This window comes from Lampetra fluviatilis, chromosome 3 (genome assembly GCF_964198595.1).
Source record: "Lampetra fluviatilis chromosome 3, kcLamFluv1.1, whole genome shotgun sequence".
NCBI classification, from domain to species: domain Eukaryota; kingdom Metazoa; phylum Chordata; class Hyperoartia; order Petromyzontiformes; family Petromyzontidae; genus Lampetra; species Lampetra fluviatilis.
Window position 1 is genome coordinate 29,289,598 of NC_136277.1, and position 143,414 is coordinate 29,433,011.

The 143,414-nt window shown below is 46.6% G+C and overlaps 1 protein-coding gene across 3 annotated transcripts; it reads right to left on the reverse strand.

Moving 5' to 3' along the window:
- Window positions 1–1,380: 1,380 nt before the first annotated feature.
- Window positions 1,381–67,951, reverse strand: LOC144930979 (transducin-like enhancer protein 4). Of its 3 annotated transcripts, none has more exons than XM_078854809.1 (20): window positions 67,168–67,951; window positions 66,782–66,879; window positions 64,338–64,401; window positions 58,662–58,706; window positions 48,179–48,241; window positions 45,864–45,938; window positions 33,644–33,878; window positions 32,925–32,941; window positions 15,518–15,637; window positions 14,668–14,721; window positions 13,821–13,979; window positions 13,492–13,624; window positions 12,486–12,670; window positions 11,455–11,531; window positions 10,807–11,056; window positions 10,048–10,295; window positions 9,499–9,646; window positions 8,705–8,855; window positions 8,037–8,113; window positions 1,381–5,962 (listed from the first exon to the last, which is right to left on the reverse strand). In XM_078854809.1, exons 1-20 carry the CDS (start codon window positions 67,189–67,191, stop codon window positions 5,855–5,857), a joined length of 2,331 nt encoding a protein of 776 aa, XP_078710935.1. In that variant the 5' UTR covers window positions 67,192–67,951; the 3' UTR covers window positions 1,381–5,854. The 3 variants fall into 3 exon arrangements, with proteins under 3 accessions (XP_078710935.1, XP_078710933.1, XP_078710934.1); XM_078854807.1 differs by having other exon boundaries at window positions 45,834–45,938; window positions 66,782–66,933; XM_078854808.1 differs by having other exon boundaries at window positions 1,382–5,962; window positions 45,834–45,938.
- Between the last annotated feature and the right edge of the window lie 75,463 nt (window positions 67,952–143,414).

Sequence of the window (143,414 nt, forward strand, 5' to 3'; positions counted from 1 at the left end):
TCGGTGGGGGGAGGACCCTGGGAGGTCCAGGCGCCAAGTTACGAACTGGCGGTGGAAGGGGGGATTTGGACAATGGGCCCCATTTCATTTCTAGCAAACAGGGGAGCACGTCAACCACGCTACGCCGACAGCTCCGTGTGTGGGTCCGTGTCGAGAGAGGGGTGAGCGCGTGTGCAGCAATGGAGCGTGTCATGTGGGGCATGAGCCAGAGGTTGTTTGCAGAAGAATATTTGAACTGAAACTTATCTTAGATTACATTCATTTGTAGAGGAAACTAAGATGCATTGTCTCTGGAAATGTTTCTACAACGAGACGCAAGACACGGGACCTGGTCCCTCGACGCCCCCCCGTGAAAGCCGACCCTGCTGCCCGCCTGTCAGTGGGCCAGGGCTAGGCTCGCGTTGGATGTGTAAGGGGAGTCAGAGTATTTTAAGTAATTACACGCTGCTTGTCTAACGTGTGTCATGTGATAAGACAGCGCTGATTCATATTATAATAGAGACGTTGTGTCGTGCGTGTGCGTGTGGTGCTGTGTTCGATTCCCGCTCACGGCCAACACCAGTGACAATTATAATTATCATCACTTATCCCGAGTCTGTTAAGGCGATGTGGCGCAGGTTTCAACCGTGCAGGCGGTGCAACTGCCACAGTGCCCACAAGACGGAGGCGCCGAGGAGCCAGGTAACGAAAGGCACACTGGGTGGGGGTGGGGGTCCATATCATTCCTTGCACTGGAGCCCGTGCCGACCAAACTCGGCCACTGCGGAGAGAAGATCATGGATGTGTCCCTGTTTAACTGTCCTTCACTCCAGCATTGTTTGTTGCTCTCCGCTTCCCCGGGGTGGGCGAGGAGCGGCGAGACCCACGCGGCTCCCGAGATGATGAATCTGTATCGATGAAGCTGCACTGATTCACTCTTCACGGATGCTGCGGATGACTTGTCCGTAATGTATTATTTTCACACCGCCACACGCGCCGCTTTGCTGTGTCCCAGACTTGTGTGGCAGGGCAAGCCGACTGACATTTGGACACTTCCCATTGATTAGACAAGCATATTTAATTATGGAAATAAACGCACTCTGAACTTGACTTCTCTCCAACTCAGACCTCATTTACCGAGACGTTTCACGACTTAAAGCACAGACGGCTCTTGATTATTCGGCGGTAATGTGGGGGGGGGGGGACTGCCCAGATAAAACAAAACAGATAATGCAAATCGGATATGTAAATGAGGCTCCGGCTATACAATAATTGTTCAGCTTCGTAACATGGACATGGAGATGGAGAACACGCTGCCCGTTGTGACTGCCAACGTATCAGTTTACTTTGCGACGTGTTTGCAGTCGTGTGCGCATCGAGGCCCATACGTTTTAGTCACGGCTAGGCTCTGTCATGGTCTCTAACACAGCTCACCGCAGGTTTGCGTCGCTCAGTGGCTTGCAAAGACGCCCGAGCAGCTCAGCAATGGCTCGGCTCACGTTCAGCGTGTGGAATTATCGAGCATTGCTGGAACCGTGCTCAGAGGCGGCACATGACTTTGAGCCAGCTCACTCGAGCCAGAGCCAAGCCTGAACCGAGCCGTGACTAAGAATACGGGCCTGAGACTTGGACCTCCGACGGGTGAGGAGCGGCTCATAATGACGCCTGGGTGTGCAATTAAAGGTGCAAATGAGCCCGGGTAATCTGCCCACTCCACGGATAGTCACAAGATCACTGGAGTATTGCCCCCTGTGCTCTAATGAGCTTTGGCCGACGGTCATCTTCGTTCATAATCCTGCGACGGAAATTCCACATTCATTTGGCATCGACACGGTTACCTGTGCCATCACTCCTCACGAGCCGCCGTGGAACATTTCTCTAAGGTTCATAATGTAGCTCCTTTTATAATAGAAATAAAGCACTTACATGCCGCACGTGCCTGATGCTTGTTAAACAAGTCTCATGTGATAAACAGTGCCGATTCAAATTACGAGTGACCTGTGTGTGTCACGTGAGGTAGAGTGCACACTCAAATGAATCAGCAGTCTACACATCGCATGGGATATGTTTAGCAATCATCAGGCATGTGCAGCAGTTAAATTTTTTTATTGCAACAGAGATACAATGTTAAATTAAGATTTTTGTTTTAACAAAGTCGTGAGCGAGGACTGAACTTGGAATATCCTGGCATGTGGCATCGCCCCCTACCCGCAGACAAATGCCTCGGGTCACTTTTGCAAACAAGCCTATTCTGATATCGTGAGTTCTCACATAGTTAAACAAAAATAAACTTGAAACATTAACTACCCATTGGACAACGGTTGCATCGATCACCGATTGACCAAGTGATGTTCCCCAAGACGAACCCCAAAGGAATCACGGTCCGATCGATCCTGGTTGGGATTTGAACTCACACTCCCTTTTGGCGGAGGTGCTGCTGCTTCTATCAAGCACTTTGCGCGCTGGCCCTGGTTTCCGCGCGAGTTAATTCTTTTGCCACGAATGACAACCGACAGCCCTTTCGGAGTAAAAACAAAAACCCACTTTACTGGATACACAGTGAAAACAATGTTTACCATTATAACAGGTGTTGATTTATTGTTGTTATTTTTTTTTATTAACAGGGTTCCAACTTCCCATATTAGTGATAAAACATATTGTACAAAACAGAATGCCCTGTAAAATATTCAGACCTGAACAAATACATCCTCTCTGAAAGCTTGCGGTATTGATCGTAGTTGTTATTGTGTTGTCTTTTTTTAATAACAATATTTATTGTTTTGAAACTAATTTATTTCGGCATTAGGGCATGCTTGCATGGCTTTCATATCGCGTCCATCATGTACACTACAGAGGATCTTATAGTGAATGCACGCAGCCACGCACGTGCACACACAAACTATTTCTCATCCAGGTCATGAGTTCCACTATTCGGCGACCGACGTTTATATTTTACAAAGTGCCGGCGAGCACACAAAACAGCGGGGGAGGGGACCCCAAAAAATATCTGGAGACAAAAAAACAGAACGATACTTCTTGATGTACGTGACGTCTTTTTAACTTAACATTCCTGATAGATCATGGTCTCCGATGGTGCAGGAACTGTATTTTCATCTTGCTTTAAAGCAAAAACCTTATTATCCTGTGTGAGTGCGCAAGTGTGAAATATATGCGTGCGTGCGGAGCGGAGACGCAGTGGTTCACGCACTACACCATGAACCCGATGACCTTGATTAAATTCCCAGCCACGGATAATTTCAGTGGCCAGTCCCATCTAAACCGTTCCTGGACCTCCCATAGGTTGAATCAACCATGAATGAGGACATGGTGTGTGCAAACATGGCAAAGGGGAGGCAAAGGCGGATGGGCATAATGCTGGCCACACGACACCGCCATGTGCTGTGCCAAGCCTTAATAGGTGTTCGGTAACATCACTTTACCCATCAGTCTATGGCTATACGGGAATCTTTATTGTTGTCCTAACAGATGAAAACAAGTCATTGTTAAGCCTTGTATATAGATGTGAGCAGTGGGCATAATTGTGCGGGCATGAATTTATTTATTTAACAACCACAAATGTGGTAGAAATAATTCACCATGGGAGCTAAGATATTTCTCAATATAATATGGATATATCTGGTTCAGGAAAGCAGACCTACTTCACTTTGCAGGCACTAATAATGCCCTGGCATTCTGTGCCATTTTATCACCCTCCCTAGCAGACACTTTTTGATAACATCCGTATATCCGGTGAGGTACAGCCGCAGAAAATAAAACGTATGCCCCCCATCTGCCAGCAGAAATCTCACAAATGTTAAAATTATCAAAACGCAGTCCCATATCACCGAGAACCACTGGCCAAATAAAAGCTACTGTGTTTTAAGTCTCTCAAACCATGCATCTCAAGCCATTGAAAGAAAACCAAAATTTCAAACTGATCATTGTGCAGAATGTGTTTTTTGGGGAAGAAGAGAAAATTAGGAGAAAATTAAATATAAACTAATCCCTTTCTGCAGCAAAAATGTTCATGGCCCAAGCACATGGCTGCTCTAACATCTCTCAAATCTCTCATTGCATTCCATCGCACACCACCTGACCCCACTGGCACACAAGGCCGCCTCTCGTCCGAGCGGCCGATAATCTTAATCCGTAATCTCATTCAGCAGAGCCTCCTCCTTGAGGGCAGTTATCGCTCAGAAATATTGCAGCTCCGCCCGCCGTCACCCGCGGGGCCGATGGCTGCACACAAACGCAACAGGATCAGGGTCTGACGGTATCGTGGCAGTAGACGGTATCGTGACAGCTCGGTGGCCTCGGCCCGGTGGCCTCGGCCCGGTGACCTCGGCCTGGTGACCTCAAGGGGCCTCGTTCACTCCCCCACGCGCTCGCAAGACGCCGGGCGAACGTGGCTCCCGTGCGTTATCTAGAGTGCCGCGCGCCGCACCCCTCTAACGTCAACATCGTAGCCTTAGATGTTTAAACAAAAAAAACCAGAGAGAGAAAAAAAGTGTCAGCTTTAGTAAGTTTTCATCTCTTTTTTTCTTGTCTTTTTTATTATTATTTTTACAATTAATGTTATAGTGACCGCTATTACAAGACCAGAAGTCTACAATGCTAAGCTGAGAACAGTTATCTTGCACGTCTACACGTTATTTTACAGCTTTGTGTAATGAAGCAAAATGTTAGTTTGCGAGAGTTACTTTTGATCAAAATGCTACGGTATGTTATTAATATCATCGTATTTAGGTCCACTCATTTTGTTCAGTACAAAAAAATGAAATTCTCTTTTAAGTAAAATTATTTTATGCTGTCTCCTATAAATTATGACAAGAAACCCCCGGCAGTGAATGCGAGTGAGAGCAGAGTTCTTGGTTTGTTGCCAAAAGGCGTCAAGCGAAATTCAGCCAAACAAAGACTCCCGTGTCTTGGGGAAAAGACCGATTTGCGGTGCACAACCGGTAACCCCCCCCCTGCCCACCACCGTCATGCACAGACGACATGAAAAGTGATCTGATTAACCGCAAAGCTCCCTGAGTTTAGGCATCAGCGACCGCCTCTCGAACGCAAATGAATTCCCGTGGAGTCGCACCCCTCGCGCCACACAGCTAACACCTTCGGTCCCACGTCCATCTGCCGTCGCCCCCTCCTCCTTCTGCTGCTGCCGCTGCTGATTATAATGTACGATTTGTTGGCCATTCCTCTTGATATCTCTTGCTGAAATTCTTTTTTTCTTTATGCAGCTTAGAAACAAGTGCTCAGCTGAATCGGCTGAGCTGTGTTCTCTCAACGTCGGCAGTGCCGTATACAGTAGATGTGCAGTCATCATCGTCGTCGCTGGCGTCATAATCATCAACTTCATCGTTGTCGGAGAAGTTCACAGTGAACTGTGGGAGATCAGCCACATTCTCGTTCCCAGGGTCATCGTGGAAAAAAATGCCCGTCCCAGCAGGATTTTGATTTCCATTGCTTGCCAATATTTAATTCCGTGCATGTTTTTTTTTTGTCAATTAATTCTTATCAAATTAAAAACTTTTTTTTCATTTTGATGATTTTCATTATGTTTCAGCTCAGCTGCTCAAGGTAGGATTTCTAGGCTCTACGTGTTTTTTGAAATAAACACATTTTCAGGGGACACAGACGTCTGAAACTCATTGGCATTGCTATTTACAGCTCTCCGGAACTGTGCGTGTGCGGCCACGCGTCCTAAGCGAGATCGGGTCTCTGCTCTCGTGAACGAGTCTGTAACGCCGCAACGAGCCCGGCGCTCGGAGGCCGTCGTGACCCACGCAGTCCATGAAAGGTCAAAGTTCATCGCCTTGCAACCACCCCAGGCCCCACAGCTCAAGTCCAGCTGGAGAAGAATGGCAGACCCGCTTCAGTAGATCACCTCGTAGACAGTGGCCTTCTTGTCCCCGGAGCCAGTGACGATGTACTTGTCATCGCCCGAGATGTCACAGCTGAGCACTGATGACGATTCTTTCGACTGTAACAAGACGACAGACAGCAGTGTCATTACAATATTTCAATGGCTTTGGTAGGGTACATTCATAATAATGCCCTTCATTCAGTAAAGGCGCGCTCCTCAATGCAGGGGAGTCCTGCATTGAAATATTTGGACAATTCCATTTGGCATGTGGGAGGAAACCAGAGTACCCTGAGAAAAGCCATGCATATGAGATAAGGACCAAAGCAATGCTCAAAGGGTTCAAGTATCCATTGCTGTACTATTCTTTGACCACCTAAAAGCCCAATCCTACAAAACCTGGTACTACCCATCCAGGGATTATTCAGACTCAATCCAACTTAGCTTTTGAGATCCGACAAGATCAGGTGTATGTATGGTGATTTGGTGAAAGGGAACATTAAAATATTAACCGGCGTAAAAAGTTTGCCAAGAGCTGTTACGTGGGACACAGCGAGGGTGGTAAATGTTCCATGCGCCAAAACATAAAGATCCCCTGCATAATCTTCGTTTCAGTTTCATTTGTTTGGTATAGCCCTGTGAGCCATTCGGCTCTTGAACTGGGCGCAACAGCAACAAACAAAAACCAAAAACATGAACAAGAAAACATCTTAAAGTGACTACGTCACTGCGCAAACAGAAAAATCCAGGAAAAAACTGTAAAGTCTTTCATAAAAAAAGCACCGTACACCAACGCTATGTGCAAACATTCCAGTGGGATGCAAGTCAAACAACAACAACAACCACAAGACAACTTAGATTAAAGCCATCATTCTAACTTCATACTACAACAAACAAACATAGCCAAACCAACAGACTTTTGAGGAAAGTACTCTGAGCGAGCATCTACAAAGGCTGGTACAGCACATCAGGGGGTGGGTGGCCAACCCCATGCCTGGCCACCTTTGTCTCCCCAGTGCTGACATTTTTACACACTGCACCAGGTACTCGTTTGAGGCTGAGCAGTGGCCATGAGTTGGAATCAAACTCGTGTGGCCGGGTTTGTAATGCTACACTACTGCTCCATGGCCAGATTGTCATGCAGCCATGCAGCTGTTGAACATTTATCATGGAAATCATCTTCCAGTGGCTACACGGCTCCAACTTGTGACCCAGAAATGTTTTTTTGGGTTGTAAGATTCCACCAACACGGCTATTAATAGACTCAATGTTAGCTGTGGTTCTTTTTAAAATATTTTAATCAGGAGGAAAAAACATATCCTGAATTCTGTATCGACTCTCTGTCTTGGCTTTGGACACAGAAGAGGAAAGTCTGTATTCAAGTCGATCGTTTTGAATACTTTGTCGACAAAGCACACTGCTCCTGTTCTGTATAGTAAAATAAAACAACGCTTTTGTATGCTACGGACTGAGACTCGGGGTTTTGTGGCGATTGCTAGGAAAACAAAGTCACGTTGGTGATGAGAAGAGCTAACTGTCGTCACGTGGAATAAAAAAAAGGACATTCTGATATTGGCTATGGAGAAGACAAACGGGCCACTGTGTGGCCTCTGAGAACTTGGCTCGACGTCCGGTGGCACGGCTGGACGGCCGGATCAAGGGGGGCAGGGGGCTGCCAAGCGTCGGGCACGCCCATGTTTACGAACGTCTGGCCGTCCCAGCACGATCGCCATTACTCGAGGAGCGCCACATCGTGCTAAGCTCCAGACGGCCGGGCCAATAAATCCGCGCGCGCTTTGACCTCGGCCGCGCTTTGACCTCGGCCGCGTTTCTGCCGACGCGTCTTCGGGTCGTACCGCGTGTCGTTTGGTATGACGTCCGACGTTTCGTTCCACGCCACGCGCAAAATGTCGCGCGTCGTGCCCGACGATGCATGGTGCGTAACCCCAGAGCTATGCAGCGCAACCGCCAAAACCCATACGGGGTTTAATTTCGGCCCCGGGTCTGTATAGGTCAGCAAACCGGAAAATATTTCCACACTCAGATTTAGTACACCTTTGGCTATGGCTGTGGCTACTAGTCACATACTATCAGCCAGTCTCACCGGCGACCTGGAAAATATTTGGTGATAAATTAAGCCTCTCCCCCGACCCACCCTGCCCCTCATCCTTTGTTGCAAAACCACCATTCTCACCTGAAAGATGCTGGCCCCGTACGGTGTCCTCCAGGCATTGAGTAGGTTGTCCTTGCCCGTGCTGACGAACCACTTGCCTGCACAGCGCAGAGTGCAACGCCATGTCAACGATCACGCATTCCGCCGACTTTCAAGTGCGCACACAACAATCCACCAGCAATTCAAACGGCGGCAAAGGCACGCTTGATGAAAATTGCACACGTGCATATGTGCGCGTGTTGTACGTATGTTGAACTTCTTTCGCACCATACGTATCCAACCGTGCTAATCGGAGGTGCAGGGGAAGGACAACAAACTGAATACAAAAAGCAGTTCTAAAGAAATTAGTTTTAAAATTTTGTTTTAAATGTGCAAAGCTCCAGTTGCTTCCTAATGTCAGAAGGAAGAGCATTCCAGACGACCGCAAAAAAGCATCTGAAAGCGCACAATGCAGTGACCGTCTTTGTTCGATGGCAAGTCAAAATCCGCAGCTGCGAGGATGACCGGAGTTTGCCTGATGGTTATGGTGCTTGATGACATCAGCAAAGTATTGTGGTTAATTTGTGGCAAGCACTTTGTGTGAAATTAGCGCGACCGTATCATGTTTTCGTTCAGCAACCAGAAGTCAATGTAGCTCGGTGAGCGATATAGGGGGGGTGGGGGGGACCATTGTCTTTGTTTTGCCTTACCGCAGTGGGCGAACTTGAGTGAGAGCACGCAGCTCTCATGCAGGTGCAGCTGATACTTGTCCGGTTTCATGCAGTGCAGCACCTCCACGTTGCTGCTCTCCATGCCCACGGCGAGCCACTCGCCCGTCGGGCAGTAGCCCAGCGAGAAGATCTGATGGCACGTGGACCGGGGAGAGAAGTTTTACGATGATTGTAACTACACTGGCGAAGGTGATGGTTGTGATTACAATGATGGAGACGACGGTGACAGTGATGATAATGGCGGTGATGATGGTGGTGGTGTTGGTAACGATGACCATGCCATCGACTGTGCGAGTGACGATCGTAGTTATGAAAATAGCCAACGATTCTGGTGACCCAAGTTCATCAGAGTGAAAGAGTCAGTGTTCTACAAAGCTCACTTGGGCAATGGGCTTAACTTATTGTCCAGTCAGTGGCATAAATCCCATGTTCCTATGAGCAGCTTCTGCACAGGACGATCTTTGTTCATATTGCTCCAAGGGGTGCAGTTTCAGCATTTCGTAATCCCAGAGCAGCAGCAGGATACAATGATGCTGATGATGATGACGAGCTTCATAGCTCATCGGATTCCTCCAGTATATATACATATTCTGATTCTGACAAATGTTGATGTTGTTGATGACACTGGAGCCAAATCCAACTTGGCAGAAGCCTAAAGCCACGCTCTCACAGCTGAGAACTCTGCTAATACATCCAACTGAGCAAATCTGTATCCCGGCCTTGACGATGGCCATGGCAGTGGCAAATGGTGGTGATGGCGTAAAGGCGCTCACCTGCGAGGTGAAGTCGTGCTGCTGTAGCTGCCGTCCCTCGCGCAGGTCCCAGGAACGCACCGTGTTGTCTAGGCCGCCCGTCCACAGCTTCATGCCGTCGTGCGAGATGTCGATGCAGCTGGCACCGTCCGTGTGGCCCTGGAACTGCCTGTGATGGAGTCGCGCGCGCGCGCATGGGAGCAGAGGTTGGTCAATGAAGCTACGTTTCTCTGTCCAGCACGAACATTTTCTTCTGCAAACTACAGCCCTTTACAAATACACTGTTGGACAAAGGCCAAGGTACTATATATCCGTCCATCTATGTAATTGTCCATCGTAGGGCAACACTAATATTTTTCACGAAAACTACCAAACCTCTAAAAGAAGCACTACGAAACTTTCCTAGATGAGACTCTCTCCGAGCCTTGTCCGAGGCCCCATCTGAAGCCCTTTGTGAGGGCCCCACCAGATTTAGAGATTTGAGGCTCAAGGCAAATTGCACCAGCTCTGCACCTGTAGAAAGATCGCGGATTGGTTACGTGCGACCCAGACCCAGAGCGCGAGCCTCACCTGACGAGCGTCTGGTTGTGCAGGTCCCACACGGCGATGTTGCCGTCGCTGCAGCAGGAGAAGCACACCTTGGAGTCAGGACTGATAGCGAGTGCGTAGCACGCGGGCGCCGACGATGTCAGCTCCGCCTTGATGCGCGGCGTCGGTGCCGCCAAATCCCAGATGGACAGTGTGCTCGCCTCGCCACCCACGATCAGCGTGCGCCCGTCCGGCAGCAGCTTGCATGAGCGGATGTAGTTGTCCCGGTTCTGCAAGGGTGGGTGCGCGATAGGGCACCGTTCGATGTGAAGCCACTAAACGTCCCGGCTTGACAGGGAAAAGTCCCGGTCATTTCATGAAGGCTCTCCTAATGTCCAGAAGCATTTGTGAAGAGTCGGGATTTTTTTTTTACCAGCTTAGAATCGTCGGGACTCGTCCTCGACTCGAGATATGAGTGAAGCGGTGCTACCTGCGTAGTGGGCAGGGATGGCAGAGGACTAGGTGGGGCCTACGAGCGGTAGTGGAGGCCAACGTCAGAAAGAGTGGAGGTTACTAGCTGCGAGGGCATTACTAGTGGTCGAGTAGGCGTGGTTACTATAAAGTGGGCAGGGCTGACGGAGGAAGAAACTTCCAGCTGACCATATATATTCTGGTTGAGCCTCTTTGAAAATTGGCCATTTAAAATCAAATGGTCATTGTTCAGCGAGCCCACATGGTGGTGGTGGACGATGATGGAGGTGGTGATGTGACGTTGGGAGATGGGGTAAGCGCGGCACTGACCAGGCAGTCAAGCTGCGAGACGGGGCTCTTGCCGGCTGGGTCACGGATGTCCCACACCTTGACGCACCCCTTGCCCCCGGTGTAGACGTGGCGCGTCGGGTTGCTGATGGTGACGGCGCACACCACCTCGCCGTGGCCCAGCGTGCTGATCTGCCGCGCGTGACGCGGGATCCCCGGGCCGATGAGCGCGTCGGGCGGGAATGGCACGGGCTGCATCTGCCCGTCAGCGCTCACGTGGAACGAGTACGCCCTGAGGGGCGCGTGCGGAGAGACAGCGAAAGGCGAAATGGAGGATTAGAGACGCCTGAATGCAAGGTGCTGGCTGGCGGAGAATACGGAAGGCAGAGCAGAAAAAAACAAAACAACCCCCACGGAGAGAACGCGATGTTGCAGCGCACAGAGATAAAGACGCCACACATTAATTTGAAATATACTTTAATGAGAAAAAAAACATCACAAGACACAGCGTATCCATTGCACGACGGTCCCGAGACAAGCGTTGGCCGAAGAGCAAAGCGACACCCGACAAAACGCGCGTTCCATCAAATACGCCGGTGTGCGCGCACGCAAGCCCGCGGTCCCATCGGGGACGCACGGCACCCATGCGATCGACAAAGGTGCCGCCGCAAGTCCTGTGCCGGTGCTTACGGTTTTCCGCCGGGGATAGAGGCCAGGCCCGAGGGGATCCCGGGACCCCGCATGTGGGAGTGGGGATCGAAGCCAACCTGGGGAGGGGGACACAAACGACGGTGCGGTGCGTGAGCGTTCTACGTGGAACAATGCTCAAGCTCTCTTACATTTAGATATATTTATAGATATTTAGAAAAATTAAAACAATCTATTACAGGTCAGCCTTTAATGACCGATCAGACTCGTTGCTTGGACAGTATGACTTAAGTGCCTTTGAACTATACTGCACATGTCATATGATAATGCACTTTACTTGAAATCTTACGTTCTATTTTTAGACTTTAATTGTTAACTGTGAGTGATTGTTTAATTTTCGTTTAAGGTTTTTTTGTTTCTTGATATTTCGACCCTGTTGTTTTGAACGGTTATCAAATGTGGCACTGCATTGCTTTTGTGTTCCAGATGTCCTTTACAAAGAGACTTTGAGTCTCAAGGGGCTTTTAGCTGCTTTTAAATGAATAATGGATATTTATTGATTTGTTCAACACAGGTGCATCGACAGCGGTAAAGAGCCCATCTCATAGTCGAGTGAATCCATGCGCACACTCACGTACACTCACGTACGTACAGATTCACGCATGTGGGCTCAGCTCTACAAAGACCCCCCTCCCACCCTCCCCCCGTATAGCCTTGAACAGACTTTTGGGGCAAATACTCTTACTGAGCACCTATGAAGGCCGGCACTGCACACCAGAGGGTGGGTGTGAACACCCCCACGCCTGTCCACCTTTGTCTCCGCAGTGCTGATGTTTTTACACACCGCACCAGGTACTCATTTATGGCTGAGTCGATGTAGGCGAGGCACAGGATCGTAAACCCACACATACTCGCACGCACGTGCAAGCACGTATGCACACCCACATGCATACACGTGTACAAACACATAAAGACAAAGATCCGCAGTAAAGCCTTGACATACTATTGGGGCAAGTGCTGTCAGCATGTACAAACACACAGACACACAAACGTTCACACGCGCGAAGGCTCACCATGGGGTTACGTCCGTAAGCGGCGGCGGCAGCAGCTGCCACGGCGCTCATCTGCGGCGATGCCAAGTGCAGGCTGGCGTAGGCCCCCGCGGGGCTGCCCAGCTCGCTGCCATTCATGCCCGCGTGCGGGATCATGCCAAAGGGGCCCGGGTAGGGACCGGCGAACGGGGACCTCAGGGCAGGGCCTGCCCACGTACAACCACCACCACCCAAAAAAATAAAATATAGAAAATATGTAAGATTCGTCAATACAAAACGTAAACAAGATCGAACTAGAAGTCTCAGGCGTTTAGGTGTCGAGTGTGGACGCTCTCTTCTTAGTTATCAGTGGCAAATGCAGTTAATTGACATAAGAGTGGTAGAAGAAGTGTGAGCTCTTGATATCGTTGTGACGTTTATCCTGGAACTATAATGAAAATGTTGTTCTTTGTACGAGAAGACCTCCTGGTGAAATGCTATTAATATTACTATTCTCACTCCACTTTAATTGCCGTCCTGTAGGTAAGCAATGTCTGGGATTCCAAGATCAGGAATGACTTCAATAAATTAAGGAATTATCAGATGAGCAATCAAACAAATGAACAAACAAATTCACCCACGAATGAATGAACAAATGAGTGAATAAATCTTGACTTAAAAGCTTTCGTGACTGCAGGAATTCATATTCGTTGGGTCTTTCGGTAAAGTCACGTAGATAGGTTTGTTCTTTTCTTTGAACCGATCTACGTGACTTTACCGAAAGACAAATAAACGAATGAATGGACATGAATCTCGTCAAGGAGCATAAACCATCACGCAAACTCGGGTCATCCTCGCAGCGGCTCTTGGCTAACCATCGAACAAAGGCGGTCACTGCATTGCGCGCTTTCAGATGCGCTTCGGCAGCCCTCTGGAACACTCTTCCTTCCAATGTTAGGAAGCCCCTGGAGAAGTTGAACATACATACGTAGGAATAAACGAAAGTGCGATTGCACGAGCGGACGATTTTGTGTGCAGCGCATCTCACCGAGGGAGTCCATGCCCGGGGGTTTGCCCAGGACGGGGCGCAGGCCGGGCGTTCCGCTGGTGCCGGGCGTAGGCGCGTCACTGCGCGGAGTCGGCGTGTTCGACTTGGACATGGGCGTGTTTGATTTATCGTTCTGTGACGCCGAGAGACAGAGACAGAAAAAGCGCACGCACGCACTCACTCAACAGCCAGCTCTTCAACAACAAAATCACGTCATTGTTCGCAGTGCGGCTGTATTGGTGCGGCAGGTGGCGGTGGGGGGAGGGGGGTGGCGGGGGGAGGGGGTGGCGGGGGTTGGGGGGTGGCGGTAGTGGATGTGTGGCACCTACGTGGCCCATGTCTTTGGTCTTGGAGGAGGAGGGAGTGCTGCGAGAGGAGCCCACGGACGCCGGGCTGTTAGGGGCCACGTCACGCTTGGGCAGCCTCTGCTTGTCGAGGCCGTTCTCGCGAGGCGAGTGCGACGGGCTGCCCCTCGGGGACGATGGGTCCTGCGGGAACGAGGGCGACAGGAGGGACGCGATGTTGGCGGGGGAGTACGCCACGAGGTGAGGGATGGGTAGGGAAGGTACATAGGCAGTTTGGTGGGGAAGGAGGGTGGGTTGGTAGGTAGGTATGCAAGAATGAGGAAGATTGGTAGGTAGGCATGTAGATTTGTAGGTATGCAGGTGTTTGGATTTGTGGTAGGTATGACTGTTGAATTTGTATTATGACTGGGAAGGTAGGTAGGTATATACTTCAAATATATGTACTGTGCCACAAAATCAACAGAAAAACAAGAATGCGATAAGATGTAGTGCCAAATATATAATCATCGGCCATGAGCAATCCACTGCTGGACGAAGGCCTTCCCAAACCGCTACAATTTTCGATGGCAAATTTGGAAAAAGTCCGTATATATGTGTAAAAACAAGACAACATAAAATAGTAGCAATGCATGGTGCTCGAGTGAGGGCTTGGATGAACACAGTTGCCCTCTCTCCATCAACTGTGTATCATTTCAATATTGTAACATTCTTTAAGACAAAATTATAAACGGATGCCTCCTTGTTTTATGAACAGGTCGTCTACAGTCGTAGCGAAGGTGCTGAGTAAAGGTCTCCCAGTGAGGATATTTAAGAAAAGTATGTGAACACCGACACGCAGCAGGCTCAAAATCTGTGCGGCTGTGAAACCGACCTCGTTGGAAACGTCCACCACCAGGTTGTCATCGCTCTTGTCACCATCGCTGTCCTGCGAGTTAAAAATAAAGTGCGGCGTTTGGAACACGTGCAGCATCCTGCTAAGCATATTAAATGTGAGAGGGGTTAAGCAACTGGTTACTTAACTTTTGACGTTTAAACATTTTTGTTTATATATTTTTTTTATCAATGTGGTATTAAGAAAATGCTTAAGGCTAAAGGTATTTATTTTGTTTAAACAACATGCTTGAAAAGAGAGTGTTGCATGGCAACTGATGGTCGGTTTACAAACACCCTGCAATAGGCCTCACAGAAGGATATAAGACTGAATACAGAGGTGGGCCCTGTAAAGATCCTAGCTCCAGTCCCTCCAATAGGCATGCAAACGCTTTGCCCTCCTCGTGAACTGTCACGATACAGGGTCACAATTTGACTAAATCATTACCTTTCATGAACACTCTAGGAGATACAATTACACACTGCATACCAGATGAGAAAAACATTGATTCTCACACTCACAATTTGATGCATCATCTTGAGCACGAAAATGTATTTTAAGTGTTGAATCAATGCACCCTTACATGCCTACCTTCAAACCTGTTGCGCAAATCTCTGTCCCCACTTTCAACTCCGTAAGAACCCATGAAATAGGCAACGTTTATACAAAAAAAACCCGTCAGCTTCCTATCTCAGCGGTCCCCGACTGCAAGCGTTTGATTCAATAATCGATGTCCGTTAGCTATATATTTGATAAACTGACTCAGCGGCGAGCCTGCTGACCACTAACCTACCCGGCTGGCTTAATCAAATAACAAATGTCAAAGGGGACTAAGCCAATGGCCACATACGTATCGGCTGAGAGAGTCCTTGTCGTCAGCCTTCCTCTTCTTGGAGTCGCTCAGGTACTCAGAGGAGCTGCGGTGTTTCTCTGTGGCGCGCAGGCTGTCTGACGGCGAGATGGAGTTCGTCTGCAGGCACCGCAACACAGAAGGGTGGGGGGGAGCACAAACACAAAGCGTCCATCAGATAAATCATCCATCGTCGGCCATTTCACCGGCACGTCCATCCAGGCGCTCTTGAATTAAACGTTGTTATTTTACTTAAAATCCAGTGGTCACTGCTTCGATTCGATCTCCCTAACTCGGCAGATTAAACAATGGTGCCAGTTTTTTTTTTATCTCCTCCGCCTCTGTCCACCCAGCAGTACAACAGGGTACACAGCAGTTAGTGTATTGGCAGAATGTGTGCAGTGGAGTTGAAGTGTGGGTATCCCCACCTCTTCCAACATGTCTAGCCAGAATGGATAAGTAGGCCAAACACACTCTTAGAGGGGTTCTCTAGAGGGAACTAGAGAGACTCCTTGCCTGCTCACACAGTAGCGTGACCAAGTAATTGCAGGGCTGCACTTTTACTTTACTTAATGTATAATTTTTTTTGTAAATTGTAACTTAAAATTTTTAATTAATGTTGGTCAAAATTACATTTAGGGGAATAGCCCTCTTACGTTACACAAAGGAAGTAGTATGGATTTTTGACAGTGAGGCCGAGAGAACACTTTCAGCGAGGCCGATATCAGCCGTGTCCTCAGCCTCACCTTAACCCCAACCCTAACCTGTGCAGGATGTCCCAGACCTGCCTGATTACACGTGGGCACACATGGGGTGCCTAAACCCGAAGGACTGGCACGAACAAGTTTGGAGGCCTCACAGTGAAGTTGCCAACACTAAAATTTGTTTTTACCACATAAAGCAAATGGCATGAAGCAGTACAATTAACAAACAGCCAGTCTTTTGAGTCTCTAAATGAGCCTTGACATGGACTAGATTTTTACGTAAAAAAAGACATCATGAGACTCAAGGCAAGGATGGCAGCACATTGACCAGCAATCACAACGACGGATAAATCCGCTCCTTTTGTTCTGTAGATGTTTTGGGGGGTTTGGCGATGCAGCTTTCGCAAGCCACTGAATTAAGCTACGCGAAATGCCATGTGACTAACCAATGAAGCATTAAAACCTCAAGGGATACGGTAATAAAAGATGACGGTTCTATTTTCCATCTGCCAATTAAAGAGCGAATGGTGCGCGGGGTGGCCCTTTGTTGTTGGTCTGCGGGCAACATTTAAAAGATTTGCAGATTATCAATATTTTTAGTTGAAGAATACATTTTGTCTGAATGTTTTTTTTCCTTAAACAAACTCTCGGATATTTCAATTCTTACGTTTTACGCATAATGGACATAAGTATCTTGGCAAGACATGCCTGGCTGGAGGAGTTGGCTTCTGTTTTTGAATATCTGCCAGAAGCATTGCGAGTTCGGGGCCAATGCGCATGCGTGTGTCAGAGTGTATGCGAGTGGATGTCTGTGTTTGTGTGTTTTAATGTGGTCTAATGGTTTTAATCATCACTGGTGGTGGCCGTGAGTGGGAGTCAAACTCGGGTTACAGGGTTCATAGCACAGTGCAGTAACCGTTACACTACTGCTCCCCGATTATCTGAAGCTGCCCTGAGCCTCCCCTAAGTCGACTCAACCTAAAATGAGTGCCTGGTGTGGTGTGTAAAGCATCACCACTAGAGAGACAAAGGCGGCCGGGCGTGGTGCTGGCCACCCAGCCCCTCGTGTGCCGAGCCGGCCTTCATAGCTGCTCGATAAAAGCACTTGCCCCAACAGTTTGTTAAAGCTACACGGGGGATCTTTGTATCATGGTTTTAAAGGCAACATCCACTCTCCATACTTTGGCGACTGAATGCATTTTTTTCATCCTCTTGCCTGTCTTTTCAGCTCCGCAATTTGACGGTTTAATTTTCATCCTTACATCACGATCCATCGGGTGAAAATCGCAGTCGGCCGCACCCCCGTTCTTTCTCCTTGCATGGCTCTGATTATCTTTCAACTGCTTCTCCAATCAGATAACAAAACACCGACCTCCTGACCCCGGCTCTCACACCCCCAGCTCTGCCTTAGTCTGGGTTGGGAAAATCCAGAACTCCCCCCACCCAACACTCTTGTCACTGAAGACCTCCCATGGCCCTGCAGATAAGGTTACACTCAACGGGTGGTCTTGCTCATTTGGTTAAGGCTATTTATTTTTTTAAAGTCCCACAGCATGTAAATATATGTGGAATGAAACAGGAAAAAAACATTTAAAAATATCTCTTAGGAAAATAAACGCCACACTCGACTGCCTGTTTGTGCATTTTGCCGAAGCCACGACGTGGCAAGTTGCCCCTCGAATTACAACCCGGAGCTTCATACCCCCATACCGGGCACCGGGCGCATTCAACAGCGTGGAAAGAACAAACACCAGCGTGTTTGGGGTTTCATGGCCTGCTGCAGTTGGCTGGCCTCTGGGCATTTCAAGCGTGATTATTAGTTTATCGTGCATGTTTGTCTATTTTTAAATAAATTGTTTTCTCAACTCCCGCAACCGTTCCGCCCACAATCACCTGCAACCACAACCGCCGGGCCGAGGGGCTCGCTCACTCGCGGGCAATTTTCCGAGGTTAAACGGCTTTGCGTTTTTAACTTCCTTTGCGCAAATTGTGTAAAAATAAAACTTACACAACATCGTAATGTGTAATGGCAAGAAGAACCGCCATACCCCCCCCCCCTCCGTTGTGGATGCCGATGCACGTGGTGTGACCGTCAGCACAAGGCTCAAAAATCGCTCAAGGCCTCTCGCTTAGTCAAGACCGTAAAAGGCCTCGTTTTTTTAACAGCCATTTCAAAGTGACCACAAAACGCCACGTTAACTGTGGGCCTTTCCGTAATTTTTATTTTATTTTATTTCCTCGCGAAACTCTTGACATTTTTGCTGAATAACCGTGAACCAGTAATGAAATTGGCAAAGCAGCAGTGCTCAACAATCGCACAAAGTTATCGGCCAAACTGGTATGCCGCCGTGGTCTGGTAATTTAAAACCAAGTGTTTTCACAACTGAATTTGACAGGAATTCTTTTGGCAGGTAACAAAACATGGTTTGCGGTTTCTGGTTTCGGAATGGAATGGAATGTGGAAACGGCATGATGGCATGCCAAGCACAACTCCAAACGTACCACACAGGTCCCCCCTCACACACACACCCCTGACCATTGTTTCAGCCAAATGCTCTTCGTAAAAACAAACCCAACCCAATCCAGAATGCCCGCACACACAAACACAGACTTGAGCATAAACGCACACTCACCCATATGTATTGACAAACGTAACCACTACTCTCACGCAGCATGCCATGTATGCCCAATAAGAAACAGACAATCAGGCCAATCTTTTCTACTATAGACACACAACACAGGTTATAAGGGCCTGGTTGTCCTTTTCGGAGAAGATTCTTACGATTCCTTAAATATTAGACACGTAACGATTCACCTCCCAGCGAGTCGATTAATTCACATGATTCACAATTATAATTCGAAATAAGAATCAACATTGTTCGTCTTGTTTTCACCATATAGCTTATACAGTACTGTTTGTCATTTTTGCTGTCCCATTTCTACAGTTGTGTTCGCCTATGGGCTAAATGTAACACTAGCACATCATTCACACAATTTGAAGCACTATCATGGGCACGACAATCGCTTTTAATCGATTAACTGAGACCATGAAAACATAGCCAAGTCCAGGCTCAGACAATCTAACAAATCTTACGCCAAAATAAAATGTCTCGATTGTGCCGTCATCGTTGCAGGACTTGCGACAATGATACCAGGACACCGAAACAATCATTACCTATATACATGTATTAAAAAAAACCTGAAGTTGCATATTAGAGGTGGTGACTGATAGTGTGCCGCGAGTAATGAGGATTTGGACAGGTGGGTCCCACCCACATCGCAGACGGCCGAATTGTGCTGCCTGTTGTGCACGGACACCTTTATTTCAATAGCTGCACATCAATGAATAAGATCAACGGGCTCACAGCGACATTAAAGCGTTACTCTAAAGAGCAATGTGTGGGGAGGCGGCAGCGTGTGCTTGGTCCGTTGGCCAGCGACAGTGATGATTCACCTACATGCACGACGCCCCGAGAAATCTGGCATCGGACGGCAAACCCCAGGGAACAGCGTGGGCTCCAGCCGATTTCAAACGGCAGCATCCGTGCACTAACGCGCACCGCTTCCTGAACCGACTTGAGGAGGTTCACTGAAGTGAAAGAGCCAATGAGCGTGGAGGAACACTTACATGTGCACGCGCGTACTTTTAAATACCAGGGGTGGAGCGATTGAGCCGCTCTCCCGCTCTAGCCACCAACCCATTCAATTAATTGTCGCAATTTGGGGTAACGATTCGAACAAACGATTCTTGTTTTAACGCTGCGGTGAAGGACAACGCTTAAAGCAGCTGCAGGGTTCACATGATCAATTACACACAGCGTGTACAAATCACAAAAATCCGATTCTTACAAACGTGAATAGGTCCATGTGTCGTGAGCTTAACTATTGATAACAATGAATGCATCGTTGCACCCCTGATTTTATATACATACACCCTATTCCGAATTCTATCAGCAATAAAACACTTCACCAACAAACATGAGGACCATTCATCAAGGTGGTTACACTGCTGGGGCTAGGGCTATCAGTAAACACATGTTGGCATGGCACATGAAAGGCAGTGCCCAGCCAACCCTAACAGTGCGGCCACGTGTGGCTCCTCATTTTCGATGCCTATCGCACCACCTGCCCATTTTAGGCTGAGCAGCCCTAAGAGATGCTCAGGCCAGTTTCTGCAGTTAATTTCCACTCGTGCTGTGCTCGTATTTTGTAGAGCGGTACACGAATCGCTGAAGCCATCGCTACCCACGTGCGTGTCAAGGTGGTACATACCAACGCACACTAAAGCAAACACAGGTCTGTACACTGGGGGCGTAGCTATCGGGTGTGCAGGCGGTGCAACTGCCCCGGGACCTATGGCTTGGAGGGCCCCGGACGCCCTGCTACGAAGACGCGGGGAAAGCAGACAAGGGGACCCCATTTCATTTCTTGTGCTAGGGGCCCATGCCAACCACACTACGCCATTGCCCTGCACAACCCTTGTAGGGAAGAATGAGTGCAACTACTTCTAGTCATCGGGTGCTTGGGGGAAAGGGAAGGTAGGTGCAGGGTGGGAAGCCAGCGGGTCATGGTGACCCATCTATTCCTGGCCACACAAAACATTCCACTCACACGTGTGTGTGGGAATTCAGACGGGGCAGTTAGACACACACACGGGCGCTGTGACGTCACCCACCCACGTGGGACAGCCAACCCGTGCTATTGGGACATGGGGGGCAGGTTTCTATGTGGAACGTACATATGTACATTATCAAAACTCAACTCTGCTATATCAAATACGAGCTCCATATCTCAAAGATTGTTCGGATTCCCGCATATTTGTAAAGTTTCGTCTCGGTTTCACGTCTGGATCCAGTCCGCTGGTGCTTCAGCATTTGGTTTGGCTCCACTTCGCCATTGCCTATTTCCACAGAAACATTTCCATAAAAACAGCAGTTTAAATAATGGGCCCTAACGCGACATCATTCCAACTACGAGCACCTTGACGTGCTCCAGCCCCTGCCGCAGAGGGAAAGAGCACGCGGTGTGAGGATGAGTGGACGGGGATGGATGAGTCGCCGGCCGACGTGAGTTGTGGCAGAGTGTGGTTAGCGGAAGGTTGCAGTGGGGGGTGTTGGAGAGGGAGGGGGGCAGCCGGCGGTAGGTTGGACGGTTGAGGAGTGAGGTAAGCTTCTGCATGTTGGCACACCATCCACACCAAAGCTTTACACGGCACCCTTAAACAAAGAAATAAACACCGCCCCTGGGGAGTGTTGACAAGTGAACTCCTTAATTAGGATTTGAGGAGGTGGGGCCAAAGGAAGCTCGTAAAGCAGCTCCAATTGTTTATGGAGGAGAGGTAGGTGGTGGGGAGAAGTGTTTTGGGGGAAGGGTGGTGAATGGCGTAAAGGGTGGGGGGGGCGAGGTTGTGGAGCATGTGGGGGTGCTGGGGAGGAAAGCTGCAAGAAGAGCGAGAGCAAAATGGGCAAAATATTTAAGTGCCGAGTGCCATGACCCATATAACAATGCTGAAAGGCTCTAAAAGCACCATCCCCCAATGCTGTTGCCACCAAAAATCCCCTGAATTCCAAAGATATTTTCTCTGAAACCAGCAGCACGGCATTACAAACAGCACGCGACACAAGCATCGAATCGTGTACGAGAATCCACATGTTTCGATTCAAATGTGTTGTACAGTATGAGGGAATAACATCAACCTTGCAAGCCAATAGAGATGGCTAGCTACCATTCATGGCCATGTAAAAAAAAAATCCTGAATCAAATCGTGACCCCCATTGTTGACTCGGAATCGTTACACTGTATCGACTCGACACGGGCAGTTGGTGAATCGTTCCAGCGCCAATAAAATAGAACGAGATGCAAAACATTATCGGTGGCTCATGGGGTTAGAACGATGCAGAAGTTATCAGGAAAACATGTGAAGCCACGCTTCAACGAAACCACTTCTGCTTTACATATGAATGTTTAAAACTTGCACGTAAAATCAGAAGACAATTTCTGGCGTCCACTCCTCTACTTCCCTTCCCTTCTGTCTGCCACAGCACCAGACCCTGGTCTCTGCTTCTGCTCTCTCGAAAAATTACGCTTTTTAAAAGGAATGAAAAAAAAATCTGAATTAATTTAAAGCCAAACTAGCTCCACAACGTAGGGGGAAACTGGTTGTAAATCCACAAATAGCAAACCAAACCGCAAAACTTGCCGCAGCTTACATAAATAGGTCACGTTAACTCCGTTTAACAGAAACATTTTTTTGGCCATGTCGGTTACTGACTGGGCTTGAGAGAATGTGAGCGACAGAGGGCAAACGGGCATGTAAATCACACGCAACACGTACCATGCGCTATGTTGGTCGGCATGGTGGTAGGGGTGGTGGGTTTACTGTGGGGAGAGGGGGGTGGGATGCATGACATGAGGATTGAGGGGTGTGTGGTATGGGACAACAGGGAGAGAGAACAGGTTGTGGAGGTGAAGGGGAAGGCAGTTGGTTTATATCCCCCAAGAGAGCGGCCACTACCCACCCCGTCGTGCTGGACTCTCTATCCCACAACCCCCCTCCATAACCCCCCACAAACTCCACCAACCCAACCATCACCCCTCCCTCCCTTTCCACCTCCCCCCACCCCGTGGTCCAGTCTATGGCCGGGGCAAATAACCCGAGTTAGCAGCCGGGCGGAACCGATCGTAGAGCCACGGCTGCGCTATCTCCAGGCATCTGACACCTCTGCACATATTTTTTTTCCACTGCGGCCCAGCTGGCGAGCCCGCAGTAGCGGAGTTATCGCGACGCCCGCCCACGCTCAGCCTCGGCAGGAAAACCACAAAAGCCGACGCTGGTGCACGCCGTCCGGTGGGCGACTGCGCTCGCCCGCCCGCCCGGCTCGAGTCACGCTTGCAGCACGAATGGCCCAAGTGGTGGCATTAACGGGACGATAGCTATTGGGGTCTTTTAGAATTGCTTTTCGTGTTTAATTTGTTGTTCTTCCCCCCGCCCGCCCGCACCTCTGATTAGCACGGTTGGCGACGTACGGTGCAAAACAATTTCAACGTACGTACATACCAAACATGTAGCAAAGGGCCCAGCAGCCTGTTAAAGGCTATACGGGGGATCTCTGTCTTTGTGTCTATATAGGTCAGGGGGTCGGCAAACCTGCGGCGTTTCGGGGTCGCATGCGGCTCTTTTAAGGACTGAGTCGTATTCACAACACGCATTGCGGCTCTTGAATTCGAACACAAAATGCCCCGTCGTCATTTTGGTTGCTGACCCCTGGTAAAGGTGGGAGATTGGCAGAGCAAGGTGGTGAGGCTGTGGTAAAAGTGATTGGGAATACGCTCTATGTATTAAATAAGCAAAACAATTGGAAATGAAGGGCGATTAAACGAAATTATTATCATGAATAAATGTCAATTCATTGCCGTCTGTCAATCCGCCGCTTGGGTGAAGGATTCCCCACGATGTGTTTGGTCGTGGGGGTTATTTGGTCGTACTTGACTGTGACGGTCAGTAAGGATTGGTGAAGGGGGGAGAGCAGGAATGATTCAGATATCTGATGTGTGTTTGTCTGTTCTATGATCCATACGTTCTTGTCTCCGTCTCTCAGTCTAGTTTTGCTGCATTATCTTTGCCAGTGTCCACGCTTGTAATCCATGTCACGCACCGATTGAAAACTTTCCTTTGAGGTACACTGCTTTGTTGCTTGTCATGACCAACATTTTTATATTTCCAAAATCACTCCAACCCGCTCATGGCTTAATTGTCGTAATCCTGGCCTGTGTTCAACAATTGGAATAGGCATACATGCCAATGTGTATCGAACAGCACGGTCACTCATCGGTGGCTCACTGTTTCTCAGCTGTTTCTCTCCACAATTATTTCCTTTTGTCTCTCCACCTTTGTTAGGTTCTGCAATCATTTGCTGCAGCCCATTTCCTTTGGCTGTTATAACGACCACGTCGTATGAAAACGTGAGACAGTTATTTCTGAAATCACATTTTCAGAAAATATCTGACTTCGGATACATTTTTTGAAGGGTCTCAGTGTAGCTATTTCATCGCTATCCATTTCTTTTCATAATCTATATCTTATATTATTCAGGTCATTGTGTGTGACACCTTGGATGACCGAATCAGCTTCCAATGAATCAAATGCCTTTTCATACCCGACAAAAGCCGGGCATGGCAGCATTTCTCTACCATAGACCACGGTACGTACGATCAATCAGATTCTCAACAACAACAAAAAACACCAACACAAATGTGAACTATAGCCCAATCTCTATTCCGTGCTTTACGTGTTCAGCAGGAAGAGCGAGGGTTTAAGGTGCACAATGGTGCCTGGGAAGTTTTACACGATCGTCACCCCGTGAACTTGTGACCCCCACTTGCACAGTGCCCGCACGCCAAACACGAAGCCCCGGACGAAGCGGCGTGCGTCCTTTTGATTGGCGACTTGTCATTGGGCAATTGAGGTCATCAAGCAGCCCGTGCTACCATACCACAATGTCTTCTCTGGCCCCAAAAAATAATCATTTCGCTAGCATTCATTCCTCGAAGCGCTGAGCAGCTGTGTTAGGGCTTGGATTGTAGGTGATTGTTACCTGTAATACACAGGCAATGATCAGATTGCTGGCCCATTAACCGTGCTTTGGGCTCTGATGAATAAATGATTTCCAAACCACCGTTGCCTCGTCTCACGCTCGCTGACAAGCCACTACACGTCAACCCCTCAGTCATGGCAAAAATAAAATGGTAGTGATTTCTTTCCCCCCAAATCAACGGCAGGCATTACGTCAATATCTGTATGCTTAATGACACCATCAGAGGCATGCGGTCTCAGATAAAAGGTCCCTCTTTCATTTATGAATACATTTATTTTTTTGTTCGCTCCTGCACTCTGCTGGAGCGACGAACAAAACCCGGTCCCCACTGTAATTATCCAACAATCGCTTCATTACGCTAATTGGCGAGGCGCTTGGGCGCTGGGCCGCTTTCAGTGAGCCCACAAGCTGGGCCTTTGCTGGGAGCAGGGGGGAGAGGGAGGGAGCCAACGCGCGGATGGCATTTTGCCTCGTTAACGAGCGGTGTCATTTACCTTCGAGCCATTGCCTCATTCCCTCTCCCTCCTCCCCAGCCGACCGCCCCACTCTCTCTGTCAAATTGCAAAGGGGCTAGCTTGCAGGGTTCTCTGGATAGACGGCGTACGTGCCACAGCCCTCTTCTACATGGGAGGATGCCGTGTTCGAGCGACACTCGCAATCTGCCGGACATGGTCGACGTAATAATCCTAGTAGGTTCGCAGCGGCGGCAGGGCTGCGATTAAAACCGCCGACACCGAACCAAACGCCGCCTTCGCTTTGTCTTGTTTCTAAATGCCACCCGAGCGCCCAAACAGCCCTTTGTGCTTCTCCTCCTGGCTTCTTGACCTCCTCGCTAGTGTTGCGAAGCGTCTTCCGGGTGTTATTCCGTCCGATTCGCAGCAAGGTAATGAGCGCTCGTATGGAGGACGCTCGTGCCTGGGCAAGTTGGTTTGAGAAGCGAGCTCTGAACGAACGGAGCTAAGTGGGTTGCGTAAGACCAACGCCAAAACCGTGGGACTCTTGAACAATTGTTGCCTAGGCAATTAGTGTGAAAATAACAACGTACCGTATTTACTCTACACTGTCAATATTGATTTTGTATATTAATAGAGTAGCAATAATAGTCAGAGCGTAACAGTGCATTGATTCATTGATTTAATTTGATTCTTACACGCACATGATACATGCATGGAATCATGGGCATAAGAATTGAACATTTTAGATGTTTACGTGCTCTTATGTTATTTGTTCATGTGACCCCAACATCCACTACATGTGATGCATTCACCACAATGTGTAAAAAAAAACACAAATTCTTGAATGAAATCGCGAACTCCGATCGTGACAGTCCATCAAATTACTTTGGGCATGACTTTTCACACAACCAGTTAAGACAAACCAACTTATTTTAGCAACTCAAACTATTCAGTATTTTGGTGAGCAAACAGAGATGCCTTCTGGAGAGACATTAAAATCATCTAGGCTCAGAGGTGACTCATGTTAATTAGTTTATATGTACTTGATAGCCCCAGCTCAGCTGAACGTGTTGTCATTCATTGATGTCGTTTAGTGGCAGTGATTGTTCAACGGTGTAGTAATAGGGGCAGTGACCTCCACAGCAGAGCTCTGTAAAATAAGCTGGCCTCTGGCAAAACGTAACCTTGTCAACCAAGTCAGATCTTTGCGGCTGGGCCAAAATCGAGAGCCTCCGTCGTTTTGAGATGGCATCGCTGGGGGTTGGGTCAGTCAGGATGGCTCCCATCCGAGAGCTTTGCTTTCCTGGCAGACTAGGCCCTGTGTGCTCAAAGATCTCAGACCAGCAACGCGAGCGCGCTTGAGACCGGTAGCGATCGATTGTCCAATTAACCGATTGCCTCGGGATGACCTAATCTAGCACGCTCGAGGCACAAATTGACTGGCGCAATTAATAGAGTTAATCGGCCGAACCTAATTCAAATTGCCTAATAGCGCCACTGCACTGAAGACAACGGGAAAAATAATCCGTGATATCTAACGGCCACTTGTGAGGTTAAAGCACCATGTGGGACTTTGGGAATTAGAGGGAAAATTCCTTTTTAAAAAATAAAGAAAATCCCAGCAAGATGAATACGATTTTCAAAACCAAGAGACTGGTTTTGGGCGGGATCTGTTAGGTCACTAATTGTGCCCTACAGAGCAGCAGAACCCTCTGACCAATTTACTTAATTGGTGCAGAGCTCAGCAAGCGTAATAGGGGGTTGTCCTCCCATTAAGCAAGGTCAGCAGAAAATCTTACTGTGCATTGCCCAGTGTTTTTTTTTATAACCAGAAAGCTCGTTTATGCAATCAGAACATGTTTTATTACACAACTCTCCACCCACTGTTATTATTTTTATTATATTCATTATGATTACACTCTTGTGTAGTTACACAGTATGCATAACAGATAATGGTGCAGCTTTATAATATCTTGGTCACATCAATGCTGGCATAAGGGCCTCCACTAAATGGAGCTCTGGAGAGCCCCGATAGAAGGAATTCTGGCCTACTCTTCCAAGCTGGCGAGACATCTTGCAAGAGGTGGGAGTAAGCATACTTCACTCCACCAAAACACAACCTGCAATCTCCTGACCACTTGCAGCCCCACACCTACAACACCTGGCAATCCCTGCCTGGCGACCCATCCAAATATATTAAATGACAATAAAGAGGCATAATTGGGCCAAGGTCAAGGTCACCATCGCACCACACCATCGCTTCCGTCCTTCTACTCGATCGTGCAATTGTAGTAAAGTAAATGCCAACCTAGCCTCCAAGGGCCGCTTTTTACAAAATCCTGCCATCTGAGTTTTTCTCTTCTCCATAGTCTACGACTTCTGGTAGCCCCTACTGTGCCTGTTTTGCTAAAATGTGCTTGTATTCAAAAGGCCAGAAACGTAATTTCTAGTTGAATTTTTAACATCCAACTCTACGACCCATATCTTAACTGTAAACTTCACATATCTACCATACTGTTCCACAAACTAGTTAATGCAGTTCATCAAACACCCATCCTGCTAACACAATGTCTCATGACCGCCTCCTCACAATGCATTATGCATAATACCACCCGAGTACAATACACTACCTCCACATTCTCTCCTCCTAACGACACCTGTGGCAGAGGAAGAGGTGTGCACATTAAATGAGTAGCACAGTGGCATACAGACACTTCACTAACTTGTCACACTGTAATTATAGTTTACACTGCTTGCTAATTGCCTTTACAATGCCACAGCATTATGGTTCATCGCAGGCATAATTGGGTCGATGTTTTGCCTGGGACCTCTTAACACATCTGCACTGTTGCTATTGTGGCTGTCTCCTCCCAACTCAGCTCCCTCTTCTTCTCAGCCACTTCCCCTTTCTGCTCCCCCATCGCTGAAACCCATTCGCTCACCCTAAAACCTCTCTCTTAAACCTCTCCCTTCCCCTATCTCACAACACACACACATGGCTCGTTATGAGTCCCCACGGGCCGGGCCTCGTGCCGCAGGGTTCCGGCATAGCAGGGATCAGTTGCCGTGCTGGCTCCAGACTAGGAGCTGGTGGAGGTGATAATTGAGAAAGCTCTGGGCACCGCGCTACGAACACCACGTGCATGCCACGCTGCCAGAGTTAGCTCGCAAATACCAAGCGCTAAAATAGTCCTCCTGGCCACATGAGCAGCCAACAGAGCAATGAAAGTGCCTTCATTGGTATCGTCTCATTCCCCATGCCACAGTGAAAGTGTAGTTGTTTTATTTCCATGCATTTATTCATTGATTAATATCGATTCCTAATATCAGGATGGATGCATAAAACTGGTTGTGCAACAGTTTTCCACAATCGTATGTGTTGTCGGTAATCGGCCAACTGCATTGCTGCAGCCACAACATGTGCTGCTATTTTACACAATGTAAAAAAAAACCAGATTCCTGAATCGGATTGTGGCCCTGAATTGTGACAATCGAACAGCATGGGGAAGGTGGCAGAATTGTTCCACCCCTAATTCCCGGAAAGTTTAGTTTTTCGTTTTCATAAATTATGTTAATGCTCACATTACATAAGCCTTTACAATTGAAACAGCTCCAAATGCCAAAACGTACTAAACATGAACACAGCGTTTGTCAGCTTGTTCGGTTGGAGCAAAGTCGAGTTGTTTTCTGCTGAGAAATAATAAAGAAAAATATGGCCTTGGTGCCTAAAAATAATCTGGCTCGCATCAATGGTCTCATTATAAGGACCCTAATTGTCAGCACATGAACCCATGCTTTCACACACCACGACCTGTGAACCGCCCAGAAAACAACACCTCGTGGCCAAGTGAAAGAATAACTTAACTTACTGTATTATTATGCTTACTCAGTAACAAGAAATACACGGAAAAGCTATTAATGGGTCATCATCCACGTTAAATTAACCAAATCACATACACGTGTGTAAGGCACGCAGGTCTTGCTTGCAAAGTGTCTCATGTCATTCCAATCGCTTTCGCCTTGTATAATAAGAATGAAAAAACACACTTAAGTAGATTATCCTTGGTGTCTATTGGCAGCATCATTTTTACAGACTTACAAAACGGCCTTTAAAAGACACATTCCTTCATTTCTCAAATGGATAAATACCTGACGAATATGTTGAATAACAGGTACAGGTAATAATGTACCGCTCTTTGTCAATCTACTGCTGGATGAAGGCTTTCCCCCACTCGGCGTCGGCGATAGGGGTGGGGTTGGCCATCACCATGCTCGTGAGTGGGTTGGTGAAAGTGGAGAGCATAGAACCACAGTACAACAATTTATTATATTGCACTGCCCTCTGTTGCCCACCGAGTATCACAATCCCGCAAGCGCTGATGACAACCTCGTTGGAATGGTGATCACCCATCAAAACACATTCCAGGCTCAAACCCTCCTTAGCCTCTGAGATCTGACAAGATGGGGGCACATTCCGCAAGCTTTTTTTTTATGTAATCTCCTTTAAATGCATCCCATCCACATTTCCGCTGCTCAGCAGTATCTGTCCAATAAACGGTAATAAACTTGGACTAGCTTCCACTTCACGGTTATTCATCAGCAAGCTGTGGCCTTGTAAATATCAATACCACCGCGTGTCCGGCGTCGCATGTTGCAGTGACCACCCGTGAGTGAGCCCCTACGCGGGGCCATGCTGGATACTGCAGGATAAGCATCGCTGCGGAAATCTGCGTCCTGCCATTGCTATCGGGTGAATCACCAGCAGATACGCGTTTGCGGTTGTGTCATGTTTCCTTTGGTCGTATAACTCCCTGGCGCAGGGAGCGGCGGGCTTGCCATTTTATTTGTTGAAAAAATAAAAAAATCCCTCCTGCACGAATTGGTATCGTGGGCTGCAGCCAAAGGCACCGCTGTGCATTTGCGAGCGAGCCTGCTGTCTGTATCGGGAGCCAGCAGGCACGCTCACAAAGCCTGGCAGGGCACATCATGCCAAAGAAATCACGAAAAGTTATATAAATAAATAAACAACCTCTAAATTACGAGTGGAGATAATCCAAAAAATGTAATTCATCGTGGCACAGGTTACGTGTGTGGACGTTACAATTGTCATGGCGTGACGTAAATTGAAGGGAAGCCAAACAGACGCGACATATGCTTAATAATGTATACTCTACATGTAGTGGTCATTGCACAATTGATATATGATATATAGATCTTCCAGTCCTGATACACACACACGACGATGACTTCTGGGGCAAGTGTTGTTAGCAAGTGGCCTATATGAAGCCCAACATACCACACAAGAGGGTGGTGTTGCCAGCCCCATGCCTGGCCGCCTTTGTCTTTCAAGAGCTGATGTTTACACACCGCACAAGCTTGTCATGTTAACGCTTTGTAGACCTAGAGGATGCCCAATGCCGGTTCAAATACCGCTTGCTAATGATGTTAACCACGGGCAATAATGGTACTTGGGTCACCCAGTTGGTAGCACAGAGAGCCAACCCCTGCACCAAAGACAAAGATCCCCCCTATAGTCTTAGCAGACAGTGGGGACAAGTGCTGTTAGCGCGCACCCATGAAGGCCGGCACGATACACCAGGGGGTGGGTGGCCAGCACCACGCCCGACCGCCCTTTGTCTCCCTAGTGGTAATGTTTACACATCACACCAGGCACTTATTTGAGGCTGAGTCGACCTAGGGGAGGCTCAGGACCAGTTAAGATAATCGTTACCGGTGTTGGCCATTAGCGGGAATCGAACTCGGGTCGCCGGGTTCGTAGCCCAGCGCGCTAACCGCGACACCACCGCTCCCCCACAAACCCCTGCACCAAAGATATGCATACAAACATTTGCACCCGTGAATGAACAATTATATGGCCATGTCATCATCTGCAATGACTCACTCGCCGAATATATTGCCCTGAGTGCGTTTGCATCTACGCACATGAGCAAGCGTACGTGCACACAGTATATATTTCGAGCCAACTGCTTGATTGTTGCCATGCAGATTAAAAACTAGTGGCCACAAGATCAGATTTTTCCATGTCCACGATGATGAAATACCCACACATTTTTTTCCAGCACTATGGGTCAACGTGGGCTCCTTTGCCATCTTATCGGAACGGGGAATCTGATTTAATCTTGGAAGGGTGTACACGAGGTTTGGCTCGGTGGGGACGAGGGGCGGTGGGAGGGGGGCGAGAGTGGGAATTGATGAACTCCAGCCCAATCAGCAGACATGTTGGAGCGAGGTCGCACCTGTCTAAGCCGTTTCGTCAGGATCCAGGATTCATTTAAATTTAAGCGCACGCATGTACGCACGCACGTACGTATGCAAGCACCCATATCGTTGCACGACCGCCACACGGACGGCTGGCAGCCAGAAATGGAATAAATGAGGGTTTTACGGGATTGTTTTTTTTTTACACAAAGAATGGTAATAAAAATGGGCGGGAGGAGTGCAAGGGGAGTGATGCACGGAAAAAAGGGAGTGAAAATTCCCCCTCCCCTCCCCCCCTCAACACATCATAGAGATTGCAATCCTCAAGAGACCCACGGACCCATTACCAACTCACTCCCTCCCTCCCTCACTTTCCCCCAACCCCGCGCACACACACACACATCTCGCCATCTCATGGGGCCAAGCAACTAGGAATCTGCTGCCAGAAGCAAGCTTCTGTGTTTGCCCCAGTTGGGCTTGGCAGTGGTCCATGGGAACTGAAGAGATTTTGAGGTCCAAACAGCCCTCCTCCTCCTCGAAGGCCAAGCAGAGCAGGCCCTGCCCTGTCCACAGCCTCCCCTGCCCCGCGGCCTTCCCTTCCCCTGGCTCGCCATCACCGCGCTATGTGGCCACCCTGCTGGCTGCTTGCCGGCGCGCGCCAAACGGACTGGGCAGCCCCTCCTGCCAGGAGGAAGCCTAACAAAGTGGCTGCCACTCAGGGTAAGCAGTTGGCTGTCAGGGAGTGCGGGAGGGGGAAGAAGGGGCGGGCAGTCCAATTGGTGGGGGGGGGGTATTAGGGGAGCCAGGAGGAGAAAGAGGGGGATGGGAGGTTCAGAAGGGAGGGGGGGGATTGGAGGTTGGGAAGGGAAGCAGATCAAGCGGGAGGCTATGGGTCTGGGGGAGGTGTGTCTAGGTTCGCAGTGGGTCAATATGGGAGCACCTGAGTTTTGTGGTTGGGGGGGGTGGGGTACGGATTTAATAATTGGTGGAGTGTGAGTGGCGAAGGCTGCGTTCCTCCTCCCAGCCATCCGTCTGAAGGCTCGCCAGAAGGGCAAATTATAACCACGCTCTCGGGAGCAATTCACTTCCAAAAGAGCTCCCTCCACCTCACAACCCAGCCGCACCACCAGTCAGCTCCCCCGCCCAAACCAATTCCCTCCCGACGCTTTGCCGTGGATGTGCATGCGCATGTAGCGTGTGTGTGTGCGTGTAAGTATGCACGCATGTGCATGCGTGCGGCAAGGACGCAGAATGTTTGGGAAAGCTTTTCCTGCCCTTGTTGGAGGTTTGTTTCCTTCTGATTTCCTCCGGCTTCAAAAGCAAATTCAAACAATCCCAGCTTCCTTCTGTGTCGGCCAACAAAGCTAATTGTACCGCGTTGTAGGAATGCAAGCCGTCTTGTGTGTGTCTGTGATCAATCCACGTGGGTACTCACCGAGCTGCGTTCTCTCTCTGATGCCAGGTAAATCAGCAGCAGCAGCATTGGCAAGAGATAAAAAAAACACAGCAACACAAGAAGCGGGCGTTACATTATAAATATTTTCACGTTCCCCTGCTGTTAACATTCAACATCGCTTGCCCATTGTACAGTTTAAACACCCATCAGGGACGGGACGTGAGGGTGTTATGGGAATAACTGCGAGGTGTTTTAAAATTTGATAAAAGCCGCACACTTTGTGGATTCAGCCAACATCCGGTCCTTTCCCTCTGATGTGTTTTCGAGTTGTACCACGTGTTGTTCAACAGTGTCCGACGTTTCACTCCATGTGCTGGTAGCTTACCCGAACAACACGCGGCACAAACCCAAAAACACATCAGAGCACTATAAAGCGTAACTGTGAAAACCTACATAGCAGTCAACTCAACCTTTCACCGATAACATCGTGTGTCCTTAAAAAAATATATATAATAGGTGACGTTTTGGGCAATGGCCCTTCTTCATAGTGCAAGAATGATGTTCAGTTATTTTTTTTCATTTTAAGGCCAGTGTTATTGATGAATGTTAATGATTGTGCACCACTGCCAAAGGCAGCACGACGAAAACCATTTGTTCAACCACGCGGCGCAGTGTCCGGTCACGTCCTCCACGCCCGTCAGCGTCCTCCGCATGTCACGCCCTCGGCTCACCCCGGCCGAGGCCGAGCTCCCTCTCACCTCTGTGGTCGACCTCGTGGTTCTTGTCGTCCTTGAGTGCTTGCAGGTGGGCGGCGGCGGCGGCAGCGGCCGCCTGGCTCCCGAGCGCGCTGGACAGAGCCAGCAGCCCCGCCGCGTTAGCCGCACTACTGCCCGGCATCGGGGGCAGCCCGGCGCCGGGCAGGCCGGCAGCGTGCGGGGGAAGCGGCACCGGAGGAGCGTGCGCGTGGGACAGGTGCTGCGCCTGCAGCTGGTGCTGCTCGCCGGGAAGAACGAGGTGGGGAGCGGAGGTGTTTTTTCGGCCACGAGGTTCGTTGAAGGGGTGCGGCCGAGTCGTTCGTCCGTCCGTGCGCAGATGCGCAGACGTGTGTTGGTTGGAGGGTGCGTGCGTGTATTTATGGTGGACAGTTTGTGTGCGTGCGTGTTGCGTGCATGCATTTTTGTGTTTGTGTGGTTGAGGGTTACCACAATCATGTTGTGTTTGTGGTTGAGATTTTTTCGCATGCATGCAGTGGTATTTGCATTCCGGCAAGGGGGAAGGGGAGACAGAAGGCAAGACATTAATTTACAAAACTCTGCTACCAATAGATAAATTAATAAAGTGTATGTAATGAACATGTGGGAGCTGTGTTCACGCCATGCACTGCACGCCCGCTGTAAAATTGCAATATTAGAGCAGGTTATAAAGGAGCGTTCAATAAAACTTTGCAATGTAAAGTTCAATAAATTATAATGCTGATAAAAATTAAATGTGTGCCCTATTTAAATTCAGTAATACATACCACACGAAGAGACCTATTTTATGAAAAGCAGTATCTTTGAGAGCAATAAAGTCACATGCCCTTGGAGACCAGAATGGTGGCGTTGATCCCTTATGAATTAAACGGAGTAAACCTGATCGCTGCTCACTCAATGATTTTTCTACATCAAGGCACCCAGATGCCGACAAATACAGGTTTATTTCTAAACGGGAGTCATTGTTATTATGATGATTATTTGGAGTGGAGCAGCAGCGGCAATGGTTAGTGCAGAGCACTGTGAACCCTGTGTCCCGTGTTCAATTCCCAGCCACAGCTGACAATTTTGGAGTTATTGAACCGGTCCTGGCAGCCCCCCCCCTACCCATCCCCCACCCACCTAACCCTTCACAAACGCGCATTGACTGGCGAGATGAAGTATGTTCAAATAACCTCCAAAGGGGCTATCTATGTACGTGCATTGCCACCACCAATTTTTCTCTTCCCTTCCTCTCGCGATTTCTCACCAAGTAACACCACTCCCGTTCAATTTGCCCTGCAGCGATTTTCTCCACTTTGCCACAAATCAATATTCAGGTGCCACACCGTTTGTGGATGGTTTTCTCCCAAAACATCGGGTAGCCGAGTTGTATTTTCAAAACCAGTATGAGCTTTTTTTCGTCCGTCCGTATGAATATAGCAAGGGTGCACTGATCCTTAAGGTCCACTGTTCATCAGATTAAATCTTATTCAGTTTCACTTGCGATGTCAGGTTGCGCCACGTGTTGTTCGACATGATGGGAGTTTCTTTGTTCCCAAACATGTTCCCATCACGTGGAGCGATGCATGGGGCATCGTGCCGATCAACACGCAGCACAACCCGAAAACGCATCGGAGAGATACAAGCAAACGCATCTTAGTTGCTGACGTATTTCTCTTGTTTATCACCTTATTTCTCACCCTCCATCCCCCCTCCACCATAGTTCGCTTATCCTAAGTGCATCCCCTGCTCTGAAAAGCACCACTTGTGTGCTGTGACTGTTCAGAGAAGGGAACCCAACAGCAGCCGCGCACGCACGCCAGCTGCCCCACATGTGCGCATTGGCGCACGGGAAAGTTGGGGGGGGGGGGGAGTAAAAGACTAAACACATTCTGGCTTCCCACATCAAAATGAAGGCCTCCAGACGCGCACACACAAATGGAGTGGGGCGTCTACAAAAACCAGGAGCCTGACCGATGTTGGTGGCCATTCAAAAACCTCATCCTCTTCCGCTCCCATTAGTATTGTACAGTTGTAAAATGAAACATTAAGCAGAAGCAGAACTGGTTTTCAAATGCATTTAACGGAGCAATCTCTATTAACTTTAGCAATGACCGTTTGATGATTTGCATGCCTGAACATTTTCCAGCTTTTTTTTCTTTCAAGTGGTGTATTTTTTTTGGATGCATATTAAGTGAAATTTACAGGGCACAGTTGGTCAAGTGTAGGCAATAGGCCGAGGCGCTGGCTCTTATTTTCAGCTTTGTAACGCGTGCCGAGAAGATGGCGTGACTGGGAGGATGAGGACCGGCCCCACCACTACCAACACCACCACCGCTAGTTCATTTGCGTCTCCCATGCTCAGTGAGACACCATCTTGCAGCCAATCGGCTCCAGCAGCAAGCGAAAACATACCGATGCACCCCAGCCCAACGCCTCCTCCAAAAGCAGAGGAATTTATGGACACAAAAAAATGCATCTGGCTGCTGCTTTCTTCTCATAGGCTTGGAGTTGGGTGCGTGCAGCCGATTATGCAATTAGTAATGTATGCAAAAATACACGAGAGGGTTTTACGGGTGCGATAAGCACCTGTGTATGCTTGCCCGGGGCAGATCATGTGTTCCGACTTAGGTTAGGCATTTAGGGCAGCCGCCACAGGCTTCTCAAACCCCCCACTTACTGAGGCGACCGGCTGGCAGATAACTGCTGTTGTGTTATTTTGAGGTCGGACAATGGGTCTTGAAAATGTTGCCGACCTGTAAAATTACTAGGGCTCCAAACAAGGCGGCTCTTTTTATTATTATTATTATTTAAAGGCTGCTGCTGAGCACAAAAAGAAGCAGAAGGTGCTCGCCTCAGACATTATATTTTTTTCCCAAACACGTTTCAACTGCCGGGCGAGCGGGCCTGTGGTTCACACACAGCCTGTGCAGTCTTCTTCTGAGGTTCTTAGGTTCCTGTCCAGGGCATTGACCGCCATTTTAAAGTTAAACAAATTATGATTTGCTGCTGCTGCTGCATTAGCAGTGGTGCACAAGCATAATTAATACGAAAACTCACATTCATCAACAGCACCGCATGAAAAGAAAACATGACATTCGTAGAAAAGGTGATGTTTCGGGCAATGACCTTTCTTTCGCAGCAAATAAAATGCAGTGTTAAAGCCAATGTTGGCAAATCACAGTCACAATTATTATGCGACTAGACTATTGGAATCCAATCAAACAAATCCATTGAGATCACTTGACTGGCTTCACCCTCATGCAAAGTTAAAGAACATATTGGGTGGATAAAATGCCCTTGAATGAATACATTCATTGTAACTTATGGTAGCCGATGGCAACATCAATGTTATCATCAGAGCAAATCCGCCTGGTTCTTTTATTTTATACATACACGACCGTCACATTTACACGAGTGTATATTAAGCCAGGTGCATAGATATTTCGCACTCCGTAGCTTAGAAATGACCACGTAATAATACGTGCAACATTTCCATGGCATTTCCTCAAGCCTCCATTGAATAAAAGCGGATCCTTTTCACTGGGCTCTTACCTAGTTTATAAACGCATCATATGAATGAATTATGATGTACAAACACATATTGTGGCACAACACTGAGCTGCCACTTCAGTCAGGGTTATGGCTTTTTAAATCCTTTATATTAAGTTCACTTGCTTGCTTGCACGCTTACGACCGTGCAAATCTTTCGGTCGTTTTTTAACCCACTTCCCGTGATCCAATCGAGCTGACATTTTGCACACAGACTCGTTGTGCGTGACAATTTATTTTCGTGAAAAAAAATTTCCAAAATTTTCCACTTTTTAGGAAATTTTTTTTTCATATTTAATTTAAAATACCAATGTGATAAAAATGAAACTCTTACTAAAAAAAAAACAGAAATGAATAATAAAATAAAACCGATGCCACGCATATAAAGGATTTATAGTGAAAAACTTTTTTTTTACGGGTTAATTTTTAAGGGCTAAGCTGCATGAAGTGGCCTGAGTTAACAACCAATGAAAGGTTTAGTTGCACCAGTTCATCGTATTGCATTAATTCATCCAGGTTGTAATGAAGTTATAATTACTGGGACATTTACACCGACTTTATAAACCTCAAAGGAACACAAAATGTGAGCTCAGGAATAAAGTTAAGAATAATTGTTTCGAGTTTTAAGCAACCTGCATGTACGTTGATAAAAAAAGAGAGAGAAATGAAAATTCTAATTAATAAAAAAATATCATAAATTTTGATTTAAAGCTTTCGTGACTGCAGGGATTCATCTTCTTGGTTCTCTCGGTAAAGTCACGTAGAATGGAAATAATAAAATAATAAAAAGTAAACATTTTTGTATTTTATTATGTTATGTTTTTATTATTTTATTATTTTCCTTTTACATGACTTTACCAAAAGAACCAAGAAGAAAAAGATCATAATCGGAGGCACTTTCAAAAATAAACAGTCTTGTTGGTAAAGGCGTCAACAAATGTGGCCCCCTGCTATTACCGGTGCAACGTTACTAATAATAATTACAAAATATTTAGACCAAAAAACTCCCAATGTATATACTAGGGCAAGAAAAAATTCCCCCACGACCCAGGTAAATCTACGATGAAGAATACAGTGCGTGGGTTGGGGCGTTGGCACAAGGTAGGGTTGAGGATCTGTGAAGCGTGGTAATTATGCTAACGAGCCCGCCTGCATCACCGCCCTCGGGGAGGAGGATCTAAGAAGATGTCAGGACGGGGAACAGCGACCGACTATTATCCGGCACCAGTGCGTCTGGCGAGATAGCATCGGCCCTGGCCAGAAGAGCCCTGTAGCGTTTGTGGGGGGGGGGCTGGAAGGGGCCGAGTCGCCCCCCACTGCTGAAAACTCAATCCCCCTCTTCTAAATTCACATTACCATCGTCATTATTATTAGCTAAGGCTAACCCACTGCTGGATGAAGGCCTCTCCCAATCTGCCGCCACCTCTCTCAATCCTGCGACGCAATAATCCACCTTGAAACCTGCACGCAAACTAATTTTCAAAATTATTACCGTTCACGTAAAAAACTGTCTGCAATCGTTGGAGGGAGCTTTGAAACATTAACATAATTAATCGACGTGCGTCGCAGCCTTCCCTCACATAGGGGGTCAGAGCTAGAGTAGAATGACAGACAAATGCTGATATTGTTACTTATTCTGGTTTAGAATTTAGCATGTTTCACGTACATTTTATCATTGACTATTTTGCACACCCCCCCCCCCCCAAGTGTTTCTATGTCCCCCACCCCTCTTCTTACCCCTTTAAACAAGGTCACGCTACGGGGTTTGGGCGAGAACGGAATCGGTCCCGGCGAGCGGAAAATGAAACCGCTTTGGCCGTTTGAAAAGACGGCGGCGCTGTTGGGGAACAGCGGGCGGGGGCAAGCAAGCTGTGCGGCGAATCTTGAAAACTCTGCAGGGTTAAACCGGCACAGGAGACTCCACCGACATCCCACTAAGTCTGGTAGCATGGAGGCAGGCGGTGGCAGAGGGGGGGGCCCTATTGATCAATGATGCCCACAGACGCCGCTTAACAAACGGCCTTGCGCAGCGCGGAGGGAGACGCAGTGGCCGCGCGTCACCTGGAGCGGATGTCCCGACGGAGTGGAATTTTCTTTTTATTTTGACAATTTGGCTGGACGGCAGACACTAGGGCTGGCGGCGACGAGGTGTGAGATTTGAGGACGAATCTGCCGCTATTCGTCAGCCAGCTCAGTCTAAACAACATCTGCACCAGTCTCTGGGGCCAAAACCCCTGTCTGTAAAGAACACGAAGCACGCTGATGCTTTCTTAACAACTAAAACATAAATTATAGGCAGGTTTATATAGACGTGCACGTTTTACAAGCGTATTTTCTCAAATTATTGTTAACAAATAGATACATTGTTTGTGTGTTCTGCTCATGTGACATTAATTGAAAGTTAATTTAAGCAGAAACTACACATAAATTATTTCAATACAAAAATACAACCATTTACAACATTTTTGCCGAGTTAGCTACTGTCCATTGACACAAAAATACAATTCCATATTTCACTATAATACAGGCTGCTGCAGCATTAATATGAGCTACGATATTATTTTTCACAAAAAAAACTGTTGCATTATCGCTAACAGAGACCGTTTAAAATGCTCCAAAGTTAACAATGAAAAAAAAAATCCGTTGCGCAATAAATAAGGCTGCAGCGATGTTTAGTTTGGCTTTGGTCTTGTTTGTTATGTGCACGGCTGACTGGGTGATATTATTATTATGGGTCAGAACTACAGTACTTGTCATTAGCCTAAAGTAAATTATTTTCCCTCCCCCTCCATGCTTCACTTTTCATCAATCAGCCGCTGAGACTGAAGCCTCTGGAGGTAAGGAAGGGGTGGGGGAGGGGAGTGAAGGACCCTGCGCTTTCAGAAGGATGCCCAGGCAGCCAAACCCAACACATAATTAGATCCGCCCTCAGGCAGTGCTTGGTGTGTCTCCACCTCCAACTCCATTCTGCACACCCTGTCCCCTCAACCCTGGACCCCCCCCACCACTACTCCGAGACACCTCCCACCGCACCAAAACCCCCAAACCATTTTCCCCTTCCCTCAGCTCCCTCTCCACCATCATCACATCCATCTTTCTCCATCTCCACCCACTGCTTCTTTACATAGATTAAAAAAAATCCTTTCAAAATGCTGTGCGCCAAAGGATGTTCATATATATGAGAGAGAGAGATGTCTCCTCGCACATTGTGCCACAATCCACATGATACCAGATCCTCCTATTGCACGCAGTCTTTACCGTAACCCCCACCCCAAGCCAAATCTCCTTTTCGCAGCTGGTGATGCGCAAGAATGAAACCCGGTGTTTTGCACCACGTTCCGATCGGTGCATTGTGTTGAGTGTCTACGGCTATATACGCATTTATAAGAATTAATGAATATACTGCGTGAACAAAAAATACAAAAATTATGAGAATACAACCATAAAGGACTAAGCGACAAAGGAACGGGTCCATGAACTGCCGCATTAAAGATTGAAAGCGGGGGATGGGGGGGAGGCCACGGGGGCTAATTTTACTCGGTCATTTCAAGCTGACTGCATTTTTAACCAGCAATTACCGCAAGCGTTAAATTATCGCAATGGCAGGCCATGTTAATTATGTCGATTTTTGCGTCTGCCGATCTCACCCCAGGCCGCAATGCCGGCAATATTTTTGACTAGGACGGTTTTTTTTTTCTTCCCCCGTACGCCACACTGCAGCGCTGTCTGCTAATTGAAGTTGCCAGGGGCTGTCAATTTGAAAGGAAAATTGTTTTTAGAATTTAAAAAATATATATATATGCATGCAAAACAGAGCCCCCCGCTACCGACAACCGCGACCGCGTGTGCTGCTTGCCAGCTTTGCATGCAGAGGCAAGTGGTCTCTTTGAATATTAATTTTGCAAATGGGTCTTCTCTGTCAAGTCGTGTAATAAACGCCTCCAGGCACACACACTGTTATCGAGAAGCCAGTAAATAAATAAATAACCACACGTTAAAACCAAAGGCTGGGTGGGGGGGGGCGCAGAAGTCACGATGAAATAATTAAAAAACATGCCCAGAAGAAACAAAATTAACAAAACAACTGCAGAAACGGCTTTTCCCCCTAATCATCTCCGCAGGTTGTGTGATGTTCAACCATGTTTACTCGGCTTTCACTTAATGGGGGGCATGGTAGGGGGGGTGGTGTCTGTGGAGTGTCGGGAAAATGGTCGAGGAGGGGGGGGGCAAGACAAGGGCTCCGGAGGTATCACTGCACCTCACGCCAGCCCACCCAAAGCAAGCGAGGAGAGGGGGGATGCTTGGGCGGCAGTTGGGGGTACGAATGAACAAGAGTGGGACACATGCCAGGGGGGGGGGGTGTTGGGCTAGGTCTGAATTGATGGGCTTTGTAGACTTAATCCTCTCGCCTCCGCCCCCTACCCAGACAGGAGGGATTAACTCGAACCAGCATCCCTGCCTCCCTCCCCTCAATCCCCCTGCACCCACCGATGCCAACGCCCTCACTGCCAAAAACCCTAGGCCCAGACACCATGATGCTCCACACCCGAGGCCGCCCCCTTATCCGCGGCACACCCCAACCCCGCCAATGAGTTCGTGCAGGGAGAAGCACAGAGGGAGCAAGGGGGAGCAGTGGAGGAAGGGGTGAACCAGGGGTCGCCGAGGCTGCAGCGCGAATTCCCTTAGGGGTGCGGATTGCTGGGCGTGAGCACGGGTAGTGATGCGGGCTACGTGAGGGGGGGATGGTGCAAGTTGAGGGGGGGAAAAACAGTTCATTAGGCGTGAGGCGTGGTACACCGCTATCTGCACAGTTACCACTGCGGTAGGAGTCATTCGTGTCGCCTTCAAATGATTACGGCATCCTCCAAAAATCTCTTCACTACCACACGCGGCTGCTCTCTAGGCATGCCGTAAAAGGTGGAGGAGGGCTTATGTCTGAAGTTCTAACTATGGAACTGCAAGACTGACCTCTCACTTTAGTCGAATGGAAAAAAAAAATCATGGTGCATACTGAAGGGTCGACAGGAATCTGGAGAAACGTAACAAAGTGGTAATAACACACGAGCATGCCATTAATACTATTCACTGTCTTCCCAAGCTGCTTGGTTTTTTTTTAAGCCAAGTCTTGTTTGCTGAATGCCAATCTGTGCACAAATCGGTGCACCAATCGGTGGAAGCCAAATACTCTTTGTGAAGTATAATTCGCTGCAAAGTAAAAAATAATAATGATATCTCAGCAACGCTGTACTTTTAATTGGAAGTGGCAACGTAGTGGATGGCGCATTGCGCTACGAACCCAGCCATGCGACTTTCATTCCCAGCCATGGCTAATAATACAAGTGTAGAGTGAAATCTGAACCAATTCTGGGGCGCCCATTCACCGACCCGCACTGACCACTGAGGTGAAGTACGGTCAAACGACACTCAAAACCGACAAGGCATCGGCAGATCTCCATCCAGCAGCGGATTGGCATAACACTACAAATTAGTACCATTATATTTTAAACGCATGTCAGCGTTTGCCCTGTTTATTGATATCAGGACGCCGCACTTGACTAAGACCGGCTAAACGGATTGCTCGCTTCAGCTCTAATGACGCAAACAAGCAAGAGAAAGTCAAAGCAGAAAAAAATGTTGAAAGACTGCGAGTCCGTGTACGGAGCAGGAAAGTGTTTGGGGTTGGGCCCAGAGAGTGAGGTGTGCCACGAGGTTGGGCAGTTGTACTCGTTAACCCTTTTCGAAACTCGGCGCACAAAAACATTCCACTTAAGCTGGCCTGCTACGCATCCTATCAACCATTTCCAGAAAGCGGGGATTAGTTTTAATCCGAGTGGAACGTCTAATTATCATCTGAAAGCTGCTTTCCCAGGCGGCTGGGAGCAAACATTAGACTCGGGTTGTGGCGGGGCACGGGATAGGAGGGGATGTAAGGTGGGGGGGCGGTTGCACGGGTGCTTGGGGGGGGATGCGGTTAAGCCTCCGCAAAAGGCTTCAAGTGACCAATAGACGCACGGGTCTGCGCACCGAGCATCATTGAAAAATCATTGCCAGCGATCGGCACATTAACATAAGTAGACATAGCCGGAGCATCGCTCCTCAAACCGGCACCGCACCCACCCACACATATGGGCCCTTTACCTCCAACCCCCAACTACGCCGCCACCGCCATCAGCCGTCATCCCTCACCACTCAGCCCCTCCTCTCCACCACAACGCACAAAGACCCAGAGTGGGAGTTATATAAAAGGGGTGGAAGATCGCAAATCAATGGCCAACAGAGACTAAAGCACAGCGCTCTAAAACAATCTGCTCTCTTTAACATTTGTAAGCACTTTTGCTCGACCAAAAGCAGTGGCGTTTTTATATTTTTAAATACATAGAGTATTTAATCAGCTGCCGTTTACAATGGGGAAAATAAATGACGCCAGAGTTAATTGTGAGACAGCTGCTTTTGAATAATTGAAAAAGCTTTGTATATGAAGGCAGCCTGACATTAACAGCACCAACCTAAGTGGGCCATTGCATGTTCCATCGTTTATCGTAAACATTGCTAAAAATATTTTTTTATTAATATACAACTTAAATCCTGTCATTAACCTAACCTCATCTCACTCTACTCGGGGTGTATTGATTCATCGATTGATTTGAATCGATTTTTACACTCGCAATGAAAGTATCAATTAGCATGTGTAAAAATCGATTACTGACAATACGTTCGAACTGTATGCAGATTATATGCAGATGGTAGGCTCCTGGGGTGAATGGGACTGCACAACTAAGATCCGAAAAAAAAGCGGATGAAACAATCTTCTTGGTTCTTTCGGTAAAGTCACGTAGAAGGGAAATAATAATATAATAAAAATAAAACATAATAAAATAATTCTCACGACGTTTCGGCTGCTTGCGTTGTAGCCGAAACGTCGTGAGAATTATTTTATGTTTATTTTTATTATTTTATTATTTCCCTTCTACGTGACTTTACCGAAAGAACCAAGAGGATGAAACAAGTGAGAGAGTACAAAGGAGAGTACAAAGGAGACAAATGAAAATCTACAATTCTTGAATACAATAGCAATGCCAAATCGTTACAATCTATAGCATCAACTGGGGCAAGGGCAGCAGTGAATCGTTAAATGCCTGATATTTATTTGACAGTACATTACACTCATTGTACTCCCACCCCTCGTCTTATTTTATACAGGTGACAGCAGTGTGACCCTGTTGTAAGATAATTCACCTTCCACCCCATGCCTCCCTCAACATAATTGTCCTTCATCCCCCCCGCCATCCCACCGTGTCCTCCGTCTTGGGATATGACTGCATTAAGTCGCTCCTTACACCCCAGTTGTAATTGTGAACGTAAATCCACCTCCAGCAGCGCAAATCTAGCAAGTAGCACGTGAACCCGTGACCTCAATTCAGCGTCTTTTATTTAATCTGGCAAGAGCCAATTTATCTCTTTTGCATGGGAGACCATGGAAAATGTTCTCCTGCAGGGGTGATTATTAAAATATTTACTCGTTGCTCTATTTGTTGATATCCCAGTTTGAGAGAGAGCCTATTTACGCGACGCATCGCAATGGATTCTTATTTAGTATCAAGTCTGTGGCAGGCGACGCGATTTGGCAGCAGCGGCCACAAATAAATCCGCGGGTGACTGCGAGAGACGACGATGCATCAGCTCCGTGCGGTACGGCTCGGTGACGGGTTCACCGGCCACTCGGTTGCCAGCAGATCTTGCGGTCCCTCAACTCACGTGCTGCCAATTGCAGGTGTGTTTGCCAAACAGATGGCGGATCGCTTACAACAGGGACAACCAAGGCGGTGTCATATTTTCCACATCGCAAATGACCTTAGGGGGGGAACAGATGTATGGATACAACGTCCTCGCAGCGAACCCGTGGGTCAGACGACCAGAACCACCACAACAGGATCGTCCGTCATGAAGTGCCAACCACTTAAAGAAAACAGCCCCGGGGCACGCTGAATCTTTTGCAAACAGGTTTAACAAACCGCGCGGCTGCTTGGCAGCGCAAGCGGTGCGCAGAAATACCAGCGACTGGTTGGACAGAGATGCTGTGTTCACATGGATCAAGTCTGCCCTGCCCGAGTGAAGATGTAATTTTTATACAACGACCCGACCCTTGGTGTAGCTTTTTGAAGCGATCACGAGGTGTGGAACGTACTCTCTCTCTCCCCAACCCAGACACAAACAATTTCCACGTCAATACAGATCACCCTCCCGACTGGCAAGGCGGCGCGCCGCTACCGCCAGAGCAACGAGAGCGAGCGAACGAATGAACGGTGAACGAGAGAGCGAGCTCTGTCTTTTAAGTATCAGTGCCCCGAGGGAACCATTTCCACGCAACAGCTCACGCAGTTTTGCTAACGCAGCGCAGAGCACAGCGCGAGTAAGTGAGCGAGCGAGCAAGTGCCGGGCTGGGCATGTGAGTGCAGATGAGTGGGCAAGGTGCTGCAATGATGTCAGGCTAGAGGCAGCAGAATGGGGAAAAGGGGGGGGGGGGGTGCTGGCTGGGGAATTGGGGGAGGCGGGGAAGGGGAGCGCATGGGACAACGAACAGTGCACAACCGCGTGTGAATGCAGCGTGTGAGCGGGTGGGTGGTGTAGGATTGTCAATGATATTAAGAAGGGGTATACACACGGCAAATGGCAGGGTCTGCAGCCCACGTACCCCGATGATAGCGTTCAGCTCCGCCATCGTCACCTGCTTGGCCCGTTCCACGGCCTGAGCTACCTGCTGCTGGTGCTTTGGGGAGGTGGGTGGGGAGGTGGGGAGGTGGATAGGTGGGGGGGAGGTAGATGGGGAGTGGATGGGTGAGTGGTGTGCACATGGGCAGAGGAAAGAAACACATGGCACGGGCAGTGGAGAAAGACGACGACACGTGGATGCATTTAAAGTGTACATGAGAGCGAAGGGGCCAGGGAGTATAGGACCAGATGAGAGGTGAATGTTGGTAGGGGCAGGGGGCACAAGTGTGTGAAGGGAGGGGGATGAGGGGCAGTGCGAGCGAGTGTACGTGGGACAATGGAGAGGTACACACACACACAAACACACGCAGCAGACACATTCTCGCATGTGAAGAGGAGGAATGTTTGGGGTGTGGGGGAGACACAACACAAAGGAGGTTTCGCATGAGAGGCAAGCAGCGAAGACGAGGGAGGGTGCGTAAGGGGGGGGGGGGAGAGTGTGGGTGGGTTGATTGGGTCATCACACAAGGGGAGGAGGAGGAGAGGGGGAAGGGGGCCGATAGGCAAAGACTGAATTAACAACACCGGGAAGGAGTAATTGAGGCATCTTCCAACAGTACGCTCCATATGCACACACTGCACACACGTACGTCACATACGCACAGATTATGACGCATTCATGTCAACACACATGCCGGTGTCCAAGTGAAAGGTGCATTATATATAGATGCATGGGGGTCAGTTTGCCCCCAAGGTGTATTTCCTTTGTCAGCTGGAAATCTTCTCATATTATATTTACATAAGCACACAACTATCGTGTATGTGAACAAACTTCTCGGGAAAAAAAACACATTTACGACGTTATAAACTGTACAGATAAGAAGCAAACTAACAAAAAATATATAAACGAGAAAACTGGTTTCTGTGCTTCGAGTTGCCCCGGGTTGGGAGGGAAAACAAGGCCAAAATGTTTGCCTTCGAATTGCGTCCACATGTAAATCAATAATGTAAATGGGCTCGACGAGAAGAGAGAGGAAGCGGCCCTTGAAAAGATATTACATTCGTAAGTTCCCGGTTGTGGGGGTTGGGATTAGAGCAAAATTTAATGCAGCTCTGCCGCTTTGTTCCGTCCCATTATACGCCGCTTTTGCTGACGCTAAGAAGGGTTCTGGCCCCGGGCACATTTTAACAGAAATAGCGAGAGTAGCTCTTGTGCTCAGAGAGTTTCGGATTAACTGTTACTGCAGAACACAAAAACCTGCAGCCTTTCAGGAGGCGGAATGTTTAGTAGTGCTGGGGGAGCAAGGCAAAGGAAGGGAGTTGAGGATATGGGGGTAGAATAGAGGGGGGGGGGTAGAATGGGGGGGCAGGAGGGGAAGAGAATGAGAGTGAGGGTGGGTGTTAAGAGGCTAGGGATAAAACCGTAAATAAATAAATAAGTGGAACAAAAAAAGTGGCTAAAAAGGAAGAAAAAAGCCTAAGACCTCGAAGCACCCAGAGTAAACACGGCGCTTTGCTGAGGCACTTAATTGTCCACACCCTTTTCTCGTGACAGAGAATCGGCCAAATGAATCGTGCATTTTAATGGGCACCTGGAGGCCTGTGGGCAGGCATCAGTTCCCTTGTCTCCCTCTCTCTCCCCGCCCATTGGGGAAACCTGGGAGGTAGCAGCAGGCTGATGAGGGTGTGGGCACCAGGACAGAATGATTAAATCTTTAATCGCGAGCTCACTCACCCGGCGCCCCCCCCATCACAAACGTCTCTAAAACAAGCTTCCTTCCCTAGCATAGCATCCCCACAACCGACCCCTGCTGCCTTCGGCCCGGACCGACTTCCCTCCTCTCTTAACTCGCCCGCTGCACGCCACCAACCCAGACTCAACCCTGACCCTCCAAGCAGCTGAATGAGAACACACAGATGAAAACCCTTGGCTGGGAAGGGAAAAAAAAACCCAACACATTTTTTTTCCACCTGAATTGGACATTGAGAATTCACAATGTGCACCACATTGGCCTCACGCTGCTAACGGTCACCCAAACGTTCATCAGGCCATCTGCACACAATGAAGCCGCTATGCACAAAAGAATCACTGGAGCAAAAGAGAGAGACCGAGAGAGAAAAGGAGGCGGAGAGAGAGAGAGAGACACGGAGAGAGCGACAAACAGAGAGAGACAGACACTGAGAGGAACAGACAGAGAGAAGTGGTAAATAAAAAAATGTATTAAAATATAAGCGCCAAGTTGGAGACAAATGAGAGCAGACGAGCGCCGAAGCCGTCCCGCAATGGTGAGCACTTACTTCCTGCGACAAGAACGGGATGACTTGCGCAATGATGGCGTTGAGTCTCTTTGCGATCTCAGTCTGAAATGAAGATATAAAGGCATTACATTAGCGTCGCCCACCCCCTTAAAATGCTTCGTCAGGGTAGCAGGACGTCCGTACACTCAAATGAGCAGAGAAGCCGCACAGGAGCGATTTGTTATATACTTTGTGAGCGACGGGTAAAATGTTCTCATTGAATTAAATAAAAGACATTTTCACGAGTCAAGAAAGAGCCATCAATTGGACTGAGGTTCAGTAGTTAATTGTAGAACATTAAATAACTCATAATGTTTTTCACCTGACTTGTAATTCCATTTCACCCAACCGCTACGCGACGATTTTAATGTCAGCTCCGCTCTAACTCTGCGAAGCGATAATAATACATTTATCTTCATCATCTTTTTCTCTCTCCAGTTTTACAGTTAATTCTCTGCTTTTAGATTACCCCGTGCATATCACGTTGAAACATTTCATCATACAGATCCGAATTTGAACCAAAAATACCCCAACAACTGAACGGCTTCCACAGCAAAAAAATTATCAATACAAATCCTGTGGCACCAAAATATGTATTTATGTGTGTACATTCAGCGCAAATAAAAACACAAACGTACAATAGGAGAATGCTCGCCATTGCCTACCTTACTGTTTATAAAGTACAAACTGTTCATCTGCCAATTCAAGACAAATGGCTCGTCAGCTTTCTTAAAATGTGTACGTATTCTCAGGCTCCCACAGTGCAAAGTGCCATCTCCAACCCTGAAGTCAATACTTCTCTCTCTCTGCTCAGAAGGAACATTACATGAAACAACAGCCTTGAATATATTTGTCCGTTATGAGAGAGTCCTCAAGACAAACTTGGTGAGTATGGATTATATCGTCACGTGCTTGCAAACCGCCGCCAGTGCATTTCTATAATTCCTTGCATATGGAGGTACATTTTCTTGCAATTATAGTATTATTATGTTCGTTTACCCAGGAAAGTCCACTACCTGAGTTGTAATACTCTTTTTAGAAGGGTCTAAGCAAGTTTTTTTCTTTTGCAGAAGGGAGTGATGCCGTGATGTGTAATCCCAATATGTAGCAATTTTTTTTTCCACTGGGAAGTTTGGCGAGTTTTTTTCATTGTTTTTTTAGAACTACAGGACAAAATCGGAGAAAACCAGGGGGAGACCATAGACACTCCATGCAGAAAGGCACCTGACTCAGCAATAAAAGCAAGTCCCTTCTTGCTGTGAGGCACAAGTGTTACCACTGCACCACGTAGGCTCCCTCATTAACTTCAGAACAGGGTCAAAAAAACCAATGTATACACATAGGCATTGGGCACTGGGAAATGTATTAGGGAGGTAGGCTGGGAATTGTCTGCCGAGGCAGTGTATACTCTATTTAGGCCATGCAGGAGGTATCTGTGTGTCTGCCTGGGTGCCTCAGCAGGGCTCTTATAAAGCCCTGCACGCGTGGAGGTGAGAAGATTTCAGGCTGCACTGCTCCCCGCTGATGAGACAGGGCGCGGCGGTGCAAAGGTCAGAGCATGAAAGGGATTAATTTAGCAAAAGCCAACTTCCATCTCAGAGCCAACCCCCACCGCCACCACCAGCCCCGTTAGCCCCCACTGCGCCCCCCCCCACCGCCTCTCACCTCTCAACCCCGCCGGCCGTATCAGCGGCTTGGAAAATGAATTAAAAATTCGGCGCTCGCAAGGCCACGCGGGTCAAGCGTAATAATCTGCTGCTGAGTCCGGAGGAGTGGAGGGAGGACGTGCGGTGTGGGTAGAGGTGGGGAGAAGGAACGGAGTGCGGGAAGACAGCGGGGGAGGGGGGGAGCCGAGGGGGGCTCGTAGGACAAGGGGGTGGGGTGGGTGGCAGCAGAAGTGGCGGCAGGGGGAGACATTCTGATTAGTCTGCCATTTCTCTTGTCAGCCTCAGTGGCGGCCAGCACTGCAGCCCACTCCACTGCTCCGCTTTATTAGCAAACGACAGAAGCCCGTGGCGGACGGGTGCACGAGGGAAAGAGGGAGGGAGGCAGGGAGGCAGGGAGGGGAGTAGCAGGCCAACAGGAAGGCTGACGGCTCACTAGCCCCCCTAATTGAGTCTACTTTGAAATAATGATTGTCCCCGGCGCAGAGCCACAGAGCCGCGGGTAATTAACATCCCTCTTTTTCGTGCATTTTGCGCAAATTGGCGATCAGAGCCTCTGCTGCAATTATCCATCCCGTTCCCCCCATAACCCCCCCCCCTCACCGACAACCCTCCTCCCACCTCACCTCCCATTCCAAATGAAGAAGAAAAAAAATAGAAAATGGGATGATGGAACGGGAGAGAATGGTTTGCACGGCTGAGTGAGCACATAAGTAGGTTCACTCATTGTAATGTGTATTCACTGCACAGCAACCGCATTCAATGCAGCGTTGAGTATTAACTGTGTGTATTTATAGAAGACCAAAGTAAAAATAATTAAAACGCATTCGCGAAAAGAAATAAAATATAATCAACCCCCCAGAGCTGACAAGGCCCTCAACGTAATTATTTTACAATGACCAAGTGAACAACACAACCGTATCGTCGAAACCTTTTTATAATATCTCTAGATATTTCATGTCTTGTGAAAATGTGCATTGGGATGCCAAATCTGGATACAGCCACAAACAATGTTTTGTAAACAATAACACCCGTGTGGGGCACAATGACCTCACGCTCACTCGCATCTTCACCTCCTTTTCTCCTTTTGCGCCAAGCTCGCGCATTGCTCCAAAAATACTGCACTAAAAAAACACTGGCCCAATACCTCACGAGGGAACGTCCCGCCTGTCTGACAGAGTGTCAGAGACAGAGTGAGGGTTTCCTGGATAAAGCCTGCCAATTAATTATTGTTCAATTATCACGCGGGAGCCTGGCAGGCACCAAGTCGACCTCTCCGATGTGCTTTCGGGTTGTACTGCGCAATATTGGCATGATTTTCCGACATTCAACTTTGCTGAAACGTCGGACATCGTGCTGAACGTCACGTCGAACAACACGCGGTTCAATCCCAAAAACACATCGGACAGGTTGGCCGAGTTATACAGAACAACCGCGAAACCTACCCGGTACAAAGCCGACATCAATCGGAAACCGAAAACAGAACTGCCCTGAACTCAGCTGCTACGATCACGATGGGATAACACAGTCCGTGTGTCTGGCGTGTCCTTACATTCATGGGTATAATGACATTTGTTGTTACGATATATTTTTTTCCAATACAGGAGCACCTCCCGTCATCCCCGTTGTTGTAATGTGGTTGCTATGTGTATACATGAAGAGCTGTGTATGTTTACAAGCTATTTTTACATTGTGCACGAGCACACACACGACCACCCACTCAAGCACGGTTGCACATATATCTCATTTGTTCCTGGCGAAAAAGTAGGGAGGATTGCGTGGATCCAATTTAATTTTGGATAAAAACTAATTCCCGTTCATACACATAATAGAACGCTGAGCAAATCTGGCAGAAAGCAGGGTGAAAGTCAGTATCTCAGAATTACATTTCTGTATCAAGGCATGGTGGAGAATATTTACTTTTTTCTAAATTGGAATTGTATGAAATTAAACGAGACAGGAATCAATATGAGTTTCAAATACATAAACACTGATATCCTATTGCATCATGCAAACTTCAGGAGTCATTTCCGAGGGCTGGCAACAAATCAAAATGGTATAGTTTATGAGAAAAGTCAGATTTTGGAACCACAATTGTTACCAAGTGGCAACACGTACGTCTATCTCTACTTAAAATCAGCTGACAGGATGCACTAGTTTGAATAATTATATTTTTTCATTATTTAAACGAGGATCGTTAGGTGACCTTGGCTTGGAGAGGTCTTCATCCAACATCATTATCATGGCTCATGATAATGATGATGAGGGTGTGGGGGGGAAGCACAAAATATTATATGTACACATTAACAGAATACAGTAAATCATAAACTATAGCACCATTTCCCGTTGTGTGTTGGATGTGGGAGCTGTTTGACTACACTTCAGACTGCTCAGTGCGAGTCAGTGAAGTAGAGTCCCCGTGAATGGTTTTCCTGTCACTCGTCACCAAGTCTCGCCATTGCTGGGAATTGAAATCAACTCGTGAGGCTCATGGCCCAGTACCCTATCCACCGTATCAATGCTTCACCCCATTAACAGTATTGTTATCATCATCCTCAACAGCCAATCCACTGCAGGATATAGACGCCATAATCCATCTCACCACTGTACGTGAGCTAATGACATCACTCCATCTCCCCGATGGTTGTGCTCTCGGTCGAGTTTCCTTTTGGCAGCCATTTCCTCACCAATCTCGCCCATCGGCCATCATCGCTTCAAGCAATGAGTCCTGCCCAAGCCTACTTATTTTTCTCAACAGTCAATACATTGTCTCTAATTTGCATTTCTTCCCTGACCCGCACGTTCCTCTTTCGGTCTCTCAGTATACCAGTAATGCCATTATACAATACACATGTAGATATTTATACCGTATGCCCATAAAACTAAAACATCCATATATATACACACTTGCATACATCACACAGTACAGTACTGCAATTCGTATCGCTTGACGAGAGGCTCTCGCAATAAGCAATTGATCAAATTTCAAGTCGGGTCGTTGCAAATGAGCGTCACATGTAGTATCTCATTCCGCTGACCCACAAAGCACAACAAGCGTGTCAGGATTCAATCATCTCCATCTACGTGTCCTGTCAGCACAGCACGCCTTAGCCACACGCAGCCCAGACAACATTCTTTAACTTTACTTTGGTATTGAAACAACAGCGTGATTTGTTTTCTATGGCACATTAAAAAAAAATCCCCGAGGCTTAAAAACGTATGCTGGTTTATTTTTGCTTTGCGATTTAAAAGATGGCCCTGCTTGTATAAACTTAATTCGGGATTTTTATTTTATTTCTGAGATTGTTTTAGTGTTTTTCTTTTATATCTCTCAAGAACAAACAGAGGGCAAAGATTACAAGGATAAAAAGAATCACTAAAATGGATAGAGGTTGTTTTTAAAGCTTAAGTTACAATACACAGTGACCAAAGTAATATATATATAATAAGTAAAGTACTACAGAGCATGTATATATAGCAGTCAATTGTGTCTGCCATGTTGAATGTGATTTTAGCGATTATAGATAATAAATTGTACCACATTGTGCAATCCAAAATACACACAAATCCCAAGTTGAATAGAACGACAGCAACATGCAAATCTGGCCAAATGCGTGTTAATATAAAAAAAACCAAACAACGAATGATGTAAATGACATACATTTTAGCTAAAAGAACATTACTTCGAACATTTAAATAACTCGTGGTGGTAAACAATGGTGAGGGACAAAAAAAGGCCAACTTCAGTGCGTGGAAAGAATATTCTCACTGGGCTCGGAGATTGTTTTAAGTGTGCCACTCATTCAAACTGAACGTGTGATCGTTTTATTCACACCGTGTTCCTGCAAAGGTATCGTAGAATGTCCCCCCACACGTCAGGAAAGGTTGTTTTTTAAATAAAAAAATATATAATGTCTTTGCTGTTCTATCTCAGTAGCTCACAAGTAAATGTCTTCAGGCTCCACTTCATTTTTTAAGTTGTGTCCTCCAAACCAACTCTATTTACAAGTGAAACCGTACAACGTTTATTGTAAATGTGCTGATTGGCAGACATGACAGGCTGGATTAGGGGAAAAGGCCTGAGCTTTGCGGTATGAGAACTTGTGACCACACTGGAAATGTTTTGGATATTTGACCAATATACAGCTGAAATTATTTGATTATTTGACCAAAAAGAAAAAAACAAGCCATTGCACCATCTTTGGGTCTTATGTGAAATTGTATCACTCGTACTCATTCAGAACAGCATATCGGTGAACTTTTTTTCCCTTCAAAACTGATCACGCATGATGGAGCAAATAAACGTCGTACTTTTGCCAAACCAACAAATGCATACAAGCACCAGGCAATCGAATTTGTTTTAATAGCCATCAGTCCCACTCAATTTCCCGTTTTTACAAACAGCTATTCAAATTCCAATGTAACTCCCGTATCATAATAAAAAGAAACTCAGCCAGTTAATAGGTTATTAAACCGAGCCATAACAATTCATAGATAAATATTGGAAGCTTAAACAACGTCATCTCACCGTGACAGGCATATAAAAGGTTAAATCAATACGGTCGTCAGGGGAGGCCCGAGAACGACTTTACTTGTTAGCGCAAAGCCTTAATCTATGCTGCCCACCCATCCGCCCCCAAACTCTGACCAAAGGATATCTCCGCGGTGAAGTAGGAAAGCCATGAAATTGGTGGGTTGGGACAATTCCAGTTGCTACCACAAGCTCTCTCTCCTCACACAACTGACTGAGCCCTTCCACACCCATACCAGAAAAACACCCAACCCACCGAAGCCATCCCCTCCCGACCCTTTCCAATATTTTCCACCATTAACCCCCCCCCCAGCCTTCCCCATGCCCTGCCCGCATCCAGCCCGCTAGCCCGCACCCTCTCCTCTAAAGTGGTCACGGTCCGTTCCACCAAATTCCACAGCCAGATGGGTACGTGCTGCCACCCACACGCATGCAAGCACGTGCACAGACACACACAAGCACACATTGGGTGTTTGAGCACGCACGTACACACCGGCGTGTACGCACGTGTGCGTGCACGCCCGTTTGGACGCACGCCTCATTACGCAAGAAAAATGGCAATCAGACGGAAAGATAATCACCGGCTTTCGCTGGCCGCTGACAATTATTCTGCTCAAAATAATGCAAGGGCTGATGTGCCGTAATTGGCCAAGTGGCAGGCTCTTACAGTCGGCAGCAATAATTTTCGGGACTTGTGCCAAAACACCTGCAAAACAGTCAGACCTCGGGGTGCAGGGAAAAATAATCGGCATGCCAGCCCACATCAACAGCCGCATTGGGTGTATTTTATTTGGCGACACTTTAATAGGCTACATTTGTAACTGCCATCTCTCACGTTTATTACGAGCCCTCTGCCTACAACAATTGTGCTAACTTTCCTTTGGAATTTTGTTTCGACGTGCACATAGGACGTGAATGCATTCATGTGAACTTTAAGATTTATTGTAAGCTTACAGCAATCCAGGATTACGACATTAGACGGTAGACCAAAAAATTACCTAAAAAACGTTTGCCCCCTTCCAATTGTGCTGTCGTGAGATGAAGAATCCATTCGGAAATCTCACAGAAGTTTCCCCCCCCCTCCCGATTCAGAAAAACAGCTACAAATGATATTTTTTACAGAAATTCTCCATAAAATTCCTTCAAGTGGCCTGGTTATCCTCTTCCCCAATCTTCTATGAGACTGCCGGATGAAGTTTTAATTGATATTTGTAATTATCAGGGTTAGAATCGACCCAATTTAAGCATAAACACTGAATTTCATATCATGCTCTTATTTTGTGTAGTCACTGGTAACCAGGGCTGTGACAATCCATTCACAACACTGAGAACTCGGTTTAACCGCCTGTGGCTGAAACCTAGATTCAAACTTAGAACCTCAAATGGTGCCGGCTCACTGCTCTGACCTCTGATCCACCTGGGTCAACTTTTTTTTAATTCATATCATTCATTACAACACAATGGAAACCATTTAAACCAAAAACGTTGATTAAATAAACAATCTCAATCGTGATGTGTTCACTACTGATAAAAAACACAAATATAACCGAAACACCATTTTTGTATTGGCAACACAAACTAACAATCCACCAAATGGCACTTTTTTAATTTTTGTCACGTGCAATAGTTGATTTTCAATATAAAAACGGGAATGCACGGCCGGAGTGGAGGGTGGTTGGGAGGGGAGTGACGTCGGCACGCGCGAACCCGACTCTACGTCACCACGCAAATGTGCCACAGGGCACTTGCCCACCTGCCGGCCTGCCAGCCAGCCAAACTTTTTTTTAATAATATGGTATTAAAAGTAAATGTCACTGTCAAGCCTGGGTCATGGCTTAGCACAGTGAGCATGGTGGCCTTGCTACTGGCAACTGAAAAAGTAAGGCAAAGCCGACAATTAATCTGCACCTCCCCCCACCCCTACGGTAAGCATTCTCCGGGTTGCTGTTATTGCCAATTTAATCAACAACAACACCACCCACGAAAGTGATTCTTGTTAATGCAGGAGACATGAGCTACAACTAACGACTAAAAATGTAATCGATTAATGGTCATGGGGCAATTTATAATTATTCGATTCGTCACTAAGAATGGCATAAATGATATATAAACGTAAGAACTGACGGCAACTTTTGTTTTGGCCACAGACAGCCCAAGTACGTATTTACATTTTAGGGTACGTAATACATTTTCATGGTTTTAGAAGTATGTTTCAGCAGAATTTGTCCACACTGTGTGAAACACATTATGGCAGTCTAATGACACAATCATTCCATGTTGAATAGGTTACTGTATACATTATTTGTACAATAATATTTTTTTTATATTTCACCGAGTTTCCTAGGCTTTTTACCCGCAAGCTGTTGACATTAAAAGTCAAACCACAGGTATTTCTACAAGCTAAAACCCACACACTCCCTTACATAAAGTAAGGACACGCCCCACAGCACCCACTCTCTCTCCGCCTCCCTTGAAACCACCTCATCCACCTCCCAAAACCACCTCCCCCCCACCACCCCACAAAGCCGCCGCTAACCAACCCGATAGCAATCAAAACCTGGCGGCGACCAATCACAGCGTTGCGCCATCAACACTGCTGGCTTTCTATTGATTAGGGCTGGAAAGCTGCTCACCCAACCCATAATCTGCTTAGATGAGATAGGAGATTACCACGTGCCAGCTGACATTTATTATTATTATTACTACTACAGAAAATATATTTTTAAGGCTCTCTACTTTTCATCTGCGCGTGCAATCTCCTTCTCGGAACAGCAGTAGTAAGAGTTACACCGTGTCCGCGTGTTCATCTGCAGCGGCGTGTGACATTTCAAAGTGTGCCAGGAAGTGGTGATTAATTACTGTGCGGGTTTTTTTTCATCTCTCTCCGTGCGTACGCCTGACTCCACAAAAAAAACCACGGCGACATGTGGCCTTGACAGATTTACTTGTGTCCACTTGCCCACGCACAAACGTAGGGAGACTTATGACATAAAAAACAAATACAATTCATTGCCGGGGATGGGCACTTCTCTATGTGCGTCACACAACATTAAAACGTGTCACTGTGGATGTCACTGCACCTAAAAATAACATTGGACAGTCGTGATAATTATTGCTGCTATCAAATTAGCATCACCCTGCTATTGTATTGCTAACCTGCGGCAGCACGGTAAGTGCACTTATCGCTGTACTTTATTTTAGCCAGTTGTTGGACCAGTTGAGCAGATTGAGTTCCATAGTCTACTCATTGATGACCACCAACTGGCAATGCATGTCGAGGCGATGGCTGCCAACGCCCCCCCCCCGATGGGTTCGTGCCATTTGGAATCATCACTGTTCACAAACAATTCCTGACTTATCGCCGGTTTGCTCATCATGGCGCAAATGTTGCTGGCACAGACCTGACGTCCTCTGTATGGAGGTGATATTACTCGCGTGGAGGTGGTGTCTCCACTGCAGAGGTGGTGTCCCCAGCGTGGAGCTAGTGTCCTCAGCGTGGAGCTAGTGTCCCCAGCTTGGAGCTAGTGTCCCCAGCGTGGAGCTAGTGTCCCCAGCGTGGAGCTAGTGTCCCCAGCATGGAGCTGGTGTTCCCAGAATAGAGGTGGTGTCTGCAGTAGAAGTGGTATTCCTGGCATGGAGTTGTCCTCAGCTTGGAGCAAAGCCACCCTACATATCTTAAGCTCAAAGTCTCCCATTACTGTATACTGTGGCATTCATCGCAAGTAGCAAATAAGGTGGGTGGCATTAAACTTGTTTTTAAATGTAATAATTACACATCAAATACTGCTTTACCCCTTATTCACACTTTTAATCAATTATTTAGCAATTTCGTTTTCGAGCAACGAGGTTTATTCTTCACGAAATGGACGTTGCCGTACGCCAGTAAGGCGAATAAGTCGACAAAAAAGGTGGGGCAGCTTCATAAGCGCACGACAAACACACTTGCAGTACTCGGCGTGCAGTGGCGATCCCAGATAACATTTGCAAGGGGGAGAAAAATGTCTAAATATGTATTAACAAAAATATTTTTGTTATATTAATGAAAAATCCCAACAGTGGTCTATGACATACAACGACCTTCTAGAAATTTCAGAGGGGGGGGGGGCGGGGGTGTGCCACTGCCCCTTTTACCCTCACCCAAACCCTGGGTGCACCTGTGCTCAAATGCACACATCCAGACAACAGGATGTACACACACACAATCATGTACATCCAACGCGTGAACGCACGCTTGCACACACGGGCTTGCGCGAGAGCGCTATCAGATGAGGAAAAAAATGGGGGTTACCTGTTTGTGCATCTCGATGTTGAGGCCATAGGACATCTCGTAGTACTGTCAAAACAAAAACGGGAAAAAAGGGGGTTGGGTGGGGTGAGGGAGGAGGGGAGGACGGAGGATGGAAAAGGATGGCGGGGGTTGGGTTAAGGGTTTGGGGGGGGGGCGGAGGACGGAGACATCAGTTAGCGGCACTGGAGAGCGATCACGCGTGAAGCAACACAAAAGCATCCCTTCAGCCACACACAAAGGGGGTTGTGGCAAGGCTAGAGGTTGTTTGGGCGAAGCGAGGGTGCTGGGATGTAGGATATGATTTGGCTAAGACAGTTTTTTGAGGTTTAAAATGTGTAGGCGTATGAGCTATGCACGTGTTGTGTTTTTGTGTGCGTGCGCTGTGCTTCGAACCCGGCGACCCCGAGTTTGATTCCCGCTCACGGCCGCAAACACCAGTGACGATAAATCTGAACCGGTCCTGGGCTTCCCCTACATCGACGCAGCCTCAAATAAGTTCCTGGTAGGTGTGTAAACACTGCCACCCACCCCCTGGTGTGCCGTGCCGGCCTTGATAGGTGCTCGCTAACAGCACTTTCCCCAAAGGTCTGTTAAGACGATCCTGGGGGCTCTTTGTGGAGAGCTGGTGCAGTGGTTAGTGGACTGCATTAAGAACCCAGCGTTCAGAGCCCAATTCCGGGCCACGGCTCATATCGGTGGTAAGTGATATGCAAGCCGGTGCGAGGTCTCTCTCCCTTAACAAAACCTGCCCTTACCAGCTTGGTGAAATATAGTCACACAATCCCTGTAATGGAAGTGGTATGGGAATGCCGTTATCCAGAAGTGGATTGGGGGAAAAAAGGTCCTTAATTATTAATATTATTTAAAATGTTATAGCGAATACCATAATAAAATCAGTCATCGCTACAGTTGTGACAAACAAAATAAATATTGAATGGTTTTAAACAATATTCTAATTATGTAACCGGACATTCTTGGCAACCACGTAAATGTTTGAGCTGATAGGCTATCTGCTTAATTTAATGTGAGTGGTCAGTGTGTGTGTTATTCAGGTTGGGTTGACATTTTGAGAATGAAAACAGCATTTCCTGTTTTTTTTATTCTGCTAAAATTGTACATAACTCATGATAACGAACTGGCCAAATATGTAATCCCCGTAGAGGACGTTTTTGAAAGAGTGCAGATACTCAATGAGGCTGTCATTGATAATATTGTCATTATAATATGGTTATATAGTGTACAGACGACATTTCCATGCATGCAAATAAGTTCATTTACAATGTGATGGATATTTTGTATAACAGCGTACATCTATTGTTTCAGTATAATTACGGGTTTTGTATAACCTGAATATATATGGTATGCCGTATCACATTCGTTTGTAATTATCATTTTTACCAGGCAATAACTTACATCCAAGACCCAAACCTAGTGCCCTCCGACATGCAAAATATTCGTGAAAATCGATTTTGGCCGAGCATCCAAACGTAGGACCCTCTTAAATAAGGGTGTAGACTGTAGAGACTCAATATAAGGCTTCCCTTGTACAATCGAATGACATAATCACAGTTTATTCAAGCGAGCAAACACCACCCATTGCATTACAGTATTTTGTTTATTTTCTATTTAATCCTTTCTTGCCGCATCACTAATTGCAGAAAATTTTCCAATTTGAGCCATGACACGGACACAGTGAGCCGCATTCGCAGATGAATTATTTCCCGAGTCTTTGATTAACATCCACTTCACAGTACATTGCACTTCAAATACCTAAGCATTTCCCCTGAGGGAGGTGGGATTCAAACTGTTGAACGCATGCAACGTTTTCGCCAAAAGTGAGAGGGTCACAAGAGTAACAAGATTCATACGGTCCAGCGTGTGTGTGTGTGCGCGTGTGTGTGCTTGTGTTGGTGACTGTTTCACTGCGCCGAATCGCAGCCAGCCTGGTTCGATACCTGGCCACGCCAAACACCAGTGCCAAATAATATCTCAACCGTGTTCTAATCCTCCCCGAGGTTGACTTAACCTAAAATGAGTTAAATAATTAATTCAAATCAGCACAAGGGAAACAAAGACGGCCGCCGATATGGTGTTGACCACGCCTGCTCATTCGCGTGCCGTGTTAGCCCAACAGGAACTCTCTAACAACACCAGCCCCAACAGCTTAAGGAACGTGCATAATGGGAAATCTGTGATGTGTGTCCATGTGTGTATGTGGAGCGGTAGTGCAACAGTTAGGGCGCAGCATTACAAAGCTGGCAACCGATTACCTGAACCGGTCCTGGGCCTTCCCTAGGTCGACTCAGCCTCAAATGAGTACCTGGTGCGGTGTGTAAACATTGCCACGAGGGAGACAAAGGCTGCCAGGCGTGGTGCTGGCCACCCACCCCCTCTTGTGCCGTACCGGCCTTTATAAGTGCTCGCTAACAGCACTTGACCCAACAGTCTGTTAAAGGCTATATGGGGGATCTTTGTCTTTGTGTGTGTGTATAGAGCGGTGATGCAGTGGGTGTGAACACCCCACTTCAAACTTGGTGATCTGTGTTCAATCCCTGGCCATGCACATCAGCAACACATTTTATCTGAACCTGTCCGGGCGTCCCCTAAGTCCACTCAGCCTTTAGTGAGTGAGCGGTGTGCAGCATATCAACACTGTGGGAGACCAGGGTGATGCCAGGAGTAGTACTGGCCACACGACCCTGTCACGTGCCGTTCCAGCCTTATTAGTGTCTCACTGACAGCTCCAGTCTCTACAGTATGCGAGGCAAAACGGGGTTGTTTGTCTGCGCGTGTAGAGGGACGCAAACACAAGGCAATCACGCCCTTTGGTGTCTCAAAATCCCCTGTAGCGCGTATTATTATCATTGTTATTATTACTCGTGTCCAACCTGCGCGCGTTTGTTACGTCTGACGAGTTTCTCATAATTTACAGAAAAGTGTCATAATTGGTTTTAAGGGAAGGGGCGTGCAACGTGCGGCGAGGCGCTTGTCCGCGCATTGCGGCCATCACCAGGAATGCACTGCGATTGTGACCGAAGAAGAGATGGTGATTGGGGGGCGGGAGTGTGATGGTGGAGGGAGGAATGGAGGAAGGGAGCGGAGGTGGGGGGCGTGGTGGTGGTGGTGGTTGGGGGGTGATGAGTGTGCGCAATGGAGCCGCTCCGGCAAAGCCACACGCGTGCACTCAAGAGCGACGTGGGGTTTTTTTCTTTCTCTCTTCCTGCGCACAGAAACCCGTGTCGCTGGGCAAATAGTGGCGTGCGATATGCTTCTGACCGCGTCGTGACACACGCTACCGGTACTACTGGTACTAATGGTAGTACTAATGGTAGTACTGTAGTTGTGGCGGTGGGGCTAGCAGTGGCGGTGATATTGGTTGGTGGTTGTGGTAGTCTCGGTAGAGGTGGTGCCGGTGGCGATATTGGTGGAAATGGTGGTTGGTGATGTCGGATGTGGTAGTGGTTTGGGCAATGGGGGTGGGTTGTTGGTGGGGGTAGGAAAGATGGTGGTGAGAATGTGGAGGGGGAGGGAGGAGGATGGTGCGTAGGCGGTGGGTGTGAGTCGCGATTGGTGATGGTGCTTGCGCTGGTGGTGGAGAAGTGGTCAGCCCGGTGGCCTCCGTGGTTGTGGACTTAAGGGCGGAGGGCGTTACCGAGGGATTGTGATAACAGCGGCACACAACGACAAATGGGCAGGGAGCCGCGCTAAGCAAACTGGGTGCGAACATTCGCCAGAGGGCGAAACTAAATCCGCGTGCTCGGGAAGAGCCTGAACCCCAAACAGAGAGAGGGGGGGAAATAATAATAATCGGAAGAAAACCCAATCATTAGTCAAATAACCCCCCCGCCCCACCCCCCACGAAAAAAAATGTTTCACACAAACTTTTAGCCTCCAAAAATGACGAGGCAAAAAGGTCGAAATAGTTGGTGAAAAAAACTATTTAACAAATACAAATGTAGTCTCTGCAAGGAAAGTGTCAACAATGTTCGTAAAAAATGTCACCACCGAGCGCTGCGTCACGTAACAAACGTGACCTTTTGGCAGCGGCGGGATGCTCGCGAATTTGAGGCACAGAGATGATAAAATGTTCAAAGTTAAGCGCGTACGTGTGACACGCGGGCCCCTATCTTGCGTGCGAGCCAGACGTGTTTGTGCCCATGCAGGTCAACGAGTTACTTGACTGTTGGTTAACGCGCAGTTAAAGCCAAATGTGTCTCTGTGTGTTTAAGTCTTCTAATTGTATTCTTGATAGCTTGGGTTTGATAGCTTGGCAACTGCTGGGGCAGAACAAAGCCTCTGTAATCTACTGCGTGTTACATAATCTACTCTATACTTAATCGACCCAATGTACATACCACACATTACACTGAAGATTTGCATTCTGGGAATAATACACTACGAAAACACCGAATGGCTTATTTTGAAAATAAAGCGTGTTTATAGTAAACGATAACTTAATGAATAACGTTCGTTCCTCTATTTATCTGATGCTGCATGAATGCCTCCTCATACTGTCAGTCATGTGGGTTGCTTAACCATATTTTAACCGCGTTGGTCAATGCAGGTTAGTCAAGGGGTGCCCAGGACTGGCTCACATATAACAATTTGCCACTGATGTTAGTCGTGGCCGGGAATCTTAACTTGCCGAGCCGGGTTCACAAGTGCATGGCACTAATCACTGTGCAACCGCTCCACCGCCAGTATATATCGTAATCCATCTCGTGCGATGAATTCATATTTTAAGAAAATTGTGCACTATTTCATATTAGAATCTTGCCAGTCATCTTATATTACGCGGTACATTGTTACTCAGCCGCAACCACTTCAGTATTAATTTCTCTTCAAAAGGCCAGTCAGTGTGTGTGCGTGTACGACTTTAAACACTGCCTAACCATACCCAGTAACTATTAGCGTCATTGTACTTACAGGCAGGCTTTAGCGAGATTCAGAGCTCTGGAATTAATTGGCTAAGCGACCACAAACGCCAAGCCCATATCTATCGCGGCAGGATATGTATCATATAATATATACTGTCGGTTGGCACCAGTTGGCATAGCGGGTAGAACATCTGCCATTAATCTGCGTCAGTCAACCCACAACACCTCGGTCTGTCTCGTGACCTCCTGCCAACCAGCCCTTTGACGCTTTCACGTGGTCTCACAGTGCACCCAGTCTGGCACAAGCGCTGTGGCGACATCAAAGTGAGGAGTAACAGCTGTTGTAGTTGCTCTGTATGATGCAGTGAGTGACCGTGCTACACACGCACTACACAGCAACAAAAACAAAATAAACACAAAGAGTCCCTGCCCCCCCTCCTCCACGGCTCCTCTCCCATAGCCAAGCAGACTTGGGGGCACGTGCCATTCACCATTACGAGCCGCGATCAATCCACTTTAGTATGTATGTACGTTGAACTTCTTTCGCACCGCACGTAGCCAACCGTGCTAATCGGAGGTGCGGGGGGGGGAAGGACAACACTCTTGAAGGCCTTCCCAAGTCGCCGGTAACGCGGACACACACACATATATACCATACACGTGCTCCAAACGTACGAACACGCGCGCACAACAGACCACATCCCTCAGCTCATTAAACTTTTAACGGAGCGCGCAATATCCGCGCAGCTGAATTATTTATGCCCCTGGCTTTCCTCCTGCTCATCATTGGTTTGCTCACCATGACATAGTGGCGTTGCATCTCCGTCTTCTCGCTCGCCAGCTTCTCGCATTCCAGTTTCAGGCTGTGGGAACAACATGCATCACCATCTTTAGCACGCAACACACGAGCACCAAAGACAAAGATCCCCCATATAGACAAAACACACTTTTGGGGCAAGTGGTGTTCGCGAGAACGTGTGAAGGCCCAGGCACGGTACAGGAGGGCCAGTACCACGCCCGACCACCTTTGTCTCCCCAATGGTGCAATTTAGACACCTCACCAGGTACTCATTTTAGGTTAAGTCGACCTAGGTGAGGCCTAGGACCGGTTCAGGTGTTGGCTGTGTGCGGGAATCGAACTCGAGTCGACAGGTTTTGTAGCGCAGAGCGCTAACCGCTACATGAAAGCGCCCCACTAACACCACACACACAACACAAAGGTCTCTCCGCTGCTACAACGTACACGGGGCGAGATGAAGTTCTATGGGGGCCGTTATAATTTGGGGGGCCTCATTGTTTATTAAATTCCTACCCTTGACCTGTTTACCTTGGTTGGTCATTTCAGTTCCGTTTGTGAAGTGTGATGGACGTAAAATATAAAAACTAGCCAAATTTAGGGTACATAATTGGCCGCGGTGATACGTACACGTACTGATACTTTCTCGCTTGACTTGCCAAATTAGCTGTAGAATGGATCATAGTGCTGCTACTCCACTAGTTGTGTGCGTTTTAACCCAGGGCAGTATATATATTTTAGAGCGGGTGAAGCCACTAAATCCGAAGTCTCACATTTTCGGACGTGAGCACCCTGCAATTAGGGTCGTTAGGAGCGCACGGGGTGTCGCCGTGGCTAGCACGACCATCCCCCCCCCGCTCCGTCTTTGTCTCCCAAGTACTGAGGATTATTTAACGATGCGTCGACCTAACAATGTACGGGAAAGTCCCCCCCACCCCCCAGGTTAGTTCAGATTTCAAGTCGCCGACTGATGATACCCATATGGCAGGGACAACACCAGCTCAGGTAGGTATAAGCCTGTGGTTTGTTGGCGTAGCGTGCCCGATAACTACTGCGGCACAAAACACACTCACACGCGGTACAAACAACGTTCTCGGGGGGGGGGGGGGTCAGATTGCCGTGTTGACGAAACGTCTTAAGATCAATGAAGCACGACGCCTTGCTTGGTTGTTGGCTTATCGCCCAATTATTGTAGACATGGCCACGTTTTCGCTAACATTGGGACGGAACGAAAACTGTTCGCCGCCGGTCAGACAAAGGCAGACAGACCTCTTCACCCACACGGCGTGCACCTCGAGCTGAAAAAAGTTTCGCAGCGTATTCAATTATTACCACGCTCTAAATTATTTTCGGACACAACCCAGAGTTGAACGTGATGTCGCCCCCCCCATCTCTTCCTTCGTATCACACGCAAATTCTTCAGTCGGTTAACTTGGCAGCTTTCGCGAATCGCGAGAAAATCCATTAAATCATCAACGGTCACTTGCCAAAGTGAGTAAGCGTACCGACCTACGCATACAAACTTTTCCTCTCTTGACACTGCGGGTGCACACGTACACACACACGTAGGCAACAATGCGGCCACCCCCCAGCCAGCATCGTGAGTACACACTTCTAAGCAATCCGTGTGTGTGTCTGTGGCAGCATTACTGCCTCGACGTGCGTTCAGGGACGATTTCGTCTTCGGATACAGATATAGTCAATCCGTCCCACATGGCTTGCTTGATTAAAGCACACAACACAGCAGACGTCCCCCCCCCCCTTGCTATTTAAAGCGCCGATGAATCGCCTTAAGAAGTCCCCCCTGTGAGCGTCGTGTTTTACATAAACACACAAGTTGCTATAAACCGATGGGCCACTTCACGCCCTCTGTACCGTATATATAAGGGTGAATGTGTGTGTGTGTACTGTACATGTTTGTGGATAAACATGCTTTATAGTGGTACTGACCACACCACGAACATTATTAATTGGTGTGCCGTGTCGACGTTAATCGGGGCTCACTTTAACAGCAGCACTTGTCCACCATGAGTCCGCTAAACGCCTTTGTGTAATAGTAAAAAACCCGGCGGCAAAGCGATTTACTTAGTACGTTGCGACCACCAGATCACGATCAGGGTGAACATCAGTGGGGCGAGTGAAATCTGAAACGGTCCGGTCTCGTTGCCTCCCTTCCCCCCCCCCACCCACAAGGTCGACTTCCTTCTTGTACGAGTAACCAGTTCGGTGTGTGTCAAACATCAGCACCGGGGAAGACAAAGACGGCCGGACCGTACCTCGTTGCGCTGCGCCGACTTTCGTCCTAAGACGCACGCGAACAGCACCGAACACCATCACCACCACCACCACCCCCATCCCCCACCAGAACAATATCTTTTTTGTTAAAACACGCGGTGTCGTCTTTTGTCTTCTTGCGTGGCGGTGCCCGATAGTGGTGAACATCATACCTGTGATACTGCGCCTGTAGAAACTGGAACTCCTCCTTGATCCGATCGCACGATTCGGTCACCGTGAACTTAAAGGGCTGTCCGGGCTGGTGAGGAGCCTGGAGTCGCGGGCAGCCACAACCACACGCGTTGAGCGTCTCAACAAGAAACTCCTCTCGGTTCATATTGCGTTAGAAACACAAAAAAAACACCACACATCGGCAGACACATACGCACCGCAAGGGTTAACGTACTCGCACGCACCAAAACTGCAGGTCGGCAAGCACAGAGGGTGCGCGCACGCCCTCCAGCAGCAGCAAGCAACAACAACGCCAACCTTTATTGTACACACACACATATATCCATTTCCCACCGCACGGACACTTCACAAAGCCATTTGTACGTACCGGGTGTCTGCCTTGGGGGTACATCTTTGGATCTGTCCGTGGTCAAAGTTACGGCTCGTGTCGTGTTTTCTCAGCCTCCTGACGTCCACCTCTTCCACGCGATCTCTCTTCTTCTCTGTCTCTCTCCGGGTTCGGATGACGAGGCCGAAGAGGCTGCCGCTGCTGCTGCTGTTTCCCACGACAGTCGCTGGTCGTATTCCACTCGGCGTGCGGGTAAACCCCTCGTCGTGTCGTCTCACAAAGACGAATGGACGGAAGAAAAGCGAAACGGAGTGGAAGCGGCTCTGCGCTGTCAACGAGAGGAGCTCGCCTCAAATCCTGCGGCTCAGTCCGATCTGCCACCCCCCCGCGCCCCGCACCTTCCTTCCCTTCTCCTCCTCGTCGTCGTCTCTCCCTCCGACTTCCTCGCTCGCCGTGGCCTCTTACTTGTTCGTCTGTAGGAGGAAGAGCGATTTTTTTTCGTTTGTGTTCGCACAAGGTCCGTCGGCAAGGCCGCTCCGCTTCCTCCGCTCTCAGGCCGCCAGCATTGTCCGGGCGGCCGGGCACCGCGGGTTTGCGGCTTCGTCGATGTTGCGCTGGATGATGATGATGGGTGATGAAGATGATGAGTGCTCACCGCACTGCCCCACCTCCTTAGGCTCTTCTCTCTCCGCGCACCTCGCGCTCTCGTTCTCTTGCTTCCCTCTTCCTCGTCGCTCCACCGCCGTCCGTCGCGTTAGAGCGCAGTGAGCCCGGCACGACGGACAACACCAAATGTCTCTTCACCCTCCCCCACCCCAACCCGTCGCCCCCCCCCTACTGACAGCACGCACTCACATGCGTGTGCTGCCACTACTACTGCTGCTGCTACCAACCAAACACTATAGGACGTATCGACTTCCGATTACAGAATTACGCAGAAGAAAAGGGTGGTTAGTGATGGGGTGGTGGGGATGAGTCGAGGTTAGTAAGAGGGTGATGGGATCGGGGGTGGGGGGGTAGTAAGAGGAATGAAAGAATTAAGCTCCGATGTGCTTACAATAAAATAATTAAAATAGAAACACGCGCGTACGCACAACACAGCAGAAAATACGTCGACGACGACAAACAATAACGCCCAAAACAGCCGCTCACGACGGCGAGCTAAAGCAGTCTATATCAGGGCACTAGACAAACGTCAACACTCCTCCTCCTCCTCTCTCTCTCGTGCTCTCTCTCTCTCGTCCGGACTCGCTCTGCGGGGAGAGCGCGGCTTTCCAAATTTGGCTTGGGCTTATCGAGCGTCTTTGCGCTCCCTCGGCCAATGGATCGGCCGCGTCCCCCACGTGGGGCCGTGTCGTCGCCAGCGATCTCCCGCGAATGGCGTAGCGAGCGCGGACGCGGCGAGGCGGCGCCTCCAGCCCGCCGAGCCTCTCACGGGTCGGCGAACGCACCGCGCCCGTCAATCAACTCAAGCGCCGTTAAAGCGCCGTGTCGAGCTGTCACTCAAAGTAACGTGGGGGTGGTGGAGGAAGAGGAGCGAGAGGAGGGGGGGTGGGCGGGCTCCGCCAATGGACGGACGCGCAGGGCTGCGGGTGTTATGGATGGGATGGATGTATACGGCGAGACACACGCGGACGCACGCACGAACGGACGAATGGAGACCCCCACCCCCTGCTCCTTAGCCTCAGCCAGCCAGAACCCTCCACCATCTCCTCCCCTCCCCCCGACTCGCTACCCCCCACCACCATCACACTCACCCCCCATCATAAACCCCCCCACCCAACCCACCACCATCACACCCCCCCCACCACACACACCCCCCCACCACAAACCCACGTTTTTTTTCTCTCTTGGCAAAAAACCCACCCAACCACCCAACCCTGATTCTCGTAACCCCATCCCCCGCCTTAACCCACCACCCCCTAACACGTATAGCAGCCGGGCCAGCCAGCCCTACCTCCTTCCACCCTGTCTTCTTATACATGCCCCTACCTTCTCCGTCGGTTTAGAAAGGAAGGGAGGGGGAGAAGCAAAAAGGAGCGAGTGTATGGTGGAGGGGGTGAAATCTGTTCCCACGTCGGCATGATGCCTCGTTACGTCCCTCCCTTCCTCCGCCTCTGCTTGAGTCAGGTCACCACGCAGACCCAATCAAAATACATCAGCATTCCTGCTCTGTTACATGCACTGCAATAGCACAATAACAGTGGGGGTTTTGCCTTCTTATAATCTTCAGACTCTTGGTTTTTTTTTATCCTCCATTAGGGGCAAACACGCACAGAGGGAGATGGGGACGAGTCCCGTAAAATAAATCCTCGGGAGAAATTCGTGGTGGGTGGGTGTTTTTTTTCTCTCTTAACACCAGAAAATAAACTCCTCCTTGTTTGAAATCGTATTTATTATATACACACCACGCACGCGTATGACCAACTCACCCGGAATGCCCCCCAGTATCGTCATATCTCAGTCATATCTCGGAAATCTAAGGGGACTGGGTAATGCTTGGTTGGAATGGCGACCACTCCGGCATAAGAACGGGTTGTTTCGCGAACTTTCGGAGTCTACGTGATGGGGCGACGGATGGGCGATGCAGTAAAATGCAGTGTTGGCCTGTACGTATACGCTACCTACGTCTTTGTAGCCCGCCATCACGATAACCAACTCACACTGTCCAACGTGGTGAAATATGGTCAAATATACCCTCGCTGCTAACACGGCATGTCGAGGCCCTCATCATCCAACAGTGGATTGATACACAGGGCTTCTGCAAATCACACGTCACAACCCCCACCCCCACAACTACGATTATAAAGGCGAATGAATGCGTCCGTGGCTGTTTATTTAGTAATTCAATATTTATTCCGTATCTATGTACCTCGACACATTTAAACTCCAGTGGCCTCACAGATGTAATTGCCATGAGTCAGTCTCCCTTAAGCTAACCGGGAGATGAAATGACGACGTCGAGACACGTGCAACATTGCCTCTTCGCAAGGGCGACCTGGGTTACATCACTAAACACGCGAGGGGCTATTACAGCAGCGTGCCGCTAGCGTGACCTGCGCGCCTCCACGCGTGAGCGCAGCGTGCAAGCGGCGTGTGCGCTTGGAGTTACCGACAGAAACGATGCATTATGTAGGACGTACGAGAGGGCAAGCCGTGCCTGTCCTTTTCGGACAGGCTGACGTGACGCTCACATGACACTTGCCTGACCCTCACCACTCACATGACACTCACCAACGCGCCTAGGCCTCACCACTCACCAGTTTATGGAATATTGGTACTCTAGTTGGGCAGCCCGTCCTTTAGGACAGACTGACGTGACGCTCACATGACACTTGCCTGACCCTCACCACTCACCTGACACTCACCGACGCGCCTAGGCCTCACCACTCACCAGTTTATGGAATATTGGTACTCTAGTTGAGCAGCCCGTCCTTTCGGACAGGCTGACGTGACGCTCACATGACACTTGCTTGACCCTCGCCAGGCATTCACCACTCACCTGACACTACTCACCAGCTATCAACTCGCATGACCGTGTATTGTTTGTTTATTTATCTGCCACAACCTCGTCGTTCTTAGGGAGTTCTCTCACCAACAAGATCAGGATAAGCCGGCATTATATTTTTTTAGCAAACCTGGCTCCGCTGATGAAACCTAGAAGGTCGAAGCCCTGTTCTTCACCTGAGGACGGCTGCTTGCGTTGTGGCCGAAACGTCGTGAGAATTGTATTTTAGTATGTTTTATTTTTATTATTTTATTATTTGCCTTCTACGTGACTTTACCGAAAGAACCAAGAAGAGAAGATGTTGATGCTGTATAAGGCTAGACGGCCAATAGACCGGTAGACCAACAGTTCTTAAGTTTAAAATCATTACGACTCGGATACCGATTGGATTAAATCACCTATTATTATTGTGTCTCGCGTTTTTTTGTCTCGTTTATATTGTTTCTCGTTTTTAACGATTTCCACTCAGTTCAATTCCCAGGCATGGCTAATAATCATCACTGGCCAGTGGTCATGCGCCATCCTTCATCGACCAGCATTGACCGGTGCGGTGAGGTATGGTCAAATGACCCCCATGATTCGCAACGTCGTGGGACGGCTTTCATTCAGCAGCGGACTGAGAAATGTTTGCAGCCTGTTTGGTGACTTTAGTAGTAGTCTTGGTGAGCTGTGCGGTGAGTTTAACAATGGTGTTTGTTAGCTGTGTGATGTGTTTCGTAGAGGTGGGTTTTGTAGTTTTTTGTGAATATATATTGAGCTTTGTCCTCAAGAGGACGGGCATCATATCACCTGGGCATTGCCACTAGTAGCTTATCAATTGTTCTCACGGATTGTCTGTTCGGATTGAGAAACTGGGCACACACGTGTGTGTGGCTGGTTCACGCACACGGAAATATGCGGCGTGTACTGCTGTAGGTGCTCCACGTTTGTGTAAGCGCCGCATGCAGGTGTCCTTTGATATAAAAACAACAAGGCACACAGCGGCTGAGAGCAATCAGGACAAGGGCGGTAGGAAGATATGCACACGTGTGTGTGGGTTTAAGCTATTGAGTCGAACAAAGGCAAGCGATAGCCATATTGATACGAACACGGCAGTCCTGAGTTCGATTCTCAGCCGCGGCTAACGTAGGCGCCGAGTAATATCTCAACCGGTGCTGGACAGCGCCTCCCTTCACCAATCGTGGTGAAGTATGGTCAAACAACACTACATGGATCCACAAGTGGTCAGTAACGTTAGTCCAGCGTAGACGTGACATCGACCAGTACATTACTATGGCTGTATCATTAAATCATTATACGAACATAGACGTAACGATTATGATTAAAAAAAATAGCGATAAAGATCTGGGTCTGGTCAAAAAAATTCCCCCACCCCCCTCCTCCCCTATGACGCGCACGGAGTGGGGAGGTGCCCCTACCCCCCTCTGTTCAGCAGCGGATTGACAAAGGCTGCACGTTATTATTATTCGTGTCGCCTTTGAAAGGGAGATCCGGACGTCAAGAACGGAGGGCGGAGGCTTTTGTGCGTGTGAGCCCACGCGCATTCCACACCTGGTGCCTCATAACAACAACGAAAGTGGGTTTCTCTCTCTCTCTCCTACGTATGCGCTATCATTCTCCAGACGCGATCGTTTTGTCTTAATTATAACGATTTCCCTCCCAACTGGATGAATAATGATTTGCCAGCGTGCTTAAATAACACAAAAAAACGCAACACGTTCGTCAATAAACACCGTGGCATTAAATGGGACAAAATAAATAGAAGGCGACGTTTTGGGCAAGAGCCCTTCTTCATGGCAGATGAAAGGGTATTTTACGAACCCGGCAACTTCAGTTCGTTTCCCAGTCAAGGTTAACATCAGCGGCAAGAGCTACTAGAACCAGTGCTGCGCCTCCTTTGGTTCCACTCAGCCTTTAATGCATACCTCGCATACGAAGTGTGTCAAGCATGTACAAAATTCACCGCTGGAGATACGACAGCGGCCAGGATTGTTGATGGCCACACCAACTCCCTCGTACGCCGTAGCGGCCCTTAATTTGGTGCTCGCAAACAGCATTTATCCCAACAGCCTAAAGTGACTATACACCGGGCTCTTTGTCTTTGTTAATAGAAACTGAGTGAAGTAGGGCTCCCGGGTCGCTAATAATGGGACTCGGCGATGGCATAATCATGCATTCGCGTGGTTTCGCCAACGCTTTCCAAAACATGCCTTTGTCCTCGGAAGTATTTAATCTTCCAGAGAACTTACGCAGGATAATGACATCATTCAAACTGTTAAGAAAAGTAAGTGGGTTTGGACAGGGCACGTCGCCAGGAGGGAACGACGGCTGATGGCGAAGATCAACACTTTACACCTTAGCTGGAATGGGTTACAAACACGGCACACAAAAACAACGATCACACACACACATACGCTGCTGTGATAATAGAGCTGTGTCTATTTCTGAACGGCGAAATGGAGTTTAGTATAGGTTTTGTAGCCACGAAGCCATACCAACCACAATAGGTGGGTTTTATGCTGAGTCGACCTATATGGGGTGGGGTGGAGGGAGGGAGGTACACATCCGACTCACCTTTAAATTATCCCATGTGGTAAGGATTAGGCCTCGAACCTGGCAGCTGAAAACGCGGTACCCCTCACAAAGAACCATCCCACACATAATTATAGTCTGTCAGGGCAAGTTGTTAGTGAGTGCCTATCAAGACGGACGCGATAGACTAGCGGTTTGTGTAGCCTACACTCAACATGCCTGACCGCGCCTGACTTCCAAAAGATGACGCAGACAGCACTCGAGTATTGTTCTGCAGCGGGTAATAATGTTAGGCCGAGTGAACCTAGGGGAAGTCCGCACGCAGTTGATATAATTGTCACTGGCTTCGTGATGGCCACGAATCGACCTCTGGTTGCCAATACATTGAGTTCCTGGCATAATGAGCTAAGCACCGTGACGTACGAAGACACAGATCTCTCGCGTAGAGGCATGCGCATGTTTGGACATGTGCCGTTTGCGAGGAAATATTGAGGCCGATTCGGCGCATGAGGGAGGGAGTGGTGTGGCCTGCAACCACGCTCCATCGCATTTTCTCTCTCCAACGCTGATGTTTACACACCACGCCAGGATATTTATTGAAGTCTGAGTCGACCTAGGCGATGTCTCGGTAGGGGTTAAGATACCACTTGCCAGTGATGTTATCCGTGGCCAGGAAATGAAAGCCAAGTTGCCAAGATTGTAGACGGTACAGTGCGCTCACCACTTACATCTGCGGCGACTCACTCTTGCACCGCAAAGATGCCCCGTGTAGCCTTTATCGAGTGTTAGAGGCAATTGCTGTTAGCGAGCACCTATTAGTGCCGACACGACTCACGAGGGAGGGGGGGGGGGTCTGCGTCCACCGCCACCACGCCACCTTTGTCTCCCCAAACGCTGATAGTTACACTGCCACACCAAGTTTGGCACGGGTTTGCGCACCACTCACACTACCAGAAAGGAATATGTACACACGTGCTCATCAACATACGCGCAACGATGCGTCGATTAATATCGTTGTTCAAGACTCGTGCAATGAATCGTGCGTGTAAAAAAATCACATGAAAAATCGACGTTTATCGATGTATCCGAAATGACGATACGCTAATGATGTCCCATATTACGCGCGCGTTCCCGTCGTTCGCTGCCGTTTCGTCTTTTTCTTTACTCGAGTACGGGGCAATCTCGCGTTGTGTAATAATTTATAGAATAAAAAAATCGCTTCCCGTTGACACGACGCGGGCAAGGCGCTACTGTGTCGCCGAGCTTGGAGGTTGTTGAGCGTTGGTGGTGGGAGAATGGAGGCTTAGCTGGGGGAGCCTGCACCAACGCGCGCACGCAGAGAGACTGACGGACGGTGGGGGTGGTTGCTTTGATGAGACGGCGTGGTGGTGGTGGTGGTGTCTGTGTGTCCCCTGCTCACAGAACAGAGCGAGCAGTTAGCGAGCGCGTCAGTAGCTGCGCTCAGGAACCGGCTGATGCGCAAGCTCTCGCCTCGGGCCACACACACAGCACAGACCCGACGCGAAAGTGTGTACACGTGCGCAGTGCACACATGCTGCATGTAGCGCGTGTACGCGTGATGGGGCGCGGTAGTGTAGTTGGTTATCGCGCTGCGCTACGTACCCGGGCGACCCGATGGCCTTAATCTAAGTTGTCTTGTGGTTGTTGTTGTTGTTTGACTTGCATCCCACTGGGATTTTTGCACACAGTGTTGGTGTACGGTGCTTTTTCTGCAATATTTTGCTGTCTTTTCTTGGATTTTCTGTTTGCACGTAGTCACTTTAAGATGTTTTCTTGTTCATGTTTTTGTTTGTTGCGGTTGCACCCGATTCAAGAGCCGAATGGCTCACAGGGCTATACCTCATAAATAAACTTGAAACTTGATTCCCGCACACGGCCACCAACACCGGTGACGATTATTTGAACCGGTCCTGGGCCTCCCCTAGGTCGACTCAGCCTCAAATGAGTATCCTGGTGCGGTGTGTAAACATCGCCACTGGGGAGACAAAGGCGGCCTGGCGTGGTGCTGGCCACCCACCTCCTCGTGTGCCATATCGGCCATCACAGCAATTACCTCAACACTCTGTTAAGGCTATACGGGGGATCTTTGTATATATATCATGAAACGTTATTATGTTTTATTTATAAAATGCTTGAATAAATTTAGCATATGTACAGTATATTATTAAGGCCATTACCGAGGCCACAACTTCAAATAAGATTTATGCCACTTGTTTGGGCAGGCATGCAAATCCCTGCCCTGAAAGAAATATATCTGTTCCCTAACTATTGACTATTTTCCAAATGGCTTTTCAAATGTCATTAATATAAAGGTAGATATACAAACATGTACGCAATTAATGTTATTGGTCTCTGTTAATCCACTATTGGTTTAAACCCTCCCCACGCCGTGTCGGTCGTGATGATCGTTTGACCATACTTCACCACGCTGGTCAGTGCGGGCTGGTGAAACAGGGTGGGAGGTGCAGGACCAGTTCAGAACTCAGGTCGCCGGATACACAAAAGTGCGATTAAATTAAAGCCGCAATCTAGCTCTCGTCCGTTTCTCTCTTCTGAAGAAATACGCAAACGTTCTTATTTTATGTTTGCTTTAATAATATAGAGTTCTGTTACGTTCACGGAGCCGGTGTAAAACAATTTGGTACCAACAACATATTTTTGTGCTACCTGCGTTATGGCTGCCTCCTGCCTTCATCAACCTGCACTGACCAGCGTGGTGAAGTATGGCCAAATAGCCTCCAAGATCCGTACGGTGTGGGGGGGGGGGGGGTCTTCGTCCAGCAGTGGATTGACAAAAGGGCACATTTCGATTTAAAGCTTTCGTGACTGCAGGGATTCATCTTCTTGGTTATTTCGGTAAAGTCACGTAGAAGGGAAATAATAAAATAATAAAAATAAAACATAATAAAATAATTCTCACGACGTTTCAGCCACAAAAGACAGCGTCTGAATGGCTGTCTTTCCGTCTGAATGGTCTTTCCGACAGACCTGTTCTTAGCTGAGGACGGCTGCTTGCGTTGTGGCCGAAACATCGTGAGAATTATTTTATTATGTTTTACTTTTATTATTTTATTATTTCCCTTCTACGTGACTTTACCGAAAGAACCAAGAAGAAAAAAAGGGCACATCTAACACGAACTGTTGTGCAGTAGCGGCGATCCTTCAATAGGGGGCGCTGCTGAAACCCTTCGTAATGTGCTCCGCCACACACTCCATCTCTGTACACAGCCCTTCCTCATCTGTTGATTGGACAAGATAAAGACAAAGATCCCCCTATGGTCTTCAGTAGGCTGTTGGAGACAAGTACTGTTCATTTAAAGCCGAGTCGACCTATGGGAGGCCCAGGACCGGTCCAAATATTCGCCACTGTTATTGGTCATAAGCGGGAATCGAACTCGGATCGCCGAGTTGAGGGCGCAGTGCGTTAACCGACCACTGGCAATTAGATTCGATGCATAGTCGCGTTTGGTTCAACCAATTTTTACTTAGATTATCGCAGCCACTTGTAAGGTTGCAGGGGTCACACACTCACACGAACTATTAACGGACAACGAATAGTAAAAAACGTTGATTCTTATACACACGCGATTCAATGTACTTGTCGCTTAAATTTAGGACCCATAACAGGATGAATTGATGTGAAGCACTATCAGCATCCATGATCTATCCACTGCTGAATTAAGGCCTTATCGAAGCCACCTACATCCCACCACGCGCCGTATAATGCTGTATTCGTGACGCGACAGATATTGACAGGAATGCGTGGTGTCCTTTCTGTTATTGCGATGAATATTACATCATCCTGCAGCCATAGAACTACAAATGGTTAAATTTCGATTTAAAGCTTTCGTGACTGCAGGGATTCATCTTCTTGGTTCTTTCGGTAAAGTCACGTAGAAGGAAAATAATAAAAAAAACATAAAATAAAATTATCACGACGTTTCGGCCACAACGCAAGCAGCCGTCCTGTTCTTCACCTGAGGACGGCTGCTTGCGTTGTGGCCGAAACGTCGTGAGAATTGTATTTTATTATGTTTTATTTTTATTATTTTATTATTTCCCTTCTACGTGACTTTACCGAAAGAACCAAGAACACAATTGATTATTTTTGGAATTATAAAATACTTCACCCTCCCCTGTCAGTAGCAAGCACCGCTGACCATGCGTGCCATTATCATCAATCCTGATCAATCCACTGCTGGATGAAGTACAGCAAGTAGATTTGTGGAGTGAGTTAGGAAACCCGTCTTCGTAAGCTTCATCCCACACACAAAACACTCCTTAAAAAAATTGGCCAAACGTCCTAATGCAGGACACCTCCCGATTTGGTAAAGCTTACATGGAAAAGTAAATTACCTTATTATTATTATTTTTAACAAACGTTTCTGGCCATAGCCCTTCTCGAGACCGAACACAGTGGAAAGACAACATATGGTGTTGGTCTTAATTGTGGGAGACTGCCTGTTTGTGATGCAGGGAGTCAAACTATGATATTCGAATTCACTGTTACGTACCAACATCATCCCACATCATGTCACTTAATCAGATGTCTCGAAAAGTTATAGTTTGCAGATAAAACTCTGCATGCATTTGGTTACAGGAAAGTATATATATAATGTACATATTGGGGAGTAGTGGCACATTTGTTATCGCACTGTGCTATGAACCCAGGGATGACATTTTTAAACCGGCCCTGGTCCACCTTTCACGTTCACCAACTCGCAGTGACCAGCGTGGTGAAGTCGGGTAAAACATCCATAAGTTCTTTTTAGGTAAAACAACCCCCATGGTCTACACCGTGTGAAGAGGCTTTCAATCAGCAATAGACTGACAACGGCTGTAATATTCACTTTTATTTAATAGCATAAAGTAAATAAACTATTGAGGTTTTATGCTTAAAATGTGCAACTCCGACGAGGAATTATATTTTATAATCTGAAATACAGGCAATTTAACAACTTAACTTCGTGCCATTATATTTTGTATGATACTTATACTTCTGTATACACAACAATATAACACCTATTCAGCAGTGTAAATGCCAGGCATGAATGCCTTAAGGTACAGTTGAATAAAACTGCGATCATCATTGTCATCATCATCATTGTTATTATCATTTATTTCGCTGAGAAACGCCTGGTGCCAAATTAAATGTCCACGTTGAAAAGTATGCCCCGAGTGTGAATAGCGAGGACAACTGATACCTTCAGAAGTAGTTCTCGCACATCATCTTCTGGGGCTGTTCTCCGAGGCAGAGGCAGGGGCAGTACGCTGCCCACTGCGAGATGTTGGTATGGATATTTATTTAGCTGATGTCACGGTGTACATAACATTTCAATTTTATTTTGGTGGGAGCCGGTGGGGGGGGGGAGAAGCACAACGCTAAATATTAGTAAAACACCTAAAAAATACATTGTCCACAGATAGATGGAAACTATTAAACGGAAAAAATTAATGTTTACAGGTACGTAAGGCCCATTAAACTATATAGCTCTTTTTCAGAAGCAACATAACCACAAATGATAGCCCAAAGAAGTGGAAAATCATGTGCAAATGTATAGCAACCAAATACTCGAAATAGCTAAGTGCCCTTGGGTAGGTAAATACCTCTTCTGCGTATGCTCTTGTTTGTCTGAATGTTTAGTTTTTTTCGCACCGTACGTAGCCAGCGGCGCTAATCGGAGGTGCGGGGGAAGGACAACAAACTTCCCGTGGACGTAGCCTCCAGGCCCTTCACATATGACTCAGTCGTCATCACTTGGAACGTGTGACGGTGTACCTAAATAACAAGTCTCAATCCTACCACGCCTCTGCCAGAAATCCAACCAGAGTTTGTGTATTTTTTTCCCGTGGTGGTTTTCGCCACAGCGTCCCTGTTTATTTGCGAGAGTGCTCTTTGAATTTATCGTCCAACTTTGCAGTTTTATTTGCACCGCCATCGCCCATGTAAATGCGGCTGCAACTCGCCTCGCTAATGACTGCAGCATGAACAAACACCCTGCGCATGAAACTAATGCATCTCTTTAATACATAATCCGATTACATCTTCCCTATCACTGCATGGTAATGTGAGTTTTAATACTAAATGAACACCCCCCCCCCCCCCTGTTTATAAAAGAAAGGCGAGCGATAATTTTGTAGATGCAATTTGCATTTCATACCCATACTGTGTGGAGGTGCGCGCGCGCGTGTGTGTGTGTGAATGTTAATGCGTGTTTAATAGAAAATGATGTACACGCTGTACCTCTCACACCATCCAATAAATGATTAACGTGGAAGGGTACGTCTATGAATTCCCCTAAGGGACTTCTGGTGAAAAATACAATTCTACTTCTGAACTTCTCACGGACGAGGCAAGGCTTCTCTGTTCCCCAGAAAAATGCATGCATTCGGCGTACATCACATAAATGTATACATTCATCACATAGCTATATCTTGCTTAAAACGTATTCCACAGAGTACACAAACAGTGTCTCTTATCAAATAGAGTAAAACATATTGGATTTTTTCAGAATGTGAATTGTGATGGTCGTGTAGTCCAATTTGTCCGTCCGCATATTTTTATTATTTTGATGTGACCACTACTACCCCATTTCCATATATTTAGACGACTCAAGTTGGCTGCTAATTTGGACAGAAGCCTGAATTTTGTTGTACAGTACCGGCCTGAATTCTACATCAAAATTGGTTGGCACTTGGATGTGAGGCTGTCGGCGAATACGAGGTGTTCTTGGCTTTGGTTGCGGTGTTTTTTGTTGTAACTTTCTGACCCACCCCTACTGGATCACTGTGGGAAAAGCAGAGCTTCCTAGTTCATCGGATTTCTCCAGGATGAATAAATATTCTGATTGACAGGACAGCAATGGACTGAGGTGTAGCCCTTCATATGCGTGGGTATCTCTGGGTACTGAGATTTTCTCCCACTGGCAACGACTCACCCCATTCAAATGGAATAGGCCAAGCATCACTTTTGCAAGACCGTCTCGAAAGTCTAAAGACTCAGTGAGTCTTTCTTGGATTAATGGAGGACATTGTTAGTATTGTTATGTACAGGTCTTACTTGAGGCGGAAAGGTTATAGCTGCTACCTGTGCGAGGCGGGTGAAGTTGTTATCTGGAGGATAGGTAAAGTGTCCTGGGACTTGAAGCATAGGTTACAAATGTTACTGGAGGGTTATAGGGGTGCTATATAAACAGGTGTGGGTGTATACGTAAGCATCACCTGGGGAAGCGGGTAGGCTTTTACCTGGGAGGAGAGGCGGAGGTGTAACCTCGGGGGGTGAGATTCAGGGATGGGTGTTACTCGACGGGAGGGGTATGGGCGTTACCTGGTGAGACGACACGGTTCACCTGACTGTTTGAGTGAAGTCATCGTGAGATGCAGCTACGCTGCTAAATAATTAATAAGTGCAAATGACGAGCAAATTGCAATCTCTCGCATGCGATGTTCTTGTTTATGCATCGCTATAACATTTGCTTTGTCTCGCTTATCAATAATATTTAAATAAAGTGGAGTGGTATCAGGTATTCAATAAAATGCCATATTCAGCATCATGGGGGCTGCACACTATCACATAGGCAGTGAAGAAAAACCCGTTCTTGTACTCTGCTCCGGTGTCTATGCTGTCCACACTCACCAACCTGCATTTACCAGCGTGGTGAAGTATGGGCATATAACCCCCATGACCCCCCGTGGCGTGGGGAGGCCCTCATCCAGTAGTTGAAATGGCTGTACCATTAACAAATCATCATTAGCCATTCCTATACACATATATCACGGTGAAGCGATTCCACTATTATTCATTGTAATAATATATAATATTAATAATATAAACAAAAATAGCAACATCCCTTTCACGTTTTAATGTTCATTTTCCATTGCATGGGGCTAGAAGCAGTTTGATCCAAGCACAGTGAAGGCCGCACTTATTGTTTAAACCTTCACAACGCGAGTCTAAATCAACAAGTGCCCATCAGTCAGGAACGGACATTGGACTCCACCACAGCCTCTTCTTCCTACGAATCATCCAATTAAATCTTATGATATATAATACGCTCATCGCCTCCTTCATCGCCTTACCTGGTGCACCACTAATTCACTTACAGCTACCACATTTCCTGGCGCCACGCAAATGCTCAATGACATTTAGCGACCCCCGGTAAGCACTTGTGAATTACGATTACTTATGGCTTGAGGCAATTTGGTGCGTACACATCTCAGAATATTAAATACAAGCTCATATATATATTTTTTTACACAATTTCGATTTATAAACTGCAATGTCTAAATGCAATCGTATCTCAAGATGTAACATTCATCGTTTTTCGGCAATAATTTAGGGGGTTGTGTTGCAAATCTGTCGTGTAGACGATATAGATTAACATTATTTATGTTAATATAAAGGCTTTTGAAGAACATTATTTTGCACTCATAATTAAATGTTAATACATTGTACTTATTGCTTCATGTTCACTTTAATTAATTGTTTATGCAAATGTAAGTTCTATTTATTCTTTCATGACTTTTATGGAATATTGTAGCTTCCAAGTTGAAAGCATCGTAATTATTTATTACGAACAAAAAATAAACAAATTTTCAACAAAAAGACGCATGAAAGACACATGCCTTATCATTACACTGAGAGACGTAAATGAAAACATGGATTAGAAAACATACACAGGGAAATAATGTACCTCAAACTGTTTAAAAAAAGGTGGCTTGGCTCGGACACGTTACTGGAAAGGATGATGACTGATAGTCAAGAATGATGACAGAGTGGCAGCCAAGCGAAGGAACGTGTCACGGAGTTATGTCAACTGAGCAGACTGGAAGAGAAAATTAGCCCGTGTGCAGGGCCTGGGTGAATCATCACCTTGCAGGATTGTGAGAGGCTTGGTGAGGCCTTCATTAAGCCGTGGATTGGCCGTGGTCTTTTTGGCTAACCATCGAACAAAGACGGCGGTCACCGCATCGTGCGATTTCAGATGCGCGTCTGCGGCCGTCTGGAACGCTCTTCCGATATTTTTTTAGAACTGCTTTTTGTATTAATTTTGTTGTTCTTCCCCCGCACCTCTGATTAGCACGGTTGGCTACGTACGGTGCAAAATAAGTTTAACATACATACATACAATGAATATGAGGTGCATTGAACGTGTTCCCGATGTTGTTAAAAAACAAATTGAGTTTCCTAAGACTGAACCATGCACACGAGCCCTTCCTTCATCACAAAGTCGACAGTATTTACTGTTTGATCCCTCATGTTGTACATAGTAGAGTACGTACTTGATCTAACAATGAAGAGGTGAGCAATAGTCCTGCCTTAACTGGTGTAATGATGGTCTATTCCATCATGGGACCTCCTTTGCCAGTACCAAAATATGAGAATAGGTTTTCCCCTTTTTTATGTCAACAAAACAGGTGCTAAGATGTTAAAACACCAAACTGAAACCTTTTACAAGAAATCATTGTGCATTAACTACAATACTTGTGGTCAGAATGCAAACAAAACACATACTCTAATAGCATATGCATTTTTGGCGTTTTTTTGGCGTCCTTTGGTCTAACACCGTTTGAAACTAGGCTCGAAAGCAAGCTGTCTCTGGTGTGGACCAATCAGTTTAAAAGAAAGTGCATATACTATCAGAGTATGTTTTTTGTTTGCATTCTGACTACAAGTATTGTGGTTAATGAACACATGATTCATTATAAAAGGTTTCAGTTTGTCTTTTAACATCTTAACGATGGTCTATTCTTTCCCCAGTAAAGGTTATCAGAGATGCAGATTGTTTTTCCAGCTATATACGAGTAAAGGTTCAGCTCCTGCAATTGCTTGCTCATGTGACTGCTGGGGTCTATTGTTGTTGTTGCAGCTATAGTAACTTAATAAAAAAAAACAATGACCAAAAAATACAACGATAGTATGAGTGGCATGTCAAATGTTACGCTGCTCCCTGACTGTGACACAAGACTATGTTATGTCTTTGACCTGTGTACCACTTGGGCTCTCAAACAATGTCACTCAAATGTGAGCCTGCAACAATTTACCCACCTAGCAAAAACAACGAATTTCCACAAATCAGTGTGACAATTCAACTTCATTTCTATTTTACCATACGATCGCATTTATATTTTTCCTGTTTTTTATTGCACAGTTTTGTACTCTGCACGAGGCTAAATGTAACAATAACATATTGTGTGCCTATATTTGCATGTCAGTATTTATAAATAATCGATTCCTACATGAAATAATTGAATAAATGCATACAGTATGATGTGCATATCGAATCCCGAAATTTCTGGATTTTTTTTGTCAATGTATTTTCTCCGCTAAATATAAATTAAATACTAATTTTCGGCGTTTCAATTGGTGGCAATCACCCCCCCCCCCCCCCCGTTGGACCCACCACTGTATCATGAGCATAGGGATCTAGTTTAATCAGCGAATCAATGCATTGTTACATAGCTACTAAAACGTGTATACAATTCTCAGTCAGTTCGTTGCTCCATGAAGAGGATAGATCACTTATAAGTGAAAGAATTGTAGCCTATAAGGATTTTTAAGACAAACTTTTTAAGAGTTGACATTTTGACCTCCACCCATAAAACTCTGGAAAGTAATACATTTAATCCACCACTGCTTCAGGGCACAGCGTCTCTTAAATATTCACCCTCCCCCCACAATTTCCACTGAGAACACGAAGAAAACTGAATTTTGAAAAACAAACTCTTGAATCTGAAACTCATCTTAAGTGTGTCTGGAAGAGTCACATCCTCCGTGACCCAAACGATGTCTCAGAGCCTGGGTTGCCAAATATTTACGGACTAAGATTGAAGCCTGGGCTCTGATATTTTTTTCACACTCTGGTTGATAAAAACAAAGGGCTTGGAAATAAAAAAAAAAGCCGTAAAAAAAACAGCCTTTCATTTTGCCTGGCCCTGGGGCAAATATTTGTTGAGTCACAATTGGCTTCCTGGAGCTTCGTCTCTCAGGTCTATTTACTCTCCATCCTCGCTCTTGGCGCCAGTGGCGGCGCAAATGTTACCATCGCCACATTTACAGCGGCCCCGAACACGGAGCCATACAGCACCATGTGGTTGGAACGACACTGCCCCCACAAGTATTGTTTAACTGGCGTGACGTTCCGGAGGGCATCGGCCGCAGCCTGGCAAAAGTCCAATCCAACCGCAAAGAGATTGCTAATGCCACCGGGCAAGGTGTTTTTCTAAGGTTCGCTCCGAATAGCTCTCCTTCGATGGATTTTCGGGTTCTACCCGCGCGATATCCGACATTTCCTGGCACGTGCTGGAATGCTCCTTCAGGAGCTGAATTCGCTTTCGCGAAGAAGCTCCCAGAGCCGCGCAGCGAAACGTCGGACATCATGCCGAGCAGCACGCGGTACCAGCCCCGAAAAACCCATCGTCGGAGAGCTGCCGATTGCTGCCGTATAGCCGCGTCCATCGCGGCTACGACTGTGCGCCGAGGGGCTCGGCACGGAGGCGCTGGGCTTTGTGCGCTCCCTTGCTGTGCTAATGCATCATCAGCAATTATCGTCTCGCTCTGTTTGGGAGCCGGCACCGCCGCGTGAGGCCCAGACCACATGCCGCTGCCAGGCAACACCGATCATGTTGTTCCTCCTTCCTCCATTCATGCAAACACGCGGGAGTGACACTGTGCGTGGATTTTTTTTTCTCTTTGCCGACTACCCCTCCCTCCCCCCACACCCCCACCTCCTCATCATCATCATCCCAGTCTCCCACCACCTTGTTTATTTTTAAATCTCAGTATTATGTGGGTATGAACCCTTATTTTAATTAAGGTATCGGGCACTGTACAGATAAGTGTGTGAGGGGGGGGTAAAAACAGCGCATCTGCTAGGAAGGAACAGAAGGTGGGCCATTTCATTTCCTAACGAGGCATAATTTGTCGCGTGATTATAAAAAAAGCGGGCAGCGGGAAAAGCAAAACATTAATTTTACTCACGGATTATTAACGACATTCTGCCGTTATTAACGTGGGAGTGTGGTAATTAGTGACGCTAAGGTGTGGACGTGCGCGAAATGTAAATGCTGCCCGGCATTCTTTCTGCCTTCACCTTCCTCCGCACTCATCACTAACCTTTTTCTAGGGTCTCCAACAACAGGTGCTGTCACGTCTTTAGGGAGATTAAAGGCAAAAATCCGCAAATCTGTCACTGGCTTTGCAATGGATTCCTAATGGGGCAGCGAGGAATGATGGGACCGGTGCAGCCCGAGAAATCGAGCGGAATGACGCGTTGATGAATCGAACTCGAGAATGATCGTCGGAGTAGCCAACGCTCTGTGGCTTCATTGCCATCCAATTCACTAAATGGGTTAGTTTATTGAATAACCCCTCTAAAGTAATAACTAAGCCGCCAAAGACCATTGGATTCATTCTCTATAATTATGTTTGTTGCTGTATTATTATTTTAGACCTTGAGACTATTTAATGATAAAAACAATGACAAGAGCTCCAAAATAATTGTCTCTTTTATGGGAGAATGGGAGGAATATATTATTATTATTTTTCTTACGTAAAACATTCAAAGAAAATAAATGCCGTCAGTCCTTGTTACAATAGAATTATTATCCGTGTCATCTTGGCAGTAGTCGGGGCGCAATTATCCCACAGAAAGGACAGCAGCTAATCACCAGTCGCTTGAGAGTGCCGACCAGATTTTAGAGCGATATAATGAGCATAATCTAGAAGAAACAACTGCCTATTAAGGAAGTGCTAACCTGTAATGAGCCGTGATGCTTCCCAATTAGGCAAGTGTGGGTAGGTATGAAATGATCAAGAGTGGCATGTAAGGTAGGCTCTGCGTGACAGCTGAAAAAAAAGTTTTAAAAAGAAAGTGAAAGAAAGGGAGCAAGAGAGGCAGTGGGAAGTATTAAAGAAAGTTCTAACAACAAATGCCAAGGCATAATGATTTTAGCCTTATAGTTATCTGAGAAAAAGGGATTCCCTTCGAATTAAAGGAGCGGTCTCTTGATCAGAGATGTGAGATGAGAGAACAGATCAAAGCAGGGAAGAGCTTTTGTCACAGGTACATCTTGAACCATGATCTAAAACCGATTGGTTTTTTTTTTCCTCGGGAAGAAAGCTCAGATGTGGCTTTGCACGTAAAAGCAACAACAGGCTTTGTAACACGACCAGGCGCGCATCTAAAGCCACAAAGTTGTTGCGACACACGGCAAAGATTTAAAAGCCTCGTAACATTAGGCTGCATTCCTTGATTTGAAGCTTTCGTGACTGCAAGGATTCATACTCTTAGGTTTTTTATTTTATTTCTATTATTTCTATTATTCTTATTTTGTAATAATATAAAATAATTATATTATTATTTCTGTTATTTTTATTTTATACAAATAACATAATTTTATTATTATTTTATTTCTATTATTTCTACTTTTATTATATATTTTTACCGACGTGACTTTACCGAAAAAACCTAAGAGTATTAGGCTGCATTTGTGTCTGGAAGCGTGTTTTCCTGCTGCGCATGCCGCAGAGGGAAAACACGGCGTGTGCGCCTGTTACGGCAATGAATGGTCCCATTAAAGAGAGAGAGAGAGAGCTCATTACGTGGGACCAATCAACAAAACAACATTCTGTTCATTCAGGAAGGCGAGGTATCTTGATCAAGTGGCCGCAAGCAGCTAACCACAAGTCCGCTACATAGCAACAAATGCATCCTGTATTCAAAATCTGTGGGGGGGGAGGGCAGCACGTTGCAACACTCAAAACACAACAAGAAAGCCAGCTGCAACACATCGGCATACAGCAGATAAACACATCATATTTTCTATGCGGTGTGGCCATAGTAATTCGAATGACTCAGAGCTATATTAATGAAACACAGTGAGGAAGAGAGGGTTTAAAACAAAAGCCTTTAGAGATGTGATCCGTTCTCCGTGACTCTGGGCAGCCACTGTTTCTCACGCACGGACAGAAGCCACGAGTACGATGTCACAGCCATTGTTCATTTGTCAGTGGTGCGATGTACGTCTCCCTCACAGCGTCTCCCTCACAGTGTCTCCCTCAGTGTCACTCTCACGGTGTCCCTCTCACGGTGTCACTCTCACGGTGTCACTCTCACGGTGTCACTCTTACGGCGTCTCCCTCACGGCGTCTCCCTCACAGTGTCACTCCCTCAGTGTCCCTCTCACAGTGTCACTCTCACGGTGTCACTCTCACGGTGTCACTCCCTCAGTGTCCCTCTCACAGTGTCACTCTCACGGTGTCACTCTCACGGTGTCACTCTCACAGTGTCACTCTCACAGTGTCACTCTCACGGTGTCACTCTCACAGTGTCACTCTCACGGTGTCACTCTCACAGTGTCACTCTCACGGTGTCACTCTTACAGTGTCACTCTCACGGTGTCACTCTCACGGTGTCACTCACAGTGTCACTCTCACGGTGTCACTCTCACGGTGTCACTCTCACAGTGTCACTCTCACGGTGTCACTCTCACGGTGTCACTCTCACAGTGTCACTCTCACGGTGTCACTCTCACAGTGTCACTCTCACAGTGTCACTCTCACGGTGTCACTCTCACAGTGTCACTCTCACGGTGTCACTCTCACGGTGTCACTCTCACAGTGTCACTCTCACGGTGTCACTCTCACAGTGTCACTCTCAGTGTCACTCTCACGGTGTCACTCTCACAGTATCACTCTCACGGTGTCACTCTCACGGTGTCACTCTCACAGTGTCACTCTCACAGTATCACTCTCACAGTGTCACTCTCACGGTGTCACTCTCACAGTGTCACTCTCACAGTGTCACTCTCACAGTGTCACTCTCACGGTGTCACTCTCACAGTGTCACTCTCACAGTGTCACTCTCACAGTGTCACTCTCACGGTGTCACTCTCACAGTGTCACTCTCACAGTGTCACTCTCACAGTGTCACTCTCACGGTGTCACTCTCACAGTGTCACTCTCACAGTGTCACTCTCACAGTGTCACTCTCACGGTGTCACTCTCACAGTGTCACTCTCACGGTGTCACTCTCACAGTGTCACTCTCACGGTGTCACTCTCACGGTGTCACTCTCACAGTGTCACTCTCACGGTGTCACTCTCACGGTGTCACTCTCACGGTGTCACTCTCACAGTGTCACTCTCACAGTGTCACTCTCACAGTGTCACTCTCACAGTGTCCCTCTCACGGCGTCTCCCTCAGTGTCACTCTCACAACGTCTGCCTCAGTGTCACTCTCATGGCGTGTGGCCCGCAGCGAGCCCCGCGGTTTCAACACTTGGCCGAGGGACGACGGGGAATCAGCGCGTTGCGTACTGTAAGTGCCCAAAGGCTGCTGCGTGCGGTCGTTGTGGTTTTTACTCCCTCTTTTCTGGGAAAGGGTCAATGTGGTCGTGCTAGAGGCCTCTCTGCCCTTTCGCACAAAGACGACAAAGCGTTTTTTCTTATTTCTGGCCAGCGGGGGGGGGGGGCGTTTGCGCACGTAACGCATTGTTTCGTCATTCACAGAGAGCTCTTGAGCTTGCCATTCTCGATTCGTGCAGCTGCGTTCTCAGCTGTTAATTTGGTGACATTACAACAAAATAATTGATGGTCATGCTTGACCGACGCAACCAAACTGGAACGGAAATTCACAGCCTGAGCCCACTGGCCAATGGTGAAATTTCTGATGTCCAATCGCCCGAGCTGCGGTGAAACTGTCTGTGCCTGCGCGAGATTAGCACTAGAATGTGTTGATATTGGCGAGTGTCTAAATGGGTGGATTCTTGACCCATTGAATTCCTCCATCTCGTCGACTCCCCCCCCCTTCTTCCACACACCCCCATGGCCCACCATCCCAGATGAAGCAACCTCTACAGGCATGTGGCTCTCCCATCGATTAATGTGTTAATTAGCCAGCGCTCACTGCACACGTCTGTTAATTGACGTGTAAAATTTGGACCGTCGGGAGGAGGACATGGGGTTGGATTGCGAGGACGACTTTGCAGGATAATAGAATTGACTAATTCAAAGCAATCCCCCCACATCACCAATTTTGGTTAGGTAATTTGATTCGTAAACATAATGGCATTGCAAATAAATATATATATAAAACCACGAAGATAACATTATACAATCCCTGTCCCCCCAGCTGTGATTAGTATGTACGTCTTCCCAGAGCAATGCATTATACATGGTCTGAAATTCAGAGCTCACCCTTGGCAGACTGACTGACTTAACTGTCTGCGGGTCTGACATCATTACCGAGCTCTTTCCAAAGTCACATCCGCCCAGCATGCGATGAAGAGTCGTGCACTTGGCCGACGTGAACTGCAGTTGCGATGCTGACCGAACAGCAGGGGAGACGGAGAGATGGGGGAGACATGGGGGGGGAGCAGAGAGGGGAAATGTGCGGCTTGAGAAACAGACCATCTTATCTGAAATCTTGCAAGCCACGCAATGGCGTGGCTAGCCCAGTGGCATACATAGGGGCACAGCAACACGATAGAAAAAAAAGCCAAGGCTGCTTTGCCGCTGCTGGTGGCTGATGGCAGCTAAGAGAAGAAAAACACCCCAACAAGGGCGAGAGAGAGATAGTGCACGTGGGAGAGCCAGAGCAGCAACAAGAAAGCAGATGCGGTATAAAACCGCACACCCACACACGCGCGCATGCGTGCCTCACTCTCATTTTGCTTCCTGCCCTTTCTGGGAAAGGGCAGTGACCGCTGCTTTTATCATGGAGTGTAACTAATGTAGTGGTTCCCCCCCACTCCCCCCATACCCGCCCCCCCCCCCGCCGCCTTCTACCCACCAAAACGACGAGGGCTGGACTTTCATGTTGGCAAGAAACCGACCTAAACCGTTGTCGGTCTTTCCCCGGTTGTCTTGAGAAGTGGCGACGGCGTACAGCGAAATCCCAGTTTAGGTGTGAGCTGCATTCGCACGATCACGACCCAATAGCTTCACAATTAGTGGCATTACGAGGGCCACGAAGCAAAGCCGTAGGTCACACTTTGTACCGGCACGACGGTGGCGCTTTATATCAGACGATAATGAGCTGTTAATAAACACGCATCAGCATTCGTAACCCTTTTACCTATGCAAACCAGGCCCCAAACGCTCAGCAATAGGAGATGTTATTTACAGAGAGCTTGTCCGTGCAATTCTTTTTTTTTGCTTATGAATGGGAAAGCAATCATTTCTGCTGCTACCCCAGCCACCCCTACCCACTTACCTAGGCCCTTTGGTCCTTCGCCCCCCCCCTTCCACCAACGCCCCCCTCTCCCCCAACTCTCCCCCAACCACCCAATCAGTTTTGTGGTAATGGCTCATTACTTGTCCCTGTGGCGGCACTGTAAACCGCTCGGCACACAATTACAGCGCGCCGCGTGTGATGGGAAGTAATTTGCTCACTGGTTCCGTTCCATTTGCCTGCACCGCCAGGCCGCGTTGCAGCCAGCCAGGCTTAACGTGACCTTGCGGCGCAAATGCGCGCCTCTCGTGCAGGGGTTGTCCCTGCGTCGCCACGTCCAAGGAACCACACGAGAGCGATGCGCGAAAAATCCAGAGTTATTTGAGAAAAAAATCCTCCAGGTTTTTTCTGGGTACGATTGTTATCAGCGTGAACGGGTTACGAAATACTGTATACAGAGCTGGCTGGACTATGGTGTCATCTTTTTTTACTACACTGTATATGGGCAGTCAGCAGTAATTTTACTTTGAATTTTATTTCCCCCCCGCCATAGGAATTTGAAATTTCCTATAAACGGGAGGTCAGCACTGCCCGTGCCAAATTGAATTGGAAGACACTTAGACTTTTAAAAAATATATAATGCATATGTGATGGAGCTGTGGTGGTTAGCGCACCGCACTGTGAACTCGCGACCTGAATTGTATTCCTGGCCACGGCTAACACCAGTGACAAGTCATAGCGGAACCATTCCTGGTCCCTCCTTGAACCTACACTGAACAATGTGATGAAGTATGGTCAAGACATTGTGATGACTAACAGTGCGGGAAGGTCTTCATCTAAAAGTGGATTGATAAATCGGGCTGCAGGTGTTTTGTATTATTTAGGGTGAATGAGATGGAATTATGTTATATATGTTTTTCCTGTGGTAGCATTGTAATCTATTAGGATTTCTTTTTTTAAATGGCAGCTTGATATAAACATTGTAATCCAATGATAAATCTTCATCTTAAAAAAAATATCTCGGATTTCTCTCCATATTTCACTGCATACAAAATGTAAAAGTATAGCTTTAGAGGTCAACTCAGATGCCTTTATTTTACCAAGAGTACATTCAGACATTGATTCTATGTGGCAAGGGAGACCTTGGCTAGTCCTCTGATCTGGTATGCCTGGCACTATTCATCACTTCAGGAGACTGGAGTACATTGATGTGAATTTGAACTTTCATATGAATGACGCAACGACTCGTGTCAATTTTTTATATTTTCTGTGAATAATTGGCACCAGACTCTCCTAATATTGAGTATTTTTGTTAATCTGTTGATTGCAAAATATATACCGAGGCCTTAATGTCATTTGAATTATGTCCGATTGTTTTCATTACCAGGAATTACCATCCTACAAACATGCCCGACGGGTGATCGTGAATGCACACGCACTTGCATGTGTCTCGACGCACGAATGTGTAAACACCGTCGCGTACACTCACAGACCGCTGCGTACACATACACACGCGCGTCAGTAATTGTGAGCACCCGCTTTGGCATTTGTGTCTTAGAACCCAAAAGGAGAAGTGAGCAAACCCCCCCCCCCCCAAAAAAAAAACCCACCCACGCATAACCAAAGACGGAACAAAACGCAATAACGACACTTTCTAATACAGAATTAAGAATTGGCCAAAAAAAATAAAATCCATTACGGAACGAACAAATAACAAATAATAAAAGTTACATGTTTCCAGTTAATGAAACTCACTCGAGGGTCAGGGAATCTTGTTAACCTGTGTGGCTTTGGGGCTGTAACAGCTGGCAAACTCTCCACGGCCCGAGGGGGGTGGAGGGGGGGTGAACTAAAATTACAACACGTTTCTTAAAATCACAGCGGCTTTCTGAAATTAGGAAGTAACTAAATAAATAAACTATTTGTGCGCCGGGAGGAAATAAAATAAATAAATGTTGAAACAATACTGTTTATTAAAGCCCCCGAGGTACAACTGGAAGCAAGTGCGTTAAGTTCGGGGCCTCAGAAAACTCCCGTCCCAAATATGTTCCTGTAGCGCCAGCATTCCACGCTTATTGAGATACGATTTCAGCTATTATTGCACCGCGTACGGTGAAATGCATTCGAAATTCGATTTTTTCGCGTTTAGTTGGCATTATTATTGTTAGTAACGCTCTCAATAAACACTTGTAAAACTATGTTAAACGCCATCACAGTGCGTGAATTAAAAGCGTCTTTTGGGTCGATACCCATAGCAAATGGAACCACAGACAATACGAAACATTGCGCATTGCTGCTTAATGGCAGGATGTCGTCACTTGACGACCAAAGCGAATGGCAATACAATTGGGGTAGGAGGACGTGTTTCTTTTCAAACTGCACCGATGTAATGGAGACAATGACTAATTATGACTAATTAGCTCATTAATATTCTGCAACACAGGAGCAAAGAGCCTATTCTGTTACAATGTTTTCACCTCCTAAACTAACACTAGACATAATTCCAATAATTTACAGCCCTTTGTAAATCCACTGCTGGACTAAGGCCTATCACAATGCCGTGTTGATCGTGGAGTCTTGTTTGGCCATACTTCACCATACCCGTCATAGCGGGTTGGTGAAGTCGCGGCCCAGGGTCGGTTCAGATGTCACTCGCCGCTAATATCAGGCCGTGGCCAGGAATCAAACTTGGGTCGCCGGGTTAATGGCGCGGTGTGCCGATCACTGTGTCACCGCTTCCTTCCGTCTTCACCTCCGATGTTGGCTGTGGCCGGGAATCGAGCCGAGGGCGCCAGGCTTTGTAGTGTCGGCGTGCTAACAACTGCGCCACTACTCCACGAAATGTTCACCTCCTGGGCCGTGATGTGAAACACTGGCTCGATGAAAGTGGCATTTTTTCTGGGAACGTGCGTCGCGCCAACTGTCACCGTGTAAAATTTTATTTTTTTACAATTTCCAAATATTAAACGGCATTTAAATATGCGCTTGTCTGCATCTCGAGGGATGATTTTATTGTTGTTGATTTTGAGCGGCACCGTTTGATCGCGCCACGCCGCCTCGTTTGAGGAATCTGTTCGGCAGACGTAGATTTGTTTCATGGCATGTGGAAAATGCTCCTCTGAGGATCTAAGCATTTGCGTTGTTGTTTTGTCAAAACCGAAAGAAATAATCTCGGTGTGGCTCTTCAACAGCATTGTTACTTGCTCGTATGCGAGCAGGCAGGAGTTATTTTCCTTAAACATCTCCATTTTTTCGTAATTCACAATTTCAGCAATTTCATCCCACTGTGCAAGATTGATTTGGAAAATATTAATGTATCTTTCATATGCCAGCCTTTGTGGATGGTATTTTTCTTCATTTTACTCCCTCTGTTGTGCTTGTGGTCCGGTATAATAATGTTGGATTAATGCAGATTTAATGCTGTAATCTTAATGCCAAATTGAAATTTGCCTTCCTGCATTAGGATCTCATTGCCATGAAGCTGGCATTGGTGGGGTCGGACAGGAGCTCCGTGCTAATGATGCGCCGGATAATTTCATCACAATCGCTCACTGATTGTTCCGTGTCGGTTGCAATATCTTTAGAAACCTAGAATAGTGTCTGTGTGTCTTATGCAATCAATTTTAATTCCGCGAACTGTATGCCGTATGCGTGCGTACGTGTGTGCGTGTGCGCTGACACGCACGCGTACACATTGCTCTATTAAGACAACATTTTGCTTGGAAATAAGCAACCCTGGAATTTACTTTTCCCTGACACTGTGGGTTCAACAAGAGCAAATAAAAATAAATCCATTACGTAAATACATATCCGTTAATTAATAAGGAACAAGCACGTCCTGTGGTTGATTGAGCAAACTGCCAAGCTACCGGCAAGCTATTTGCCCAGATGAAAGAGGTGGCTGGAGGGAAAGAAGGGAAGAGGACATAATAGGCCGATGAAAAATGTATGCTCTTGCTCCCCGGATGATGCAACTCGTTGCAGAGAGAAAGATTGCGGCGCAATGATGACGGCGGTGGCGGTGGCGGTGCGGTAAACAGTCCCAGATCTCCCTGCCGGCACCGCAGGACGCTTGCACATAAATCGCAGCTGCGCATCAACGGCGAGAAGGGCATGAATGGTAATCGCAGCACTCGGGGAAATGCACACTGGGAGAACTCGGGACTATACGATTTGATTAAAGCCTATAGCTACTCGACAGAAATGCCCTTATTTATTTATTTAAAAGCTATGCTACCATTGCCATCACGTGCTCTGCATCATTATTATGCTAATTATTGCCATTTCTGCTTAAAATTTTTAGGGACCGCCAAAAAGAATATTCAAAGCAAAGCAGGTCTCGCGTAATATTTATTTATTTGTCTGTTTCCACGCTCCCGTTGTTTCCGAAGCGCGGAGCTCCTCTTCTTTTCCTCCGCGCGTGTGCATCGAAGGTTTTGCGATGCGCGCACGATACGCGATTACGGTCACACCCTTGTAAACAGAGGCAGCTGTCGCAGAAATAGTTTTGATGTTTATCGTAGGAAAACATCGGCGCATCATTTTGAAAGGTTTGGTTGGGGTTGGGTTTATTATTATTATTCCCCCTCCCCCTGGCCACCCACCACAAGGTTACATAAGCCAAAACCGAAGACTGGAATATTTTTTGTTGTGGACGTTGGTAAGATGCAGTTTTGGCACACAAAGGATATGCATGCGAAAGTGCCGTTCGAAAAAAGCACATCTGGAGACTAATGGGGTTCTCCCATGGCAGATAGATGGAATTGTGAAATGGAGTAGCATTGCACTTCAAACACATTGCACTTATAACGATACGAACCTGTTGGCCCGGTGAGCACAAAATTACGTTCTGGCACGCCGAATGTACCAAAGCATTATTGTGCCGGCTCTTGTGGGCTTAAGGAGCTGCTGGCTTTCATGATAGAATTTGTGTTTTTGTTTTTCACGCTCTTGATCCAAATGAACCCGCTGCTTCAACGGCGAGACAGAGGGCTTACCAGCAACGCCTTGGCTTCATCACACTGATGTTAAGGGGCCCAAGACACATGATTCACAGCAGACAAAACAGAACGGGGGATTACGAGCATATACTTCGTGATGACAAGATATTCCAGAAACATTCCGCGTTATAGAAGGAGGAAAGTGGGAGGCCGTTTGATCAACGACAAGCGGAGCAATGGGTTCTCAAACTTTCCATCTCGTGTGCGGCTGCCCCATTTTAAAATCCTCATCTGTAGGTGGAATTTTCCGGCGCACCGTTTACCTCACCTTTCATACGTATGAGAATGCAATTTATCGTAATCATAATCATAATTCACATTTATGTTCCACCTTTCATCAATGAACCGCTCCCCATTTTTCATAAATCATCACACCACACTCGACGATTAATGCCACAGTGTTCAACCGACAAAATCACGCTTCCTATTCTCATGAGCTGTGCTCTTGTTGAAAACGTATGAATAATACAATATGCTATTCAATACAATGTGGATTTATATAGCGTCTAAATGCGACCGTATGTCACGACGCTGTACGGAAACAGTGGGCATGTTTATTTTATGGAGGGAGAGAGAGGCAGTCAGTCATAGCCAGAGGAGAAAAGGAAGGTCTGTAGCCTGCACTTAACTGGGGCAGGGAGTCAACGGCACGGATGTCTGGGCAAAGAACTGCTTTTTGTTTTTAGGTTATTGTCCTTCCCCCGGACCTCCGAATAGCATGGTTGGCTACGTACATTGCGACATAAGTTCAACATACATACATACGAAGGGAGTTCCAGACTTTGGTGCTGGTGGAAGAGAACGAGCGACCTTCCTCCCACTGAGCGAACTTTGACTTAGGGGGCTTCCACAAAAAAACCTTGGTTGGTTGTCAGAGTGGAGAGAGGCGGGGAGTAGAGTAAGTTGAGAGGGAAAGAGGTAGGAAAACACACAAAGAAGAGTCGAGTGAGATGAGAGGGCTATGGAAGCCAGCGGTGTGTCAACGTGGCTCTTGAACAGCCATGCCACTTTGTTTTTTTATGTTGTTATTATATTTCAATAGGAGCCTGGTACCGAGCACAAACCGCGACGTGGGGGGTGGGGGGGTACAGAGACTCTGCGGATATAAGTGCCAAACTCTGTGCTCCTGAATTTAGAGGAGGGGGGAGATTGGGCCCGGCTACTGCCCCACCGAGTGGGGACCGCGAGCCGGGGGGGGGGGGTGTACTTTTACGTAGGAAGGGGAAGGTGAGGGAATAACTTAAGTAAGCGATTAGAGGGAGTGGGGCGGGGAACAAGGGGTGAGAAGGAGGATTTGTACTTAATTTGGAGCTTTCGTGACTGCAGGAATTACTCTTTGGTTCTTTCGGTAAAGTCACGTATAAAGAGGAAATAGTATTTAATTTATTATTTTCTCTTTATACGTGACTTTACCGAAAGAACCAATGAGTAAGGAGGATTTGGTTTTAAAATGCACGTGGGACTTGCGTGTCTGTGGCAACGGATAGCGGTGCCGGGTCGCCGCTGTGGCCGGTGGCTGCGTTGCTCCGAGCAGATCTTGCAGCGCGGTCCCCGTGCACATTCCCCCTGTCAAGACGGCATCGCTTCAAACACCACGACCACCAGAATTCCAGGACATTATATTGGGGGTTTCCCCCCCCCCCCTCTTCCCTTCTGTGACAAGGAGCCTCAAAAGAACAAACTTAAAAATCTGGATCTAATCGAGTGGCAAATTGAGTCAAGATTCTAGCCTCCTTCCCGATGGGAAAAATATACAGAGGAACGTGCTATGCGCACACAAAAACAACACGCTGGATTTTTAGAAGATTATTGTACAGCGATGCTTAATCTCCCCTCTGATCCGAAGCCAAGCGCTGCAGCCGGTGCTGCCGACGTGACTGCACGCGCCCAAAGGACGGCGCGCATCGCACAAGTGCGCCCGCGCTTGTGCGATGCGCGCGGCGGCCAGTCCCATTTTTCAATCTGTGCTCCGCTGGCTGCTTCGGCCCCCGGCTCTCTATATTGGCCTTAATTCGAAGCATGTTTTGTTGGCATTTTGTGGGCTTATGTAGGACAGCAGCCAAGTCATGTTTGTCCTAGCAGAACCAAGGTTACCGGCCAAGGGCCTTTATGAGACTAAGAGTGTTTTGCTGCAAGTAGAGCCATCGTTGCCATGTCACAATGATGTCTTTGGTTTATATAATGATGATAATAGTAGCGGTAGTAGTCATCACCACCACCGTCATTATCGGCCCTGATCAATACACTCTTTGGAGGGGAAGGCCTGCTCGAGCTTTTGGCATCTCTCAATCTCTCATAATCCCGTGATGTAACTATCCACCCAGCACCTGCTCCATCTGTGTGGTGGACATATCCTCGGGCATAGTCTCTCTCTTTGTTGCCACTGAGCAGTTAGTCTTGCCCACTGGCCATCATCAATCCTAGTGACGCGTCCTGCCCAAGCCTAATAGCAGTAACGTAATCAAAGTCACGTACTAAAGTATCATATGAGGGTTGAGTGCCGAGTATTTCTGCCGCTCCTATAGTCAAATGGTAAGTAGTTATTATAGATCTATGGCAGATGTACTTCTCTTTGTAAGAAAATAACCGCTTTACCCATCTGGTGGTATAGGGGTGTTGCACCCTTTTAGCATTAGTGACAAATAGCAACTTTCAGCCCTTTGTCTCTCCACGGTTGGATGCAAATCTCTCCACACTGTGTTGGTCTTGGGGGTCTGTTTGATCGGACTTCACCATGCTTGTGAGTACGGGCTGGTGGAGATGGGGGGGGGGCAAGGCCGGTTCAGTTACTCTCAAACTCGCTACTGATTTAAACCATGGGCGAGAATAGAACGCAGGTCGCCAGACCCATAGGGTAGTATACCAACTGCCGCGCCAACATTGGAATCAAATAACAATCTGTATATCGTCCAGCAGTGGATTTAGAAATACCTACAGTGGCGTTTGATATCAACGTGGCGGTAATACAAGTGATAATGGTGGCACAACGGAAGCACAATAGTAAATAACGACTCAAGGATATTATTGTAATGCAGTACTTAATGGGATGATTGTAATGCGGAAGCAGACAGCACGGTGATTGGCGATGAGGCATTCAGAGATCACTCCTCGCAGCCGAGCAAGGCAAAATGAAATGCAAGCTGGCACCTGTTTTTGTCGCTTATTTCCCGGCGTTTGTGTAATATAGTGATTGCGCAGTGTAAAACAGGCGTCAAGAATGGGAGAGGCAGATGCAAGATAAACTATACCGAATTCAAGAGGGCTGTATATAACAGACATGGGCCCATCGGCAGACGACATCTGCACAATGAATGTCAAGTAGCATTTTTCTCTCCAAGCCTAATTGACACAAAAACAGCAAATAACATAATTAAAAAAAAGAAGTACACGAAAAAATTGCACACACATTAACAGTAAAATTAATACGAAAAACAATATATATTTTTTTAACACAACAATTAACACAATTAACACAAATAAATAGATGTTTTTTTTCTCTTCAAGCCTGATTAACACAGAAGCAGCTATTGTGTCGTGCATGCCTTAACAAAATAGTAACAAAAACACAATTTGGCCAGGATTTCTCCGTGCTCAGGCCAACTTTCCACTGCAGAAGTCAACGAATGCTTGTTGTTGCGTACGTTCGCTGGTAAATGTAACCTCTATTGGCAATTGGAACTGTTGGAACCACGAGGCAAATACAATCTTTCAAATACGTAGCTTCGAGTATAACTCGATAAATGGTTGATGACAAATACAGTTGTGCCTTCACTTTGCAAAACAATGTACACACTTGCAAACGTGCGTTTGCAAAATGGTTAACGATAGCGTGTGGCATTTTTCCAGTTTTTTTTGGCAGCAACTGGCAGCAGACAATTCCTCAAGCCAGGAGAAAAATTGGACTGTGCCCATCAAAACTTCAGCTTAGAGGACATGAGGACTTTTTCAGGGTAACGACCACTCTATTTTAATCTCACACCACGGTCAATGACTTCTCCATAGATTCCAGTCCTTCCATGTTGCCGTCTTTCACGCGGTTTTATCTGAAGCCTTTTTGTAAAATGAAACGAGTAACGGCCCGTTAGATATCTACAAGATCACACCCATTCTTCTTGTAATGTTATCCGATCAACACCAACACGTGTAGGGAACCAACATTGTTTTTGAGGTCCAGCCTTTTCTTCCCCGGAATCATCGTTTCACACCTAAATTGTAACCCTCTCTCTTTCTCTCCTCTTTCCCAGCAATATGGATCTTTGTTTGGGTTTTTTCCCTCCCCCCCCTCAATCGACATATCTCCTGTTTTGCACCTTTCTTGCCAGCGCCATTATTTAATTATTTGTCTGGTTCGTGGTCCCTTGTCCCATCGCATGACCCCCACACTCAATCCTGACCGTGTTCCCCCACACGAACTCTACAGAAGTATATCCAGCTGCTATCATCATCATCGTCGTCATCCATGATTAATCCACTGCTGGATCAAGGCCTCCCCAATTCATCGCCATCGTTCTGCGGTGTAACAATCCACCAGGCAACGGGCACATGAGCTGATTTCATTGCTCCATCTCCTCAGTGGATCTCCTCTCAGACACCAGCGCCTGTATACGCTTTTTAAAAGATTTGACTAAACAGGTAATTAGAAACTAGTTCCTAAAATTTACAAACGACAGAAAATAATTATTGGAACGCTACTGGAAGGCACAACAGGGCATGCTTATTTGGAGCAATTATTGGAAGTGTTCAAGTTCAAATTAATTTTGTTTAACCAGGTGGGACATTAAGAGACCAGGATATACTGTACTGCCGTCTCATTTATAAGAGTGATCTGAGTCACAACATATTACAAAAGCAAAATAAAACAAACAAAACAAGGTTCAGCAATTCAGCGTTGTAACACGATGACCACATTTAAATAGGTTGGCTTGCGTTTGTAAAATAGAATTCGAAAATGAAAAGCGGCATACCAATGTGCCTAAAGAAGTACGTTTTCAACCTGTGCATATTGCATGCTACGATATAAAGATCACAAACGTGGTCTCTGACATAGAAGATAGAACGAATGCTGGTAATTACACTGAGAGGCAGAAGTGGAACACGCGGCTTAGAAAACAACCACAAGTTAGTGACCTGATATTGAGTGCTTAAGAAAAGTAAGGGCACGTGGTTAGGACGCATCGCTGGAACGAATGATGATCGACGGACCAGACTGGTGATGAAATGGCAGCCAATGGGGAGGACACACTCGAGAGAATGACTACTGCAGAGATGGAACAATGAGATCAGCTCCTGTACAGGATTGAGATGGATGGTGCTATCATAGGACCATGAAGCATGGTGGTGATGTGGCGAGGCCGTCATCCAGCAATGGATTGATCATGGCAGATCATGGTGGAGAGACGAGGGATGCCGTGGTAACTAGATGTCTCCCTCGCCTGGTATGCAGGATAGTAGTGGGTTCGATCCCGACCCAGACGAAGCTTCTTGTATATATTTGAAATTCGCCTAGTAGCGGCGTGGATTTTTCTCCGCGTCCTCCGGTTTTTACCTCCACATTTAGAAATATCCGTTTAGATTATAATTATTTGGCTGTTTCTATGATAAGCCACTTCGGTAAGATATCATGTGTTGCCAGGTTGCCTCTGAAAAATAATTCATAGCTCAGTGGTCTTGAGTTTTGCAAAAGACCTACGCATTCCAATGAGTTTAAATAGATTGTAACAGACATTCAGTTGTGAACACGTGTTCTTAATAGCGTCTGTTAGGAACTCAAAGCAGGTTGACGTGGGTATGGCAGGTAACAGAGCTGGCCCCCCTCATGGAGGGGCTTGGAGGTTGGGGCAATGGCTCATTTCCAACGAGACAAATATTGGGCAGGGATTTTATTCAGGTGATGTAAATGGGGGGTGACAATGGCAACAGTGGAGCGGGAACGCAGCGATCCGTGCACTGTGCGATGAACTCGGTGACCCGAGCTCAATGCCAGTCTCGTGGCGATAATCAGTGGAGAGTGATATCTAAACCGGTCCTGGGATCCGACTTTCACGAATCCCCCAGTAACCTGTAGCCAAGCGAAGTCAAGCAAACCCCTACCCACCCACGTGTAAAACTCAGCCTGGGAGAGAGTGGATTTGACTAAAAACGACATCATTAATGTGGTTATTAAATTATTACGGTGAACTAGATTGTGTTGGCAATAACCAGGTCTGTTTAGTATAGATCAGAATGAGTTTGTTTCGGCAGGGCAGATGGGAATGGTGAGAATAGAAATGACTTTCTCTCCCCCCCTCCCCCATATGGCTAGTTACACACAGGTGTTTGCTATAACATTTTGTTTCTTTGCATGTCCTGTTATCTTTTCAAGTCATTTGCCAAACGGTTCACGTATGCCTTTAAAACACAACTGTCATGCAGTCGTTCTCCCCCCCCGCTCCATATATATATAAAAACGGGTCCCTAATTCGCACACAGTGGGCTCTATATGCAAATACTATTGGAAAGATCTTTTTACGACATTTTAGCCGACAGGATGCCACCACACATTATAGTAGAGGGCCGGGTGGTGGAGCCCAGACCTGATGCAAATTTGCTCGGACCCACACATGCAGTAAGTGAAATAAAAAAATCTGCAATTTGAATTATATTTTTTGTTGCAAATAAGGAGGCAGGATGTCTTTGTAAATGGGATTATATATATTTCTCTCTCTCTCTCCTTTTTCCTTTCCCTTTAGGGCTACAGTAATTGCAACTTCTGTCAGATGTGACTCCACAGGGAGAAGTGCTTCCAGAGAGCAGGCTGCGCCGGGCGTAATGAGGGGCGCCTGATTGATGCCACGCTGGGTGTGAACAGCCCTGGCGAGTGGGCGGGCGGGCGTGCGTGTATGTGTGCGTCGCTTGTTGTCGTGCGCGTACGCACGGCCTGTGCATGCGTACGCGCTGCCCATGCACGTTTTAGGCCACGTTAACGTAGCGCGTGGGAGGGGCGGTTGAGCAGCGGTTAGCGCGCTGCGTTACGAAACCCGGCGACCCGAGTTCGATTCCCGCTCACGGGAAACGCCGGTGATGATTATCTGAACCGGTGATGGGCCTCCCCAAGGTCGACTCAGCCTCAAATGAGTACGTGATGCGATGTGGAAATATCGCCACTGGGGAGACAAAGGCAGTTGGGTGTGGAACTGGCCACCAACCCCCATCATCGGTTCTCGCTAACAGCACTTGCCCCAAGAGTCTGCTAAGGCTATACGGGGGGATCTGTCTTTGCCTATTGCACAGTATTTCATGTGTTCTGCGATGCCTGTTCTGAGAGTGTTGCATGCGCAGTCGCTATTTGCTGCTTTTCGCAAACCGTTTGTGTATATTTGAATGTGCACACAGTCTGTATATGTCTGCGTTCGTTTTTGTGTTTGCGTGCATGCATGTGTGAGAGAGAGTGGGGAGAGGTAGTGTAGTTGCTAGCGTGATACTCTACGAACCCGGCGACCCGAGTTCGCATCCCGCTCACGGCCAACACCAGTGACGATTATTTTAACCGATATTGGGCCTCCCCTAGGTCGACTCAGCCTCACACTGCACATGGTGCAGTGTATGAAAACATTGCCACTGGGGAGACAAAGGCGGTCGGGCGTGGTGCTCGCCACCCACCCCCGAGTGTGCCGTGTAGGCCGTCATAGGTGCTCGCTAACAGCACTTGCATCAATAGTCTGTTGAGCCTCTACGGGGGATATTTGTCTTTGTTTTGTGCGTACGTCTGCTGACGGGGTTATGAGAGGGTCATCAGGGCCTCGGCAATGCGTTTATTAGCCACGACACGCAAGCGGCTGTTTTTAGAATCTGGTCGCAGGTTGTTCTTTGCAAGAGTGAACTTTTCTGCGTGTTGTTCTTCTCTTGAGGATGACGCACGGGAACTGTGGGGTTCACTGAAGCATGGTCATTGATCACGAAAGGTGTTATTTTGCTTTGCTTTTCTTTCTCGTTGGCCATTGTGTACTGCTGCAATATTTGCAAACCACACTCCACAAAGTTAACTCGATTTTTGTATTTAAAGAGAAATACATCAATGTAACCTTGCCACCGCACTACATTTATGCATTTTTTTTTTTAAAATGGTAATCAAATAATATGATGAAGAATGTGCATTGCCATTCCTGTTTAGGGTTTAATTTGACTGAGCATCGAATTATTATTAATTATTCTTCAGAATAAAAAATATATGCGAAGTGACAAGCACAGAACACTGAATATGAGACATTAACCAAGGCCTATAAGCGACAAAATTACCCACACTGTATATTTATTAGAACTTAACCGATTCAAATGATCCTCTAGAAATTCAAAGGTGGCTTTCGTGCATCATCACACGTGACTTTGGCCACAAGTTCTCTCATGCGACTGCCTTCACAAAGAAATTCCCAATCGAGCACAAAGCTGCAAACCTTATATTTGATGTTTAAAATCGCTCCACAGCCCTCCCCTCAGTTTTTATCTGTATATCCACTTCCTTTTGAATGCAATTTTTGCCTCTTTTATTTGCCATCTACTATGGCCAATCATTCTTTTATGCTTTCTCCTTATATATTTTTGGCCCCCATTCAGATACAGAAAACAAATCTTCCTTCCAATTTTCTCTTTCATTTCAAGCAATATTTCCGACTGTTGTACAATTGTTGAGAGGTATTGAGGTTTTTTTTCCCTCATCCTTTTGACTGTAACAGGGTGGCACTTGTGGCAAATTGGGTTTTAAAATGTTTTTCTTCCATCACCATGCAGACTATTCGCTCTCCACAATATACACAACTATCGCAATTTGCAATATCTCTTTAAAAATGCCCACTGCGAAGCTTATGTCACCATGTGGACAATGCACACACACAAATACTATGAATATATTTAGTGTGGGCTTAAAGGACTCTGACCACAACCATAGAAATAAGTCATTGTTGTGCCTTTATATTCCCTACAAAGTATACGGCGGGTGTGTGTTTGCATGTTCTAAGTTACTTCTGCAAGCTGGCTAGTTCATTGGCATGGTCAAAAAGCACCATGGGATATTTTATTTTATTGTATTGTGGGACAAAGCACTTTGTGTGTGCATTTAGTTTAAATGGCCTTACCTTGCTGATGAGATGCTGTCAAATTAAAACTGGTCTAGAGTTGCCTTGTTTCAAAATACTCCAAGAACAGATTATTCGCAAGGCCTGGTAGTATGTGGATAGACTGTTATTTAGTTGGGCAGGGCCATCCAGTTAGGACATCGGATGACAGATGGACAAAATTAACAACAGAATGGAGGACGCTGGAGGTAAGAGGAAAGAGATGTAGAAAGAAAATGAGATGGGGGTATGAGATTAGAAGCTTTGGAGGAGCGGATTGGATGGAGGTAGTAAGAGATTGTGAAGAGGAAAATGCATTGGGGGAGGCCTTGTCCCAGAAGTGAGATGTATCCAGCGACGAAAGTAGATAGAAAAGAACACTTTCACATTGGTGAGGCAAACATCCTCGTTAATGTGTTTGTATTGCACGTATTTGCATTTTCCTCGTTGCGTCCCAGGATCGTGAGAGACGGCGGTGGCTAAACGAGGTGTTCACCCAGCAGCGGATTGACCATGGGTGATCGTGATGTCGATTTGAATTTCTCACTCTCTGGCAGTCTCACTCAGACGGTGTAAAACAGAGCGCTTGCAATCCTACAGCCGTGTTCATCGCCCGCTGCAGCTGTATGAAATTCTTAACTTGTACGTGCGAACGTGAATCGGAGAGGGCCACTTCTGCACAGAACTCCGTGAGAATCGCAATCTTTATTTATCCTGGAGGAATCCGATGAGCCACGAAGCTCTTTTTCACAGATGTCTAGTAGTTCACGGATGTTCACAGCAAGTGTGACCAGTCCAGTGGTAGTGTGGCCGGTCGCAGGAACACAATTCGGGCAGGAGATTGCGGTGGAGGCAGTGGCGGTAGTGGCGGGCGAGGCATGATTAATTCGTTAAGAGCCTTGCTGGACTGAGCTGCATTTTCTTATCGCGTGTCCACACGAGTGCGGCTCAAATAAGGCAGGCTCGCACGTTGGTGGGCGGGGGGGGGTCATGAGCCGTGGAAGGGAGGTGAGGAGAGGGCGGCGGTGTAAGGGGGGGGGATGGAAAAGAAGGGCTCCATGCGGATGTTGTGGGAGCGAAGGGTTCCCGCAGGGGTTCACCCTCAACCCCCCCCCCGGCCGCAACAACGAACGAAGCGGGCGCCCGCTAACGCTTCTGATACCGTGGAAGCTGCTCAGGAATGCGGAAATAACTTTTCATCAGAATTTAATGATCTCATCGGCAGTTAACCTCGCAAAGCCGCCGTCTGTGCAAGGGGCTGTAAAAAAAAACCGGGTCCTGTTCGACTGAAACTCAAATCGATTGCCATCTCCGAGATAAAAAAAACACAAAGAGAGACGTATGCATGCATATTACGTATGCAAGATTGTTTTTAAGGTTTAGAATTTTCCACTGAAGCCACTAATTAGTAGACAAATAATTATACGGTTACATAATGCTCCGAACCACCGTGCGATTTAAATGAGGCGGGGAAAAAAACATGTTGAAACACAAAACAATAATTGCTGCTTGAGATTTGTTCGACTTAATTCATTTGAGGACCAGACAGCTCACAGGTTTCTCGCCCCTGCTGTGTCTTGAACGTACTCAAACATCCGTGTTATCAGTGGATTCTTTGGGGTGAGGCATTGCTACAACACTTTAAATGTGTCCCCCCCCCCCCCATCAACATTAATAAATAGAAAACATAGTTAATGATAATTTAAATTAGCATATTTGTCAATCAAATCAATTAACAGTGACAGCTGCCGGCATAATTGTTTGTACGTGGTTGCACGCTGCGCCGGGCATTATAAAGTGCCGTTACGTCGGCCTGTCTCATTAGGGTGCCCTACTTTGCTCTTTCATTTTAATTTCTAATTATCGAATCGATGAGAATTGCATTGTTGATGTCATAAATTAAGCCATTGACATTCGGCGATTCTTCTTTGCAGCGTAACCCATGATAGCCGTGGTGCTCCTCCGTGCTCTGGGACGAGAGGATGACGTCTTCACTTAGGAACATCGTCTCCACACTTGCGGCAGAGGAAGCTTCATCACCTGCCTGACCTCACGGAGCATTCCGATCCCAAACGCCCTGCAGCCATGAAGCTGTTCCGTGCACGGGATGCTGCTGTGGGACAATTAAATTGGAATGTGCCTCTTTGTAAAAAAAAAAAGGCGTTATCGGGAATATGTCCCCACCACCATGCCACTCCTCGGCTAAGGTGCTCGGTTGAATGGTGGGGTGGGGAGAAAGGCAGGTCTTTAAATAAGTCAGCAACACATCTTCTATATATATAAAAAAGGGAAATTTGTGAATGTGTATCTGTTCAAAATGTTGAGCATACTTCCCAACATGCAACACATTTGAAATTTGGCATGTGGGTATTTTCCAAACTGTACGCCATGCAACAATTATAAAAAATGACTTTTGTATTTGGGGGGGGGGGGGGGGGGGCGCAATAATGCATATATTTTGCTTGGCAAGTGAGCGGTGACGTCACATTTGTGATGTCACCCGCATGCGGCAGTGTCACGCATCCCCCCCCCCACCCTCTGCGTAGGCCGTGTATAAATACCAGACACGAATATCGTATTTAATGACGGAAAAGGACCATTTCTGCATCACTTGCTAACCGAAAGCCAATAAAGGTGTCTATGTAGCCTAAAAAAATAACTATTTACAGGCCTGTGTCAATCCACCGCTGGATGTATGTATGTTGAATTTCCTTTGTGCCGTACGTAGCCAACCTTGCTAATCGGAGGTGCGGGAGAAATACAAACTAAACACAAACAGCAATTCTATTTGAATGAGTTTTCATTCTAGATTTTAAAGTCCAGGATGACGGCCTCCCCATGCAGTGTTAGTCATATGAGTTGTTAGACCATATTCACCATTCTGGTTAATGGGGGGGGGGGGGGTGGGTTGATGAAGGATCGACGCCCAGCACTGGTTCAGGTACCACACGCAGCTTTTACGTTCGTCGTGGGCTGTAGAGCCTTGGCGTTTACAGAATGGCTGGGGCAGTAACGCTAATGTAGGTGTAATTAAAGCATTATAAATTACGGTAACGATGTACCGATGTACCTACAGTTACACTCCGCGCCCCCACCCCTCCGTTGGTTTTATTAGTCTGGCCCCTCCAACGCTTTGTACACACATGTGCACCTACGCTATTATCACTATTTAACCTCTGCTGATATCACTGGTAAAAAAAAAACCCCACACTGCACAACAGTGGGGGTTTACACCTCTGCACAGCTAATGTTCTGTAATTGATAACACGATGGCAAACATTCTAAATGTGACTACAATGCACAGTGCTGAGTTGTGATCGTCTACTCGCTGACTTGTGTACACATTGTGCCACTGCAGTACTTTGTGATAACTAACACTCATTAATGCGACTGGGGAAAAACATCCCAATGTAGGACCTTTGGTGAAAAAGTCTTTAGAATTGGTGAGATATTCCTGGACAAGCAAAGCGCATTATTATTATGTGGGGGTAGTGGTGGTACAGTGGCTAGAACACTGCCCCTTGAACCTGAAAACTCAAGAAAATTCCTGACCGTAGTCACCAGCAGAGGTGAGCGATATCTGAACAGGTCTGGGCCTACCCTTCAGCATGGTGACATATGGTCAACAAACCCCACGACTAAAACGGCATTTATATTTTGAACATTATTATTATCATTACACATCATCATAGTATAACAAATAGACAAAACAATACTATAGGTGAATATAAATTCTTATTCTTTGGGTCTTTCGGTAAAGTCACGTAAATAGGTTCAAAGAAAATAACAAATAAACTACGACGTTTCGATCGCAACACATTCTTGTTATAATGCGTATACTTGCACAAAGAATAAGGGTCGATAATTATTTGCCTCGTGTCATATTATCTGTGCAGTGGTAATTTTAATGTGAAGTATGACTGCCTTCTACTCTTGCAGATCATGGGTTCAATTCTGGGTTTCAACCACTCGGAACTAAATCAGGTCCTCAAGTGTAATGTTTTTTTAATAATATCAGTTCTGTCAGCAATTGCAGCAAAAAAAAACTATTGGATTATATTTTGTTCTGCACTTAATTTTGCTAAAATCCAGCCGTGAGAACAAGGAATATTAGTTTGACTTTCACGACACGAATATTAAGGAAGGGCGGAAAAGTGCTGACTTCTATAATCACTTGAAGTGATCTCGAGGATAGCTCTGTGATATCTGCTTCTGTGGGCCATTCTCGAATACAGAGGATGACATTGGCTCTGTGAGAGATTTAAATTGATTATCCATTTATGACACGATGCCAAGAGCACAATTGAAGGAAAAATTGGGGGGGGGGGGAAACAATAGTTCCCAATTCATCCATACAGACTGTCGGGGGCATTTGCTGTCAGCAATGAACTATTAAGGCTGGCATGGCATAGCGCATGAGACGGTGGTGAGGCCATCACATAGCTCAGCTACCTTTGTCCCCCCAGCGTTAATGTTTACAAACTGCTGCAGATTTTAATTTTGGGCTCAGCCAACCTTGGGGGAAAAGGAAGCCCAGAATCGGTTCTGATATCACAAGCCGCTGATGTTATCCGTGGCTAGGAATCGAATAAATGTCGCCGGGTTTGTAGTGCGGCGCAATTACCACAGCGCCACGAAGACAAGAAAAAAAACACGCGCACCATCACAAAAGGTTCTCCCCGACACACGCGCCGCGCACATATACACACACACACGCACAGACACGCGCACACACCATGATGCTCGTGTCTGCCCACACAGAGCACAGCACAATTCAGCACACGGAGAGAAACCATCCCATGAGGCTTGTGGGACCAAGTAAATCCAAATCAAAACTTCACATTTTCAGTGCCTAATAAATGCTTTATAAGGGGCGAAGGAATGAAAGTATCTCCCCGAGGGGGGAGAGAAAAACGGAAAGAAAAATATCACCCAGCATCCACTCGCCTTCCTGGCTGCCAGGCAAGTGCACCTCTCTCACAAGCAATTACCGAGCTAATCAAGCTTGTCACAACAACAGTTAATTGGATGAGCTTATTCGTTTTATGGATGTGGTAGCGGCAATAAATCCCCTAACCGCCTGCCCTAATGAAATTCGGCGTTACCGTTATGCGCAAACTTAATGCAAATTAAAAGGGGGGGGGGGGGGATGGGGGCGTTTGAGACCGGAGCAATGTTTGACTGGGCCGAAGCGAAGGTTATGGAGAAATAAATATTATACTCCCACTACAAGCAGTATTTTTTTTGTCCATAAATAAAACGGGCAATACTTTTGATTCGCACAGGGCAGCGCTTTACTGATTTGCAAGGCTTGCTTTGATAATAGTTCTGCTTGGGAATGTTGGCCATATTCCTTACGGAGTATACCATATTGTTGTTTATGTTTTGGCATCAATAGCTTTGGAGACGACGACACCCTGCATGTTTTGTTTAGTGTGGGAGGAATCAGGAGCACTCGGAGAATACCCATGCGTTAGAAGAAAACCTATCCATGATAAGAAAACACACGCACTCTTCAGTTTGTTAGAAATCTACTTTCTGTACTGCCGCATAAAGACAGACATCAATGTGGTCGCTCGGCAGGTTTGGTATCTCACACACAAGATGGCCCCATCTCGATTCGATTTCCCTAACCCTACCCCAACAATACATATCCAAAAGCTAGTTATGGTTAGTGGGCACAATTAGATGGCATAAGAGCGTATGGGTGGAGTGGTGGAACCGTGGTTTGCGATCCGAGTTCAATTCCCGACGACGGCTTGCATCCGTGGCGAATAATATCTGAACTCACCTAATCCTGGATTCTCCTTTTGCCTCACCAAGCTGCACCGACCAGCATGGGGGAAATGTGGTCAAAATAACCCCCATGACCGACATTGCATGTGGAGGGCCTTACTCCAGAAATGAATTGAAAAAGGAGAATGTTTGCAGAATGATAACTTCATGGTTATACACGTATTACTGTTATTCTTAATTTGCCGTGCCTCCGTTTCTGTGCATGCCATGTCTCCTATTTGCTTCATCAAAATGTGACGGGGGGCCTATTTCCATAAATTTCCTCACGATGCCATTGTAATCGCAATGGACAAATGCGCGAGTGCGTGTGTATGGACGACGCGTGTGTTCAATGTGGTGTCATCGCAGCTAACGCACATCGTGCAGTATGCAATTACGTGTGCTTTACCATAGCGATCGCTGCGTGTGACGCAGATGGGACACGCATCTTGAGTGTACCGGGGGAAGAGGGGCTGGAGGGTCGGGGGGGGGGGCATATCGTCCCAAGAGGGGGAGCATGATCAGGAATGGGAGAGCAGGCTTTTTACCCCCCCCCCCGTTTAATTCCATTTATAGAGGCCTCGTCCATTGTCATTCATTATTGAATTTCACCATTTAGAGTCAATGCAATCAGTCTGCAGTATTCAGAGTCAAAGCCAACATTAATAGCAGAGGTGGCCACTGAACCCACAAATACCTGTTGTGCATGCAAGCAACAGAGGTGGCCACTGAACCCACAATACCTGTTGTGCATGCAAGCAAAGCTGCAAAGTGGCAGTTCTCTTACAGGACACATACGTCACGGCACAGAGGGCATAGAGCAAATTGTTACATTCCGAACGTGAACCAGGTCTCGTTTCCCATACCTACTGCAAGATAAATTCCGAACGCGGCACAATGCATTACAGGTTACAGCACAGGTGCAAGATTAAGCAGTGACACGAGAGAGCCATGTTTGTTGTGCTAACGTAATCCCTTTGAGGCATGTTTATCCGATTTGAAGCGACTGTCTTTTGTTATATATAAAAAATGGTAAAAGCAGATAGAACCCTCCCACCACAAAAAAAGAACATGTACAATTATCTCTTATCTTGAGCTGTCCGATGCGAGTTTCACATTCTGGTTAATAAGACAAAAAATTGTGGCCAGGTGCTTCATTATAGCACTCTTGTGACATCACTGAGGTATCACTCCCATACATTTGATCAAATTAATGCAATGATTGCAGTGATATAGCAGCTCGTGCCATGATAGAGCACCTGACCGTGATTTTAAAACATTTGCCTTCCAATGAATATCCAACCCATGTTCCACATCCCATTACAAAAAAACACACTAGCTACGTATCTGCAACATGAGAGGCGTTTTTCTCTCTCTCTCTCTTTGCATCATATCTTCAATTAGAATTTGAAAAAGAGAGTCATTTAACAGCTCTTTAGTTTTACATCCACTACTACACGAAGTGCTGCCCATGCCTTATCGGTAGAGGGAGGTTGTTCGACTGGTGCGAGTCGACAGAAGTGGGGAGAGGCTGCGGTTGGGCAGAAATGGTTCAGAAATCTTTGACCCCCATCATTTGGCTTATCAGCCCTGGCTTCCCACAGCGAGCGTCCTACTATGATTGCACAAATTGGTGTCAGGTGAGTGGAAGGTGTCCGATTGAGGGTCAAGTGAGTGCCATGCAATTGTCACGTCGCCCTGTCCATAGGACAGGCATTGCCCACTGATATGTGACACGAGGTGGTATTGCATACACTCCTTCCCTACCACACGTGACATGCCAATCGACTGCAAGCAACTGGGTGGGCAGAGACAGAATGATTTAAAAAATAAACTAACCCCATTGTTTCAACTGCCGCACCGGGAAATTGAACCAGCGGCGTCTGGAGGTTAAGTCCAGTGTGCGAACCATTACAACCGCTGCAGCGTCCAGGTTTACGTAGAGTATACATACGTGATGGCACATATGTATTCGTTTATAGTGGCACACAATGCATATTTATAAACGTAAACGCCGTCCTTTAGCGCCACGCTCGACTGCCCTCCATGTCAGAATATAACCGGTGGCTTTTTATATATAAAACATTTTTTTAGCAATCCATGCACAAACACGTGCACGTTTTATTTATTTGCTCGTTTTGTGTTGCGTCTCATTCTCTCTCCCCCTCCCACGATTCAGCTCGCGAACAAACCCCTCCCTTGACCATAGAAGTCGGCGCTGGGACCCACGGCAGATGATTTGCGCCAGCGTACGCCACACATTCCCCCCCCCTCCCTGGCACCCCCCCCCCCCGCAGGACAAACACGCAGGCGGCACAATTAGCGCCTGCCTTATTACACTCATTAATTTAACATGCAGAGCTGCTCATGCATGTTTAAAAAGCTAATTAGCAACGCCTAATGATCCCTCATTACATTGTTATTAATTACCAAAACGGTCAGGCAGTTGCAAGAGATGGGGGGTGGGGACACGGAGCAGGTTTGGTGGTGGGGGGGAGGCATTAATGTATTTGTAATGGTTTGTACAACTAGCTCTCAGAAATTGCATTTGCGCTAAGGCAATTAGGCTTTTCCCTACATCTGCTTTGTGAGCTATTGCGACGCTGCAGTGTGGGACAGAGGTGCTGTTTTGGTTTGGGAGGTGCCACTGTGGTAGTGACGAAATACAAGAGCGGCAGTATTGGGTTTATATTTGTTTTATCGTGAAAGGTTTAGAGCCAATTTCTGTGGTCCGTCGACGTGGTGAAAGGTTTGTTTTTTTTCTTCCAAGTGACCTGTGCATGTTGGTTTGGGGTAAGTTTCCCTTCACGGCTGATTATTCCGGTGCTCCACCTAATTGGATACCAATTGTCTCAGGTCCGATAAGAGTAGGCAAGGATCATGCGATAATGGACCATTGGCGAGCTTGCAGCCCAAGCGAGGTCGGCTCTATCCCAGTGCTCGTCATGCTATTTCATACATGCGCGCGTGCACGTGTGTGTCTGGGGTACGGTGTATGTGGTCCGTGTATTTGGTTTATATCGTGTAATGTGCAATCAATCTGTATATGGGCCGTGTCCCGCTAAAAGGGTTGAGAGATGGATCTGCGAGCAAATGAGCTTGACTGGGATTTGGCACGTAATACACCGGTCAGAGTCGGACGAAGAACGACTTTTTGTCGAGGATTTATTTTTAACGACACGAAACCCCGGGCAGATTATTTTAAATGACATTTTCTGCCGCTGTTTTTGATTAAAACGGGGTCAAGCCAAGCTGGAGCCCATTTACGTATTATTTATGGACGCAGCCCCCCCTCCCCTCTTTGCCAAGAATCTGGTGGGGGCTTTATGGAAATTCATTTTTGCCCAGAGAGGGGGCCGAATGGGTTTCTAATTACATTTGGGCCACAGCGGCGAAGTCAATTACTTTAACCCTTTGGCACTCGCAACGCGATCTCAAATGGATGTGGCTTCAATAATTCAGCAAGCGCAGACAGATTTCCCTAAGATGTGGGCCCATGCAGTGGCCAACGGCTGTGATAACGAAGCTATGGATGAAGACGGCGGCTACGAGGTTGTTGCTTTTGTGAATTCGTAACGCTGAGCCATGCGGAAGATGGGAGGCACTGGCATAGACGGGACGAAGGAGAGGGATTGTTTTGCCAGTGTGATTGTTCCTCGAAATTATCTCGTTTTAGCACGATCCCCTGGTCACATTGAACACGTGGCACATCATTATTGAATGTATAAAGTGAGAATTTGACTGGGTAAATAAAAATGGTGTCATCGGGATGAAACGCCCTCCAGCTGCAATCACAGCCTGTCATGTTGTTCAAGGTTTCTTTAGAAACTAATTTCAGAATGTTGGTCAGCACCGGCTGAAAATAATGCACCTCTGTTTTCATAAGTAAACGCTGCTTTAAAATGACAAATATATATAACAAGCCCTTCCTCTCTGCTCGGGTTAAAACATACATACATACTTTTATTTGGATCTACTCAGTGCAGGTTGACATCGACGACAAACTTTTGTTTTCTTGGTTCTTTCGGTAAAGTCACGTAGAAGGGAAATATATTTTTTATTGTTTCATATTTTTCTTGTTTTATATTTTATTATTTTATTATTTCCCTTCAACGTGACTTTACCGAAATAACCAATAATATGAATCCCTGCAGTCACGAAAGCTTTAAATCAAAAAACTTTAGTTTGGTTCATAAATGTCCAACGTTATTAAAGAAACGTTTATATGCAATACTGTAATAGTCGAGTGCGTGTATTCAGTCAGGAGGGATTCCTTTTTGCTCACATATCAAAAGGCAGGAACGAAATCACGAACGCATTCTCGTTATACGCACCAACGTGTAAGCAGTGTTTTTGGCATGACGACAATGCCTGCTCAAGGTGACCAGTAATATCTGCCCATCATAAGCAGCGGCAAGAACATTCATGCTCAACACATTTTGGGACCTGGCTAGCATTCCTTAATTATATATGCGTTTTTTGTGCAATTAAAAACAAACCGAAAAACTAAAGAGGGAACGTAAACATACGACGCAAGGGAAATGTAAATAGAACAAGAAAGCAAACAGATGCCAGTGCCATTCCAGGCACGGATAGCCCCTGGGCATGTGCCACAGCAAACAGTAAATGCGCGCAGACCGAGCGGCGGTGCTGAATTATTTAAACGCTGCCCTCAATGAAGCCACATTTACCCGACAAGGTGGCACCACCCTCCCCCCCGCATCCCCCACCATCGAGTCAGAGCCGTCAGTGTCCCGAGTGCACTCGCCACCCGTGCACAGCTCAAGGTTATCGGAGCCACGGTGCCACGATGAAAGATAAAACTAAACTTTTTTTTCTACCAGGTGAGGCCCATTAAGCGATATAGCTCTTTTCCGGAAGCGACCTGGCCACAAGTGATAGCTCAACGAAGTTCCTTATCGCGTGCATATTTATAGCAGCCAAATATTCTAAAGCCACGTTTCTATATGTGGAGGGAAAAATCGGAGGACCCGGATAAAAATCCACGTGACCATGGGGAGAACATGTAAACTCCAAATATACAGGCGTCAGGATCTAGATCGAACCCATGACCTCCTGCATACCAGGAGAGGTCGTTAACATTTCATCACTGCGGCATCCATATTGTACGGACGACGCGCATAAATGATCAAAATGCATGACGAGGTGAAACAGCTTCAGCATTTATTTATTTTTTTAATGCATAATTTTATTATGGAGCCAAAAAGCTAACAGGAAATCAAGTCATGCGGGGGTTTTTTCCCCTCCGAAGCCGATGGCATCACCGTTGCAGAATGTGGAATGAGTCGGAATGGACCATTAGAGTTTATGCTTTACACCTATGTCGTGGTGTGTTTCCTTGCTGTGTATAAAATGTAATGACAATAGCATTTATGCCCTGTTAGTTTTGTGTATGGTGGAATTTTAATTGTTCAAAAATCTCGTATTAATAAAAAAAACCCCAGTGGTTTCCTGCTCAAACTAGCAAAGGCAGTGCTTAACTTCTGGTTACAGCCTTGAGCCAGTGGTGATAATGCCACTTTCCCATGGCAAGGACAAGTCTATACATTGTCATCATCATCATGGCTGCAGCAGAGGAATGACAAGCAGTCATCTCTCGTGATCTCGTGATGTACTCTATAGCCCAACCGCCGTTAATGTCCCGCAAAGTGGTACTCATTTGATCAGCCCCAGAGGGATGAACGGCCCGAGTTGCCCGCTAAACATGATTTGAACTTGCAACCTACCCGGCCGGGAGCCACCGTGCACTCTAACCGCTATACCACCCGGCCTGATCTTGTTAATTAAGACACAAAAACCGGCACACGTAATCAATGCTTGGGTCTACTTGCCAGAAAGTGTCAGCAAGAGCCCCAGCTCCCATTTTCCGTGACCTATCGAGCTCCACACCCCATCACAGAGAGCCACCCGTGCCCTCCCCAGCTGCAGCCCTCTCCCTCCATCCGCAAACCCTCCCTTCCTGTCTACCACTGCTCCAGACAGCCCGTGTGAAATTGGCGTCGGGCTGTGTGTGTGTGTGCAGGGGGGGGGGGTACAGAACGTGGCAGTTTGCTTTTTAGCTGTGCTACATCCCCACGATGTCAATTAACGGGGATAAATGGGCTGCTGGTCGATAGAGCGGCTCTGAGCACTGACCCCCAGGGGAACGTCGGCTGACCGGCCCTACCCCGACCACGGAACGCCTGGCCCTCCGCCTGCCACTCCCCCCGAATTCCCCAAGAGTATTTCATGCAAACTGGCCTCCCGGCAGGAATCAATCTGTTGTTTCGGATGTTGATAGGGCTTGGTCAGTTAAGTGGGGTGTGGGGCTGTTAGACTGCGACCACAGGGGGCTCCTGGCTTTATGGTTGTTGTGCTGGAGTGGGGAGGGGAATGGAGGGAATTGGTGAGCGTGGGGAGATGGGGGGGGGTCTGCATAGGAGGTAATGAATTATTACTGAAATTGCTTCTCCCTTCCTTTGTGTGTTCTCATGACTGAATGGCCCCTACTTCCATCTCCACACGCCTCTCAAATCCGCCCAAGAACCACATCTCCTCCAACACCGTGTTGTCACTTTTGAGCTGTTGGCATTTCAGTGAAGAACGAGGCAGAGTGGGGGCCCCACTGTTTGGTTCCAAACGCCAGACCACTCACATTAAGCACCAAACATTCGGAATGCCTAAAAAAAAGACCCTTGGTGGCATGCTTCCCAAGGCTTTGCAAGAGTTTGTTTTGAGGCTGTGTGTGTGCACGTGTGCGTGCACAGGTATGTCAGAGAGAACATAACATTTGTGAAATAATTCACTTTTTTGGGGGGGGGGGGGGTCATAGGAGTGCATGCCCTGAATGTCACAGTGATTTGATTTTAGACAATTAAGGGGTTTGCTTATGCTAATCGCATTTTGGTTAATAAACATGCGGGGCATCTATCCTCTGTGGTTTTAATTTGACTGATTTACTCATTTTGTATGTGCTAATTGCAGCTAATTAATGATAAATAAAGGTGATGTGGTCATTCAATAACAAATTGACTGAACAATCTGCTCTAAAGTAGCGTGAAAAACCTAACCTGCTTTTTAAATGCTCAGTGCACAACTAATTTATGGACATTAGAGGCGTCCAACATGTATACCAAGGTGAAATTTACAACCATCCGAACAAAAATAACATAAAGACACATTACAAATAATAAAATCTTAATTGTTATTTGAAATGCCTGTGCAAATTAGGAATTACTGTTACCAATTAAAATTACGGAGAATTATTTGACAGCAATAACAATAAACCATTTTAAATCCTCAAGCCTTACGCAGGATAACACATGCCTATTACACATTTACATTTCGTGTCATTTGCATATAATTACGGCTAATTAATGGCAATTACGGGAATGCATGCTTCTACAGGACATTGCACGTTGGCGATACCGCAGTTATGGAATTACAAGGCCAATGCAGGTGTATGATTCAGAGGGTGCCACGATGGCAAGATGTTAAGTACCTTTCCTGGTATACAGGAGAGGTCGTGGGTTCGATCCGGGACCCTAACGCCTGTATATTTGTCATTTGCATGTTAGCACCGTGGTCGTGTGGATTTTTCTCTAAATCCTTCGGTGTCTCCCTCCACATTTAAAATCAACATGCGTTTAGAGTATTTGGCAGCTATAAACATGCACACGATAAGCCACTTCGTTGAGCTATCATTTGTGGCCAGGCCACTTTTGAAAAAGAGCTATATAGCTCAGTGGGCCTTACCTGGTAAAAACAAATTCTATATAGTTTCTATTATTCGATATGGCGATGCAAATAGTTCCTAGATTGTATCTCACCGGCTTCCTGTGAAAGAACATTTAAAAACTGTGAAAGATCAAACGATGTTTAAATTCTGATGATCAGGTCTTGGCTGCCATGCGGTAATTCTGTTTTACTGTGGAATTAACTGCATGTAATTTTGTACGTTTGAGGGTTTGCAGGTAATTCGGTTTGCTTTTTTAAATAAATTAATAAAAATGTATGCAATGCACTATGTAATGTGCAGCATGTAAATGTGTTATGGGTGAACAAAGGTATTTGTGGACATCCCATACATTATTTGTATATCAAGGTAAAGCATTTTGTTTATCTGCTGCTTGTATTCAACGTGTACTTGATTACAAATGTTGTTTGTGTACGTATGCCGATTTACATCTCGCAATCATTATGTTACCGATGAGATGCCGGCAAAAGATTGTGATTCTACGCAAAAGAAAACTTCAATGCACCTGTGTTTGGTACGTACGTATGTTTATGTGTGTTGACATATGGGTAATGCCGTTTAAATAATGCCCGCTTGAATACGCTCGAGCTATAATCTATGTCTAAACCGTCTTGCTAAAAGAAATAATAAAAGGGTTCAAAGGGCAAACATATTCTCATTCTTGCAAATAATGAATTGCTGATATTTGTACTCTTTCAAACACATTAGGACATCAAATAATGCCACCACTTTAATGGGTGCCAGGTTTATTTTTGCTGGTGCCAAAAGATCACGTTAACCCCAAAACCATCCCCGCATTTAATGCTGAACTGTTAAACAACATACAGGATGCTTTAATAATAAATTAGGCAATCTTGTATAATTAAATTTTAAATTATTAACTTGCACTGATTGGATGCTGTACTTTCCACGGAATGACTTTAACCCGTGTGGACTTAAGCCAAGTCCGAGTCTCTCCCCTGTGAATTCTTGCAGTAGAACAAAAAATCTTTATGGGTGCCTCGTAACCCATCGCATAAAGGCAGATGATTTTGCTGTTATTCTTGCACATTCGTGGCTGGTAATGGGCCATCTCCCCAAGGTCCCTTCCAGCGCCGAGTCGGGGCATATTGAGCCAGAATGAAATGATGTGGCGTGACATAGAAGGTAATATAATGGAATGGAAATAAAGAATGAAGATGTGGAATGGCAGGAAGCCATGTTTTGGAATGCATAATAATTCCTGCGGTTACAAATGATGACATTGAATTGAAAAAGTATACAGTGAGTCCACTTGTAACAGCAAATGTAAAAAAAATACCTGCATTTCATTTAGTTGGTCATTAAACAAATTACTGCAATTTTGAAGTAGTAAATGGTGTAAGTTTTATTATTGTATAATTATTGCCAGTTCATTTCATATCTTAATTTTAAAAAAATGAGCATCATTAAGAGTGGTACAGTTTAGTTTTAACATTTAGTAAAGTCCTGATCTATTTGCAGACATAGTTGTCACATCCGTATATTCTTAGTTGCAAAAAAAATCCCCAACGGATTAACTTAGGCCGCAAAGCAAAAATGTGTAATCTGATGCTTTGTCCGATAAGCCTTCATCAGGATTGCAATATAATTATATGGGGTATAGCTGTTTAATCTGCTTAATGGTATTGCCGTGAAGATCCACAATGACCTGCATCTGTAATAAGTTTTTCACCAACTCATCCCCCCCCCGGCCCCCCCAAATACCAATATCATATTTACTACTAATATTACTATCATCATTATCATCATTATCATCATGTCGTGTCATGTTTTATGAAAGCAGTGTAACACTCCCTGAATACACACCGTTTCTGTAATGGGACTGCAACGAAACCCTTCCCTGAAAAGGACAACTGTGCAACTTACCAAAGCATTGTACCAACCCAAAAAATGTAATCCATTACATAGGCATGCATGTTTACATATTTGCAGCACAAGGGTATGTACACGTATGTATGTTGAACTTCTTTCGCACCGTACGTAGCCAACCATCTTATTCGAAGGTGCGGGGGAAGGACAATAAACTGAACACATTCTAGATTTGAAGTCTGAAGTGAACACAGACTTTAGTGCACCGAGTGTGTGCATTTAGTCAATTGTCACCCTCCTCCATTTGTTAACGTTCACAGAACGGCTGTGGCTGATATCGCATTAAACTGATTGGGCTTTTAGCTTGCGGTGTGACACCTTTTCTCATTTTTCAACGCTCATATTAATTTAATAATATATTATCTGTTGAGGGTAAAAAAAAAACGAAACCTCTCGAACAGGCTTCCAATAACATTAACACCGCGTCCGAGAACCTTCTGAAGGAAGGGCATGAAAAAACAACGTCTTACACAAGCCAACGTTGTTGCCTTAGCTGATGAAATTCTCACACCAACTTGAAACAAAAAACGAGAGAGTGTGTGTCAAGACACACTATCATTACCAATTTGAAGAGGGAACGTGGGAAATAAATGAGGCTATAACCAAAATATTTTTGAATGTACCCCATCTCATCTGTGATCTTGTAAGCTAAGCAGGCTGAGCTTGTATCGTGTGTTAAGATAGGTGACCACCGATCATAACAGGTCTTATAGGCTGTGGGGGCTACGATGCCAGTACAGCAGGGCAGCAATGTTGTACTGCACTCTGTTCCCAAAGCTATGCTCCCTGCCTTAACCAACCCATACTAACCAGCATGGAGAAGTATGGTCAAATAACCTCCATGGCTCACACAGAATGGGGAGGCTGTCATCCAGCATAGACACCTGATTGGCATATACAAATGAGGCTCCTGTGCATATGCACGTTCACTGTTGCGCTTGCAAGACACTGCAGATTTTCCCCATGATGCTGTGTATGCAATAATTTTGAAAGTCTTGCCATTGTGAAGCTTAACTCTCAGCCTGGTCACCAATGACTGCACACACACACACATACAAACATTACATTCAATCGGATTCTGCACTTAATTCCAGCTCTGAGAATAAACAATATCGGTTTGCTCATCGTGAAACGAATAGCACTCTCAGTGGCAGAGTGGGAGGCAATGCGCTGCCCCATACAGTGTGGAATACAGGTCACTTGAAGGGTTAGTTCTATTCCAGTAAACATGGAACGTTAGGCCATCGTTGGCATGTGGTTAAAACCATTGGCCCAACGTTGGTCCAACGTTCCTTGATTACTGCGGATGTTATCCGCTTCCGTGGGCCGTAACACAAAGGGTTATATTGCTCATAAAGGGATTCCAATGTATGCTTTTTTTCATGACATGATGTCGATAGAACAATTGGAATGAATAAAATCGGGGGGGGGGGGGTGGTTGAAAAAATACCCCAAAAAAATATTTTTAAATCAGAAGCTTAACCCTAACATTTTATTGACACCTACAAAACCATAAAGGCAAATAATATTCACATTGTCATATTATTCTGGCAAGCCTCAATGGCAAAATCTACCCAGAATGCATTATTGGCCAAAACTGCAAAATGGCGGTGGTGGCGTTAGTGGGCCTGCTGTTGACATTAAGCGGGTGTTCTTTGCTCTGTGACGATGGCCACATGCCAAGAAGTTGAACGCTCATCACTCCCAAGTCTTGAACAAAACAAAAAAACGCACTTTGCATTTATTACACGCAGAGAGGCCTTGGGAAGGCTGTCATTACTTATGGGTTAACGGGGAGCCACTCGCCCGAGAGATTAAGAATTCACGGCCACAGATGGCGGCATCTCACCCAGCGCTGAGCGAACGTCTATAGGCCAATTTTAGAGTGCGGTGGGCTTTTCTCCAGGTCAGCGGTTTGAGATGAGCATCTTATCACCCTGAATGTCCCTACTAAAAATACTTAATGGCTCAAAGCTTTCAAGCAAAGGCCCAACATAAGTATAATATACAATGGCATTAACGAGTCCTATTAAAACACACGCACGCGCGCACGAGACTAAACCATAAATAAATTACAATTTTAATGGGCTATAGACTTTGAAAAGTTATATGTAAAAGAAAAAATAATAATGACTTGCGCATTATGGAATGTTTAAAATACAGCTGTACACTTTTTCTTTGAAAGGGTTTTTCGTTGCGTGCGTCCGTATAAAATTTTGTAAGAAACGCAATGAAGATTAATAATAAAAGGTCACTGCAGGGCTGTTAAATACTTAAATTTGCCCATTTTTCAGTAAGGGAAAGTATGTTAGGGCTTAATTTTTAATTGATCTATTCAACTAATTTATTTAGGTAGCTGTTAATACAATGTTATTCAGAGCACATTGCCATCATCCCCACCATCGTTGCAATTGTTGCTAAAGTGAGAGGCAGGGCCTCATCGGCATCCTCATGGATGTGATCAGAGATTCCTTTGTGAGGTAGAGAGTCTTATCATCTATAGCGAGTCTTTAGCATCTGTTCCCTGCATACATTTATCAAGGAACAGCTTCTGAGTAATGTTGCTTCGTGCGATGGGTGGCCTGAAATGCCTCTGGCAATTCAGACTTCACAGGTCCCTTAATTAAACGGATATTCTTTTGACACTTTCATTTTGATTTTTTTTTACATTTATTCCAAATGTGCCCTCGCCATCATGCAATGAGACGAAGAATCCATTGGGAACTCTTGCAGAGCAGTGCATCGCCGTCGGTGTTAGACAACAGCCCGCAGGAGACAGACATCACAAAACTACTTCTGAGGTCCCTTCAACTGACCTCTTATCCACATTAGGGGTGCTGCAGCAAGCCACGTGCACTGCTGGAGAGACATGCTCATTGCATGTCAGCCAAAGCAATATTTGTTGTTTCATTCTCAGAAACAAGAATTTGGGCAAAGTGAAAACTCGAATGTTATATAATTTTATTTTGTGCTTGCAGAAGACATTGGTGAGTATGCCGAGACCATCAACTCACGACACTTGAAAACTCGGTTTAAATCACAGGCAGCTGAAACCGGATTCAAACACGGGATCTCAGCGGCGCCGGCTAAGCACCCTGAACCCTGAGCCACCCGGCCACCTCACCTTGGTGGATATTCCTGACAGCGCAAATAAACTCTGTGAAATTGTCTAGACCCGAAATGCATAGCACGCGCTTCACGCCCGAGCACATGCATTGGGAGCACAACCCCCTCTCCTCTTCATGCAGGTGACGAGGTAATTGCACACCGCCGAGATCTCGGTGAACCCAGATTATGTAAATCAGCTCTTAATAAACGCTTATTAAAGCACGCGGTGATGAATGTTGGGATGGAAAATGATAAACAGACCTGTCATCCGGCGGGAGGGAATAATAGAGTTATAAGGCAATAATTGGTGTGTTATTCATAGAAAAATAGGAAGGTGAGAAGTTCTATGAGCAATGAGGGTGCATGCTGTGTGTGGTGTGGTTGGTGTGTGTATGTGCACGAGTGCGTGCATGTGCAGTGACTGTGTGTGTTCATGTATACGGTACATTGGTCAGCGTGCTGCACTACAAACTCAATGGGCAGTGTATGATTCCCGGCCATGACTAATATCAGCGGTGATTATATTATCTCAACCGGTCCCTGGTCCTCCTCCTCTAGGCCGATTTAGCCTTCAAATGAGTACCTGGTGCAGCATGTAAAGATCAGTACTGCGGAGACAATGGTGGCCGGGCACGGTGCTGGCCACATTATTCTTCCTTGCGGCGTCCTCACTAGCAGCACTTTCCCCAACAGCCTGCGTGAGCTACACAGAGGATCGTTGTCTTTGTTGTGCAGTCATCTGCACTGGAATGCGTGTGTGAATTGTCTGCCGGAACCACATTGTGGTGGCCCTGCACAAGGCTATTATCCTGTATGCACGTTATAATTTGGGTGATGACATTTTTGGCATTGAAAACATGCCCAGCTGGTGTGTGTGTGTTTGAATGAACCTTTGTTTATTCTAATAATGGAATGCCTGAACTTTATTTTCTGTCGTTAGAAAAAAAATGCATATTCCTCTCAAATTCTCAGCACGAGAATTAAAAAGGGTCAATTTAAGTCAGGAGCACTGGATCACAGGAAGCCTTACTTTGTTTGAAAACAAATCCCGCACCTTTGATAACCACGCTTATAATTGCAGCACGAGTTTTTTTTTGCTTTTGAATTTGCTTTCCAGTCTGATGGGTCTTATTAAGGTCTTACTAGGGCTGACAACATTCACAGGATACACCTAAATAATGGATGCATTCCCGCTGTTCCTCATGGCTTATGCATTCTGCGCTAAGTTCTCAACTCTTTAAATATTTGTCTTCCCGAATGTTATGAATACAGAAATATTTGGCTTGTTTGCCACGGCTGCCGAAACGAGGGAGAGAGTCGTGTAAGTGAGAGTGAGGGGGAGGGAGGGAAGAGACAGAGCGGGGGAGAAGGAGAGAGAGAGAAATCTTCATAACCCGCTTCAATCACGGAGGGCCGGATGAATTATTTACACTAAATTTTCATATAAACAGCAATGCTGGGGTAGGCTTCATCTTTTATTCATGGGCTGCTGTGCGGCAAGAAGGCATGCCTTGCTGCTTGCCGAGAAGCAGATCGGCTGGGTCACGCATGAACGCCCGGCGCGTCTCAAGCCCGGCTTCCTCTCCTTCTCGCAGTGCAGCTTGCGGGCGTCGCACGCAAAATAAAACACGGACAAAACGGCACTAACAGCTTTAAGACGTTGGTAACAATTGCGACCGTTCTGCATGCTTGTCAGCGGCTACATTTTTATTACTGGTGCGGGATTTCGTTTTAAAAAAATGCTTTTAATGCGCAATTTCTTTTCGGGCTGATAATCCTCATGTGATAGCTTTCATCGTTGGGCGCCGGGGGGGGGTGGGTTTCGTGACAATTGACAGTTCTCCGATGCCCAGGAAGGGCGGTGTACGGCTGTTGTAGCAAACTGCGCGCAGACAGAAAGCAGCAGCAGCGGCGGTCGAGTGCTCAGACACCCGCCCCCCTGTAAACATCTCGCATGCTGCCGTATTGACGTGCGCGGATGCACGTATGCGCACATATGCTCTTCTCGCTCAGTCTATTGACAGCCCCTGATTGAAGAGGTTTCTAATTCCGCGCGGGGACGCTTTGGACAGGAAAGCCATTAAAACCCTTCAGACTCCACTTCCCCGGTAGCTGTCGTTAAAATGTGGCCCTTGCTGCCAGTCTTCCTCATCTTCACCCTGACCCACCCCTCTCTATGGCTCTTCCTCCGCACCCCGCCCCCACCGTCCCCCGTCTTTCCTTTTACCCAGCACCCTGCATCGCGTACAGCCATCTACCTTCCACTCCCATTCAGCACAAGTGCCTACTCGGGAAGGTCTCGGCGGGGTCTGCTCAAGTAGCTTTCATCAATCCGGATGAAGAGAACAGTGGGAAGGAGTAGGGCTGGGGGGAACGAGACACACACACGCACACATGCATGCACATACATGACATACATATGTATATATACATTAATACGAATGCTTAGCTCTTTGTAAATCTGCTGATGGATGACGGCCTTCCCACACTGTGTCAGTCGTGGCAGATGTTTGACCATACTTTACCATGACTGTCAGTGCAGGTTGGGGAGAGGGTGGTGGGGAGTGGGGTGGTGGGTTCAAGAGAGGTTCAAATATCACTCACCGCTGATATTAGCTGTGGCCAAGAATCGATGTCAGGTTTCTGCGCTCATAATGCGTTGCGCTAACCACCGCCCCCTGCTCCCCATACGTACATATACGTGCACACATCATACGGTACAGCACATCGTACAATATTGACGGTTGACAATGTGAAATTTGCAGTACGTGTACGCAGTGCAATTATAACACTCCCCAAATGACAACGCTCGGGTCATTACAGTAAGTCAGATTTTACATCGTAAGCAAAAGGCATAATGTCCACAAGGGATCATAGGATTCCGAAGGCAATCACTCTTCGTGTCAACAAGTAACCTCACAAGGTCAACTGTCTTTTCACAACTGGAATCATGTCCGTATATTTACAGCAGCAAGGTAATTTTTCCAGCTGGCCACCCCCCTTGTGAATCCTTTAGCCTTTTCGATATCGCATGCCAGTGCATATACAGTATTTGCCCGACTTAATTTCAGTCGGGGTCTCTCTGGGTCAACGAACGTGAAAGTATTTCCGCAGACACCATATCCAGTACGCCACTATCTATGGCCGTGCCTTACTAATCACGCGCCCCTACTCCAGTTTACCAGTGACCCGGGAAAAATAATGTCCACACGAAATGAAGCCCTGAGTGTGTGTAAGCTATTATCCATCGTTGACGGCGGCACAGGAACGAGATCTGCCAGCGGTAGAGAGAGAATGGCTGTTTGTTGATGTGCGTAAAAATCGTACCGTGCCAGTGACGTACAGACACCGTGACGTTGGATGTGAGACCTGGCAGGGCGTCATGGGATGCAATATGTAGGTGGACCAAATCCACACTTGTTCACGCCTACACGCGCAGGAATTACTGACGCGTTCATATGTATACATTGTGCTCATTGTAAGGTCGTATTGAAGACGAGGGCGGTGACATTGTTTGGGAAGGGTGCTTGCAAACCGCCGCAAATGTAAAGCCCTCAAGTTTAACTTCTAAACTCACAACTGTGTTACCAATTAAGCAAGTTTGCATCAAGATATTAAATATTTTTTTTATAATCGGGGGACAGGGGAGTAGTGGCACAGTGACTAGTGCATCGCGTTTTGAATCCGGTAACCTGGGTTGTATTCTCGGACACTGCTAACATCACTGAACTGGTCCTGGACACCCGCCGTATCACAAACCCGCACTGACCGGCGTGGTGAAGTATGGTCAAACAGCTCCCATAATTCACACGGCATGGGAAGACCTAAAATGTGGCAATGGATTGACAAAGGGAAGAAAATATATTTGATTAACTATTATTCAAATATGCACGGAGTACACTACCATAGTAACTATCCTGGAGTACCATACATTATCTATATTCACAAATTATTACACAATCCCTTATAATACATTAACAATAATAATATAATCCAAGTTTACAAAACTTTGTCAATCCACGTGTGAATAGGACATTATAATCAACTTGTCACATATAATGTCTCACGTATATAATATCTTATACTGGTAGGAACCTCCTGGTTACACCAGTCCACAGGGGATTATTGTGTCCGTCGTGCAGGGAGGGGCTGGGTGGGGAGGAGAGGGTGGGGAGGGGCTGGGTGGGGCTGGGTGGGGAGGGGCTGGGTGGGGAGGGTGGGGCTGGGTGGGGGGTGGGAGGGGTGGGGCTGGGTGGGGAGGGGCTGGTCACCCCGTGGTGCCCTTATAAAACTCAACGTTTAACCTACTCACGCCGGCTTGTGCCCGCACTCACAGTCGGCCATATTTGCGGAATACACCACGCCGCCGTTGACCCTGGCCATTGACCGAGCAACCCAACGTTCCTACCAGCTCCCTCCGCAGGAATGTGTTATGTTTTATTGTATATAATATGTATAATCTGCATGCAGTGTGTGTATACAAGAGAGGGCGGTAATGCAGCGACCGGAGTTCGATTCCCCCTCACAGCCAATACCAGTGACGATTATTTGAACTGGTCCTGGTCCTCCCCTAGATCGACTCTGCCTCAAATTAGTACTTGCTGTGGTGTGTAAACATCACCACCAGGGACACAAAGGCAGTCGGGCATGGTGCTGGCCACCCACCCCCTTGTGTACCGTACCGGACTTTATATATTCTCACAACAGCACTTGCCCCAACAGTCTGTGAAGATTATATGGGGGACCTTTGTCTTTGTTTTTGAGAGAGCGAGCGCACTGGGCTATAGCGCGAGCGAGCACAAGCTGGGTCACATGATTATCTCCAATGATTGCAATGGCTCAGCAGGAATGAGTACAAATGGCCAGAACACTGTGCATGTCTCATCCGATTGGACCACCCAAAGGCCACGAACGAACGAGCGAGCGAGCGAACAAGTGATAGAGATAAAGATGGGGAGAGAGGGGAGCGGGAGAGTGATTCCCGGGGGTCCTGAAACATTAATAGCTACCGGGATTGCGCTCGTAACGGGAGGCCTTTGAGCTTATGAATATAGGAAAGATGCAGCAGCAGCAGCAGCAAGAAGGCTCGTATCACAACCGCCTCGAAATATCCTCGGGCGATTCCCGCCAGACTCTGGGCGCTTTCAAACGGCCACAGGGGGACACTGGAGGGGTCAGTGCGGGTGACCGTTGCTACTGCAGTTGAGCGATGAACTCTATTTGCTCTCGGAAATGACGCGACAGAAAAATAATAACGTGGCGTACTTTGGGTTCATTAGCGCGACCGGGCTTTCCAGTTTTAATTCCGCCGCCGCAAATTTGCGGGCGATTTTATTGTAGGATATATATTTTTTTATTTCTCTTGTACAGAAAGTGAGGATGTAAAAAGGTTACGGTAAAACCACTTAAAAGTGGCAGGCTGACACTAATGTGACAGCATGAATTGAAGGAGCACAACTGCATATTTACGAAGGGGGGTTTTGGGGAGGGGGGTGGGTACCTGAATGCAGCATTTAAGAGAGTAACTGGGGATTTTAAGAGACATCCATGGCAAGTGGACAACACGTAGCGGAAACCATTGGCCCAGATGGTGACGCGAGACTTAAAAAAAAATCACAAAATTATTTGACGGAAACAGGGGTTAGAGTTATCTTACTTCTAAGTGAATGCAGCCATTGTACCGAGCCATTATCCATTCCATGATACCGCGTAACAATATTCATTTAAAGCCCTTTCGTCGATCCACTGCTCGATAAAGGGTTCAACCCATGTCGTGTCAGTCACAGGGATTGCTTGACCATACTTCACCATGCTTGCTCAATGTGCGAATTAGTGAAGGGAGGCAGGGTGTGGGACAGAAATGGATTAGATATCACTTTAGATATACAGTAAAACCTTGGATTGCGAGCATAATTCGTTCCGGAAAGGTGTTTGTAATCCAAAGCACTCGTATATCAAAGCACTCGTATATCAGTTGTGATCACGTGACCCTCGGCAGACAAAGCGTATACACGTACTACTCGTATAGCAAGACCTCGCTCGTTTATCAAATTAATATTTATTTTAAAAATTTGTTCGTCTTGCAAAACACTCGCAGACCAATTTACTCGCAATCCAAGGTTTTACTGTATAGCCATGACTAGGAATCAAATTCGCGATGGCTTTTTGTGTGTGTGTGTGTGCAGTCATCTGGCTGAGACCATTACCTCGTCGACACTTGAAGAACAAAATCAAAGTTGGCCACCTGGATGGAATCCCGAAACCAGGAGGATTCTTAGCAGTGCCAGCCGAGCGCTCTGACCTCTGAGCCAACCCAGCCAACCGCTGCATCAGTCAATGTAATGGAGGCAGGTCCAGGAGGTCAGGTTCTCATACCAGTTGGCCACTCGTGTGCTGTGAATGGCCAGGGACCATAGTACAGTACAGTGAACTACACTTCGAGGTCAATGCTCTTAATATACCGCGCGCATGTTACTCAACAGACCGTGAGTGGCGAGAAAGCTTTGAGTCAACAGTAAACTGCGGCATAAACCTGCACTCGTGACTTTTGTTGCCAAGTCAACCCTTAGTCTATTGACGTTCAAAATACCGTTACTGTAAATACTTGATCTGTGCAACTGTTAAGTTTGTCCGTCACTCAAAACACCTCCTTTACAACTTCTTGCACATAGCTGTGTGCAGAGTTCCGTGTATTTACACCTGTACTGCCGTGTCCCCCCCCTCTTGAAAAGCACCACATGGCAGTCTCAAAGAGCCCTAGCCTGGTTCAAATAGAGGAAATGAATGCCTGAATGCTTACGTGTCTCTAGAATTCTCAAAAAATAGATTAATCACTTCTCGTAAGCAAAACGTGTGTGGAGATTACTGCGTATACTTGTAGGGGGAGCGGGGTCGTAGTGGAGAGTGCACTGCTCTAAGTACTGAGTACGGATTCCAGTCCAGGGCTAACATCAGTAACAAGTGATATATGAACCTGCCTTGCGCCTCCACTAGGTTGACTCAGTCGTAAATGAGCACCTGGCGCGGTGTGTAGATCAGCGCTGGGGAGACAAAGACGGTCAAGAATGGTGCTGGTCCATCGAACTCCTGGGAGGTCTGTTGCGGCCTCAATAGGTGCTCGCGAACAGCACCTTCCCCAAAAATCTGAAAGTTACAAGAGGCACCGTTGTCTTTGCATACATTTGTGCACGTGACATTTTAATAGCGCAGTACACAAATTACCTTTTAACTATTCGTGGTGCTTTGTTGGAAGCAGCATCAGAGTCAAAGACACCCAAGCACCAATTAGCGTCAACACCAAGGCAACATAGGTAATTAGATGCTCTGCTCGGGTTTAATGAAAACAAAATGGTATTTTCTATGGGGAGCAACTAGAAATTCCGCACAACAGATTGCACACTGGGGACGGTTGGATATATATATTCACCATTGTCTCCCTTCTTTCATTCTTTATTTTTCTCACATAATCTGTACCCAAAGAAAGGCTTCACGGTCGATGCTAATGCACGGGCTTAAAGGTCATATCACCCCGAATGCACCCAATCTTGTGAGATATCTTGGAAGCCAAGCAGGTTCAACCTGGTTAGCGCACTATGGAAGGAGAAGACTGCCTGGGAATGCTCAGGCGTTGTAGGCCTGGGCTGCAAGGTGGCCAAAAGTTGGTCGGGACAAGTGGATTCTTCAACGTGTCTGTGTGTAACTTTGAGTGTCACTCAATTGTGCGCGTGGCTTTTTCTCTGGTGACTCTGGTTTCACCCCTCCACGTGCACAACGTGATTCGTGAACGGAAACTGGACAAACAAATTCAATGCAGGACCCTCCTGAAAAGAAGTCTCGAAACTCAGCGAGGCTCTCCTGGGCAACTAAAAGTCATCGCTCGTGTTATTGTTATTATTACCCTTGGCACAATCTCAAAAGCAAAGAATCCTGTTGATTAAGTTAACAAATGGAAAAACCTACCCAATTGTACATTCACAGCCTAATTCCCCGACCACTTTACAGCATCGCGTTTTATATATATATTCCTCCCCCCTTATGTGTACGTATATCTCACATGCACAGAACATTTTACGGCATTCACACACCATAATTTTTCACAGTTAAAAAGGGAGTCCATCTCTCTCCACTCATCTGCCCATGCCATTTAATGCCACAGCATTACATCATGCGCATACTTACAGTCTCGCTGAGATTATGAGCCATGAGTCACGACTTGAGTGCATGACTAACTGCTTTCTATATATTGTTTTGTGATGTGTACTGTCCACTAAAGCTTATGATCCCATCAATCTGTCCTGTAAAGCAGGGCGCTTAAGGCGTGATTGTTTGCTGGTCACCCCGCGGTAGTCTCAGGGGCAAGATGGATAATGTCAACCAGGTTGGAGAGGGGGTGGGAGGGATGGCCTAAGCGGTCTCTAGTTTGGAGGGCGATGGTTCCTCGCCTACAGGTTTTTGTTGGGCGTGAAACAATAACAGACAAACGTGCACGGCAGCAGTGATGGCTCTGCAGGGAAAAGTACACAGGCTATTAGACTGTCACGCCAGCTTGCAAAATACGCACTCTAAACAAAACAGCTGGCCTTTCGCTCCTCCTTTAAGTTGTTTTTTTTTTAAACATGAATTTCTTTCAGACAAGCACTCTGCTCCAGATAGCCCTGTAATCTTATTAAGGAAAATGTAGGGTGGGACAGCACCCGAACAATCAGGCAATTAAGCATCGGATTAAGTTATGGGTTTTTTTTGCAGCTCCACAATACAGCAGGATGAAGGATCATTTAGATTTTAATTTATATATTTTATAATGCATGTTCTGGTGCTCTGGTCTTCCGCGCATTGCACGGAGGTACTCGCTGCCCTCCTGTGGCACCCAGATTATAATTGGAGCCGCTTTCTTATGGCAACTGAAACACTTCATTGGCAGCTCTAATTAACACTGCCGCGTGATGGATGGGCCTGAACCAATGACACTGCTGACAAAGCCCACTCGTGTAATACTCCATCGGAGGTGGGGGGGGGGGAAGGTGTGCTGACCTACTTAAGGAGGGGCTCTGACAAGCCAGAGTGGGGAGGGGTAGAAATTCTCCGCCGTAGTTAAGAGTCGTGTTTACAAAAAAATATAATAAATCACTGAGACGGCTGCCTCGTTCCTGGAAAATGTCAGAAACCAGCGAGGAGGGCGTCCGGGTCAGATTGCTTTGGCTGAAGTGGTCGAATGCGTGGGATTTCAAATGGCGGGGCTAGGTAATTGCAGCGCCAGTCGAGGCGTTTTTGGTCGCCCGAGCTGCGTATCAGACTCGTAAACGCATTTCTGTTGCCAGAGTGTATGGACGCTTTCCTGCAGGCTTGTTGCACGATGGTTAAGAGCCGCAGGTATTGTATTATGGGCACGTACAGTGGCAACCGCCTGTAGAAGAGCACTCTGGGGGCAGGGTTAGTGGATCACGTGAAGAGTGTGTGCGTGCGCGCGTGACTCCAAACTTGCTGGACTGAGAGGCAGCTAAGACTGGAAGTCTGTATGAATCTTTGAGTGCATTCCCTTGTATGTATGGGTGTAACAAAGGCAGAGTATTAAGGTCCCTCTCACGTGTCAAAGATCATACCTCTGATCAAATCACCCTGAAATGCCTCTGATCTAGTCACATCTTGGAAGCTAAGCAGGTTTGAACCAGGGTAGTGCTTGTATGTGTGACCATCATGATGAACAGGTGTTGTAGGCTGTGGGGCTCTGACGTAGCCATCAGAGAGCATAGCAGCAAAATTCGATGTTGTATTGCATGTCTGTGCTCCCATGTCTGTCTATGATTCACGTCTTCACCAACCAACACTGACCATCGTGACGAAGTATGGCCAAATAACCCGCATGACCCACACGGCGTATATGACCTCATTCAGCCGTGGAAAGACAAAGGAATGGACATGCCAAAAGATACGCAAAAAGGAAATTGCGAAACATCTCTCTGGCTTTCCAGACAAATAATATCCAGCATCATTTGTTTAAGCAAGCAAATTCTGGACTGGTTTTGACCTTCTGGATGTCATCAGTAGTCAAGGCTTGTTAACCGAGTGCTGCTGGGTTACCAAATGTTATTGGCAAAATCACTCAAACTAAGCGATGGGGCCCTGTTCAACACCAAAAGCAATATTGTATAAAGTAAACATCCAACATGCTCAAGCCGACCCCCACTCTCCCCGCCACTCCACTTCTAAATAGCGTGTTTTTGTTTAGCCAGAGCCATAAAAAAGACTCCCGACTCTAAATCAAACCTTTGAGTCAACCCCTTCGGCTCTGCTGTAGCGCAACCATCAATGACCACCTTTGCAAAGTCATAAACAAACAGGCACGTAGCTGTGCAGATACACACACTTGAATTGGACCTGCTCTCTTTAAGGGATGGTGTATTGCACATCTCCCAGTCCCAACCCGAGGATATTTCCAATGCTTTCAAAATGTCAAACCGTTCCGATGGGGGCGTGTGCACCAAGCAACCCACTGGCACAGATTCGAAGCCCCCAGATAAATAGCCATGCTGACAAATGGTAAACGAGCCACTATTAATTTTCACAGGGGAGATCTTATCTCAGCAGGTTGCTTGTACTTTGCCCACTGGCAGATCTGCTATTAGTGTTTTTAATCTGTCAAGCCTGTTTTTACTTTTTTGAAATGATTGTGATTATAATAATTATATTACACCACAAGCAAGTTGCTGCGTGCAGATTTTTGCATGGCAATGGTAACAGCCGGAAGTCTTAGGATTTTTCAAACATGCCTTTGTCAGGGAGTGCACAAATAAAAGGAAATGAAATATCGGAGGAAATAGCACATTTTATTGCGTGCAATGAACGCTCACATAAATGATGAGGAATGCACACTGAGGAAATCACAATTACTGTTACCCTTAATAAACACATCCACCAAATATATGAAATACAGTAGACTTATATTTGTTCTTATTGTGCACCATGTAAAATGCGCCTTGGAGGGAGGGGGTGGGGAGGGGTTCGTGATTTTCATGCTTTTTTAGAAAATGACTCTTGCCTTATTCACGGAGAAGTGAGGCAGTTTTTAGTGCCGCACCCCACCGAACTTTTAAGTGCCACATTGGAATGACCCAATTACCCACCACAATTAAAAGCACACCTTGGTGGTGGTGATGGAAGTCTTCCAGGCCAACATTATCTCAGTCGTAAAGGGTTCAAAAATTGCTCCCCTTTGATGTGGTTAGCGCTCGAGGCTTTAAATATACACTCGTGCGAGGTGTAATGGCGGGTAGCCGTAAAAGCCACACACCGCGTTCCGTACGTGACATTATGTCGCAAGAACAGCAAAACCAAAATGCTTTGGGCCTGTGACTCCTGGGTGTAGCTGTCCAAAAATCTCACGCGCAGCCCTTTTTGGAAAGACCTGCTACGCGAGAAATGACTTGGGGCAGAAAGGGCTTCGGCAGTCGCCTTGGCGCTTGGCCAAGAAAGGCAGTGCTTTACATTTTATCGAAGCTTAATTGGTTCTCTGCCCGCGTGTACCACTGCACAGACACCGGCGACCTTTATCAACCATCTGCTGTCAAGCGTGACACCTACAGAGACGGCTTGTGAGGCGATTTGCAGCGAGGTCTGCTCTCTGTTACTGATACGTGGCCTGCATTTTGAAATGGCTAGAAGGTTGGATTGTAACATTTCTGCCCGGCCCACGTGATGTGTTGACTGTCTCAGAAAGCAAGCCGATCAGTTGAATGTGGCTTTTTTATTGTACCGCACACAGATCCCGAGGCATTGAGCCGTAAAGTCAAACTTAATCATAGTGGAAGTCATTTGTTTTGCTTTTGGTGGTGTCACGGGCCTGGTTATAATCAGTGTCCCCTTGAGAAAGAGAGGTTGGGCTTCCTCCTCGTGGAGTTTACTCTTGCCGAACCCTCCACAAGGAGAGATAAGGCGAGCGCGCAGGTCAACGGCGGCAGCAGCCACCCTCCCTCGTAACCTCGCCACTTTGAGAATCAATGGTGTGCAGCGCGCCCTACACCCAACATCACTCCACCCTCTCTCGTGGAGGAGGTTGAAAAGGAGACGGAGGGGGGGCAGAGGCACTTTGGAAGTTGGAGGGTTCCCTACCCTGCCAGTGAACGGGTCCAGGTGATTCTTGGTTAAATGACAGAGAGAATTCGTCGTCACGGATAAGTGGAGTTCTACTGTGCTATAATTACACTAAATCTCAGCAAATACTGGCTTTGGACTCGGTACCGAGCCGACTGCTCGTGTGCCACCGTGCATTAAAAGTTTCCTTCGGGAGCATAATCGGAATTTCTGTCGCCTTTGCAGAATGGAGAAAAATGTGGGCTCAAAAATACAGTACCAGGATTTTTGTCCAAAATGTAAAAAAAAATCGGGGTTGTCCTGGACATGCCTGACACCTACAGTGTAGTTTATACGTAAGCTCTCACGACCAATATTATGATTCATAATTGGTTAATTTATGGTTAGTGCGTGTAAACATGTGTGTTGTAAACTCTCCTCCACTTGACATTGTGGATTAATAAAAATGTCACGTGCATCAAACGTGCCCAATTTATTACTTGCTTCAGCACTCCGGTGTGGTTGGAGAGTAATCTCACAACATTTAAATGGGTATGACATTTCGCTGCAGATTACATCCAGCATCCTCACGTTGTTAACAGGAGATCTAAAAATTGTATGAATCTTGACACCTCCTGTATATGTGCCCCGAAAAGAAGGTGATGGGTGGGTCTGATTGTGTGCAGTGAAATGTCTCAAATCGAACAAGCATTTTCAAATTCACAAGCAGCAAACTATTCCGTAATTTTTAACCTCTCAATATATCCCAATGTCCGGTATAGGTCGATTTCTGCAGGGTAGGGCAAGTGATAAAAATGGATATGAAGGTATTAAAATGGCAAATGTACTATATAGGTCCACAATAGCATATCGATTGCACGTGTTTATTCAGACCTCGCTAAAGTCCTTCTCATCTCACCAGCACATCCTCGACTCATCCCAAACAAGAAATGTGCACGTACAAAATTGCAGACGTATTTACCTGTGGAATGAGTGATTAGGAGACACTCCACATGTTTTTTTTCCTTCTAAATAATAATCCACTGCTAGACAAAAGGCCTCCTTGACATTCAACTCAGTCTTGGAGGGCTCTTCTATGACCATACTTCAGCACGCTGGCTGGTCAGTGCAGGTTGGTGAAGGTCGGAGGAGATGGGGGCAGTAACGGCTCAGACATTGCTCTCGCTCCGCTTACACAAGTCGTGGCTGGGAATAAACAAAAAAAATTAACCCGTAAAAACAAAGTTTTTCACTATAAATCCTTTATATGTGTGGCGGCTAGAGTCCTCTCGTCCTCTGGCTTGAGATGGCTGCCACCTATGGGTCAGATGATTGCCTGCCACCATTAAGCAATTGGTAATTAAATAAAAAACATTTTTCCTAAAAAGTGGAAAATTTTGGAAAACATTTTTCACGAAAATAAATTGTCACGCACAACGAGTCTGTGTGCAAAAAATGTCAGCTCGATTGGATCACGGGAAGTGGATTTAAAAACGACCGAAAGATTTGCACGGTCGTAAGCGCGCAAGCAAGCAAGCAAGTGAACTTAATATAAAGGATTTAATAATTGGGCCAACGGCCACCAAGTTCACGGTCCAGTGTTGCGAACAACCGCCGCTCCACCGCGAAGGAGAGGAGAGCGCGCGGGGCGTTTCCCGCAGACCTCCCTCCCTCCCTCTCGCCGAAAAACGCTTGGGGGAACGCCCGCGGGAGCGTCTGCTACTCCCCCACCCACCCACCAACCACCACCACCACCACTGGGCCGGGTCAAACGCGTTCGAATTTCAAACGGCAAGAAAGGAAGCAAATTTGTGTATACAAACACCTGCATGGAAGGGGGGAGGGGGGGTGGCACTGCTGTCGAGCATCGCTAAAACGGAATGAGCGTTTAGGCACCGTGTAAGGCCCCCCCCCCCACAACACCTTGAGAAGGATTTTGAGACGAGGCTCAGTTTTGTGGGTGAAAAATTCGGTCGGAACAGAATGACGACGGTTAAGACTTTGTCGTCATGTACACACAATTAAATGTCGCCTCCTTCTGACTGATGGGGGTAAAAACAAAGAATCTCGCGCAGAGAACGATTATTTGCTAACAGCTAAAGTGTGTTTTTGATTTCGGTGAACTGGCACGCTTGGAAAAATACGTATCCTTTTACTGAAAATAGGAACTTGGGTCATATTTCAGAGACTTCGAACGCAGCCCAGAGTGTAAGGGATCTGCGCTAACGTCTGGCAAGAATTAGCGTGACAGTCACTAACATGGTATTCATTGCCCCACAGTCTGAGCTTAATTTAATTACGAGATTGAGTTTGAATGTTCCCTGACCATGCAAACACAGCGATAGGTTTTTCGTGCCTGCAACGCAGCCAGAAATACATACCACGCCACATTTGGCTCATTATTTGTTTTTCTTTCATTTTAAATCGAGCAAAACCTCACAAAACCCAATCACCCGCCCAATTGTCTGCTTTGAATTAGCGAGCGTAATCGGCTAAGGCATAGACTTGGTTGTGTGTAGGAAGTGGCCACAATAAAGGGATGGGGCGTTTTCTTTCATTATTTATTGTGGGCTTGTGGCCGATGCTGCCTTTGATTCGGGGCCAACACACACAAGGCTTTCTATCACAGCCTTTCCCACGTCCATTTCCTTCCAGAAACACATGAGCGAGTAAAAGAAGATATAGAGCGAGCGAGGAAGAGCGAGCGAGAGAGAGAGGCACAAAGCCTCGACTTGTTCGATGTGGGATTTATCTGAGAGAAGGGAGAAAAACTCCACGGTTCTTCTCTGCGTCCAACGGATGACTTAAAATTGTGCTCGCTTTTGGCAGTGGCAGCGGTGTTGTACACACAGCAGGCACGAGAGAAGGACACGAATCGAAGCGGTGATGCGTAAAATACACAGCTCACCCATCGACAGACGTCCGGATTTCGGTATCGGCACATCGCCTTCGGAATATTTATGGCCCGTTTTTGCTTGCAAGTTGAATTTCCAGGTCGTGAGGGTAAATTTTGACTCTACACTGGACATCTGTGAAAGGGCGCTGTATAGCTCATCGGATTCCTCCAGTTTGAATAAAGATTCAGATTCACCGTCGTTCGCCACGCTTTGGTGAGTGCAAGGAGCATACGCATCAAAGCGTACTAGTACAGTAACATCAAAACAATGGATTGTGTTGCACTGCCTTCGACTGCACACAGCAGACCTTGGGAGCATCGCAAGTCCTGTGGCAGCCAGTTTGTGCACGGTGGCCACCCACATCCTACAAGCCACCATTCAGGCTCGGCAATGCTTAGCTTCCTAGATCCGACGAGATTTGGGTGACGGTGCATTTTGCACAACAGCCTCGCGGAAGTGGAACTCAGGCGATGTGAATTGCAAACGATCGTCGTGGACACGTTCATAACGCTCAAAGCAACGTGTGCTGAAACGCCCATTAAACGCCCGGCATTCCCGCAGGTAAAAAAATCAAGTCACGTCGTGTCGTTTTATTAGCACGGATCTCTCTTCCAACCTCGGGTCATCGCAAATGTACGACAATCGACTGTGCGTTTTAACAAAAGAAAGATGGTTGCAGTAACTGCGCTTAAAAAAAAAAAGATATGCTTATGAAAAATCAACTAAAAACCTGCAGCTCCATTCACAACGCATTGCGACCCGCACAAAGCGCATCCGTTTACTCACCACTGGCAAACATTTCGCGAACGTCAAACGGCGTGCCCCCAAAATGGTCACAGCAATATCAAGCCCACCTCATGGATTATACCAGGTGTTACAATCACAATACGACTGTACATTTATGGCTCTGCCTTCCGTTCAGAATGGAGGGCAGTGGTCCTCCTCTATGCAAATGGTTACTGATGTGACAAAAAAACCCAGCATCTAGTTTTTAAACACCGCCACCTAGTGGCTTGGGGTCTAACCGTGTAAACACTCAAGATACCCTAAACCCTGTCTATGGAGAAAGTTCTCGATGTGGAATGACACAGCAAGGGGCCATCCATTTAGTACGTACGCATGGAGTTGGGGGGGGGGGGTAACCCAAATGCGTTCGCTTGCGTATGGGGGGGTCTACTGACAATGTCCGTACGCATAGGAAACGGGGGGGGGGGGGGGGGGGGTGAAGCCTCGATAATGATTTGTCTACATTGGCCTTCAAATGAGTTAGACAGTCCGGCGGTGGACTATCTGTTTGCTTAAACACGTTAATATTACTAATCCTTGATCGTTTCTGCGTGGATTAAATATCGGCCGTTTTATAGGATTCGGGGGGGGGGGTGGTCTAAAAAGCCCGCGTGTGTACAGGGAGGTGGGGAGGGGTCACGTTGACAGATTGTTGCGTACCTACTAAATGGATGGCCCCCAAGACCACTAATTAAAATTACGAATGAGGAAAATGTGCCGGTTTGGATTTGTCATAAAGTCAGTGAATGTGGCCACTAAACCTAAGGAAATAGTACAATTAAAGCAAAAATGTGCACTCAATAATGCCCCATGAGCCCATGAAAGTGAACGTGAGAATATTTAGATTTTTTTTTAATGAGCAATGTCTCCAGGTCAGTACTTTGAGAAAGGAATATCACAGTAAAGTTAATTATGACTCAGCGAGGTACCCTTTCAGAGCACTGGACGCCACGGTGACGAGATGTTAACTACCTCAGCTGGTATACAGGAGATCGTGGGTTCAATCCCGACCCTGATACTTGTATATTTGGAGTTTGTATGCTCTCCCCGTGGTCGTGTGGATTTTTCACCGGGTCCTATGGCTTTCCCCCCCCTACATTTAAAAGCATGCGTTGAGAGTATTTGGCTGCTATACATTTCCACATGATAAGCCACTTCGTTGAGCTATAATTTGTGGTCAGGTCACTCTGAAAAATAACTATATACAGTAGCTCAGTGGGCATTACCTGGTAAAAAAATAGTTTAGTTTAGTTTTAACTGGCATTGCTTCGAATTCAGGTAGCTACCCTTGGTTAAATTGGGATCAAGTGGAATGAGTTCATGGTTTTAGCTCGGTCACCAATGACTGCACACACAAAAAACCACCTGAATTCGGTTTGTCACTTAATTGGGCCAGGTCAGTATCACTGAAGTGGCTTGAGAAGTATATTTGAAATGTCATCTTCTGCGGCCCATTCTCTGATACAAGAGTCGAAAGGAAATGCTTTAATTTCATGACAGGATTTTGACTTCACATTTATAATATACAACTGGGTACAAGCTAAACTAATGCAATAATTAGAACTTAGATATACACAATATTGTACATGAATATGTATTTGTTAAATACGGTGAATAATACCTTGACACGTTTTTTGTTAAAGATTTAACAAGATTATTCTATAAGGACTTACTTGACCTGCTGTATCTGCACATCCGCCTGTGTACATGAATGTGTGCCTCTGTGAAAGCCTATGTTTTAAAAATATCCATTCCAAACAAAATATAAAAAATTTTTACTTAAAACTTTCGTGACTGCAGGAATTCATATTCTTTTCTATCACAACACAAGCGATCGTCATCAGGAGTGTTGTGATCGAAACGTCGTAGTTTTTATTTTATTTACTTTTATTTTTTCTATCGACGTGACTTTACCACTTTACCGAAAGAACCAAAGAATACAAATATAAAAAAAATGTAAAGGCAAAGGTGCAGACTTGCATTTTCTTGCCGAATGCCACTGCTGGTGGAAGGGCCTCCATTCCGAGGGAGCTTTTGGAGATAACCTCTGGAGGGTATTTTTCTGACTCTTCTGCACTGGTCAGATATCTTGGAAGAAGCAGGAGTACCCACACACACGACATTCCCAATCGACTATCTGTGGTGAACTCATATTGCTGGGTAGACAGAGGCAGGGGCATTGATAAACTTTTCAATCGTTCAACTGGCACACCGGGAGATCGAACTAGTGACATTTGCATGGACTGCAAGTTAAGCGTAATAATTAAAGTAACGTAAAAAAAGAATGTAAAAAATTGTAAGAATATTTAACTGCAGTCTTACAAATGTCCTATCAAGATTTGTTTCATGTATTTATCATAAATTACAGTCTGCTGACAATTCTGTACAATTAACACAGGGATTTCCAAATCGTATTTCTTTTAATGCTTCAAACTGTACGTCATCTCATAATTTCTATTAATGGTGAATTTAATCACTCATAATAATGGAAGGAAAGAAGCCGTAATGAAATACATAATTGCTTTTCACAGAAAATTAATTGCGTCACAGGGCTCCAAGTCGAATTTAGCAAAAAGCATCAGAACGCGATGAGCTACAATGTCGGACTAAAAATAGTCCCACATTGTGCACATTTCTTTGACATGATTTACACCACATGAATAAATACTTGCCTGAACAGAAAAGGATAATGCAATGAAATGCTTTTTTTTCTTCTGTGTACACAAGATATAATTTTACATCACCCAGAGAAGTTGATGCTTACCAGCAAGCCTTGCCAATGCAGTCCTTTTTCTCTTATGATCACCTGCCAAGTCACCGTATCGTGACTTTCTTTTATCTACCAAACAGCTCGCCGAGGAAAAAAACACACACACACAAGATTTCCTCGTGTGATTGGGTGTAATGGAATGTGTTTCACAATAACCAATAAGTAGCCACGATATTTGTTTGAATTGTGCTTTCAAGTATTGCGCACACACACACACGGTTACTTGTTTGTGTTTGCAAGTCTGCGCGTACTCCCAATGTTTGTTTATGAACCTGTAAAGATTCTTGCTACGTATGATTTTGGCCCAGTGCATGAGGATGGCATTTGCGGGTGTTGTTGAACCCTCACTAAAACCACATGCAGAACACACAGCCAAAACACGTCCCCACAAAAAATGCTGCAGAAGCAGAAACGGGCGTCTGTGTAAACACGGCCTGGATTATTGAAAAATTACGCAAATAAAACACACATTTAAAAGAAAAAAACACTTGCTTTGTATTGCATGGTATTGATTCACCCATGAAGTAGGCACATTTCTAAAATGTTGCTCGCTCAAAGGGACAACATGCACGCTGGAGTTTCTGCACACCTCTGTTGATTCAGAACGTACAGCAATATTGCCGCACACATACATTTAGAGATTTACCCTATCAGCTGTATTAGTACAAAGGATAATGAAATATGAAAAATAAATGGGAAAAGGAGTGATTGAATGGAATCGTGGCCGTAAAGGCCACCATAATAAAAAGGAAATTATCAAATCTCACATGAGAATGAGGGAAATAAGGTCAGATATTGACTGAACTGAGATGTTTTTTTTATCGACAATAAAAATTCAAATCAAGAATAAAACAAGACTTTCACTCCAAGATCAGACAAGTAAATTCAATTGGTTTAATATTTTGTTGAATAATTCACAGGACAATTAAGGATTAAACCGTATTGCAATATATATTTTTTAGAAAGTACGTAAAACAGTACCTGAATAATATTTTATTTACCCAAACCAAATACTTATTTCAGAAAATCTTGCCTGAGATTGTATGCTCATTTTTTTTCCATGTGGAAGGAAACCAAAATTCTCAGAAAAAACATGAACTGACAATTCAGTTGTCTTGATAATGCGGGAATTTCTTTCCACACTCTATCAGTGGCTTAGTCAACCGTTGCAGCATAAACAACTGTATTCCCATTTGGCCTTTTTTCTACTAAGGCAGCAAAGGACATCCCCCCCCCACACCCCAAAATGTGGCAGTCCATCCAGCCTGTGCTTTAAAAACCAAGAGGGCTTTCATCGACCACTCTGGAGCACGGTCTAGGTAAGGGACACATACCGGCTCTGTCAGGGAACAAGGGGGTTAAAAGGTTTCATCTTTTCTTCGCCACCCGCCTCATCCCTGCCGTGCAATTTCTGGGAGGCACACAGTGCAGTGTGAGGCGCTTACCCTTTGGCCGGGTGCTCGATGACATTCGGCGGCATGCTCTGCTCAGGTTGAGATTAACGGCGGCGGGCTGCATCGCGCGTCTCCGCGATGCCCTTTAGCTTTTGTGTATAATCTGCCGGGCGCACTCGAGCTCAGCTTATGTCACGAGCGCAAGATTTTTGCTTACGATACGCCTCAAGGTTTTTTTTATTAAGAAAGGGCTGTCCTTTTGCGATTTGTCCAGTTTTTTTTAGATGGTGGAAAATAACAGCCGCAAGGGGTTTTTTTTTGGCTGCCGTGTCGGTTTTTATTAAAAATGTTCAGACTGTCCATCCACTGCTGGATGGGGAGGCCGAACCAACTTGGGTCACGTTGGTCGGTGCAGGTTGATGAAAAGGGGAAGGGGTCAGGACCTGTTTACATTTCACTCGTCACTGATGTTAGCCGTGGCCAGGAATCAAACTTATGTCACTCGGTTCATAGAGTGGTGCGCT

What these genes read in the sequence shown, in the direction of transcription:
- LOC144930979 (XM_078854807.1), bottom strand. Translation starts at nt 67,191, where the DNA reads ATGTACCCCCAAGGCAGACACCCG. An exon ending in TGCAGACCCTGCCATTTGCC is followed by an intron (nt 33,879 to 45,833) that starts GTGTGTATACCC and finishes CCCGGCGAGCAG; the next exon opens with CACCAGCTGCAGGCGCAGCA. An exon ending in AGGACTCTCTCAGCCGATAC is followed by an intron (nt 14,722 to 15,517) that starts GTATGTGGCCAT and finishes TTTAACTCGCAG; the next exon opens with GACAGCGATGGTGACAAGAG.